The sequence below is a fragment of the Microtus oregoni genome, unplaced genomic scaffold (assembly GCF_018167655.1).
Source record: "Microtus oregoni isolate MIOR12 unplaced genomic scaffold, Mior012 000026F_ref0000081, whole genome shotgun sequence".
In the NCBI taxonomy this organism is placed as follows: domain Eukaryota; kingdom Metazoa; phylum Chordata; class Mammalia; order Rodentia; family Cricetidae; genus Microtus; species Microtus oregoni.
Window position 1 is genome coordinate 33,838,604 of NW_024543085.1, and position 128,832 is coordinate 33,967,435.

Below are 128,832 nucleotides of genomic sequence, written 5' to 3' on the forward strand. Positions count from 1 at the left end.
ATTTTTTTAAATTAAACTTTCCTTAGTTACTTTTCTGTTGCTATGAAGAGACACTATGACCAAGGCAACTTTTAAAGCATTTAATTGGGGACTTTCTTGAAGTTTCAGAGGCTTAGTCCATTTCATCATGGCAGGGAGCATGGCAGCAAACAAGCAGACATGACACTGGGGCAGCAGCTGAGAGCTCTCATCTGATCCATAAGGCATACGGCAGAGAGAGAGAGAACTGGGCCTGGTACCTTCAACAAGACCACCTCCTAATCTTCCCCAAAATGGTTTTGCCAACAAGGGACCTAGCATTGAAATATATGACCCTATGGAGGCCATTCTCATTCAAACTACTACAAAGTTGGAATTTTTACTTAGATAGAATTAAATTTATAAAGTGGTTTAAGAATAGAATACAGGCCAAGTCTTCTTTAATCCCAGCACTCGGGGGCAGAGACTGGCAGATCTTTGTGAGTTCAAGGCCAACCTAGTCTAGAGACTGAGTTCCAGGACAGGCCCCAGAGCTACACAGAGAAACCCTGTCTTGAAAAACAAAACAAAGAATAGAATACAAATTTCTTTGTGGTATATTGATGTGTTCATTTTTTCAGATGGTTTTTGCCTTCTGTGCTCTACGCTTTTCTTTGTAAAGGTCTTACATATTGTAGTTTAACTTACTGATAGTATAGTTTGTGAAAATATCCTAGTCTCTATTATTTGATTTTTGTTACTTGTGTTAAAGAATGTTATTAGTCGAACATGGTTTCACACTTTTGTAACCCTAGCTCTCAAAAGCTGAGCCAGAAGGATCTTGAGTTTGAGATCAACCTTGTCCACACAGACTCTGTCAAATGTCAAAGCAGGAGCTGAAGGGGGTAGTTAGGTAGAGAAAATAATAGGGAAGGAATGAAGTCATATTAGTAGGGGGCTGGAGAGATGGCTCAGTGCTTAAGATCACTTGTTGCTCTTCCAGAGGACCCAGGTCTAGGTCTAATTACCAGCACCCACATGGCAACTCATAACCATCTGCAACTTTCAGGATATTCCACGCCCTCTTCTGGTTTCCCTGGGTACCAGGCAGGCACTTGCTATACAGACATGCATGCAGGCAAAACCCACATACCCTTAAAATAAAAATTAAAGTCCTTTGATTATTTTTGTTTTTAAAGTATTAGATTTGAGGGTGGCAGGATAGAATTCTTCTAATGGAAATAATCCTAGGAAAGATAAAGGAGAAAGAGTTGTAATGCATCGTATTTAAAATAGAGCTCGTGACTGAGCTCTGCTGTCTTCTCAATCCCCTGACTGCTGAGACTGCAGACTGCCTCGCCAGTTTACTACTGATTCCTGTCCATATTGCACTGTCTTCTTCCCGCCCTCATCTTTCTTCCTCCTCTGAATGCCGCAAGTGTGCAGCGAGGCTCCTTTCCTTTCTCCTGGTCCTCTGCTTTCCCCCTTTTTCATTTTCTTTCTTTCTTTTTTGCTGTGCTAGAAATAGGGCCCAGAGACCACTGAGCCGCCACGCCAGCGCTTGCCACGTGGCACTCCATTTTCTCACTCCCCCTCACTGCTGTTGCCGCAGGATCTGGCCTTAAATAGAAAGTCCTTCTGTTTCAGTTTCCTGAGTGCTGGATTACAGGATTGCACCACCACACCCAAATGCCCACTAATTTTTCAAATTTTATGATATACCCGGCACTTTTGCTAAACATTTTTAATTTTGATGGTGGTAATATTGGGGATTGAACCAGAGTCTCACACATAGGACGCATGAACTCAATGCATGAGCTGTATCCTGTCATTAAACTGCCATACTCTAGTATTCCTGTTACTGTCCAGTGAAATCTAACCAAACCTAACTGGGGTTCTGTGGGTTGAGTGCAGAGGCCAGAACGCAGCAAGCGCTGTGCCGCTGAGCTGCAGCTTTTACCCCAGTGACGACCACCTGTCAACACAGTGATGCTTTGTTTCCTCATCTAGGTCTGGGACTTTGGTTCTTGGAACCTTAGACAGGGTGGCCATCATGACTTTATTAAGTGTGGGGCTTATTCTGATTTTAGTTGTGTTTTATGAGATGGGCTCAGGCTGGCCTGGAACTCAGCCACCTTCACCTCCCAGTCCAGGGATTACAGACGTGTTGGAGTACCATCTCGCCCAGCTTGCAGTTTGTGAAGCTATTTATGAAATAAAGTTGCTTGGAAGTGTAGATCATATGCACACACAAACTGAATTATTTCAAGTATGTTTTCTAATGTTTACATAAAGCAACAGTCACAGAAAATCCTTAGACATGCACTCACAGCTCCCTTTATTTGTATCATGCTTTATATCTTCTCAGTTTTCACACTCCATTTTGCTTATGCACGTCATCTTTTCGCTTTTATTCAATCTTGTCATTCCTCCCTACTAATTTTTCAAAGAACTCTGAATGTCACTGGGTACATGCTCATTGTGGTTGTATTTTTAAAAGTATTTATGTGTATGAGTGCTTTTCCTGCTGGTATATACGTGCAGCACATACACGCAGTAGCTACTCATGGAAGCCAGAAGACACCGTATGCCCTGAAGCTGGACCTACAGTAGGCATGAGCACTGCAAACTGCTCACGTCCTCTGCAGAACCACTCGTGCTCCTAACTGATGAGCCACCTCTCTAGCCCCTAGTTTTCATTTCTTTAGTGAGATCTAACCTATCCTCACAGGTATAAAATGGCATCTTCTTACTCATGTTTTACCTTTCTCTTTTTGTGTGCCTGTTAGTTAAGTAGTATATTGAGGGTAAGATATTTGTATATTCCCAATTTATCATAAAATTATGTATTTCAGGAAAGTTTCCAGATGGGCTTTTTATGGACTAAACTTTCTAAGTCTAGTGTTTAAACACAGTTGAGCTGTAATTGTTACTTTTTCATTTCTCACTGAAAAGTGTAATTTTGTTGCTTTTCTTCCCTTTCTGGGGCTTCTGTTCAGAAAATAATGTCATTCTAATGCTTTGTTTTGGTGCTCTCAGATTTCACTGTTTTGTGTCCAATTTAGTTTTTGTTTGTTTGGTTGGTTGGTTTTTGGCTTCTGTAGCTTTGGAGCCTGTCCTGGTTCTGTTCCACAAACTCACAGAGATCTGCCTGCTTCTGCCTCCCAAGCGCTGGGATTAAAGGCATGTGCCACCAACACCCTGCTTCCTCTGTTTTTTTTTTTTTTTTTGCTCCAAGACCTTTGAGTTGGTGATTTTTATTGAACTTGAAATGTAGCTGAGACTGACTTTCTCTTACCTCTGTATTCACCATCTTAGTGCTAGGGTCACAGAGGTCACAGGTTTGTACCACCACACCAGGTTTTACACCTCTGAAGGTCAAACAGCAGGCCAGTGTCTGCTAGGCAAACACTCCCAACTGAGCTGCATCCCAGCCCGTTTCCCCATTCCTAATCTGATTTGTTCCCCTTGGGTTTATCTAGTGGCCTGCTCACTTATTTTCTCATTGTGACTGTCCTCTTAAATTAACTGGTATTTTAACCCATGTTTCTGTGTTTCTCTGGGTTTATCCGGTGGTATGTTGGAAGAGATGAGGCCAAGGTCCTGAGACAGACTAGCAAGTCAGTTGGGAGCACCAGCTCTGTCCCAGAGCAAAGCACAGGCCCCAGTTCAAACACTAATCAAACCAAGAATCTGATTTCTGCTTACTCTTCTTGGAAGCTGGTTTACAGTGTGCATTCCCAAGCTGCTATGTCCTCCTACACAGATCTCTACACTTTAGAATGTTAGCTATGATTTCTTTGAGTCCCAGATTTAAGGTGTTTTTTTGGTCTTTGGTTTGGTTTGGTTTTTTCAAGACAGAGTTTCTCTGTAGCTTTGGAGCCTGTCCTGGAACTAGCTCTTGTAGACCAAGCTGGCCTCGAACTGCCTCTGCCTCCTAAATGCTGGGATTAAAGGCATGCGCTACCACCTGCCCAGCTTGGTTTTGTTTTGTTTTGTTTTGAATTTTATGTGCATTGATGTTTTGCCATGGGTTTTGGGTCCCCGGAACTAGAGGTACAGACAGTTGTGAGCTGCCATGTGGGTGCTGGGAATTGAACCCAGGTCCTCTGGAAGAGCAGTCAGTGCTCTTAACCACAGAGGCATCTCTCCAGCCCCAAAGTATGTTATTTTTTTAAAAAAGAATATCTGAGTTTGCATCTTCCAGGCTTTAGGGACATTACTAACCTAAGACCACTCCAAACTAAGTTTTTAGCTCAGGATTTCAGTAACACATGGAGTGAATCTTAATGTATATGCATGGTATGTGCAAGGTTAAAAACTTGTGGGAGGGTCCCTACCCTGTCACTCACCCAGAGTTTCAAGTGACAGAAAAATCCTAGAAAAAAGCCAAAGATGATCAGTTTTGTAGTTTTTTGTTTGTTTTTGTTTTTGTTTCATTATTTTCATTCCCAGCCATGCATTCTATAGGAATCTATGGCCTGACCTTCTACTGTGCCAGACTGAGGCTTTGTTCCCAGAGGCAAGTTCGAGTGCACAGTCCAGCCTCCTCCTCCCCTCAGTGTAGACTGCCAGGACATGCTGCAGGCAGGACCTCTTGCCTGTCCCTCCTCCTCCCCTCAGTGTAGACTGCCAGGACATGCTGCAGCAGGGTCTCTTGCCTGTCCCTCCTCCAGTGTAGACTGCCAGGACATGCTGCAGGCAGGACCTCTTGCCTGTCCCTCCTCCTTCCCTCAGTGTAGACTGCCAGGACATGCTGCAGCAGGGCCTCTTGCCTGTCCCTCCTCCAGTGTAGACTGCCAGGACATGCTGTGCAGCAGGGCCTCTTGCCTGTCCCTCCTCCAGTGTAGACTGCTAGGACATGCTGCAGCAGGGCCTCTTGCCTGTCCCTCCTCCAGCCTCTGTGTTCTGGCCTCCTTTTCATTTGTTTCGGCTGAAATCAGGCTTCAGAAAAGTGGTTTAATTTTTTTTGTTGTTGTTGTTGTTTGGGTGGTTTTGGTTTTTCAAGACAGGGTTTCTCTGTGTAGTCCTGGCTTCCCTGGAACTCATTCTGTAGACCGAGCTGGCCTCGAACTCACAGAGATCCGCCTGTCTGCCTCCCAAGTGCTGAGATTAAAAGTGTGCGCCACCACTGCCCAGCCAGAAAAGTGGTTTTTATGTTAAAGTTTTCACAAATACTTAAAGGTGTTCTATATTGACAGAAATCTTTGCACAGCTAATTGTATAAAATGTGAAACCTATACATCCTCTGTATTTTTTTATTGAAATGCCCAGGTAAGAATACAATATAAAAATAGTTAATAGTTCTGTTTAACTATCTCCACACAGCCCAGTTCATAAGGCAAACTGTTGTGTGACACCTCTGGTCCGTCTGATAACGTGCTTCAAGAACAGGCGTTCATAAGGAAGAGAGATTAACCATGGTAACTTCACTTACTAAGATGGGGACTTCTGTGTCACTTTCACCAGAGACCCCAAAGGCTGAGAACAAAGCAATAGGTGTTCTTCCGAGTTCTAAGGGGAGGAGGAGCTGGATGACACATGCAGCCGTTAGCTCTGTCCGGAAGGACCACTAGCGTCTACCTCTGGGCTGCCCCATGGATCAGGAGAGGATTCTCTGGCAGCAGCTCCTCTTCACTTGAAACCCAGTGAGGGACCTTCAAGAGACTTGACAATGTGACCAGCACACCTTCTAGAGTTTGAAGGATTTGAGATTGGTATCAGACGCGGTCCTAAAAGTCTCCAGATGAACAGTCGGGGCCAGCGCCTGCAGAAGACAGAGCGGCTGGTGTGAACAGTCGGGGCCAGCGCCTGCAGAAGACAGAGCGGCTGGTGTGAACAGTCGGGGCCAGCGCCTGTAGAAGACAGCTGCTCGTGGAATCATTGGCATTATCAGAGTCTCCATGTGCCTCACTGAGGAAGGGAGGCCAATTTGACCGTTTTCAAGAAGAAATTCATATGAGACCCTGGATCCAGTTCCCAGTACTGCTGGGGTGTGGGTGGGGGGAGAAGTCCAGCCAAAGGGAGAACTCAGAGGGATGGGATGGCCCAATAGAAGGGAGAATTGCTGGAAAATGAAGGTCTGGGGCAAAAACCCAAGCCTGCAGCTAGCGAGGGTCCCCCACAGAGGCTAGAGACTGGAGAAGCTTTTGCAAACCCATGAAAAAGAAAACGCTACAAGAAAAGAAGCAACATTCTCAATCTGTCGCTAGAAATGGCGCTCACCCGGTGTTCATCTCTAATGACCAAGGGAGACCTGGCCTCTGCTTCCCGTGGGAAACAAAGCACGCTGACCCATGGCCCTTCTGCCACACACCTCCCAGCCGGCACAGCAGAGTTTTCAGTGACAATGACAGCTTGTGTTTTGATTTGACAGTGTCTGAGACTGATACCTAGAAAAAGAGATTTTAAATAATGATAAGAATAAGAAAGAAATCACAAACCCTGTGTGCTACCCAGAAGAGCTGAATTCCATCCAGGTGTAGAAAAGAATATACCGATGCAGCAGCCTTGTGGGAGGTGGGAGCCCTGCTGAGAACCGAAGGGTGCTCTCCGCTGGTGCTGAGCCTGAGCTGGTTCAGCAGGGACCCTTTTCAGCAGACCAGCTTGGGGTGTTCAGAACTCCTGGCTGCAGTGCAGCCTGGGGCACCCCTGCAGGCGAAGGGAAACATCTCATCCAGTTAGGTTTGGTGTTATAGTGTGGTACAGACTGAAACTTTCCAGAACCAAAGATGGTCTGGCATGTCCAGAGGAGCTGTGTGAACCACCTCCAGTTCATAGCAGGAGAGGACGGAATCCCCTTGGAGGTTCCTATGGCTGAGGGGAAAGAATAACTTGTCCCTGCTTGCACTTAGTATGTCCAGCTTGCTAGTTAGTCGTCACATTTTCTTCTGATTATAATGTCCTGCAATTTGGACACTACAGAATGCTCTCAACAGAATGGATTTGGTTAAAAGACCTTGACTGGGCATGATGGCATTCGCCTGTAACATGGAGGCTAAGGCAGGAGAATCCTTAAGTTTGAGATCAGTCTGGCCTACAAAGTGAATTCCCGGCCAGCGTGTCTGAAAATAACATTAATTACAATTAGGACCTTTAAGTAATAGGATGCGAATAGGCACGAGCCTCTCCTCTAGAGCTGGCAGTGTACAAATGACACAGCTGTTTTGACATCGACTGCTCTCCACCCACCCTCAGTGGCAGAGGCTGTTGGGGATACTGCAGCGTAGTTCTGTGCTTTGGGTACCAGCTTTTATTCCCATGTCCTTACAGGTTCCCCTACATACCATAGAAACTAAAGTAGAGACTGGGAGATGGCTCAGCTGTTAAGAACACTGACTGCTCTTCCAGGGGACCTGAGTTCAATTCCCATCACCCACATGACAGCTCACAACTGTTAACTACAGGATCCAACGCCCTTACTGAGACATACATACAAGCAAAACACCAATAAAATAAAAATAAAAATTTAAAAAAGAGCCTAACAGTATAGAAACTCCATTTACCAAGGCAACTCCATTTGCCTTCCCGGTTCTAGCTGCAATTTCTTCCCGTGCACTCAAGCAAAACCTCAGATAAGAGGAAAAACTGGTGTCCCTGGCTACTCAGTGCAAGTGGGGACTGTGATAGGCTTAACGTTCCCTGTTAGCCTCCAAGCCATCTGTCTGACCCGTTTCCCATAACTTGGGCCACAGAGATCAACCACAGAGGAATCCTTGCGCTCTTCTGCTCCAGGTGACAGAAACAACCATGCTCCTGTACTCTGGAACCCTGTGTGGCTGCAACCCCCCCCCCCAACCCTAACCCTGCAGCCCTTGGGGCCTGTACTCAGCTCCTCCCAGCTGTGGAGCCCTGCAGTGGCTCCTTGTTTTCTCACTGAACCTTGACTGATTCAGCTACCTAGCTGATACACAGAAAGAAATGTACTTTGTGAGTCTTTAAGTTAAAGGTGATTTTTTTAAAGCTATAAGAGATGCTGACATTTAAAAGAAATATGCTATGAAGAGAACTTGACAATGGATGTTTAGAAATGTTTATCACTACGTGACTTTGTTGTTCAAAATAATGTGCTAAAGAATGACTTTTCAAATACCGAACATACTGAATTACATTGTTTTCAATAAAACAATCTTTATTGCGCGAAATTAGGAGTTTTTACTGTTGCTAAATAAAAGTATTTTCTAAATATTGTTTACTTTTTGAAGTAACCCTCATTTCTGCTTTGTGAATGCTTTAAAATAGCCGTACTATGTTGCTGCAGTACTTACTACATGTCTGTAATTTAAAACTACAAGCTTGTGTAGACAGGTAGCCAGTCACTGCCAGGGTTAGACACAGTAAGGATGGGCCTACAATGGCCTAGTTCCCTAGTTTCAGGGCATCAGAAGCTGATAGACACATAGTCTTCCCCTCGGAAAAGCACACCAATTGTTTATCCCATACAAAACGGTATTGGATAACTGAAAACATACAAGTAACTAAGCGGGTTGAATTTAGGAACATACATATATACATACCAATAATGAAAAAAGAGGCCATGAATTTGAAAGCACTAGGAGGGGTTTGTGGGAGGTTTTGGAGAGAAGAAAGGGAAAGAGAATGTGGTGTGATTATAAAAACCTCAAAAGAAAAACAATTCAAAGAAGTATGGGCATTGTCTTTCACATACACGCACAGCTGAAAACACCAGGTAGGGTCTGCCACACGGGGGCTGGCTGTGCTCAGCATTGCATTGTCAATAAAGACCCCAAACACCTTGCAAAGCCCCGGATCCCAACAACCCCAGCTTCATCACCACAGCGGAAGTTGTCACTGGAAGGTTTAACATGTTGTTTGACTGGAGCAGAAGCTTGGTGAGTAGAGCTGGGTAACACAAAGTATTGCTTGTGTTTATTTCCTTAGCACCTACAAAAAGGAACAGGACCCATAGCCGCTGCTATCTCATCCCCGCCCCACCCAAGATGAGAGCACATGGACTCAAGTCAGTGCAGCTGGCAGCTCCCATCAAGGCTGTGACTTTAGGATCAGGACTTTATTCTGAGAGAAGCCAGCTTCAGCCATTGTCCCTGAGTATCTGACAAGTGTTTGGGCTAGTTCTATGTAACAACACAGCTAGTGGCCTTTGGGAAGAGGGACTCAATTGAAAGAATGCCTCTCCATAAGACTGGCCTGAAGTGTATTTTCTTTACTGATGATTGATGGGGAGGGTCCAATTCGCTATGGGTGGTGCCACCCCTGGGCTGGTGGTTCTAGATTGTATAAGAAAGCAGGCTAGGGGCTGGAGAGATATTTCAGAGGTTAAGAGCACTGGCTGCTCTTCCAGAGGTCCTGAGTTCAATTCCCAGCAACCACATGGTGGCTCACAAACATCTGTAATGATATCTGGCACCCTCTTCTGGCGTGCGGGCATACATTGAGCCAGAATGTTGTATACATAATAAATAAATCTTAAAAAAAAAAAAGAAAGAAAAGAAAGCAGGCTATTAAAATGCTAGGCTAAGGTTTAGCCATCACACTTGGCTATTTACTATTAACATGATGTACTAAAAGTAGAGCCCTTTGAGAAGATGACTAGACATGTATAAATGTAACATTGATAGGCTAATAAAGGTGATTGAATTAAAAAAAAGAAAAGAAAAGAAAGCGGGCTGAGCAAGCCATGGTTTTGGCTAGATTTCCTGCCTCCAGGTTCCTGCCTCCAGTTCCTGTCCTAACTTCCCCGGATGATGGACTACAACCTGTAAGATGAAATAAACCCTTTCCTCCCCAGATTGATTTTGGTCATGGTGTTTTATCACCACAGTAGAAACTCTAGTTAAGACAGCCAGTGACCAGGGCCTGACAGTGCCCTGTGTCAGCCCTGAAAACTGCAATGACTATGACCAGGATGTTTTAATTGAACTAGATCCACAGTAGGTCATCAGGTATTGGGTGTGTAGCTTTGAGCCTGATTTAAGTATTATCAGAAACTTCTGGCTGAGTGTGGCGCCTTGCACAGGTAATCCCAGCACCTGATTTAAGTATCATCAGAAACTTCTGGCTGGGTGTGGTGCCTTGCACAGGTAATCCCAGCACCTGTAAAACTGAAGCAAAGCCGGGCGGTGGTGGCGCACACCTTTAATCCCGCACTCGGGAGGCAGAGGCAGGCGGATCTCTGGGAGTTCGAGACCAGCCTGGTCTACAAGAGCTACAGAGAAACCCTGTCTCGAAGACCCATGTTTGATGTCAAAACACTCCAGTTCTCCAACCCCTCTCAGCTTTGTTGCCTGCCACACACTTCTTTCTCTTGGGCTGGTTCCACCCCCTGTTAGCAGCGCTCCTTAGCAAGTATCCCATGACTCTGGAATCTCTAACATCATGGGTTGTCCAGGGTAATCCAGGCTTCAACTTCACAGCTTCACACAATGGCCTCTCTACTAGGCCTCCAGGGACACCTGTGACATGCCTGGCCTCAGTGGCTTTGTTCCATAACTCCACTCCTTTCTTCTGTCCTTAACTCTAAAGCCAGAACCACATAGCTGAAGCTGCCAAGTTCCACTGCTTGTTGGGACTGGAACATGGCCCCTCATTCAGTTCCATCTTCACTAGCTTTCTGTCTTTTACTGCCTAAATGGCTACCCTGTAACTTGCTCTGTAGACCAGGCTAGACTCAAACTCAGAGATCTGCCAGCCTCTGCCTCCCAAATGCTGGGATTAAAGGTGTGCACCACCACACCCTGCTCTAAGTTTTTCTTTAATTCTTTTTCACAAATTGGAAACTTAGCTGGGTGAGATCTTGCCCTGACGTTACCATTCCCTTTTCAATTTCTTTCTTTCTTTTTTTTTTTTAAAGATTTATTTATTAAGCATACAATGTACTGCTGGCAAGGAAGGCACCAGATCTCATTACAGATGGTTGTGAACCACCATCTGGTTGCTGGGAATTGAACTCGGGACCTCTGGAAGAGCAACCAGTGCTCTTACCCTCCGGTGCTCTTACCCTCCGAGCCATCTCTCCAGCCCCCCTTTTCAATTTCTTAATCAGTTTATCTCCTTGAATGCAGGATTTAGCTCCGTTCCACTTCCTGGTGCTCTTTTTCTCCTCAAAATTTACATTTTGTAATTTACCCTGCTCAGCTTGCTCCTTTTCATTATAAATCTTCATTAGAGTTACCACTAATAACCCCACAACAGAGTCTATACCAGGCTGTTTGGGGATTTCTTCTGCCAATGGAATTAATTCAAAACTCTTCACTTTATCAGATTCTTCAGACAAGGGCAAAAGGCACCCACTTTCTTCAAAATATCACAATAACTATCTATAGGCAACATGTTCAAATTCTTCTCCTCTGAAACCTCTTGAGTGAGCCCCCCAGCAGTTCAGATGACTCTTGGCTGTTTCCATGCTCCTACTAGTATGGCTCATTAAGCAGTTCTTAAAACATTCCACTGCTTCCATAAACCAAAGTATCAAAGTCCAAATTCCTCAAGAGGAAAACATGTTCTGGCTTAACACAGCAATACCCCAGTTCCTGGTACCAACTTCTGTCCTAGGGTTTCTTTTTTTTTTTTTTAATATTTATTTATTTATTATGTATACAATATTCTGTCTGTGTATGTGTGCCTACAGGCCAGAAGAGGGCACCAGACCTTTACAGATGGTTGTGAGCCACCATGTGGTTGCTGGGAATTGAACTCAGGACCTTTAGAAGAGCAGGCAATGCTCTTAACCTCTGAGCCATCTCTCCAGCCCCCTGTCCTAGGGTTTCTTTTGCTGTGAAATTAACACCACAATCACAGCAACTCTTATAAAGGAAATATTTAATTGGGGTGGCTCTCACTTATGTTTCAGAGGTTTAGTCCATTATCATCATGATGGGAAACATGGGGGCATGAACACAGATGAGCTGGAGAGGGAGCTGAGGGTCCTACATCTTGCAGGCAACAGGAAGTTGACTGATACAGTGGGTGGTATCCTGAGCATAGGAATTCTCAAAAGCCTGCCCCCACAGTGACACGCTTCGCCAACAAAGCCACACCTCCTAATAGTACCACTCCCTATGAGATTATGGGGGCCAACTGCATTCAAACTATCAAACCTGGTCTACAGAGTGAGTTCCAGGACAGCCAGAGCTACACAGAGAAGCCTTGTCTGGTGTGGAATGGTCTTTCTGTATGCTGTGAATATGTGTTGCTCTCATTGATAAATAAAGCTGTTTTGACCTATGGCATGGCAAGATAGAGCCAGGTAGAAAAATCCAAGCAGGGATACAAGAGAAGGGCGGAGTCTGGGAGATGCTAACCAGCCTCAGATTAAGTAAGACAGGTAAGAAATGAGGTAATAAGCCATGAACCATGTGGCAAGCATAGGTAAGAAATATGGGTTAATTTAAATGTAAGAGCAGACTAGTAATAAGCCTGAGCAGTCAGTCAAACATTTAAATAAACATAAGCCACTAAGTGATTATTCAGGAACTGGCAGGTGGTAGAGAGATCTCAGATTACAAATGATATAGCAACGTGAAGCTATCAAATTTCCATAGAACCTGAGAAAACTTTTAAAAATAGAAAAGGAGGTGGTTCCTTCAAGAGTTTTTGTGGGACAGTGAGTTCTTGAGCAGCTGATATGTTAAGTAGAAACAAACTAAGTAAAACTGCCTGCCACAGCACAAGCATTGGCATTCTAGAGCTCTAGGAAAGGTTTAATGCAATTCTTACGAACCTCCAACTGGGCTGTGAGCTTTAGGCTTGACTTTCAGTACCCCAAAAGCGGGCGGAGTCAGTCACCAAGGTCGTGGGCAGATATTCACTCTGCTTAGCAGTTTAAAGGTTTGTTTTCATCTGGCGATGGATGGAGATAGAGACAGAGACCCACACTGGAGCACTGGACAGAGCTCTCAAGGTCCAAATGAGGAGCAGAAGGAGGGAGAACATGAGCAAGGAAGTCTGGATCTCGAGGGGTGCATCTATTGGGAGCTCACCAAGGCCAGCTGGACTGTGACTGAAAAAGCATGGGATAAAACCGGACTCTCTGAACATGGCGGACAATGAGGGCTGCTGAGAAGCCAAGGACAATGGCACTGGGTTTTGATCCTACTGCATGTACTGGCTTTGTGGGAGCCTAGCCTGTTTGGATGCTCACCTTCCTAGAGCAAGATGGAGGCGGGGGAGGACCTTGGACTTCCCACAGGGCAGGGAACCCTGACTGCTCTTCAGACTGGAGAGGGGGAAGGGAGGGGTGGGGGGGAGGGGGAGGGAAAAGGGAGGCGGGGAGGAGGCGGAAATTTTTAATTAAAAAAGCAAGAAAAAGGGGCTGGAGAGATGGCTCAGTGGTTAAGAGCATTTCCTGCTCTTCCAAAGGTCCTGAGTTCAATTCCCAGCAACCACATGGTGGCTCACAACCATCTGTAATGAGATCTGGTGCCCTCTTCTGGCATGGAGATGTACACACAGACAGAATATTGTATACATAATAAATAAATAAATATTAAAAAAAAAAGCAAGAAAAAAAGGCTAAAAGTAAAAGTGGTCTGGACAGAAAAACCTCTAAACAGGTTCCAATTTGCTTTACAATGTGCGTAGGCTTAAGAAAAAAAATAGTATCTACAGTTATAGAAAGGAATAAATAGTCAAAAAAATCATAGCCTTTAAAGAGACAAATGAAATAATAAAAAAGCCAGGGAGTCTGGATCCTGAATTTTGAAATTTTTGATGGCCAATGGGTGAGAGCCAGCTGCTGAGAGACCTGGGATTGAAAGAGAGACATAAAATATACCAACTTAAATATTTTTAAATTGCCTGACTGGGTATGACTAAGAAACTCCATTTACACCTGTCTTCAAAATAAATAAATAAAGAGGAGGAAGAAGAGGAGAAGGAAGAATGTTCTTGATTGCCAGGTCAGACTACATAGTTTCAGACAAGGCAGGGTGACAGACAGAGTGAAACCCAGTCTCCAAAACAAAAACCTACAACCAACAAAACTCCCGGTATCTGATTACTATCATGTAAAAGTAGTTTATCATGTTTTTATCTGATTACTATCATGTAAAAGTAGTTTATCATGTTTTTATCTGATTACTATCATGTAAAAGTAGTTTATCTAGGACTAGTGTCAAAACCTGTCATCCCTGGGGCTGGAGAGGTGGCTCAGTGGTTAAGAAAACTACCTGCTCCTCTAAAGGACACGGGCTCAACTCCCAGCACCCACATGTCAGCTCACAACTGTCTGTAAGTCCAAGATCTTACACCCTCGCACAGACAGACATACAAGCAAAATACCAACGCACATAAAATAAATAAATTTAAAAAAGAAGAAGAATGTGACAGGTTTACAAGAGTAATGAACGGTTCCAAGAAGGTGCCCGCGGCAGTCATAGCAGGATTGCCGAGGCCAAGTTTTAAGGAAAAAGAAAAAACAAAAACAAAAAACCAAACCTGCAATCCCAGTCAGTTAGGAGGCTAAGGCAGGAACAATTTCAAAACCTGCCTAGTGAGACCCTGTCTTAGAATGTGAGGGGGCTGGAGAGCTGGCCCAGAGGTTAAAGAGTGCTTGCTGATTTTAACAGAGGACCAGAGTTGAGTTCCCACCGCCCATGTCAGGCCACTCACAACCACTTGTTGTTATAGTTGAAAAGATAATGGCGGGCGAGGGAGAGACAGCCATCATGCGATGCGACAGAGCTCATGTGGAGGGCTTTATCAGGAGAAGGGAATGGGAAAAGGAGGAAAGGAGGGAGAAAACCAGACTCTGGAGACAGGAGCAGCTGCGGAAAAGGGGAAAGGGAGGCAGAGAGAGGAAGAAGGCGGGGATGCCTTTTATGAGGGGACATTGGTGTAGTGAGGTCGCTGTCAGGAACCCTGAGCAGGTCAGAGTACTGCCTGAGTACTGGCAAGGGCATCCTGTCAGGTGACGGCCAGCACAATGCCTGAATTGTAACCACCTGTTACTTCGGCTCTGGGCTGATCCGACAGCCTCTTCTGGCCTTTGTACATACGTGTGCACACACACATAAATAAATTTAAACATCTCTTAAGTGCAAAGAGCGCTGTAGACACATTTTAGTGTTAAACCTCTTGCCAAGTGTGCTCAAGGTCTTAGATTCGATCCCCAGACTGTAAAGAATAGAAAACAAGAAAAGCAGGGGAAAGGAAAGATCAGATACTTTTTTTTTTTTTTAAATTTACAGCTGGGCAGTGGTGGCACATGCCTTTAATCCTAGAGGCAAGTGGACCTCTGTGAGTTCGAGGACAGCCTGGTCTACAAAGTGAGTTCTAGGACAGCCAGAGCTGAATAGTGTAACTCTGTCTCGAGAAACAAAAACAAAACAAACAAAAAGAGTAAATTTGAGATCTTCAGAGACAACAAAGGAGGCTGGAAATATAGAGAAGGCAAGGAGCCAAGTTTACAAAAAGGCATTCTAGTTTACTGTAATACTGAGTGGTGTCACCCCTGCCTGACAAGGGCTTGGACTTCAATTCCCAGCCTGCCAAGCACTGACCCCACGAACCCACAGGGTATTTAGGGTAGCACTAGAACAAGGAACATGTGGTTTTGTGTTTGTTTGTGCCACTCCCTCTGTCTTCCCCCTGCCATGCTCTTGGCCACCCGGTAGTCTGCTGTCTATTAAACTCGGGTACTTAATTTGGTTTAATCTAGTCTGATTGGATTCCTTTGCACCAGCAGAGAGGCTCTGTTAGAAAATATTCCTAACATTTACCTTTTCCTCCATAATAGCAGCACCAGCACTTTAGTGATTACTAATATTTGGGGTTTTATTTTTTATTTTTTGGTGGGGGTGGAGGATTGGTTTTGTTTGTATGTTTGTTTTTTTTGAGACAGGGTTTCTCTGCATAACAGTCCTGGCTGTCCTGGAACTCGCTCTCTAGCTCAGGCTGGTCTTGAACTCACAGAGATCCAACTGCCTCTGTCTCTCAAGTGCTGGGATTAAAGGCGTGTGCCACCACCACCCTCCCATATTTGTCGTTTTGAGACAGGGTGTTGGCCTTAAAATCACAATAATCCTCCTGTCTCTGCCTCCCAAGAGCTGGGATTACAAGTATAAGTCACTACATTTGTTAGCCATTACTAAATACTAATTATATGTTCAACTAATTAGCGAGACAGTGTAACTTTGTTCTCACAAAAGAAAAATGATGTATACTTGCCTGGCAGGGGCAATAGCATGACTACAAAGGCGATTCTCCCAGGGGGAGAGTTCTCCATTGCACTCTGGTGTGCTGATCCCTGAGATTTCCCAAAACATGGAAAACTCGACTTCAGAGTCTGTGGTGGGGACTGTGCTCGCACCCTCTCCTGCTTTTATTCATTCATTCATTTATTTATTTATTTATTTATTTATTTATTTTCAAGTCAGGGTTTCTCTGTGTATCCCTAACTGTCCTGGATCTCACTATGCAGACCAGGCTGACCTCAAACTCAGAACCTGCCTCTGCTCCTGAGTGCTGGGATTAAAGCTGTGCACCACCATCACCCCTCTCCTGCTTTTAAAGAAGAAAGAGAAAATAAGAATGGTGTGAGCTCTCTGCACCTTGTTCAAAGGAAATCTCTTCCCTTGACGTGATATGTACACGTGTTAACCAAACAATTCTGACTGTACGATAAATGATAGCTGAGGAGGGCAACAACCGAAGAAAGGTGAATTCCACGTTGATGTTTTAGGGAGACTGTTGTATGAGGTCACTTGTTTGTTTCCCGGCTGGCTGCCCAGACCCCCAAAATAACCACACAGAAACTGTACTAATTAAATCACTGCTTGGTCCATCAGCTCTAACTTCTTATTGGCTAGCTTTTACATCTCAGTTTAACCCATTTCCATTATTTTATATTTTACCACAAAGATCATGGCTTACAGGCAAGGTTTTAGCCTGTCTGTCTCTGGCAGCGGCTCCATGGCTTCTCTTTCACTCTGCCTTTCTTCTCCCAGCATTCAGTTTAGTTTTCCCTGCCTAGCTCTGTTCTACCCTATCAGGCCAAGCCAGTTTCTTTATTAACCAATGGCATTCACAGCATACAGAGGGGAGTCCCACATCACCTCCCCTTTTCTGTTTAAATAAAAAGGAATGTTTTAACTTTAACATAGTAAAATTACATAAAACTGAAGTAATAAGGGTGGTGGGGTTGCGTTCCCAGAACCCCGGCCGCCTGCCCGGCTAGCTTATGCCCCAAAATAATTACACAGACACTGTATTCTTTTAAGCACTGCTTGGCCCTTTAGCTCTAGCCCTTACTGGCTAATTCTGATATCCCGATCAACCCATTTCTAATAAACTGTAGCACCGGTCGTACCGGGAAGATTCTAGCCTATGTCCATCCTGGGTCGGATCGCGTGCGGAGCATGGCGTCTCTCTGAGGAGTCTGCTCCCGAGACCAGAGCTGTGGAGTCTCTGACCTCACTTCCTCTTCCTCCCAGTGTTCTGTCCTGTTTTCTCCTCCCACCTATCCTCTAACCAATAAAATGGGCCAGGGCAGTGCCTTTATTAGCCAATGACCTTCCTCCATCATTTCCCCTTTTTCGGTTTAAACAAAAAAAAAAGGCTTTAACATAGCAAAATTACATATAACAAAACAGTTATCAAGTAAAAGTTACAATAATCTTTATCATAACTAAGGAAAACTATAACTATAACTAACTATTCTTAACTCCATCAAAAACTCCAGAAAGATATAATATTACCTAAGTAAACAAGAACTAAGAAACTTCAAACTCTAGAAATGACAAAGACATCTCGCTGCCTGGACAGTCACCCAAAGTTCTTTTGTACCGTTGGGGCATCCATCTTCAGCCTTCAGGCCCATGGTATCCAGCAGACATTTCCATAAAGCAGGAAAATTCAAAGTCAGTTCAGTCACTATCTGTTGTGTCCTGCAGAATGTCTCGCAGACTCTTTCATGAATCAGGAACCCCGAAAGATCATCTCACCTTAGGCAAGTTCAGTAGTCCTCTCTCTGCGGGTTCTCTGTGTCCAGTTTATGCAGTAGTCCAGGCAAGAGCAGTTTCTTGCCCAAATGCTATCAAACTCCATCAGGTGCCTCTTCGATGCCCATCTTCCTCTTGAAGTACATTGGTGCTGCCAGGAGCAGAGTGTCTCATTGTCATGAAAATTCCTCAGTTATTAAAACATTAAATGTCCTATTCTGTAATCTTTGAAAGACATGAAGAATGTCTATCTAAAATATATCTCTATATATCTAGAAAATCTAACTAACATGACTACAAGCTTTACTATTATCAATGATTATCCATTAACAACCTATATTTCTTAATTATACAGTACATATTTATAATGAACTACACAATCACAACACCTTAATCAATATCAGAAATACATATACATATAACAAAATTGACCGTAAATCTCAATCTATACTAAAAGCAAAATCTATACTAATGCAAATTATTCATACCTATATCATATCCCCCTTTAAATGTAAAAGGACGTTTATAAACCATATTTGGGAACATGGGCGCAGTTTTTTCTCTCCAAACTGCTTCCTGCTGAATGGGGGCGTCGTTAATTAGGTCTTTCATGGTATAACCTGTGTGCTAGTTTCATCTCAGTTGGCAGTTGAGCGAAGCAATTTTCTGAAGATGTTCACTGCAACCCTTCAGGAGGGCGTGGTCCATCATACCAAATCGGAATAGAAGAAATGAACAGCGTCTCATCCTCTGTGAAAACAAAATAAGAAACTCCTTTCCAAAGCATCATGTCCTTAGATCCAAATTTCAAATTCAAGGCATTTTTAAAATATCTATGTTGGATTAGTTCAGCAGCATTTATAAATAAATATCTTTTAGCATCTGTTGCTCCTTCCTCAGCATTTAAACAGTTCAAAGAGAGCATAATAGCATACAGTATCAAGATTCTCTGTGTATTTTCCATCTTTGTACAGCTTTGTTTTAACCTCTATTTCGTTTATTTTTACTTTTAACTTTTTGCTTTTTGAGACAGGTTCTCTGTATCTTTGACCTGAAGTAACTCTGTAGACCAGGCTGTCTTTGAACTCTCAGAGATCCGCCTGTCTCTGCCTCCCAGGCATTGGGATTAAAGGTGTAAGCTACTACACCTTGAACTCACAGAGATCTGTTTGCCTCTGCCTTCTAGGCACTGGGATTAAAGGCGTGTGCTACCACACACAACAACTCTCTTCCTTTTTTTGTTTTTTACTTTAAGAACTTCAACTTTTAGTCTGCATATATTTTTTTTTAAATATTTATTTATTTATTATGTATACAATATTCTGTTTGTGTGTATGCCTGCAGGCCAGAAGACAGCACCAGACCCCATTACAGATGGTTGTGAGCCACCATGTGGTTGCCGGGAATTGAACTCAGGACCTTTAGGAAGAGCAGGCAATGCTCTTAACCGCTGAGCCATCTCTCCAGCCCCCCTGCATATATTTTTAACACACTTTAAACCATTCAGAAATTTTCTCTGTCTTTGAATCTCTCTTTACTGTATATCTCTCTTTTTCTGACCACACGAGTCTTTAATTTACCAAGCAATCTCAGTAGGATTAAAGGCGTGGCTTTGCCGGCTGGATCCAGCCCATTCCTTAGCTTTCCAGCCTCAAGGCTGAGGTACTGGCTGTAGCCAGCAAGGGAGCTTCAGCAGCCTGTGCTTGCAAACCGCACAAACCGCCTGGTAAAAGAGTCAGAGTTTGCCCTGGCAGGGCAGCCCAGAAAGCCAGCATTTTTAAACAGCGCAGCTTTTTTCCTGCTAAGGCTGAAAACCGAAAAGCATGCGTTCAGCTTTTCGTCAACACCATTTAAGTGTTTCGTGGCAGGACCTCTTAATGAGCTGCAGGCTTTGCAGCTAAAGCTGAGTCAGGAAGCCTCTCTTAGATGAGGCGCTTGCTTGCCTCTAACAAGCAGAGCAGACCCGAGAACACAGCGAGTCTAGTTGCCATCAAACAAATCATAGCCCTTTACTCCAAATGCTCTATTCAAAAGCTCTGTCTCCCGCAGGAGCCAGACAGAGATCACAATGGCGGCACAGCCCCAGGAAGTCGCGCTTTAAAATGACACAGCGTTTTTTGTGCTACTGTTGCCGAATCAGGAAATCTCTCTACAGCACGCCACCAACAAACAGCAAAAATCTGTGTTAAACTCTCTCTCCCTTATTTTTAAGCCTTCTCAGGTTTTTTAAATGGGTTTAGTTGTCCACATGTCTAGGCGCCAACTGTAGTAATATGAGCGGCGCAACATAAAACAGTTATTAAGCAAGAATTACAGTTACAATATTTATATCTATTTTATCTTTTATCATAACTAAGGAAAACCATATTATTACTATCTACTCTTCAACTCCATCAAAGACTCCATCAAAGGATATAATATTACCTAAGTTAACAGGAAGTGCCTTGTTAGCAACTTCCAAAACTCTAGAAATGACAGAGACATCTCACTGCCTGGACTGTCACCTAAGGTTTTTCTGTATCATTGGGGCATCCATCTTTAGCCCACAGGCCTATAGCATCCAGCAGACTTGTCCATGAAGCAGGAAATTTCAAAGACATTTCTGCCTATATTGGCAATTTGTCAGTCACTTTCTTCTGGTCCTGCAGAATATCTGGCAGACTCTTTCATGAAGCGGGAACCCCAAAGGACCGTCTCAAAGGCAGGTTCAGCAGTCATTTCTCTGTGGGTCCTGCATATCAAGCAGTCCAGGCAAGAGCAGTTGCTTCTCCAAATGGCTAGTAAACTCCATAAGGAGCCTCTTCAGTGCCCATCTTCCTCTTGAAGAAATTGGTGCTGCCAGGAGGAGTTGTGTCTCATAGTCATGAAAAGTCCTAAGTTCTTAAACATTTTAAATGCCATATTCTGAAGGTCTTTGAAAGGTTTGAAGAATGCCCATCCATCTAAAGTACATATCTGTCCATCTAGAAAATATGACTACAAGCTTGACTATTACAGATGATTATCTATTAACATATATTCTTCTTCTTCTTCTTCTTCTTCTTCTTCTTCTTCTTCTTCTTCTTCTTCTTTTTAGTTTTTTGAGCTAGGGTTTCTCTGTAGCTTTGGAGCTTGTCCTGTAATTTGCTCTGTAGTTCAGGCTGGCCTTGAACTCACAGTGATCCGCCTGTCTCTGCCTCCCAAGTGCTGGGATTAAAGGTGTGTGCCACCACCGCCTGGCTAACATATATTTCTTAATTATACATTACATTTTTAAATGAGTTATACAAACACAATACCTTAATCAAGAGCAAAAATACATATACACAGTATAACAATATTGACCTTAAATTTGCATCAATAAACCAAGATCCATACCAACGCAAATCTCTATAGCATATGCCCCTTGAAATATAAACAAACATTTATAAACAATATTTGGGAATTTGAGCATAGTTCTCTACAAACCGTTTCCTGTTTTTTGTTGAATGAAGTAATTTTTGAGGGTGTTCACAGCAACTTTTCAGGGTATCTTGGTCCATCAAACCACATTAGCCTGGAATGAATCCACAGGTTCTCATCCTCTGTGGAAACAAAAGAAGAACCTATTTTCCAAAGCAATATATCCTTAGATTCATATTTTAAAATCAAGATACCTTTAAAGTATATATGTTGGTCACTTAGCTCCTTCACGATCAAAAAATTCAAGGAAAACACAATAATACACATCATCCAGACTGTGTATTTTCCTGGGATTACAGGAGTGCACCACCACCGCCCAGCTTGTTTTATGTGTATATTTTTAACAGATTTTTTAAAATTTATTTATTATGTATACAATATTCTGTCTGTGTGTATGTCTGCAGGCCAGAAGAGGGCACCAGGCCTCATTACAGATGGTTGTGAGCCACCATGTGGTTGCCGGGAATTGAACTCAGGACCTTTGGAAGAGCAGGCAATGCTCTTAACCTCTGAGCCATCTCTCCAGCCCCCAGATTTTTTTTTTTTTTTTACTCGCTAGTTTTATGTCAACTTGACACAGCTAGAGTGACCAGAGAGGGAGGAGCCTCAGATGAAATATGCCTCCATGAGATCAGGCTGTGGGTAAGTCTGCAGTGTAGGTGATTCACGGGGGAGGGCCCAGTCCATTACAGGTTGTGCCATCCCTGGGCAGGTGGTCCTGGACTGCACAAGAAAGCAGGCTGAGAAAGCTAAGAGGAGAAAACCAGTAAGCAGCTCTCTTCTGCGGCATGATAGATGTATGTACATGTGAATGCAGGTGCCCAAGTCAGGTCCCCTGGAGTTAAGGAGAGGTTGTAAACCACCTTATGTGCGCGCTGGGAACTGAACTCAGGTATGCACTCTTAACAACTGAGGCATCTCTCCAGCTTCATGTTTGCTTTATTAAAAAAAAAAAAATGTGTGTGCCAGGCGACAGTGGCACAAGTTTTTAATTCTAGCACTTGGGAGACAGGGGCAGGCAGATCTATGAGTTCGAGGCCAGCCTGGTCTACACAGTGAGTTCCAGGACAGCCAGAGCTACACAGAGAAACCAAATCTCAAAAACCAAAGAAAGAAAGAAGGGGGGGAAGAGTTGTGTGCCAGTATGCTCACTTGTGTGTGCATGAGTGGAGGTCGGAGGTTGACTCTGAGTATCTTCCTTTCTTTGGAGACAGGCTTGCTCCCTGAACCTGGAGCTTTGGCTAGACCGTGCAGCTGTGAGCTCTAGAGATCTTGCTGACTACTCCTCCCCAATGCTGGGGTTATGGATGCTGAAGATCCACTCAGGGGGTGTTGGGCTGGGGGAAGAGTCTACCTGGCTCAGACACCTGAACGGCTGGTATAAAGAAGTGACCGATGCTAGATAAAGGTTAAGACATAAGAAGCTAATGAGACAGGGTCTAGTTTGGCGACTTAAAGTAGACAGAACTGTCTCTTAGAAAATGGAGAGCCAAATGACCTCAAAAAGTGGTTTTCTCCAAAGTATACAATTAGAAATAAACCCAGCAGAAAAGCTAACTCCAAATTATTCCTAATTAGTTCCTTCTATAGTAACTATTAATTTTCCGCAGCCTTATATTTACAGCCCGCTTGAAATTTCGAAACACAGCCATTCTAACACATTGCTGGCGGCGGAAATGGTCTCAGTATTGCAACCGGAAACAAACTGACCACTACACAAACGCCACCTAACGACGGGCTAGAGCACAGGCAAACCCTGAAAAGCAGCCCAATCGGAAGGGGCCTGGCTTTCCGGGGAAATTTTGACGGAGAATGAAATGAGAGCGAGGAAGAACTGGCCACTTTTCTCGGTCGCCGATTTGGCACGGCATCCCCTCAGGCCCTCTATTGCGCAGGCGCAGTTCTACTACGCTCAGCAACAAGAACACGTAAGCAAAGGCAGGAGCCGGTTCTGCTTTCATTGCACCTACTATTTTACAGGGTAAAACCGTTGGCTCTTGATTTGTAAACTACATTTCCCAGCAGGCACCACTTTCATACAGATAATAGATTTGGTTCAGGGATAGGGTAAAGACAACTTTAGGGAGATGACGTATAAACAGGAAATAAGTTGATTATGATGTTTGAGCGCCTCAGTTCAGAGAGCCCCAGTGGCCTAATGGATAAGGCATTGGCCTCCTAAGCCAGGGATTGTGGGTTCGAGTCCCATCTGGGGTGGTATATTTTTTTCTTGTACCTTCCTTCTAGTTAAAACGCGAGCATTGAGTCAAATTTATTATTCATTTTGTTTTATGTATTTATTTTTGAGACAGGAGCTCACTACATAGCTCTGGTTGTCCTGGAACAAACTATGTAGAGACCAGACTGGTCTTGAATTCACAGAAATCTGCCTTTCTCTGCCTCCCGAGTGCTGGGATTAAAGGCATGCGACACCATCACCCAGCCATTTTGTTTTAAAACTAGAGACACTGGTGTTTGCTAGTAAAGCTGAGGGGCTGCGGTTTGCCACATCAAGATACAAGCCCATTTTCTTCCCCGGGGCTGCGGGTGTCACGAAGTTTGGAGGTCGATGCGTTTAGTTTTGACATCCCTGGAAGAAATGGGTTAGACCTTTTTCACATGACCTGAGTCAAATCCACACTGTCTCCTGCCAGCCGCTTTTCTCCTGAATGTCAGCGGCCACCGACTAATGGACGTCCGAAGCGACGCCGTCCGAAGGTCCTCCGGGAGTCGCTACCTTTACGGTTCTCTTCCCAGCGCGCCCCTGGCGTGTCGCTCGCTCGCAGGCGGACGGTAGACGGCGCTGTGGCGCGCACAGGAGCGGCCGTCCCAGCGAGCGCGGCTTCGCGAGGAACCTGGCTCGCCAAGGACAGGAGAATGGCGGCCCTGGGGTCCCCGGCGCGCACTCTGAGAGGCCTTCTGCGGGAGCTGCGCTACCTGAACGCGGCCACCGGGCGACCGTATCGCGACACTGCGGCCTACCGGTACCTGGTGAAGGCCTTCCGAGCACATCGGGTACGGAAGCCGCGTCCGGGTCTCGGGAAGGGCAGACGAGGGTGGGTCTGGGCAGGGTGATGGCGACGTCTTGGGGAAAACGTGTCTGAGCTGACCTGTCCTCCACCTGCGGTTCTCACCACGTAACCCAGGCCCTGGGCTAGCCTGTGCCTCCAGTCCCCCTACTGACCCCAAAGCCACGTGGGGTGCACCTTCTTAGGGACTTCGTATTTGCCATCCCCCAGGGTGGAGCTGTCTCTGACGATTTCATTGGTTTGTCTGGTACATGGGTATGGGATTAAGGGACGGGCATTGTACAAAGTAGGCCCCAGGGGTCCTTACCCTTAAAGGCACAAGGGCACAAACATCCCCTCTCCTCACACTTTCCACATTAAGTTTTTATAGGAAGCAATGTTTTTGTGTGGCGGGAGTGTGTGTGTGTGTGTGTGTGTGTGTGTGTGTGTGTGTGAGAGAGAGAGAGAGAGAGAGAGAGAGAGAGAGAGAGAGAATTTCACTATTAAATTAGCCGACCTGGAATTTGCTATGTAGACCAGACTGACCTTGAACTCAGGTCTCCCCTGTCTCCTGAGCTCAAGGATTAAAGGAAGGCACGGGCCAGACAAAGACAATTTTTAAGATAATGAAGTAGGGAATATTGGCATATGTTTTATTTATGTAATATTTTGTTCACCATTGAGAAAAGCAATGACTTGTATAAAGAGATTGCACTACTAGCTAATTACCTTGCTATCTAACAAGATGCATTTTTTAAAAGATTATTATGTATATAGTGTTTCTGTCTGCATGCATAGCTGCACGCCAGAAGAGGGCATCAGACTTCACTATAGGTGGCTGTTAGCCCCCTTGTAGTTGCTGGGAATTGAACTCAGGATTTCTGGAAGAAAAGCCGGTACTCTTGACCTCTGAGCCACCTATAGTCCCACGTTAAAGGTTTCCCCGCTGTAACAAACATAAATACACAGAATGCGATCCTTAGGTACCACTGTGAAATCCACACTCCATTTCCTCTTAGTAGGAAAGGAAGGTGGTTCATTTCCCAAGTCAGTTCTCTGCCTTTGGACAGCTAAGGCTCAGGATAGTTACCTGTATAAGAATAAGCAGAACTAGAATTTAGGAGAAGAAAATCTAATGTCCTTGAGCTTCATCTTACCGCTGAATTTGAACAATGGAAAACCTTAGAACTAAAAGCTGCTTAGCTTTTAGAAAGTCATAATGTTAGGGACTGTGTGTATTAAGAACTTGGACCAAAAATTAAGAGTAAGATTGCACCTGCCAGTGGTGACATACGCCTTTCATCCCCGCACGCAGACTCCTGAGTTTGAGGCCAGTCTGGTCTAGAGTTGAATTCCAGGACAGCCATAGTTTCACAGTGAATCCTTGTCTCAAAACACAACAAAACAGAACAGTAACAGCAAAACTCCTCAGAAAAACATCAACAATTCATGCTCACAACTCCACGGCTGGCCAGGCTGTGGTGGCACACATCTTTAATCCCAGCACTCGGGAGACAGAGGCAGGCGGATCTACAGAGCAACTTCCAGGACAGCTAGTACTGTTACACAGAGAAACCCTGTCTGGAAAAAGCAAAAACAAACAAACTAACAAAAAAACAAAACTCTAGGGCTGACCCACATCTTTAACCCAAGCACTTCTGAAACATAGGCAGGCAGATACCTGAGTTCAGGCCAACCTGATCTATGAAAAACGTTACAAGCCAACCAGAGCTTCCCTGTCTCAAGAAAATAGCAAACAAAACAAAACACCAACAACAAAAACAAGCCTCAGAAATGTCAAGTCTGATGGTAAGAGGCGGCAGGAAAGTACTTGTCTGAGGCCACTAGAAATTCAACTCTAGGTGGTGGCACATGCCTTTGATCCCAGGATTTGGGAGGCAGAGGCAAGCAGATCTCTGTGAGTTTGAGGCCAGCCTGCCTACAGGAATAGTTCCAGGACAGCCAAGATTACACAGAGAAACTCTCTCTCAAAAAACAGAAACCGAAACAAAACAAAAAAGAAATTCCATGCTATTTCTAAGCGAATGCATATAGACTATGGGGAATGATTTCTATTTCCTCCTGGCTCAGGGCTGACAGAAGCTTTCTGTGCTCATCTTTTCTGTTGCCTAGGGAGAAGGATGAAATTATTCTTTTTACATCACACCTGCAGCTTCCCCTCCCTCCACTCCTCCCAGTCCTCCTAACCTCCCATCTCTTCCAGATCCACTCACAGCCCTGTCTCCCCACAGAAAAGAGCGGGACTACCAGGGTCACCAGCTGAACATGGCACAAGATACAATAAGATCAGGCACAAACCCTCATGTCAAGGCTGGGCAAGGCGACCCAGTAGGAGGAAAAGCTACCTTCATCTTTTAATGTATTTATATATCTACTTTTTGGGGTGGTGTGCATGCCAAACATGTGGGGGCTGGAGAACAATTTGTAGGGAGTCAGTTCTCTTTCTCTACTGTGTGGGTTCTGGGGGACTGAACTCAGGGCATCAGGTTTAGCAGCAAGTATTCTTACCTACTGACTGTGAATTTCTTTTTTCTTTCTTTTTTTGTGTGTTTTTGTTTGTTTTTTTGTTTGTCTTTTTTTTTTTTTTTCTGAGATAGGGTTTCTCTTTGCGTAGTCTAGGCTGCCCTGGAACTCACTCTGTACACCACGCTGGCCTGGAACTCACAGAAACCCACCTGCCTCTGCCTCCTGAGTGCTGGGATTAAAGGTGTGCGCCAGCCACCACACCTGGTTTCTTACAGTGATTTTTCAAGTCAGCTAGTATACATAGTGAGACCATTTTCTCAAAAAGCAGTCATACACACACACACACACCAAGTTTGACAATGTGATTATGGTGTCACATACCTGCAAATCTCAGCATTTGTAAAACCCTTTTTTGAAGAAGATGGAATTACAGGCCAGTCCATGCTACATAGTAAGACCTTGTCTCTAAAAACATTCCGATTCTAGCAGGTGAGTGCTGCTGGTAATACATTAGATACTACATGCTTGAGTTGTCTAATTTTTTTTTAAGTTTTATTTTGTTTGTTTGTTTTTTTGTTTGTTTTGAGGCAGGGTTTCTCTGTCTAACAGCTCTGGTTGCCCTAGAACTCTCTTTGTAGACCAGGCTGGCCTCAAACTCATGGAGCTCCACCAGCCTCTGCCTCCCAAGTGCTGGGATTAACGGTTTATGCCACTAATGCCAGGCTTGAGTTTTCATATTTTAACTGTGGATATTCACAGGGGTAAAACACATCCCCATTCATGCACAATTTCTTGATGTTCCCACTCCTTTTTCACAACCTTGGAAACCCAAACAGTTAAGGGTAGAGTACTAAAACTCAAGTATTATGAAGAACAAGCATGCTATTGAGTTACTCTAGGCATTGATATGGACGTTTTAGCTTGTTCACGTCATTAGAATCCAGATTTTCCAGATGGCTAAATTGTACAAACAAGTTTAATATAAAAACATACTTCATATATATATATATATATATGTATATATATTCACAAACGCATACACATAGATACATATATATGATCTTCATGTTGCTACTGTTGAGTACAAAGCCATTATTTTTGAGATAAGTTTCTGATTTTGTAGTAAAAGGTGTTAGGTTTCAGGAAGTCCCTATATCCAGAAATGGGCTACAGAGAGGTTTTTGTACATTATATAAAAGCCAGTATTCCTCAGGAACTTGTGAAACGGGGTTTTCTACCCCACAAAGGAGTCATTTCCCTTGCTCTTGGAAGGTGGGACTTGTTCTCCATTTGATTGCATCTGTGATTGCACATCAAGGTCCCTGCTAGCCTTTGCCCTTTCACAGTCCCTACTCATAAGTACTTGTACATTTCCAAGCCCCTGCACTAGCTAGCATCCTGGCCCTGCTAACTGCCCCCTCCCCCAGGCATGTTCCAGCTCTCTGTTCCCTTCCCCGAGCTATTCATTCTCCTTCCAACCCACTATCTCTTGCTCTCTCATGGCCCTGGCCACCATGTTCAGCCCACTGCATCTTCTTCTCTGCTATGGACTCTTCTAGATGAATATTTTCTCTTTTTCACAATAAAAATGATACAGTAAGTCCAGTGATGGCGGTGAATGGCTGCATAGGTAGGCTTGATAGTTCCAGGCCAGCCTGGTCTACTCAGACAGAGATCTAACTGCCTCTGCCTCCTTGAATGTTGGGATTAAAGGTGTGGGCCACCACCACCAGGCTGCTGTTAATTTTCTTGGTGTTGGGAGCTTGAATTACAAATAAAAACATGTAGTAGGGGGCAGACCCGAGGCATGTATGTTCTTTATGTGGCAGAACAACAAGAGTGCTCCTATGAAGGCACTAACTATACATACAAGCATGTTTGTATTTTCTGTTTACATTGTAGAAAAGCTCATGTATTAACTCTTCCCCTGTGGGTTTGTGGAAACTTTAGAGTGTTAACAGACGTCTGACTTTGTTAATTACTTTTTAGGTCACCAGCGAGAAGTTATGCCGAGCCCAACATGAACTTCACTTCCAAGCGGCCACCTATCTCTGCCTCTTGCGTAGCATCCGGCAGCATGTAGCTCTTCATCAGGAATTTCATGGCAAGGGTGAGCGTTCAGTGGAGGAGTCTGCTGGTTTGGTGGGCCTCCAGTTGCCCCGTCAGCCTGGAGGGAAGGGCTGGGAGCCATGATGGAGAGAGCCCTCAGATGTCCCTTCATTCAAGAATTTAACCATTTCTACCAATATGTATTTATCATTAAATATTTTTTAAACTGTTTTTTTGTTGTTTAGTCCTGTATTTTTTTGTTTCCTGAGTGGCTAGGGAAATAAAACTGGAGGGGTCTGCAAATGAATTTGCTGAACTTTTTTACATTGGATTAATTGATTTTGTGGGTGTCGGTGCTCTGCACATGAAGGTTCATGTGGAGGCCAGAGGTTGACAAGAGGATGCCATCCTCAAGTGCTTCTCCACCTTACTTCTTTTTTTTTTAATATTTATTTATTTACTTATTTATTATATATACAATATTCTGTTTTGCTTGTATGCCTGCAGGCCAGAAGAGGGCACCAGACCTCATTACAGATGGTTGTGAGCCACCATGTGGTTGCTGGGAATTGAACTCAGAACCTTTGGAAGAGCAGTCAGTGCTCTTAACCTCTGAGCCATCTCTCCAGCCCTCCACCTTACTTCTTGAGACAGTATCTCTCACTGAATAGAGCTCACTATTTTCGGTCCAGAGACTGACTAGCACGTCCTCAGGACCATCTCTGCTTCCCAGCTTGGGGATTAGAAGCTTCCACTAACATGACTGTTAATGAGGGTGCCAGGGACATGTGCAAACTAACCAGGGAGCCTATCCCATCGGCCCTGATGGACTTGGTCTAATTTTATAACCCAGGGTTCTTTTTTCTCTTCTTTCTTCTTCTTCCTCCTCCTTTTCTTCTTCTTTTTTTAAAGTAATAAATGGAGATGGGCTCAGTGGTCAGGAGTGAGATGAGTTTGGTGTCTAGCCCCCATGTCAGGTACTAACAACTGTATAACTCTAGTTTCAAGGGATCTAGCACCTCTGCTCTCTACAGGACCTGCACTCATGTGCACATACTCATACACATAGACATATTTTTGAAGACATATTTTATGAATGAATGCTATCTGCATGTACACGTTTACGCCAGAAGAGTTCATCAGATCCCATTATAGATGGTTGTGAGCTTCCAAGTGGTTGCTGAGACTTGAACTCAGGACATCTGGAAGATCAATCTGTGCTCTTAACCACCAAGTCATCTGTCCTGCCTCCACATATACATAATCTAAAAATAATTTTTTGTTTTACTTTTGCTTATTTTTGAGATTGGGTCTCATGATGTAGTTCTGATTGGCCTGGAACTTGCTATGTAAGCCAGGTGAACCTTGAACTCAGGGACCTGCCTGCCTCTGCCTCCAGAGTGCTGGAATTAAAGTACCACCATGCTGAGCTCTGAACATAAATATTTTATTTATTTCTTTAAAATATTTATTTATTTACTTACTTATTTACTTATTTGTTTATACAATATTCTGTCTGTGTGTATGCCTGCAGGCCAGAAGAGGGCACTAGACCTCATTACAGATGGCTGTGAGCCACCATGTGGTTGCCGGATATTGAACTCAGGACCCTTGGAAGAGCAGGCAATGATCTTAACCACTGAGCCATCTCTCCAGCCCCGAATATAAATATTTTAAAATATAAAAAAAAATAAGTAATGCAGGCCTAATGTCTTAAGGAATTATTTGGGTGTTTTTGTTTGTTTTATTTTTTTGAGACAGGGTTTCTCTGTGTAGATTTAGAGCCTGTCCTGGAACTTGCAGGCTAGCCTTGAGCTCTTAGGAATTCACCTGCCTCAGCTTCTCGAGAACTGGGACTAAAGGCAAGTGCTACCACTGCCCGGCAGTTTCCTAAGGAATTCTTTTTGTTGTTGTTGTTGTTTTAAAAACAGCTTTGGGGCCTGTCCTGGAACTCACTCCATAGACCAGGCTGGCCTTGAACTCAGAGGTCTCTCTGCCTCCCCAGTGCTGGGATTAAAGGCGTATGCCAAAACCGCCCAGCTAAAAAATTCCATAATTTTTTTGTTTTGTTTTTCGAGACAGGGTTTCCTTGTATAGCCCTGGCTGTCCTGGAACTAGCTCTTGTAAACCAGGCTGGCCTCAAACTCAAAGAGATCTCCCTGCCTCTGCCTCCCTCCCGAGTGCTGGGATTAAAGGCGTGCGCCACCACCACACAGGTGTGCATCTTTCAAAACTTTTATTTTCTTACTGTATGATTTGTATGAGTGCAGGTGTTTGTGTACCACCATGCAGGTAGAAAGGTAAGAGGACAATTTTAGGGAGTCAGTTTTCTCCTTCCACAGTGGGATCCAGGGACTTGAACTCATGTTCTTATTCTTATGCTTCAAGTGATTTTACCTACTTGCTGGTCTACTGTGTCTTTTATAAAAGTACACAACTGTAACCAGGTGGCGACGGCAGTGTATTCCTTAAATCCCAGCACTTGGGAGGCAGAGAGGAGTGGATCTCTGTGAGTTTGAGACCAGCCTGGACTACAGAGCAAGTTCCAGGACAGACGCCAAAGCTACAGAGAAACCCTGTCTTGGGGGAAAAAAGGACCCAACTGTGATGTGTTAGGGTCCTGACAAGAAACAGATGGAATAAGCCTGAGAAGAGTTAAAAGGGATGTGTGAAGATTTGGGAAGAATTAAGTGATGTCAAGCAGTAAGCTAACGACAGTGGGAGGTATTACTTCCTTAGGCCTGAGAAGCAATGGCTCCTAAGGATGATAGCCACAGCTGAACCCCAGCCCATAGATGTCCAGGAAGAGGGCAACATCTACCGCCTACTACTGTCAACTTGCTCTTCCTTTTAAACTGCACTTGAACCAATGTTCCTAATGCGTTTGGCTAACCAATACAAAACTTGGCCTGTTTGGTATAGGTCTCCTTGCTCTCCAAATGTATTCTGCCACTTCTGCATCTTCTAGTTCCTCCTTATTCCTCTATCTTCACCTTGTCTGCCTCAATTCAAGCACTAATAATCCTTTTTTTCTGATAAAAATTATTTACTGACAATTCTTTACTACAATACTGAAGATAAAGCCGGGCGGTGGTGGCGCACGCCTTTAATTCCAGCACTCGGGAGGCAGAGGCAGGTGGATCTCTGTGAGTTCGAGACCAGCCTGGTCTACAAGAGCTAGTTCCAGGACAGGCTCCAAAACCACAGGGAAACCCTGTCTCGAAAAACCAAAAAAAAAAAAAAAAAAAATACAATACTGAAGATATACAATACAGATTTTTCAGAAGCTGCTAGGTAGTGGTGGCACACACCTTTAATTCCAGTTGTAGGGAGGCAGAGGCAGGTGGATCTCTGTGTGTTCAAGGCCAACTTGGTCTACAAGAGCTAGCTAGGCCCAGGACAGACTCTAAAACTACAAAGAAACCCTGTTTCGAAAAACAAAACAAAACAAAAAAGAATTTTGAGAAGCCAATACCAGAAGAATAAAGAGAAACTGAGCCAGTAACGGGGAACATATAAATTTAATGTTACTGAGTACAAGTTCCTATGCTGTTTTTAGAAGTCACGTGAAGGTTAAATGCCTTAAGTATCTTAAAATTCAATTTTCCTAGTACATAGAAAGGAATTTTAACTTTTAGTATTTCTTTCTAGTATCAATCCCAATGAAACCAATTTACTAAACTAGTTTAGCATTTCAGGAAAATGTATAATTAAAAATTTTTTGACTGAATAGTTCATAGAAGAAATTATATTTATGCAACTGCATGATATTTCTGATATAAATAATAATTTGCATTCACAAATAAATATTTTACTCTAGTCAAAATAATCCCAGCACTTGGGAGACAGAGGCAGGCAGATCTCTGTGAGTTCGAAGCCAACCTGGTCTACAAGAGATAGTTCCAGGACAGACTCCAAAGCTACAGAGAAACCCTGTCTCGAAAAACCAAAAAAAGAAAAAAAAAAAGAAAAAGAAAAAAAGTGTAGAAATAATAGACTACTGAACCAGATGGTGATGGCACACCTTTAATCCCAGCACTTGGGAGGCAGAGATAGGTAGATCTCTACAAATTTGAGGCCAGCCTGGTCTACAGAGTGAGTTTCAGGACAGCTAGAACTACACAGAGAAAACCTGTGTCAAAAAAACCAAAAGGAAGCCGGGCCGTGGTGGCGCACGCCTTCTGTGAGTTCGAGACCAGCCTGGTCTACAAGAGCTAGTTCCAGGAGCAGGCTCCAAAAAAACGACAGAGAAACCCTGTCTCGAAAACCAAAAAAAAAAAAAAACCCAAAAGGAAAGAAAGAAATATATATTACTAAAATTATAATTTTTACCTGATTTAAAAAATATGACAGTTTCACAAATTTGCATGTCCTCTTTGTGCAGGGCCATGCTAATCCTCTCTGTATTGTTCAATTGCAGTGTAAGTGCTACAGAAGCAAGGAAGTGCTGGGATTAAAGGTGTGGCCACCACCACCAGGCTGCTCTTAGTTTTCTTGGTGTTGGGAGTTTGAATTATAAATAAAAACATGTATAATGAATCAGATGTTCGCCTTCTACAATTTTGTGGAGGGGAAAGAAACCAATGCACTTTTGAACTATAAACAAGTTAATTTAGGCTAATTTGTTATGTACAGAATTTTTTCTTTCTTTCTTGTGGTACTGGGGATTGAACCCAGGACCGTACGAGTACTAAACCAGTACTCTACCCTTTTGTTTTTATTTTGAAAGGGGGAACACACACGCAGACACACACACACACTCTTTCTGTTTTTTTTTTTTTTTGTTGTTGTTGTTTTGTTTTTTTATGGCAGGGTTTTTCTTTGTAGCCCTGTCTTGGAACTCACTCTGTAGGCCAGGCTGGCCTAAGAGAGCTGCCCGTCTCTACCTCCGAAGTGCTGGGACTAAAGCGTGTGCCACCACTGCCCAGCTGTCTTTCTTATTTTTTCTTCCTTTTTTGATTTTTTCTTTTCTTTTCTTGTTGGGACCAATTGAGTCCTGGCCTTCAGCTGCTCTTCCCTATCTAGAGCCTTCTAATTGAAGTTACTAAAAGCTGTGCCTTACCTAGAAGATCAGAGGCTGGGATTTTCACCTGTTGGCCATTGACGGCTGTGTATTTAAGCCTCAATGGTGCTATTCCATACTACAAAAAGGAAGAGAAAAAAGAAAGAAAACTAGGGGCTGGAGAGATGGCTCAGCGGTTAAGAGCACTGACTGCTCTTCCAGAGGACCCGGATTCGATTCCCAGCACCCACATGGCAGCTCACAACTGTCTGAAAATGCAGTTCCATGAGATCTGACACCTTCACACAAACAAACATAATAAAGTTAAATAAATAAATAAATAAAAGTTTAAAAAAAAAGAAAGAAAACTAAAACAACACAGGATTTAATAGTGCCTGGGCTCTCAGAGAAATATTCCATAAAAGAAAGATAGGAACTACACTCACTTGCATAGGATTCCTTTAAAGTAATATTCATAGCCCAAAAAATGTAACAAAGCCATAAAGCATTCACAAAGGAAAAGGTTTTTTTTTTTAAATATTTATTTATTTATTATGTATACAATATTCTGTCTGTGTGTATGTCTGCAGACCAGAAGAGGGCACCAGACCTCATTCCAGATGGTTGTGAGCCACCATGTGGTTGCCGGGAGTTGTGCCGGGAATTGAACTCAGGACCTTTGGAAGAGCAGGCAATGCTCTTAACCACTGAGCCATCTCTCCAGCCCCAAAGGAAAAGGTTTGATTAATAGAAGCCTGTTCAGCCAGGCGGTGGTGGCGCATGCCTTTAATCCCAGCACTCGGGAGGCAGAGGCAGGCGGATCTCTGTGAGTTCGAGACCAGCCTGGTCTACAAGAGCTAGTTCCAGGACAGGCTCCAAAACCACAGAGAAACCCTGTCTCGAAAAACCAAAAAAAATAAATAAATAAATAAAATAAATAAATAAATATATATATATATATACATACATACATGCCTGTTCTATCACCATATTGCTTAAAGCAGTTCCAGCTGTATAGTTTGAGGAATAGAAAGATGAATACAAAGAACTAGTTTGGCTCACTGATCAATACAAGGGGGTTCCTTACCAGGTTTCACACAGTGCTTTCCGCTTGACTGGGACTCACCAGGAGGCTCATCAAGAGAACGACAGGTGTCATTCTCAGGCCCATCACAGGATCCTTTCTCATCATTTTCCACAGCCCGAACATATCGCTCTGGTACCCAAATGGGCTTATCCGTTCCTGGAGGGAAAACACAAACAGCTCCTCTCACCCTAGCCAACAGGGGCGCGGGCTCCTTCCATTGTCCTGTAATAAGTTCTTTCCATCGTACCCATCCTAAGGACTGATAACTTTTATTCCAATGTCTTTCCATGGCTGAGTGACCCTCACAATCCACAGTTAAAAATTTAGAATAAATAAAATAGAAGCCAATTGTGCATTGGGAGAATATACTCCCCCCTATTTATTTTTGTGAAATACTGTTTTATAACCATATGCATTCTTTCTACTATTGCTTGTCCAGCAGGGTTATATGGAATACCTGTAATATGTTTAATATCATTATTTACACAAAAAGTTTGAAATTTTCCACTAGTATATGCAGGCCCATTATCTGTTTTAATAACATTAGGTAAGCCCATATAAGCAAAAGCCAGCAGGCAATGAGTTATCACATCCTTAATTTTCTCTCCACTATGCAACGAAGCAAAAACTACTTTAGAGCAAGTATCAACTGAAACATGCATATATTTAAGCTTTCCAGCTGAGGGTAGGTGGGTAACATCCATCTGCCAAATGTCATTCAGTTTAAGACCACGAGGATTAACTCCAGCAATGGGTGTATTATGAAAAGGAGCACAGGCCGAACATTGAGTGGTTATTTGTAAGGCAGTGGCTCTGGAGAAACCAGTATGGTGCTGCAAAGAACGAGCATTTAAGTGATATATATATATATATATATATATATATATATATATATATATATATATATTTATGGAGTTTAGAAGCCTTTTCTTCAGGGCTGGCAAAAATATTCAGGTATATGCCTCTGCGAGTTGATTTCCCTTGGCCAGGGGTCCAGGTAATTGACTAATATGAGTCTAATATGACTCACAAAAATAGGATCCCGTCTGGACCATAATAAATATTGTTGTTGTATACAGGACATTTTCTTTCTTTCTTTTTTCCAGTTTTTCGAGACAGGGTTTCTCTGTAGCTTTGGAGTCCGTCCTGGGCACCAGCTCTTGTAGACCAGGTTGGTCTTGAACTCACAGAGATCTGCCTGCCTCTGCCTCCTGAGTGCTGGGATTAAAGGCATGCACCACCAGCACCTGGTTTTAATTGTATTTATGTTTGTGTGTTTGAATGTGGGGACCTGGAGTCAATGCTAACTTTCCTGAGTTGGTTCACTCTTTCCCCTGTTGGTCTGGGGATTGAACTCAGGCTGTTAGTCTTGCACAACAAGCACTTTTACCCACCTTCAACACATGTTCCTATCAGTTCAGGCGGGCCTTTGATTCAGAACGATGCCAGAGCACTTTGGAATTTTTTGTTGTTGTTGTTGTTCATCTTGCCTCAGTCTCCCAAGTAGCTGAGATTAGAGGAGGATACCACCACACAGATGGTAATTTCTTTTTCTTTTCTTAAAGATATTTATTTATTTATTTATTATGTATACAATGTTCTGTCTGTGTGTATGCCTGCAGGCCAGAAGAGGGCACCAGACCTCATTACAGATGTTTGTGAGCCACCATGTGGTTGCTGGGAATTGGAAGAGCAGGCAATGCTCTTAACCGCTGAGCCACCTCTCCAGTTCCCTTTTTTGGTTTTTCGAGACAGGGTTTCTCTGTGGCTTTGGAGCCTGTCCTGGAACTAGCTCTGTAGACCAGGCTGGTCTCGAACTCAGAGAGATCCGCTCTTTCTTTCTTTCTAAGGCAAGTTCACTGTAACCTGGATTAGTGGACTCACTATGAGGCCAAGGCTGGCTTTGAATTTCTGATCGTCATGCTTCCTTTTTTTCAAGTGCTACAGACATTTGTCACCAGGATTGGCTTTTTTTTTTTCCTTGCGGGTCAGGGGGAGAGGGGGCTTCGTGGATTCTCAATACAATTGTCATTGAACTCCTAGAAGACGGAAGAAACATGTATACTTCAAAACCCCCAAAATTTAAGTAGCTAACATTAAGGAGTGAGGATAACCTGAAACCTGACTTCTTGGGAGTTGCAGAATAAAAAATTATCTAATACTGCAACAGAATAAACATCTTTTCAAATGAACAAAAATGGAATTTACTAGCAGTCGAAAACAAAAGCAAACTCTGAAGCAGGGGAGGTAAATGTCCATAAAGAATAAGTCTTGCAGGTCATAGAGTATAGCGTCTTCTACCCTTACAACTCTTGGTTACAGGGCGAAAGCTAGTGTAGATAGCAGTGTGAGCCTGGAAGTGTTCCAGTGAAAGCTGATTAGAAACACAGTACCGCTGAGCTGGAATCTCAGCACTTGACAGATGGAGGCAACATGACCATTTCAAGGCTATCCTCCAGTACACAGCAAGTTTAAGGTCAGCCTGGACCCTGTTTTACAAAATTCAAAAGCAGTTAGTCATAGTATTGAACAGTTCTAATCCCAGGACCTAGGACGAAAAGGCAGGTGGATCTCTATGAGTTTGAGGGAAGCCTGGTCTAATGGGTTCCAGGCCAGCCAGGGCTACAAAGTGAGACCCTACTTTAAACTAACCAGTCAACCAACAAAACCAAAAGAGCGACTCTCCCAACCCCAAACCAAACAAGGCAGTGGTGTGTATTCAGTTTCTGGGCAGCGGTTTGCAGAACCTAAAGAAATCTTCAAACAAAAGCAAATGATCCCAAATGGAAAGGCCGAGGTGTCGGAGGGGATGAAAAGGAAAGTGACGATATGACCACTGAATATATAAAACCCAACAGTAGAAGGTGGATGCAGATTAATGATAGAAGGCATGTTCAGCATGCTCAAGACTCTGGATTTGGGGCAGTAAGATGGCTCAACAGGTAAAGACACTTGCCACCAAGCCTGCCAAGCTTTGATTCCTGGGATTCACATGGTAGTAGAGAATCAGCTCTGAAACTGTCCTGATCCCTACACTGTAGCACACAAAATAAATTTTTTGTTTGTTCGTTTGTTTGAGACAGGGTTTCTCTGTCGCTTTGGAGCCTGTCCTGGAACTAGCTCTTGTAGACCAGGCTGACCCTTAGATCCACCTGCTTCTGCCTCCCGAGTGCTGGGATGAAAGGCATGTGTCACCACTGCCGGCAATTTCTTTTTTAATTGGATTTAACCCTACAAACCAAAACACTTGGTAATAAGGCATAGGCAGGCAGATCTCTTTGAGTTTGGTTTAAGTTAGTTCCAGGCCAGTCACAGTTACATGGTGAGGTCATCTCAAAAAAACTCACTAAAATCCCCTCAAACAATTAATTACTCAGTCTTTTAGTGCTTTTTCTAAGAATTCATTTCTCAGGATAATACTGTGTATAATAGTGCATTTTTTCTAGAATATATTTAATTTGTACAGTTTTCTACCATTTTACATCAATTTCCTTCTTAAAAACATTTTTATGCATGAGTGTTTTACCTCAGTGTATGTATGTCCATATATGTATTCATGGCACCTTTAGAGGCCAGAAGACAATATCAGATCTTCTGGCATTAGAGTTAGAGGGTTATGAGCCGCCATGTGGCTGATGGGAACTGAGAACTTGGGTCCTCTGCAGCCAATGCTTTTAATCTCTAAGGCTCTCTTCAGCCCTTTTTGTACAACAATTTTCAAAATCTGCAAGTATTTTGGAATTGTTTAGAATTTAGCGTTTTTGTTTTTTTTTTTTTTTGTTTTGTTTTGTTTTTTGTTTGTTTTTCGAGACAGGGTTTCTCTGTGGTTTTGGAGCCTGTCCTGGAACTAGCTCTTGTAGACCAGGCTGGTCTCGAACTCACAGAGATCCGCCTGCCTCTGCCTCCCGAGTGCTGGGATTAAAGGCGTGTGCCACCACCGCCCGGCTGAATTTAGCGTTTTTGAACCGGACATAGTGGCACACGCCTAACCCTAGTGTAGCTGAGGCCGGATGGCAAGTTTCAGGGCAGCTTGATTGAGCTACACAGTGTAAGGAATAAGTCATTTGGTCCACTGTCAGCATGAGCTGCATTTAGATAAAGCTCGTTATGGAATCAGGGGTACGCAGGAGGCCCTGGGCTCCTGTATTCTCTAATTGGCAGCTGGCTGCCTGTCTGGTCCCTCTTGATTGATCCCAGGGTTGAAAAGTTACAGTACGTTACCCGAGTGGGCTCACAAATCAGAAGAGGAAATCTTGGTCGTCCAGACATTCACTGATTGTTTTGTGTCTTGAACTAAAAGGGTGAGGAATTTGAGGAATGGGCAATATTGGAATTTCGGAAGACTTTTATGTCCCTAAAAAAACACACCCACCTGCTTCTGCCTGCTGGGATTAAAGGCGTGCGCCACCACCACCGCCGGCAATAATTGCTTTTTTTTTTTTTTGCAAATTACTGGATAGCATTACTATAGTTTCTATTGGTCCAGTATGTACTTAATTTGCTGAATGTGTGTGCAATTGTAATGAAACTAAAAAAGAAAGAAAGAAGCAAAAAAAAAAAACCATTTCCCTCCTAAGTATCTAGAAAGTAGTGACTTTTCACCTTAATTTTTTTGGCCAGTTTGTAAAACCAGCACGCAGTCGTGGCCTAGGTATTTCCCGTTGGCTCACTTGGGCCTCACGAGAATGAGTTGTTCTGTCACCCCACCAGGGGTAAGATTAAGAAATCAGCTACCGCAGTTAGCAAGAGTGCAGGGCGCCAGCCTGCCAGGGAGCTACGAGGCTGTCCGGAGGGCCCTGCAGCCGACGCGCCGCTGTGCAATACGGCCTGCCCCAGTTCTCACTTGCAGACTCGAATTTAGACTAGCAGCTTTCAGTTGTCCTGAACGTAGCAATAGGGTCGGGAGGCCTGCTCTCCAGTGTGCTGATTTCGCGTGTTATTTCCTGAACCTGACGTGTCCCAGCTAGGACACAGATAAGGGGCAGTGGCTAAAAGCCGGAGGAAAAGGTTAGGCGTCCTCGGCTCGGCCCGGGCCCTCCTACGGGTTCGCGACACTGGCAGCGTCCGTCCAGAGAGCACCAACCCTGAGAACTTCAGCCGAACTACTTACTCCGACTCGCTCTAAGCTTGGCACTTGCTAATTTGGGGCTGGGCCGCCAGCGCAGCCAGCAGAGAAGGCCTACATGCCACCAGGCAGTCTGCAGCGCAGGACCTGGTCCCGGGGGCCCAGCCGGCTCTAGGGTGGGCGAAAGAGCAACGCTCTCGCGAGACCTGGGCCCAGAGGGGCGGGGCCAGCGCGCGTGCACGCGCCCAGCGGCCGTTAGGGCGGACCTCTTCGCGGGAGGGGCAGGGCGGGGCAAAGCCAGCTGCGTGGCGATTGGCCGAAACCTCACGGGAAACGACTCGGCGCGAGCGACGTGCGCGCTCCCGTCGCGGTGGCGGCGGTGGCGAGCGGCGTCAGAGCTCGCTAGGGGGGGTTGACGGCTTCTGGCGGGTGTCGGTGTCGGGAGGCGGCGAGAGTCGGCGTAAGCCCGTGTCGCGCCTGTCTCAGGAACCTGACGGAGAGCGAGGACGCGAGGGCTTGCTCTCGAGGGTGCTGCCACTTTCCGCGTCCACGCCGTCGTGAGGAGCGCAACCCGGACACTCCCGCGACTTCTCCGTCTCCCCACACGCAGGCCTCGAGGCCGCGGCGGCCACCGAGACAGCGCCGCACCTCCCCCACCCCTTCCTCTCGTTCCCCCCGCCCGCCAGGGCCCGCTCGGCGCCCCACCCCCGTCCGCTCAGTCGCCCGCCCGCTCGCTCCGCCGCCGCCATGTCGGCGCAGGCCCAGATGCGCGCGATGCTGGACCAGCTAATGGGCACCTCCCGGGACGGTAAGTCGCTGCCAGAGCCCTGGGGGTGGGGGAGGGGACGCGGCCCGTGCGGGGGGGAAGGCCTCCGGGGGAGCACCGGGCGCGTGCGTGCGGTGGAGTAAGGGGGCTCCCAGATTGGTAACACGAGGTCCCGGGCTCCCATCCAGACCAATCAGGGCTCGGCAGGCGGGCTTGGGGGCGGTGTCTGTGCGGATTGGCGGGAATGGCTGCCAATGGGGCGAGGCGGGGCCTGGACGCAGAAAGGAGAGTTTGTGCTTTTTTTTTTTTTTTTTTTTTTTTTTGCTGTTGACTTGGCCGGGTGTGGAAGCTCGCAAGGCGGTCTTGCCTAGTGGGGCGGTCAGTTTTGACTGTTCACCGGGGACCGGCGGAGCGCTAAGGCCTCCGCCCCCAGCTCTAGCTTTTTCACCCTGGGCTTTCGGAAAGATCACCCCTCGTCGCCGCCCTCTAGAGTGTGCAGAGAAGCACCTCCTCCCCTGAGTCTCCGAAACCTTTACTAAAACCCCCAGTTCCAGGGACGCCTCGTCGAGCCCTACAGAATCAACCTTTTTTTCCTTTCTCGCTCTCTCTTTTTTTTTTTTTTTTGGTGGAAAATCTGACCCAAACCATGGTTTCTTAAGGTGGGCGTGTTTGACCCCATTTTGTAAGTAGGAAAGTGTTTAGGCCTATTTTTTCCCGAGAGACTTCCATTTTGTTAGACAATTTAATAGAAGCTTTCTTAGTAAATATTGACAGATTTTACGTGTGCCCTTAACACAGCTACTTTGGAAATCTGAGGCTTACCGAAGTAGAATTGAAGGAAACAAAGGGCTTTTAAAAATGCAGTTAGGTTAGAATTTTTATATTGCGTTATCTACGCATTGAATTATTCTTTGTTTTAGATAATTTCTAAAGTGATGAAATGTTGCTTTTGGGTGATAATTAGTATTGTACTTTCAAAAATGTCAAAGTTCAGTACTTACTTAAAAACCAATCCAAAGTCAGATTGTGGTGGTGCACGCCTTTAATCCCAGCACTGAGGGTGCAGAGACGTACGGATCTCTGTGAGTTCAAGGCCAGCCTAGTCTACAGAGCAAGTTCCAGGACAGGATACAAAGCTACAGAGAAATGCTGTCTTGAAACCTCCCCTCAAGAAAAAAAAAAAATTAAAAGCGGGATGCTGGTGTTATACACCTTTAATCCCAGCACTGGGGAGGCAGAGGCAGGCGGATTTCTGTGAGTTTGAGGCCAACCTGGTCTACAAGAGCTAGCTCCAGGACAGGCTCCAAAGCTACAGAGAAATCCTGCCTCAAAAAACCAAACAAACAAAAAACCAGTCGAAATCATGACTTCTAAAAACTCGTTTGGGCAAATTTTTTAGCAATCAAAATATATTTTGATAAGTTGTTTAATTTATCAGAAAACATATTATATATATATTTAGCTTAGTTGTAAATCATGTTGAGATAAAACCTATTTCAAATCTTTTTTAGCAATACTGACACTGCTTTCAGTGAATGGTTAAGTTTTAATAAAACTCACTGGGAACTTTTCTTACTAGAACATTAAGATGAATGAGGTGGATAACAGATTTATTGTATATAGAGGAGGGAATAATTGGAAAGTAAGAATTGTGTTTAGTAAGTAATCCCTTGAAAATTAACGTTAATTACAAACACCACTGGAATAACCTAACTGAAAATATTTGGGTAAGAATGCTTATAATTGCAGCATGTCTTAACATCGTAACCTGTATCTTTTCCATCCAGAGAGAGGGTGTTTAGAAGGGGCTTCATATAGGATCTTAACAATTCATCTTTGTAATAACATTTTAGAAACTTTGAGACTTACTTTTTGCAGTCCTTTTTAATTTGGATGGATGCCATTATTGGTATCTTTTGCATAGATAGGATTCCCTTATATTACTCCAGAGGGTAGTTGGAGCAAGGCAACTATGAACTATCAAGGTAACAATTCTCTGATAACAGCCCCTCTAGCATTGCAAAACTGAATACAATATGTATGTATATGTATAAATTTGTTTCTGTGTAGTACTGGCAGGAAGCTGGATTATTAAAATTCATTGTATTTAAATTTACATTTGTGTCTCTGTCCCTGGATATCTTTTTAATTCTCTAGACCAGTTGAACTTATGGTTGAACTCATGTTTATGAGTAAACAATAGTATTTAGTTGAAATGATTCCATTTTCAGTGCTGTATTGATTCAGAAGAAACATCAATTCTGGCCTGGTGGGAAACTGAGGCAGGAGGATTTCAGTGACTTCAAGGCTAGCCTAGGCTACCTAGTTACAATCTAGTCCGAATTAGGACAGAACCCTGCTTGAACAACAACAAAAAAGGAGCAAACTATATGTATGAAAAAGTGGGAAGAAATGATTGAATATTTAGCCAGGTATGGTAGTACAGTGAGACCATAACGCAATAAAACAAAAAAGACTTTTTAGATACCCCTGTTCTTTCATACATGCAGGATAATATATTACATTTCCTTCTTATCACATTTAATAAATATGTAATTAATGATTTTGTTTTTTTCATACAATAAACTTAAAGTTATCTAAGGATAGGGAAGTATAGGGATATTCAATAGGAACTATGTCACTGAATAGTACCATGTAATTTGAACCATTTAGTGGAAAATCTTGTGTTACATACACAGACAGCTTACCAAAAATGCTGTTTGTGTGTTTGGTCTGGGGACCCAGAAAGTGGGAGAGAGATGGAAAGGTAGGTGAGGGTGGGTATTTAAAGGCGCTTTGGTTTTGTTTGTCCCTGTAGATGAACTATAAAAGAGCAGTTGCGTAGTGGTACCTAAGATGGCAGTTACCCCCTATCCTTTAGTTTTGAATTTGTGAAGAAATTTGAAATGGTAAAGGAATCCTGGTTCTCTGGGAAAATGTTGCTCCCTCTTTGCAAAGATTTCTTCCCTCTCACTTTTCTAAAAGTTTTTAATTCCATTTTAACTCTTGGTTAAGTGCAACTTCAGTTACTTAAATCAGTTAATCACTTAGGTGACTCAAACCTTATTAGCATATCAGGAATAGGAGTTATGGTGGTAGTAAAATAGATGACTTGGATTACTGGGCACTTCAAGAAAGGAGTCCTTGGTGAGTGGGGGGGGATTTGGACAGTCAGAAGGGCAGCATGGTGGCATTGGGAGGTTGGGCAGGGGGATGACCAGGAGGTGGGAAAGAAATGCATAAGGGAGATGGGAGGGCCAAAGACAAACTTTGCCTTCTTTGCAATTTTGCCTAGGGCCCTGGTGGTGGCAACCGCCTGTGTGCCACTGAAAATCGTGCCGATGCCTGGCATACTGCATAAATGGAAGCAGGGTACCGCGTGAGTTGAAACATTGGTCACACTATATAAAGTTTGTATATGTGAATCAGTGTAACTCAAACCCATGTAACTGGGGGTCTGTCTATATTTGGAATTTTCTAATAATACATTATAAGTTAAGGAAAAGAACACTGGGCTGAGACTCAGGAGACCTGGTTTCTAATTAGAAGCTTGGGTAAGTCACATAACCTTTTTCCTTCAAGTTAAATATATAATTTGTTATATGGAAAGCCATATAATTTCCTATGTTAACACTAAAAAATGTTGAATAAATAATTTTTTTGAAAAAGTCACAAGCGGATACCATTACTAATATTTTACCTTAAGTTTAAGATTAATTACATTTTTAAAATCTTATTTTTAGAAAAGAGAGATAATTTGCTTTCCCTGAACTTATTCTAGATGCTAGCAGGAGGGACCACATAGGAAATTTAAAGGAACATTTTAAGAGTTGTTTTGTGGCAGTTGAGAGAAAACAGTTCAGTGCCCTCAAACAGACCATAGTCATTTTGACTAGATAGAATTAATTGCAAGAATGTCCATTGGCATAAAGTCTCTTTGTGAGCACATAGTTTGGTTGGTTATAAGTCTCTGGCCATGATTCCAGAAAGACTTAGGAAGGTACAATTAATGAGAACTAAATAAAATTGAGGTGGACTGGAGTACCACCCACACCCCCAGTGATAGGGCTCAAACTCTGGGCCTTGCACATGCTAGGGAAGCTCTGAGCCACTGAACTGTACCCTTAGGCCTAGGACCTGGGCCTAGATTACATCCTAAATGTAGAAGTGTGAAGTTACAGAAGGTTATTCTGAAGGTACCATGTTTTAAAATTGGTTTAAATGGGAGCACAACCCATATCTGAAAGGTTAAAATGAACCAGGAATGGTGAGGTATATATATAGTATAGATCATAGAAATAGAATTGTGTGGTATCATCCATAATGATGGACTGTTTTGATCAGACTAAAGTTGCCTTCAGCTGGGGATGTATCTCAGCAGTGGAGTACTTTCTTAGCATGTGCAACAATCCTCCCCTGGGGGACAAAGGGTGCTCCAGTGGCTCTGTAACTCCAGCAGGGCTCTTCTGTCAAGTCAGTGTTCTTGGAGTAGAAGATCATGATTGCTGTGCATGGGGCCCTCCTCTGATCCCAGCATTTGGAAGGCGGAAGCAAGAGGATCAGGAGTGCTCCAGACTCAGCTACATACTTAGTTTGAGGCTACCCCAGGCTTCAAGAGACACCATCTCAGAAAACCGAATCAGCATAGCACTAAAAACATATAAAAAATATTAGATAATTTTAGCTATTTGAGGTAGCAATTTTATTGAGCTGTATGATAATACTTCAGTTAATACAGAATGTTAATCTTAACTGCTATTCAGTTATATAATGTGTGATAACATAAAATTGAAAGGATAGTCATTTTAGGTAATATGCTTTGGAAAGTGCTGTGCAGAAAATAATTTACCTGTTCTTAACACAAGCTTAACTAATGGATCTAATCTGTGTCAATAGAACAGTACCTTTGCAAAATTATTGAATCAAAGATTTGTAGTGTTTTTCTTCTGTGGGTTATCTTCATTGTAAAATCATCTTTATTGTAATATGAGTTTCTCTTGTCATCAACACACATACTCTCTTAATTTTTTTCTCATCTTAATGAATCATATCTTGGTTAGTTGTAAGCCATCCTTTTATCATACTTGGTTCATTTCATTTAAGTAAAAGAGGTACAGCCTTTACTGTCCAAGTACACATTTTAAAAAGCATAATCATAGGATATTTCATAGTCTAGAGCATGTTCATTCTTTTAACATAAAAAATTTAGTAAACCTAAGGCCAGTTTTCCAGTGTCTGTAACTGATTTTTGTCAGGGTTCAGGAATCTCCAAAACAGTGATCAGTTAAAAGTTTCACCCCTCATTTTGCATTTTGAATTCTAAATAATAATTCTATCTACAGAATAGCCCAGAAAACGATAGTCTCACTTTATAGAACTGTTGTCTTGGAACTCTGCAGTTTAGCACTCCTCAAGTAAGCCTATGTTTCTGAGACAATATTTCAGGTAAAAAAATAAAATAAAAGAAGAAAGATTATTTTGTGTGTATGTGCAAGCACTGTGAGTGGCAAGTATGTTTTTAGGTAAAGGAGGGTGTCAGCTAAGGTTAAAAGTATTTAGAATGGGGACTACAAAAGCAAGTATGTGTTATCATGCTGAGGTTCATCGAATCTTTGTACAGTAACATGCTAAGAGTGAAACCTGAAGTTGCTGAGGGTTCAGACAAGCAATGAAACCAAACATATATATAGATGGCTTAACACTAAATGAAGTGTGGCAAGACTAAGTGACACATACCTCTGTAATCCCATCACTTGAGAGGCTGAAGCAGGAGTACCTAGAATTCCAGGCTGGGCTACAGAGTGAGAGCCTGTCACAAACAAAAAGCAAAATCCCCCGTCCCCAAAAAGGTGAATTTGTAAACCTGGAAGGATTACGTTTTTAATCCTCTACCATTTGGGAGGCTGAAGCAGGAAGATGGTGAGAGGTTAGCCTAGGTTGCAAAAAAACAAAAAATTTTAAAAAGATGCTTAAAGCAGTAGGTCAGTGCTGAATTTGAGGAAATATAAACAGTTCTGCTCACCCTAATCAGTATATGAAGAAATTGTAGGCAAGAAGATGAAAGAAGTTAGAACATCTGGTTGGAGAAAAAAATGAGGGAGAGAATTCTGCAGGGTAAGTTTCTGATAAGAATCTTACCACTTTAACACCCTAGCCCTGGCCTCCCTCACACACACAAAAAAAATGTTCCTTTTTTGGTGGGTATGTGTCTGTGCATGCAGGTATGTATGTGTAGAGGTCAGAGAACAACAGCTTCGTCTGTCTCTCTCTAGGCAGTTTGGCATTTACAAGTGTGTACCACTATGGATAACTTTGATTTACATGGGTTCTAGGGATCAAACTTGTGCTTGAAGAAAAGCACATTAGCAGTGAAGTTATTGCTCCAGCTGTTTGTTTTATACTGGTCTTGAAACTCCTAAGACACAAGCAATCCTCCAACCTTAGCTTCCCAAATAGCTGGGACTACAGGCATGTGCCATTCATTGTTCTACTCCTGTTCTTTTGGGTTTAAATGATAATTTACTAGTGACTGCTTGGGTAGAAATGGGAAGGCAAGTCTAACATAGATTAATTTTGTAGTATTATTGAGGATATAGAGGAAAGTAATATTTTAAAAATTAAAATTTACATCATGGTTTTGGTTTAGCTGAATAACTTAACAAGTCAAAAGCATCAGAAAGTGACATACAGCTCAGTCAATTGATTAAATGTTATATTTTATTTCTTAACATTGATCAGAAAAAGAACTTTTTTTGTAGAAAACACTATTGACCCATATTTTTTAATTTAGTTGTGAACCATGTACAACTGATGTTTGACCTATTTGACTCATCGTGAAAAGAATTTAACCAGCTGCCCTTGCTGAATCTTTTGTCCTGTCTCAAGAATATGGTAAATTGTTTGTTTTTATTTTCTTGAGACCTCATTTCTGTAGGCCTCAATTTTATATTTTAAACTATTCAACACTTGGCTTCTGAGTAGGGAGGGTGGATAGTTATGGAGGATGCATAGTGTATCAAGTTTTGTACTGTAGACTGTCATGCTGTTTATATATTATGCCCTTTGCTGTTAGTGCTTAAAGATGTTTTAAATAAAGGTTTAAACTTATTTATTTTTAGAAGTATGAATTGTTATAACCCTCGGCAAGTGCTTTACAAATAAACGCTCATTTCCCAGATATAGTGGCTCATACCTGTAATCCTGCCTAGTGGGAGGCTGGGCAGGAGAATTTCTGTGTTTGAGGTCAATCTGGGTTACAGAGTGAAACTGTCTCAAACTCCAAACCCCCCAAATCAAAACATTTGTTGGCTACTGTTCTAGATCGCAGACTAGCCACAGTTACATACACAGTTAACTTCCCTCCCCCACAGTTTCTCTTGGTAGCTCTAGTTTGCTCTGTCGACCAAGCTGTCCTTGAACTCATAGAGATCCTCTTGCCTCTTTAAAGGCACAGGCCGCCACCCCCCAGCTCAAATTCTTATTCTTGAGGCGGGGCCAGAAATCTATTTTTTTTTCTTTTTTTTTCTTTTTTTTTTTTTGGAGACTTGAGTTTGTGTGGCCTTGAAACTCCTTATCTAAACTAACCTAAAGTAGACTGGCCTGGAACAGAGATCCAACTCTCCGTGTCCTGAGTGCTGAGATTAAAAGCATGCGATACCATGCCTGGTTCTTACAGTTTTTGTTTTTGCTTTTTCAAAAAGATTTTATTTATTATGTATACAGTGTTCTGTATGTATGCCTACGTGCCAGAAGAGGTCACTAGATCTCACTATAGAGGGTTGTGAGCCTCCATGTGGTTGCTGGAATTGAACTCATGACCCTTTGAAGAGCAGCCGTTGCTCTTAACCTCTGAGTCATCTGTCCAGCCTCTAAAAGAAAAATTTGTTTTTCAAGACAGGGTTTCTCTGTAGCTTTGGAACCTGTCCTGGAACTAGCTCTTGTAGACTAGTCTGGCCTCAAACTTACAGGCCGTCTCCCTCTGCTCTTACAGTTTTGATGTAACTAAAAATTCAAGAAATCCTATTGTAGATAAATATTTCCCACCCTTACTGTTTATGTTTTTGTTTTGTATTAATAATTTTCTTTTTTCTTTCTGTTCGTTTGTTTTCAAGACAGATTTTCCCTATGTAGATCTGGCTGTCCTGAAACTAGGCTGGCCTTCAACAAAGAACACTGCACTGCTTGTATTATATTTCATCTCTTGATTTTTGAGGGTTATTTTGTTTTGTTTTGTTTTTGTTTTTTTCGAGGCAGGGTTTCTCTGTAGCTTTGGAGCCTGTCTTGGAACTCATTCTATAGATCAGACTGGCCTCAAACGCACAGAGATCTGCCTGCCTCTTCCTTCTGAGTGCTGGGATTAAAGGTGTGTGCCATGGCTGGCTGGCTGGATTTATTTATTTATTTATTTGTTTATTTATTTATTTTTTAAAGCAAGGTTTTGGTGTGCGTTCCACGTTGGCCTTTATCATCCTCTGTTGTTCCAGGCAGATTTCTAAATTGTGGTACTGATTCTTCAAGCAGTTGACATTACAGGCCTGTGCCTCAAACCCCTGCTTAAGTTAATTATAGAAAGATATTTGTATTGCCATAAAAATAAATACAAATAAAAAGGCATGTTATAATGATAATGATACAGTTGAACTTTTTTTTTTTTTTGGAGACAGAGTTTCACTGTGTAGCTCTCACTAGCCTGGAACTCAATACAACAGGCTGGCCTCAACACAGAGATCTGCCAGTTTCTGCCTCCCAAGTGCTGGGATTGAGGGAATACATTACCATGTTTAGCTTGTTAGAATTCCATATATTAAAGGTTAGAATTTGTCAGGTATATTAAATAGAATAATATTGCCAATAGAAACTTCTTTGTTGAGTTAATGTTTCATTCTCTTTGGTAAGTATCTTGACAAAATTGAAAAACACCCCAAACCTTGTGCCAACTCCATATTTTGGAAAATACTGTTCTAGGTATTCATATAAGATGTAGAGTTTAATAAGAAGCCTGAGCTAATAGGTCAATCATTTTATAACTTAAAAAAAAGATGTAAAGTTATTTGCCAGTATATATCCAGCATATATCCTGGCCCATGAGTAGGAATGACTAACCAGAAATGACAAACTTTTGAAATGGAACATTCTCAGTTATCTCTAGGGAGGTCATCTAGACCTGCAGAATGAAATCACTTTATTTAACTTGGCTTCTCAGTTTTTTCTTCAGTGTTTTGGTTCATGAGAGTCACCAGTTCTTAAGATGTTACTAACAGTGGCAATGTGAAATAGGAACACGACAATAGAAACCCCGGGGAGAGCATGATTCTAGTTTATGGAAGGGGACAGAGAGGGACATTCTTCCTAGGAAAGAGATGATTTATCTAAGGCACTAGAAACTTGGATAGTATGATGAATCTGTCACAATTTAATTTGTAGTATTAGAGGAAATATTTATGGCTGGTGGTTTTTTGATACTTGTGTTGTTCTTTGCTTTTAAATTTATTTGTGTATGTATGCCTGTTTGTATGTGTGCATCATGTTAGCGGTACCAGAGGAGAGCAGAAAAAGTCATTTGATCCCTTGGAACTGGAGTTACAGGCAGTTGTGATTTGCCTGGTGTGGGTGTGGGAAAACAAGGCTAGGTTTTCTCTTCAGGAACATTCAAGTTTCTTTAACTTTTGGACCATCTTTCCAGCCCCACAGTAGTGTTTTTAATTGATTGTTGGTTGACAAACTTTAGGATATAATTCATTGATAGCAGTAGAATCTCAACTACTTTGCTTGGTGTCCCCCAGTTTGCTTTAGTCTTTCTGTTTTTGTTTTGTTTGAGATAGGGTCTCTGTGTTTTGGTTGCCCTGGAAATCCCCGTATAGATCAAGCTAACCTCAAATTCACAAAGACCTGCCTGCCTCTCTCTTCAAGTTAATTCTTTTTCCTAGAAATTTGAGGTGTATTTGATTCATTTGTTTGTTTGTTTCTCTGTCTCTCTCTGTCTCTCCCCCAAGCTATCTTTGAATTTAGGTGGTGATCCTGCCTCTGTCTCCTGAGTGCTTGGATCATAGGCATGAGCCTACCAGTAATCCCAGAAAGACCAAAAATCTAATATGTAAATATTTACAAACATGTATGTTTAACACTCTTTAGTTTGTTTTTTGAGACAGGGTTTCTCTGTGTAGTTTTGGTGCCTGTGCTGGAACTCACTCTGTAAACCAGGCTGTCCTCAAACTCACAGATCCACCTGCCTCTGCCTCCTAAGTGCTGGGTGTAAAGGTGTGTGCCGCCACCATCTGGCAACACATTTTCTTTTCTTTCTTTCTTTTTTTCTTATTGGTTTTTCGAGACAGGGTTTCTCTGTGGTTTTGGAGCCTGTCCTGGAACTAGCTCTTGTAGACCAGGCTGGTCTCGAACTCACAGAGATCCGCCTGCCTCTGCCTCCCAAGTGCTGGGATTAAAGGCGTGTGCCACCACCGCCCGGCTAGTTTCTTTTTTTAAAGATTTATATATAGTATTCTGTCAGCATGTAAACCTACACGCCCGAAGAGGGCGCCAGATCTTTTTACAAATGGCTGTGATCCACCATGTGGTTGCTGGGAACTGAACCTCTGGAATAACAGTGAGTGCTTTCAGCCACTAAGCAATCTCTCCAAACCTGGAATAGAGTTTCTTTAGAATCTCTGTTCTTATATTTCCATCATTACTGTTCTGTTAGCATCTTAAATTTGCTGTAAACCCTTTCTCTAGCTTCTTCCTTTTTTTTTTTGGTTTATTTATTTGTTTTTTTATTTTTTTTAAATATTTATTTATTTATTATGTATACAATATTCTGTCTGTGTATATGCCTGCAGGCCAGAAGAGGGCACCAGACCCCTTTACAGATGGTTGTGAGCCACCATGTGGTTGCTGGGAATTGAACTCAGGACCTTTGGAAGAGCAGGCAATGCTCTTACCCTCTGAGCCATCTCTCCAGCCCCTTGTTTTTGTTTTTTGAGACAGGGTTTCTCTGTGGCTTTGGAGCCCATTTTTCCACACAGGGTTTGTCTTTGTAGCCTTGGCTGTCCTGGAATTCAGCTCTGTTGACCAGACTGGCCTTGAAGTCATAGAGACCCGCCTGTGCTCTGAATGCTGGAATTACAGGCGTGCACCACTACCTCCTGGCCAGTTTCAGGTTTTTTTTTTTGTGTGTGTGTGTGTGTGTGTGTGTGTGTGTGTGTGTGTGTGTGTTTTAAGATTTATTTATTAAGCATACGATGTACTGCTGGCAAGGAAGGCATCAGGTCTCATTACAGATGGTTATGAGCCACCATGTGGTTGCTGGGAATTGAACTCGGGACCTCTGGAAGAGCAGCCGCTGAGACATCTCTCCAGCCCCCCAGCTTCAGTTTTTAAAATAATTTTGTTACATGGGTTTTCATACATAAGTGAGATTTTTAAAGTTTGTAAAATATCAGAAGTCTTTGATCATATACAGCAGCATTGAAATTACTAGCTATGCATAGTACATGCTTATAATTCCAGAATTTGGAGGACTGGGGAGGGAAAGTGTTTTGAGTTTGAGACCAGCCATGGCTGCATAGTTAAACTCTATTTCTAACTCCTATTCTTCCCCACTAACTCCCACAAATATTTACTTTGGTAGTTCTTTTTTTCCTTCCTTCAGATACAATTATTTGAAAGTTTTTAAGCTTGTCAGGAGGATTATGGTTAAAATTATACTAGTAGCTATTAATGATTATTAAAGTGTAGGACTAGCTGGACAGTGGTGGTGGCGCACGCCTTTAATCCCAGCACTCTGGAGGCAGAGGCAGGCGGATCTCTGTGAGTTTGAGGCCAGCCTGGTCTACAAGAGCTAGTTCCAGGACAGGCTCCAAAAGCTACAGAGAAACCCTGTCTTGCAAAACCAAAAAAAAAAAAAAAAAAAAGGTAAATAAAGTGTAGGACTATATTAATCAAAGCCTTTTCTAAACTGTAAATACCATTATGTTTACATTTTCTGAAGAGAGAACGCTGCTACTAAGTGTGACCTATACATTCAGAAACAAATATCTTGACATTCAGTTGGAAGACTTGTAACTTTGCTTTTGTATAAAATATATGATGTTATTATTTAGATGTCTTGAGTCCTTTTATAAAGCATAATGTAAATTGCTTAAATATACAGTAGCTCAGACTGAATACATTTACTAAGGTAGCATGAAGGGGAAAAGTATTTTATAAAGTAGCTTAAGAAAAACTGGGCATGGTGATGCACACTTAATCCCTTGGCAGGTGAATGCAAGAAGAGCGGAAATTCAAAGTTATCCAGCTAGATAATGAGTTTTGGGCACCTGGGCTACAGGAGACTCTGTTCTCCCCCAGTCCCCAAAAAAACCCCAAACAAGAAGTACTTAGGGACTGGAAAGATGACTGGTTAAGAGCACTTGCTGCTCTTGTGCTCTTGTATCAGTTTCCAGTACTCACATAACATCTCACAACTAGCTGTGCTCCAGTTCCAGGGGAATTTTGTGCCCTCTTCTCACCTCTGAGAGCACCAGGCACAAGTGTGATACAAATACATACATGTATACTCATACACATACATATACATAAAAGTAATAGCACAAGTAATTATAAGGTATAATCCCAGTACTTGAGGAGGCTGAGGCAGAAGGATCATGAGCTATAGTTTGAGGCACTAACCTAGCTTCTCTGTCTCAAAAGCAAAAACCAGTTGCAGAAAGGTTTATATAAGTGAATGTTAAAGGACTTAAAGATAAATGAGATTTGTAAGGTGCAAGGAGTACTGTATTATAAGAGTGATCAGGTTGGCTGACTTTTCAGTATAGTAGATAGTGGTTAGCTTTGCTCATGGGAAGATGCAAGGTTTTATTTAATTGTACACTTCTTAAATTATCTCCTTGCCCTGGAATAGTTGAGAAACTGGATATAGGTTTTTATGTAATTCCTACACTATTAATGTGAATGTGCAGCTTATATTGGAAGAAAGAGTATTAATAGCTTCTCTTTATATTAGGGGGATTCAAAAGAGGGTAGGCAAACAAGAAGCTAATCATTTTCAACTCTATGCTTCTTTCTAGCTTTAGTTTTCCTATCACTGAGGGAGTGTAGGTCTTATTTCAGAAGGAACGAGCCTGTTGTGTACCAAGCTAATTGAGTGATAAAAGGTCCTACAGATGGTGGTGGAGAACACTTTGCTTGTTATACTAGAAAATGTGGGAGAACATTCCTGTCTCTGCCTTTACTATTAAATATGGGATACTTTCATTGCTTTGTATGCTGATGCATTTCCTGCTCTACTCTTTGTTTTTCCTAAGCTGAGCTCTGAGCTAAATACAAAGAAATATTCTGTACAAAGAAATATTGATTGTTTTTATAATGCTTGCCATTAATGCCTGATGATATACAGTAAGATAGGATTCTGCATACAATTAAATATGTCAAGTATTACAAACTTTAAGGTTCTTTTGAAATTACCATACTAAACTCAGTTCACTTTTGCTAACTTCACAGTTGTTGATCACATAGCATGGTCATCCACTCACAGCTTAAAAAAATACAGGGAGCATCGGAGAGAATGGGTAAAGTAAAATTTTGATGTTTTTAAAATAGCACCTAAATAAATGAAAGTTGATTTGGTTTATTGTTTGTAAGGGAGGGAGAGGGTGGGAGAAATTGAGGGGGAGGGGTGGGTTTTGGGAAAATAGCATGCACTGTGTATAATGTCAGATACTACTTAGGCCAAGGTTTTATGTGCTACTAATAAAATTTATATCAGGTCATAGGATCATAATTCAATATTGGGTATTGCAGTGGGGCTCATTTTCCTTCACAGCAGATTGAAGGGAATTTTGAGAGCAATATTGGACACATTTGAATGGGAACCCTGGTTTTAGAGGAGGCCTTTCTTTCTATTTCCCCCTGTGAAACTGATGCTTCAGTATCACCTTATGTTCATTTCTAACTAGAGAATTAAGTAGCATGCATTTCAGTTTTATTGTATACTTGTGACCCAGCTGTTTTCAAGTTTTACAATTTATGACGCCCAAGAAGGGATTGTACAAAAGAAGGCAATGGAGTTGTAATTCTGAAGATAGTTGTTTGGTGGACATTATTAATAGAACTTTGGTGCTTCTATTCAATGAAAAATTTGTGACCACCCAAAATTTTAAACCGGAGTCCTCACTGGCTGTGGTGTGACATGACTATGTATAATTCCAGAGTTTTGGAGGTAGAGGCAGGAACATCAGCATTGTGATAATTTTTTATCTGTATAATTAGTTTAGTTGAGCTACCTGAGACTGTGCCTTAAGCATAAAAAGCCTAATTCCTCATTCTAAAATCTTGCATTGTGGTTATATGTAAAACTTAATTAATTTTTGTGGAGGCCATGGGTCAGAGAGACATGTTTTTATAGGTAAAATGATTTGTTTTTGTTGTTGACTATACTTGGTCTAATCACTGCCTCATAAATTTTTTTTTTTCTTCCAAGGTAGGGTTTGGGGTCTCTGTATAACCATGGCCTTACTGGAACTTTCTCTGTATACCAGACTGATGTTGCTGAGATTTGCCTGCCTCTGCCTCTTGAGTGCTGGGATAAAAGGAATGTGCCACCACTACCCAGCTCAAAAATTTCTTGAAAAGTTCAATTATATACAATAAATACATATTGAAGAAAGATCTTAAGAACCAAATTTCACCTTCCAAAAATTGTTCCCTTGGCTCCAATTTGTATTCCCAGACATACTCTGCCATTTGCCAAAGCTGACTATGGTTTACTTACTGTTCCCCAAACCTTCAAGCCCTTGTAAACTTTGTCAAAGATACTATTCTGATCTGGAATGTTCCTCTTTCCTCTTAAGTCTTGCCTGAAGCGTTTAGATTTTGGCTTCTACCTACTCCCTGAAGCCTTTCCCACTTTCTCCAACCTTTACATGGTAGTTCTAGTATGTTTAAAATATCCCTTTGACACTTGAATTATGTTATTTTGTGTTATTGTTACTTATTTCCTATTTCTCTAGGGAAAATGTGGGCTCTGTAACTCCATTTTGTAGAGGATAGAGTAACTAATAGGTTTGATTCAATGATTAGGATCTAGCTAGTATCATTTCCCCCATAATTTATTATTAGTTTTTAAACACGTGAAAATTTATTGGGAGAATTAACTCATATTTGTTTGTATGATTCAATGACCAGGAAACACAAACATAAAGCATGTTAAATTGATAAAATCCTGTATTGTAAGAATCTTTTGTCATTCTCTTTGTAGTCTTTTTTTTCCCCCTTTATTTTTTTCTCTAAGTGGTTTGTATTTTACCTAGTTGCTTTTGAAAAACATGGTTTGGGCCAGATGTTGTGACAAAGATAAAAATACAAGCATTTCTGTTTTAAAATTGTGTAGTTAAATTATACTATGTCATAAGCCCAAATTTATTCAAATGCTGCATGACTTTGTATTTTTGTAGCCAAATTGTTTGAAAATATTAGCCATAAAGTCCTAAGTAGAACTTTTAAAATATCAATAGAAAGATCCTCATTTACATGTCCTTCTCAGAGTATTGTTTTATTTTGAACTATTAATTTTATTATTTTAGTAAAAAGATTTTTATAATGGCTAATATTTGAAAGCTATATTTCATATTTTTTTCTACAGTTACCAAGTGTTAATGGAATACCTGCTTATTTGTAGTGGAATATTTTAGATGCTTTTTTGGCATTTATAGAAATTGATTTCTTTATTATTTTAAAGCTCACTGGGGCTACTGTTACTATGTTTATATATTTGTAATTGTTCATGTTTTTCTGATAGTGTTCTTCAGGCCATGTATCCCTTGTTAATACACCTAATGTGATTTCTTAAGCAAAAATGGGCACCCTATTAGATGAGATGTTTGATTAATAAAACATCTGTAAATTTTAACTCAGTCTAAGACCTCATTTTTAACCCTTCTACCAATGAGTCTTGTTTTACAATAGACTGAACTGACATTGCTGTTTCATTACCAGAAAACTTAGACAGGTGTAGCAGGGTGATTCCTAGTAAGTTCCCCCCCCTTAGAAATTTATTACTTTAAAAATTCTTAACATAGTCACAGTAGAGTTTTAAGCAAAGCCTTTCTAGGATCAAAAAGCTTCTATTCTAGTTTTAGCTTTCTCATGTGAGCTTGTGGTAGTTTGGTTCTTGAATGAGATTGAGGCACTCAACTTGTCTTCCTTGAAACATACTTTGAAAGAAACATTTCTCATGTAACCCAAGGTCCACTTGTAGAGTTCCAGTCTTGGGCTTTAGCTATCTTCAGTAATGTTTTTTTTCTGGGCTTATACTTATTAAGTCAGTATTGTAAAAACAAAACAGAAAATAAACACTCTGATTTTGTTCACTTTTGTTTTCATATACAAGAATCTTTACAGTCAACATGTACTTCTAGGTGCTGTATTGAAATTGCTGGCAGAGTCTATTCTATACAAACTGAACAATCTGGCCCCTTGTTTTATTTGTAAAGGTTCAATGTATCTATGCCTGCCTACTTCAATCTGCAAGGGAGTTTCAGAAAGGCCCCGCATTCGCCGAGCCGTGAGTTATCACTAACTTTTCAGATGTGTTAATGAATGTGGAACAGAAGCAGCTGTGTTTAAAAGAAAATAAAAGTCCATCAAAGTGACATATTATAGTAGCAGGCTTGAACACTAAATAGATTATTCCAAATTGTGTCACAAATAACATACTAGAGATTAGCCTCAGAAAACCTATTGTTGAAATGCTCTGAAGCTATGAGTTTAGCAAATTATCTTTCTTAAAAATGTATGTGTCCTACTTGCAAATCAGAATGTTCTTTACATCTTCTTAACCAAGCTAAAACAATCTGAACAAAATCTTACCCCATAGTGTTTAGTTGACTTTAATTAAAGTTAAGCTCTTCAATATAAGACCACTTAAAGGGGGTAAAGTTTGAACATTTTTTTTTTGTTTGGTATTCACATATGAAAGTACAGAACTTAATTTAAGAATTGCTTCCTAGTTGAAATGTTTGGAGTACTTTAGGTATCATGTGAACTACAGAGGTATTTACAATCTCTCTTGGTTTGTTTCAACAGTTTTCGCTTCAGTAATTCACCAGTAGGTTTTCATTTATCAGTGATACCAATTTAAGGCTAAACCACATTCTTTAGGGCTTATCATTCTGCATAAAGGAAACTACCGTGTGAGTTTTTCTTTTATTTCTTCAGAGATTCTAAGCAAAAAAAAAAAAAGTTGTAACTAACATTTGTATTTTTACTCTAGCTAGTTACCTTTCCTTAGACTCTTTAAGCTTTTGAGTAAATAGCTATATTTGATAAGCAGGTTGGTTGCTTCTGTTTAGGAGTTGTGTTCTTTTATGTGAGCACAGAATATATTTTATTTTGCCTGGTTTGGCAATGTAGCACAGACCACATAAAACATGGAATATGGAATCTTTGGAGGTATTAAAGTTAACATTTCATTTAGGCAATGTGCCCTTGTTTGACTGGTGTGTAAGTCCTTCTTCCAGGTTTGTACACTCTTAAACACCTTATTCTACCCTCTAACTCCTCCCAGCAGCAAAAGGGAGACACTTCAACTGGAACAAAATAGTGGAAGAAATGGCGTCTGGGGTTCAGTGGGGATTCGCAGTGTGTATGCAATGTTTGCAAGATTATTTTTTTTATGTTTTTCAATTAATGTAAATAATTACAAAATAGTGTTTACTGTCAAGAGACCATTGTATACCAGTAGAAACTCTTGGTGGGTCTGCTGCAAGTTGCTTAACCTGTTGGGGCCTCAGTTTTTTCATCTGCAGTATGAAGGAGTTGGACTTGATAACCTATAAATAAATGAAGTCCATTCCTGCTCTAAAATCCTATGCTTTTCTGAAGTACTTTTATTTAACAGAATGCTTTGCTTTCCCACTTTGACTATTTGAATTACATTTGCAGTACATATACTGCAATTGCATGTTCTCTAAAATAGTTTTTCTATAGGATGGCATATAAAAAACTAATCCCTCCTGGGTTGATTTATAAGTGTCTGTAAGTAGATAGTCAGACACCAAAAGCTAGTAATAACTAGGACTTTCAGAATATAAACACTGTCTGTTTGTCTAACCTTGAGTATTATTAACTTTCCTATATTACAGGAGACACTACTCGACAACGAATCAAATTCAGCGATGACAGAGTATGCAAGAGCCACCTTCTCAACTGTTGTCCCCATGATGTCCTTTCTGGAACTGTACGTGGTTAAGTTGTTTTATTACTTACTAGTGTGCTACAAAAATGAAGTTCTTGGTAAACTCTTAATTTTTTACCAAATTACTTACTTTTTTAAACAGTGTTAGAAAAGATTTGCATCCCTTTCATTGCTTGTTTATTCCCACTGATAATTTAAATGTTCAATAATGGGTTTCCTTACAGAAGTAGTTGTCTTTTCCATTTCCCCCCACCATTCTTCTACTGGTTTTGTTATTCTTGTTTTTTCTTTTCTTCTGGTCTTAGAGATGAACATGGAACCTTGCACATGCTAAGCACATACTGAGCCACTGAGGCACATCCCAGGTTCTCTGCTATTTTGTTGTGGTGATGGTGGTGGTTGGTTGTTTTTTGTTTGTATTTTGGTTTTTCGAAACAGGGTTTCTCCATATAGTCCTGGCTGTCTCCAAACTCTTTCTGTATACCAGACTGGCCTCAAACTCAGAAATCCACCTCTCTCTGCCTCCTGAGTGCTGGTATTAAAGTACCATCACTGCTAGACTGTTTTTGTTTTTGTTTTTTTTTTTTTTGAGGCCTGTCTGATGGTTCAAACTGGTAACCTTGAACTTGAACTTTTGACCTTCACACTTCCAACTTCTTGGATCATAGGTGTATCAGAAAACTACACCAACAATGGGTTTTTTGGTTTGTTTGTATTTTTTTCTTCCCCTTTTATTTATTTACTTATTTTTATCTAAAACGGGTATATTGGATTGGTTCCCCTGTGGAGTTGGGATTTAGGATACTTTTAGTGCCACTTTCTCCTGAATTAGCATCCTTCTATAAGCCTTGCTTTTCTTTCTGCCTCTAGGCTGACAGAGAGGACAGTGTGATAGCCAACACACAAGACCTGTGTGATCTTATGGCATTCTGGGTATTTCACACCCGTTAACTGGGAATTGGGATTCTGTACCAGGTGCTTTTTCTTATTTCCTCTTCTCTTCTGAAGAGAGGTGAAGAGATCTTACAAGTGGCATATTCACATAGGGAGGTGGTAACTGTCTCTTGGAAAGCATGCCCCCTCTTCTTTAAATGGTACAGAGGATCTTTAACTTCTGAATTTGATTGAAATTACAATGAGTAATTTCCCTTCACAGATACTTTTGTTGATGGGGAACTGTAAGGGGTTAAGTCTTGACTTCATTTTATTTCTCATTTGCCAGAAATATCTAGAATAAAGAAAGGATTTCCAGATTACTCTTTCATAAGCAGTGAGTAAGTACTCTTAGGCACGGATACCCAAATGAATGTGTTTTTTTTTTTTTTTAAGTGAGATTAAGGATATCCCCCAAACATAAAAATATCAAGACATGTGCAATAGGAAGCATCTTTGTCATTTCTTAGTGGGAAATGCAGTTGAAACTATTATGTGCCTAAGTCTGGTATGGTGATCTAAATGCGGAATTCAGCATATTGCCAGCCTGAAGACTGAATCTGAAGTGTGACGCCAACAGAGCTACTGAGTGAGACCTTGTCTCAAATAAGAGTCTGAAAAAAGTTTTAAGTATAATAGACATAGTAAGAAATTTAGTTTGTGGGCAAGTTCAATACTTGAATTAGGACTGTGACAAATATTAACAGGTAATAAAATGATTCTGTAATGTTTCTGTAAGTACTTCCACTTTAAATTTTATTTTGTTTATAATCCTAACTTCAGGGATCTAAGACATGCACTACTGCATAGCTTTTTTTTTTTTTTTTTTTTGGTTTTTCGAGACAGGGTTTCTCTGTGGTTTTGGAGCCTGTCCTGGAACTAGCTCTTGTAGACCAGGCTGGTCTCGAACTCACAGAGATCCGCCTGCCTCTGCCTCCCGAGTGCTGGGATTAAAGGCGTGCGCCACCACGACCCGGCCTACTGCATAGCTTTTTAAATATTTTCTGTTCTATTAATTCATTTGTAATCTATGACAGATCTCTCACTTGTAGAACACTGTTATTGTCCACATTTAAATCATTTATATTACGTGTAGGAGTGCTTTGCCTGCATTATATCTGTTCACTATGTGTGTGCCTGGTACATGAGAGGCCAGAAAGAAGGTATTGTATACTCTGGGACTGGAGTTCTAGGTGCTCGGTGAACGACCTTTTATGTTTGGGTACTTAAACCCTGGTCCTCTGGAAGAGCAACCAGCGCTCTTAATTGCTAAGCCATCTCATCAGCCCCACAGTTAGTGTTGTAGGAAATTTGATGATTAATTTGTTTCTATTTTATTAGGAGTGCATGTGTATGTTTTGGGTTGTGTTGGCACAAAATATGGAAGACAAAAGAGAACATTGGGTGTACTCCTCAGAAACACCCCTCACCTGCTTTGTGATAGGATCCTGGCCTGGAGTTTACTGATAAGGCTAAACTTGCTGGCCAGTGAGTTCCAGGAATCCCCGTGCTTTCATGTCCTCAGCACTGAGATTACCATGTCTGCCATTTTATATGGGTGTTAGGCATGCTGTCTAGTTTTATGTGAGTTTCACACAGCTGACGTCATCGGGAGAGAAGAAAGCCTCAATTGAGGAAAAGAGTCAAATGAATTCTGTCCCTCCAAGTTGTTTTTGGTCATGGTGTTTCATCACAGCAATAGCAACCCTAAGATACTGGGGCTCATCCTCAGATCTTTGTGCTTGTAAAAGAAGCACTTTACCAAATTTATCTCCCTAACTACAAAAAGACTATTTAGTGGATAAATTATCACTTCTTATAAGCGTAGAAAATAAAAGCAACAAAATTATTTCTTTCTTTCCTTTTTCTTTTTTTTATAAAAAAAATAGGAAAGGATATTATGTAACATTGCCTGTCTTTGAATTGGTTCTGTAGCCATGGGTGACCTTGAACCTCAGATCATCCTGCCTTCACCCACCAAGTGCCGGGGTTACAGATTGTATCCTAACTCATCTCTCTTTAAATTTCTATGTATATTGGAGATACATATATTTAAATTGTTTTTTCAGGACAGTGTAGTTTTTAGAGTTTTTCCTGGAACTTGCTCTGTAGACCAGGCTGGCCTCAAACTCAGAGATCCGCCTCCTGATCTACCTCCTGAGTGCTGGGATTAAAGGTGTGCACCATCACCCCCCGGTTATTGCATGCATTTTATGTGTGAGTGCTTTGTCTGCAGGTATGTATGTTTGTGCACCACATGAGAGTCTGGTTCCAGTATTGGATCCCCTAGAACTGGATCCATCTGTCTCTGCCTTCGGAATGCTGAGAAAGGAGTGTGCCATCACTGGCTAGCCAATTTTTTTTTTTTAAGATTTATTTATTATGTATACGACATTCTGCCTCCATGTATGCCCTCACGCCAGAAGAGGGTGCCAGATATCATTACAGATGGTTGTGAGCCACCATGTGGTTGCTGGGAATTGAACTCAGGACCTCTGGAAGAGCAGCCAGTGTTCTTAACCACCAAGCCATATTTCCAACCCGTGTTTTTTTTTTTTATTTATTTTTAATTTTTTTTAATTTTTTATTTTATTTTTTTTATTTTTTTTCAAGACAGGGTTTCTCTGTAGCTTTGGGGCCTGTCCTGGAGCTAGCTGTTGTAGACCAGGCTGGCCTCGAACTCATAGAGATCCGCCTGCCTCTGCCATCTGAGTGCTGGGATTAAAGGCGTGCACCACCACCACCCGGCCTTGTTTTTTTGTTTTTTTTTTTTCTTGTAGCTTTGGTGCCTGTCCTGGAACTAGATCTTGTAGACCACTGCCACCACCGCCCCTGCTCATTAATTTTAAGATTTAATTATTATGTATACAGTGTTCTGCCTGCATGTATACCTCCATGGCTGAAGAGGGCACCAGAACTCATTATAAATGGTTGTGAGCCATCATGTGGTTGCTGGAAATTGAATTCAGGACCTCGGGGAAGAGCAACCAGTACTTTTAACCTCTAATTCATCTCTCCAGCCCCCAATAATTTTTTTTCTTCTCTCTCTCTCTCTCTCTCTCTCTCTCTCTCTCTCTCTCTCTCATTCAAGTTCTATAGATTTTTGGGAGACAAGATCTTGTATATGCACCCTGAACTGGTCTCAGTCTCCCTTTGTATTGAAGGATGGCTTGATCCTTTGGTCTATTTTCCTAACAGGCACCTGGCTTTAGGTGGTGCTGTGGATAACTGAGTGGTGTTGACAACTGGTTATGAAGACACACTATGTACCCAAGGCAACTCTTACAAAGGAATGGGACTTGCTTACAGTTTCAGAGGATTAGTCCATTATCGTCATGGCAAGGAGACAGGCAGACAGCATGGTGCTGGATTGGTCACTGAGAGTTTCATTTACATTCTACTCCACGGGCAGAGACAGACAGGGGACCTGGTGGCATGCTTTTGAAACCTAAAGCCCACTCCTACTGACATACCTCCTTCAACAAGGCCATACCCACTAATACGTCCTAGAGAGTTTACCAGCTGGGAACTAAGCATGAATATATATGAGGCTGAGAGAGTCAATGCCATTCCAAACCACCATAGGTATCCACTTTAGCATTAGTGTAGTTAGTAACTCATGGCTTGGATTGGGGCTTGAACTGTAACAAGTCAAAATTCCTAGCTGGTCAGTAAGTGCTTATTACAGAAGGACCAAGAATTTTCCTCTCATTTTTCGCTGAACACCATAGACCATTTTAAGAGATTAGTGGTGGTGGTGCATGCCTTTAATCCTAGTGCTCAGGTGGCAGAGGTAGAATGATTTCTGTGAGTTTGAGGCCAGTCTGGTTTACAAGATCTAATTCCAAGACATCTAGGGCTATACAGAGAAACCGTGTCTTGAAAAACTGAGGGGGGGGGGGGAAGAGAGATTTGGTTGAGTTTTATAAGCAGTATTTTTTTTCTACAACTGTAGCACATTCCTCTACAAGAGAGGATGCAGAAAATATTTTTAATATTAGTGGTTGTGTAGAAGAAGGCTTTTGGATCTATATCAATATCATAAAAGATTGCACCTGCTGGAAACACCGAAATTTGAAAAACTCAGGAGGCTTAAGTAGTAAAGAATGCCAACATTTTGATGTAATGAAAAAAGACCCTGTTTTTATTCGGCTTTGTTTTTGACACATTTTTTTCCCCTGTATCATGTTTTGTGATCCTCCTGCCTCAGCCTTCTTAAGCAACTACTACCAGCATGTGCCACAATAGCCAGTGACTGTTCTGGCATTAATTTTCATGGGTTTTGTTTTTGTTTGTTCTTCGTTTTTATTTAATATTTATTTATTTATTTATTATGTACAAAATATTCTGTCTGTATGTCTGCTGACCAGAAGAGGGCACCAGACGTCACTACAGATGGTTGTGAGCCACCATGTGGTTGCTGGGAATTGAACTCAGAACCTTTGGAAGAGCAGGCAATGCTCTTAACCACTGAGCCATCTCTCCAGCCCCCTTTTCTTCGTTTTTAAAGCATAGATTTTGTTCTTTTTTTTTTTTTTTTTTTTTTGGAGACAGGATTTCTCTGTGTAACAGCCTTAACTGTCCTGGAACTAGCTCTGTAGACCAGACTGGCCTCAAACTCACAAAGATCCACCTGCCTTTGCCTCCTGAGTGCTGGAATTAAAGGCTTGCGCTACCACCTCCTGGCAAAACATAGATTTTTTTTTTTTTTAAATCATGACTTATTTCTCCAAGTAATCATGCATTCTTCTCTTCAGAGTAAATTTTGCATTTTACTAATTTTTAGAATTGTTCATGCTATCGTAAGTGGTAACAGACCATTTTAACATTTCCCACAATCCTCTTCTAGAAGTCATTTGATTCTAGTTTTATCATTCTTTGTTCTCCAAATAGGATAAAATTATTCTCCTTTCAAAACATATGCTAAAATTTTTGCCTCCTTTTTTTTTTTTAAATTTATTATGTATGCAGTGTTCTATTATGTATATAGTCTGTGTATGCATGCAGGTCAGGGCACCAGCTCTTATTACAGATGGTTGTGAGCCACCATGTGGTTGCTGGGAATTGAACTTAGGAGCTCTGAAAGAACAGTAAGTGCTCTACAGCTCTGAGCCATCTCTCCAGCCTCTCTTGCTAATTTTTTGCCTGTGTAAATCATCTGTACTTTTCCTGCAAACATACCTCATACATACCGATACTTGATAAAGATAACTTTTTAAAAAAATATTTATTTATTTATTATGTATAAAATGTTCTGTCTGTGTGTATGCCTGCAGGCCAGAAGAGGGCACCAGACATCATTACAGATGGTTGTGAGCCACCCATGTGGTTGCTGGGAATTGAACTCAGGACCTTTGGAAGAGCAGGCAATGCTGTTAACCACTGAGCCATCTCTCCAGCCCCTAGAGATAACTTTTTATGAGTTGCTTTGAAAAATGGTGGCACTAGAGAGTTATGAGCCAAAAAATGAATTCTTTATCCATCAATACTTAATATTGTATAATAAGATCCTGAGCACCTGTTAAGTGGTAGCACATTAGAGGTCTCAGGTTTATTAACAGTGATCAAAACTGATGAATTTATCATTTCAGTTTGGTCAGTATACACTACATTGATAACGTCAATGTTCTTTTTTAAACATCTTAGTATACATAAATCTGGAAGTACTTAAGAGAAATGAATTTTTCAGGATCAGGTAATTGGTAAGAGATGAGTAGATTTTTGGTTTTTTGCAATTATTTCAATGCCCAATATATTTTTATATCATACCCATGGTTTTCTCCATTTACAAGTGTGTGTTTGAGAAATAGCATTTTATTGTTTAAATTGTTTTGACATTTAATTGATTTATTTCTTGAGACAGGGTCTCTTTTAATCTAGTCTTCTTGAGTGTCCTGGAATTCACTATGTAGACCAGGTCAGCTTTGAACTCACAGGGATTCTTCTATTTCTGCCTGCCCAGTGCTTGGATTAAAGATGTATATTACCATGCCCAGCTTGTGTGTGTGTGTGTGTGTGTACATATGTACGTGCCTGCCTGCCTGCCTGCCTTCCTCCCTCCCTCCCTACCTAATTAAATGTTGTGATACACACACATACAGTGGTTTTTTTTTGAGACAGGGTTTTCTCTGTAGCCCTGGTGTGTTGGAACTCATTCTGTAGACTAGGCTGGCCTCAAGTTTGCAGAGATCGCCTACTTTTGCTTCCTGAGTGCTAGGATTAAAGGCATGTTGCCACCAACATGTGATGTAATTTTGTATTTCTATCCACTGATTATTAGTATATTAATATCAATAATTTATTTCATTTGTTTTTAGTTTGGGTATACATTATGACAGTAAAATATATGTTTGTGTATGCCAGTAGTTATAATTGGATCTGTGTAGGTGTAGGTACATGTTCTGTCAAACTCAGGTAGTGAGGTGCTTAAAATTTTGTTTTTTGGGATAGGGTTTTTCTGCATAGTGACTATCCGGGAACTTGCTCTGTAAACGAGACTGGCCTCGAACTCGGATTTGCCTGTCTCTGCCTCTTCTTCCTTTTAAGGCATTGGCCACCACAGACCGCAGAGAGGCTCTTAAAAATATTTCTTTTTTATAAACCAGAAAATGGCATTGTAAAGCTTATATCCATGTACTTCTGTGCATGTTTTATTCTTTAAGTTCTTGGAATTGCTTATTCAAACCAGGTTTGTGTAATAGTCATGATTTGGACAACATGGGGAGTATAAAACATAGTCTGTAGAGATGAACAGACATAGACCATTTTTCTTAGGAATCTTAGAGTCCTTTTTGTAGTGGCGTAAGCGAATGCAGACAGATTGTAAAAATATATATATAGCTTTAATGGAGACTTAGAGAACCACCGTTCCCGCGGAGACCAGGAAAGCAGAAGCAGCGACTGGGAGCCATGCTCGCCAAATTTATGGGCAAACATTAGCCCGAGGCGAACACGCCCCCTTAGGGGCGGGACTTATCCCTACATCTCCCCTTTTTGTCTAAATAAGACAGAACTAAACCAAATACAACTATATACAATAATAACAAATAATAAATATAACAAACAATATTGAGAACAAAAGTTTTGCTAAACATTCTATCTCAAGGAGTCTAAATAATGTAGAGAGTAACTACAATTATATAATCTTCAACTCTGTCAAAGATCTGAGAAGGGAAAATATTACTTAACAAACGAGATATATCCAAAATGTGCAACAATTGACAGAGACAACTGACTACCTGGGCAATCACCCAAAGTCTCGTTTGCAATGTTGAGTCAACCAACTTTGGCTAAGGCCTAACATAACTGACATACCATTATTAAAGGCAAGGAACTTTTCAAAACTATCTTACCCTGTCTTGGCAGGATATTACAGTCCTGTTTTATCCATTGATGCACGCTCTGTATCTCTGTCAGTGGTTGAGGTATGGGCATTTCTTTGCCCAAAGGCCAGTTCTGCCAAAAAGAAAGGCTCCAGGTGGAGTGTCTTTGGTGCTCAACATTCTCTCGGGAATAGAGCGGTGTTGCCAGGAGCAATTGTGTCTCACTATCACGAAAGTTAGATTAAAGGCCATTTTCTACAGCTCTTTGAAAAGGTTGAAGATTATCTATCTATACTGAGTATGATCTCTATATCTCTAGAGAACCTGATTAGTCTAATTATAAATGACAAACTTAGATGACTATTTATATAATTCTCAATATCTATCTAACTTAAAGACTAAGACAATAAACAACTGTGTAACAAATGAGGATAATGACCTCCAAATATAAACACTGTACAAATATACATTGCAATATGGTAAATATATATCAATACACAAACATTATATAAGTATCTTAATCAGAGGTAGAAATGTACACTGCAATATGGTAAATATATACAATATATTTATCAATATATGTCAATACATAAAAAATGTTTTAAACAGATAAAAACATGCATGCATACAATAGTCAATATAATTTAACTTTGTATCAATATACAAGAATCGATACCAATATTTTTGTCTAAAAGCAGTAACTCACAATTATAAATCTATCATCCCATCCTTCCCTCTTTTTGTTTTTTCTTTCTTTCAAAATGATCCCTGAGCTTATAAAATTCCTCCCCCAACCTCCCAACCCTTAAATGATGTCCCTAAACCCAGGGGTAAACTTTACTGGGAGAGGGGACGTCGTCCTCAAGAATTACTTCCAGCTGTCATGGGGGCGACGTTCTTTCTGGGGGATCCTGTGAAAGTAAAGTGATGGTTAAATTTCAAGATCAATGTCTTTTAAAATTGCAAATAGTCTCTGAGTATTTTGTGCAGGTCTGACCAGAATGTTGTACAAGATGTGCACCATTTCAGCTAACCAAGTTGGGATCGTCTTGTGCAGCTGGTATCCAAAACAGGTCTTGTAGTAGTGCTATATCAGTATCATGACATCGTATCAACCAGGTAGAGTTGTTGTTGTGGGGCCCCATCTTCTTCCTGGAAACTTCAAATGTCACTTCAGGAAAAACTCATTGTTCATTGAGAAAAACTTAAACATTAATCATATAGACATATATAGACATACATATATATATATTCTATGAAAGGCATGATAGTTATTTTCAATGAAAAGTATGATAGATATGAAGAAAAGCAAAGATGTTTTCTAAATTCATATTTCTTTCTGTCCCATATCATGGCTCTTGACATGAGACAGAAAGTCCAGAAACTCTGGGTTTTTCTCTTACTAACAGGCTTGGAATTGGAGAGGGACTGAATCTTATGGTCCAAATCAGCTGTTCCCTCTTCCATAGTAATGAATTTCTCCTTAATATCAGCCACTAATGTTTCAGTTCCTACAGAAAGGGACTGAAGCTTATGATCCAAATCAGCTGTTCCCTCTTCCATAGTAATGAATTTCTCCTTAACATCAGCCTGGAGAACTTCAAACTGATTCTTGAGAAGATTGTTATCAGCCTGGAGAACTTCAAACTGATTCTTGAGAAGATTGTTGTCATTCTCAATTGTTTTTAAGCGTTCAATCTCTGCCTTAAGAATCCTGGATTCGTCTCGTAAAGACTTTATCATATTTCTATTATCAAACCATTTAGTGGCAATGAAAACTACGAATCCCAGAAGGATCCATAGATGTGGGGTGATAGACACCTCTTGTAAAATCTCCCACATGGTACAATTAAAAAACTGTTAAATTCTTGAATACTAACGTGTTCAGACATTTTATTTAGAAAAGAAAAATTTTTTACCTACAATGATTGATTCCTGCCAGTGGTGGTCTCTGTGTTTTTGGAGCCTGTCCTAGACCAGGCTGGCCTCGAACTCACAGAGATCCGCCTGCCTCTGCCTCCCGAGTGCTGGTATGAAAGGCGTGCCCCACCACCACCACCACCACCGGGCCAAGTCACTTTGTATCAGACCAAATCTGCCGCTGTGGCGGCTTTTGTTGCAAAATCTCAGGTACTTGAGCTTCTGCTAATTCAGGCAGTGGAGTTCCACTGCAAACTTAGCCAAGGCAGGCAGAATGGGCCTGTGTGGCCGAGTGTGTCTCAGACTCGGCACTGGGGCCTGAGTCAAGAACTAAAAAACAACACCTGGGAGGGTGCTGTGTTAGCTAGCAGGCTACCCACTTGAGTCGGGGGCAAAATAGCCCCACGTTGGGCGCCAAAATGTAGCAGCGTAAGCGAATGCAGACAGATTGTAAATATATATATATATATCTTTAATGGAGACTTAGAGAACCACCGTTCCCGTGGAGAAGCAGCGGCTGGGAGCCATGCTCGCCAAATTTATGGGCAAACATTAGCCCGAGGCGAACACGCCCCCTTAGGGGCGGGACTTATCCCTACACCTTTTGAAATGATAACATTGATTTTTCAGAAATTAAAAAGTTAAAAGCACTTAACAGAATCTACTTTATTAAACAGAAAAACTAGAATGTGTGGAATTTTAAAGAAGAGTTATTAGGATCAGAGATTTGGGGAAGCTTCTTGAAGAAACAAGTTTATAATGGGGAAAATAAAATGTAGAGCTGAAGTTTTGCAACTTACAACTTGAATGTCTGTTAATTACAATACCTGGAATAAACTTGTGGAAAATTATAAGAAGCAAATTATTCATTAATTTTTAAGGAAACTCTTTTAGTCATTTGAAATCAGTGAACAAAACATTTTATTTTGTTTTATTAACTTATTTATAAAGAGAAGTACCACCACCAGCAGCCAATGTTGGATCATTTGGTGTTGGACGCAGTAGTACTTCATTAAGTGTAATGTGAGGATGGATCTTGAGACTAGCAGAGGTGCTGGAGAATTGTTTCCTATTCCTTGTGTTTCTATTGTGTTTTTTTCTCTAGTCACTTTGTACTGGTTAGGAGACTAGGGTTATGGTAATTGTTAGCCATGGTATGATTTCCCTTGGATTGACGTTTACAATGGCAGGTAGTTGGGAGTTTCTTTTTGGGCTTGTTTGCTTTTTTTAATGCCATGCCTGGTACCATGTCAAAGCAGATATTTAGTCATGGTGGTATGGAAAGAGTAAACAGATGACTGGTTTCTAGAATTCAAAGACTCTATTTTGTAATTCCAGAAATGTGCCACTACGTGAAATTGTAATATTACTACAATTCTGTTCCTTCATCCTGTCTCTTCCCTTCCTCCCTTCACCCTATTTTTAAGTTTCATTTTTATTTAATGGGTATTTTGTCTGCATGCCCAAAAAGCCACTGTCCCATCTCTCCGGCTCCAGACTCAATAGATGATACTTGGTACCATACCCAGCATTGCTTCCCTCTCTTTGGATCCAGTATAAATGCATTCTCATGAGAAACATTTTTTGGGGGGTCACGAGATGGCTCAGTGACAATATGTGAGTCAGTCGATCCAGGATTGGTGGAAGGAGAGAATCCCATGTGTGATTCTCTACCCTCCACATACATACCATGGCAAGTGGTCTTTTTCTGGCTTCCTCATTGCAAAAAGCCTCTCATGTAGTATATTGGTATTATTAAGACTTGTAGTTGTTTTTCATAGTCTTTCTTTTGGTTCATTTTTCTGAGAGATGGTCTCATGTATGAGGCCAGGCTAATCTTGTATTTGCTGTGTCAATACTTCTGGCTTTGAACTTCCAATGCTCCTGCCTCTATCTTACAGAGTACTGATAATACAGGTCTGTACTACTGCATCCAGTTCATGGAGAGCTAAGGGATTAAACCTGGAACTTTGTGTGTAACAGATAAGTACTCAGCAACCAAGTTAACTCCCCAGCCCCAATTGTCTTGATTTATATTTTGAAGGTCCATTAAATGAACATATGAACTATAGGACATAACATATACTCTGAAGAGAACTGTGATACTGATGAAATTTTATAATACATGTTTTCAGTGAAATGTCTTCTTTTTTTTCCTAGAGAATGGATCTTGGAGAATGCCTGAAAGTCCATGACCTGGCTCTAAGAGCAGATTATGAAATTGCATCCAAAGAACAGGACTTTTTCTTTGAACTTGATGTATGTGATTTTGCTTTCATGTTACATTGTCTCTTGCAGTAAAAATATTTTGAACATGAATTAATGTCTCTTAGAAGGAAAGACTTAGGAAGATATCTTTGTAATTAGATGACAGTTAATAGATGAATAAGGTACTGCCTCCCTCCACCCCCTATGTGCTCAAACCAGCCTCAAGTTTACAGTGATCTAATTGCCTCTCCCTCCCAAGTGCTAGGATTAGATATGTGCTACCATGCCTAGGTTAAAAAGATACTTTTTTTTTTAAAAAAAGAAAATTAGTTTATTTTTCCCAACAAAAGTAAAAATGTTTAAGAAAATATTCGTTTCATCAAATCTAAGCCACCCATTTTTGTTGTATTCAAAGTCTTTGTAATGAAGTCATCTACTGAATTTTTCCATTATTAGTTACTTTTACTGTATTAATAGATCATTAACTAGATGTCTCCAGTTCTGGGATGAAATTCAGAGCCCTATTCACAGTAGGCAAGCACTGTATATTGCCAGGCTACACCTGCAGCCTTGGGACCATATTTTTAGTGTAAAATATAAAAGAAATAGAAAATACTGCTTAGGCATCAGAGGTACCAATGTGATTTAATATAGTTGTTATATAGAAGCATTTCATGTATAAAAATAGAAAAATTTGAGGCTAAAGAGATGGCAGAGAACCCAAGTACACAACTTCCATCACTCAACATTTTGGCTCTCAAAGGATAATTCCAGTTTTAGGAGATCTAATGCGCTCTTCCTGATGTTTGCAGATACAATGTGTACACATGGTTCACATAGATACATGCAGGCAGAGCACTCATATGAAATAAATAGTTTAAAAAATAAAAATAAACTAAATTATATAAGATGTTTTAAAGAACACAACACCTTTCAAACTTTTTGCATTTTTATGAAATACATGCACATAAGACAAAATAATACATTAGGTAATTTTATTTAGTTGAAAATAGCAGTAAATAGATAATTGTGACTTTTTTGAACATTTAAGAACTTTTTCTTATGGATATGAGAATTATCTATAGAATATATTTAATACTGTCTGGGCATAATAAACAAGAGATTGTTTGCTGTTGAACGTTGTGGTTGGATAATGAGGTTATTTTCAGTCTTTCTGCATTACTGGTGAAAATTATAGCTGAGCCAAAATGTAATTTTATAGATAATGCTTAATTGCTCATTGTGACAGTATCAGCTATTTATTTTTGAGTAATACATTAGACTTTTCTTGGGTGGGCTACACAGTGTTGTTATACTGTCTAAATACTGCTTATAATACCAGTTTGAAAGATCTTTTCTGCTTTGACCCAAAAATAATTCTCACCTATGGTTTCGTCTCTGCTATATATTTTTAAGTTTTAGATTTATTTTATGTGTATGAATGCTGTGCTTGCGTGAGTGTGCCAGGCACATACATGTTATCTCTGGAGGCCAGAAGAGACAGCATCAGGTCTTCTGGGATTGGAGTTCCAGATAGCTGTGAGACACATGTGAATGTTGGGAACTAAACCGAGGTCTTCTACAAGAAAAGCAAGTGCTCTTGACTGCTGACCAGTCTCTCCCAGCCCCCATGAGTGATTCTTTTTGTATACTTAAATCCTTTGTACATCTTGGATTTATTTTGCTGTAAGAAACAGGTAGCTGGGGCTGGAGAGATGGCTCAGAGGTCAAGAGCACACTGCTCTTCCAGAGGTCCTGAGTTCAATTCCCAACAACCATTTGGTGGCTCACAGCCATCTGTAATGAGATCTGGTGCCCTCTTCTGACCAGCAAGCATACATACATACATACATACAGAACAGTGTATAATAAATAAATAAATAAATCTTTTTTTTTTTTTTTCGAGACAGGGTTTCTCTGTGGCTTTGGAGCCTGTCCTGGAACTAGCTCTTGTAGATCAGGCTGGTCTCGAACTCACAGAGATCCGCCTGCCTCTGCCTCCCGAGTGCTGGGATTAAAGGCATGCGCCACCACCGCCCGGCTTATCTTTTTTTTTTTTTTTTTATAAAAAAGAAGAAAAACATTAATTAAAAAAAACAAACAGGTAGCCAAAATACCTCCTTCATAGAACCAACAGTATTTCTTGATAAGGTCATTGTTATTTTCACTACTTTAGGATACTATATTTGACTTTACGAAATGAAAGTAGATTTTTGCTATGATTTAAAAGGTGATAGTCACTCTGCCTGTGTTATTTTGTTGGAGTTCTTATTTGGCCAGTTAAATTCAGTGCGTGCAGAATAAATTTCTATTGTTATTTGATGTATGTACTAATCTCTTTTCTTTTGCTATGATAAAATCACCAGGATCAAGGTAACTAATTTGGATGTGAAGTTCATCATCATAGTGGCAGGGTGGCGTAGGGTAGAGGTGGCGAAGCGGGCTGGCATCAAGTGAGCTTATATCTTAAAAGACAAGCAGGAGGCAGAGAGAACTAACTGAGAATGGCCTTTGAAACCTCAACGCCTGACCCTAGTGGCATACTTCTTCCAACAAGGCCACACTTCTTAAACCTTTATGACCAGGATTACCAACTGGGGTCTGAGTCTTCAAGTGCTTGAGAATATGTAGGATATCTCTTCAAACCACCACAGTTGAACATTTAATTTTCTTCCTTTCATTTTTGGAGAAATGAGTTTTGTAGCACTAATTGTCCTGTAATTCTGTAGACCTGTCTGGACTTAAACTTGGAGGTCTGCATGCCTTTGTCTTCCAAGTGCTGTGATTAAAGGTTTGCGCCAGTATGCCTTGCTTTAAAGTTTACTTTTATTACTATTTAGCTATAAATATTAAATATACCTCAAACTAAATACAACTTTGTTAGATTTTTTCTGGTGTAGGCATTGTTAAATTTCTTAATGGTGCATTTCATCTTTACTGTAAAAATTTGAAAACTGCAGAATACAGGCAGTTATCTAAATATTGAGAAATAACTCTTGTTGACAGTATAATGGTCTTACATGGTGTGTGTGGGATGTGTGCATGCCTGTCATCAAAGATTAGCTTTCAGGAGTTGGTTCTTTCCTATCGTGTATCCTGGAGATAGAACTCGGGTCATTAGGCTTAGTAGCAATCGAGTCATATTTATGACTCAACCATTTCTCTTTGGTTGGTTGTATTTTTGAGATACGATCTTGGCTGTATTGCTTTGGTTGACTTGACACATGCTATGTCACTTAAACTGTTCTTGAGCTTGTTATTCTGCTCCAGTCTTCCAAGTACTGAGATTACAGGGGTTCACTGCTATATTATTACTGGGTGTTTGTTTTTTGTTGTTGCTTTGTTTTTTGTTTTTTTAATATTTATTTATTTATATGATATTCTGTCTGTGTGTATGTCTGCAGGCCAGAAGAGGGCATCAGATCTCATTACAGATGGTTGTAAGCCACCATGTGGTTGCTGGGAATTGAACTCAGGACCTTTGGAAGAGCAGGCAATGCTCTTAACCACTGAGCCATCTTTCCAACCCGTTGCTTTGTTTTTTGAGACAGGGTTTCTCTCTGTAGCTCTGGCTGCCCTGCAACTCACTCTGTAGACCAGGCTGGTCGCAAACTCAGAGATCTGCCTGCCTTTGCCTCCACCTCCCTGATGATGGGATTAAAGATGTATGCTTCCTCTATGATAACATTTTTAAGAATGGAATTATTTTTATTGTTCTGAGGTTTTATTTTTAAAAGGTTCTTTTCTCCAGACTTTATATTTAATTAATTTTTATTTATTTATTTATTTTTTAATGTGCGTGGTTGTGTTGACTGCATGAATGTCTGTGTGCCATCTCTGGGTACCATGTGTGTGTTCAGTGCCCCCAGAGGCCAGAAAAAGGTATCAGATCCTCTTAGAACTGGAGCTATTAGCTGCCATATAAGTGCTGAGAATTGAACCATGGTCCTCTGGAAGAACAGTTAGTGCTCTTAACCACTGAGCCATCTCTCCAGCCAACTTAATTCATTTTTTATAATTACTAGAAATCCAGGGCCTCACACATTCTAGCCATATGTTCTATTACTAACAATTCTTCAACTTTGTGTTTTTCTTGTTTTAGGGTTGGGCTGCAGAGAGGAGTATAGCAGATTCAACCCAGTGCTTTCTACATAATAGGAAAGCACTTCTGTGCTTAGGGCTTCATTCCTTACCAAAAATACAGTGTTTAGTAAAAATATTTCTGGATAACATTGACTTTGTGGCAGTAATTGTTTTGTATCAAATTTTCTAGGCCATGGATCATCTGCAGTCCTTCATTGCAGATTGTGATCGAAGAACTGAAGTGTCTAAGAAAAGATTAGCAGAAACTCAAGAAGAGATAAGTGCTGAAGTGGCAGCAAAGGTAAGAATTTTAGTCATTTCATTAGTTCAAAGTAGGCTTGTTTTTGTTTGTTTGTTTTATTTTGTTTTTGTTATTATTGTTCGAGATGCCTTTTTTGCCTAGGCTGTTCTGGTGCTCACTTTGTAGACCAGACTAGCTTCAAACTCATAGAGACCTGCCTGCTTCTGCCTTTGCCTCCCAAATGCTGGGATTATAGAGTATAGTTTTAATTTTAAAATATGTATTTAATTTTAATTTTATTCACTCCATTTTTAAAAAATTTTCCCTCTTGTATATTTGAGACAGGGTCTCACTGTGTAGTCTGTGGCTGACTAGGAACTTACTATATGGCCAGGCTGCTCTTTAACTCAGAAATCTACCTGCCTCTGCCTCTGAGTGCTAGGGTTAATAAAGGCATATGCCACCATGCTAGGCTCATTCCAACTTTTTGGTTTTTCAGTAATTTAGATAGTAAACTTAAATAGGGAATTCTCTGGAATTGTTTTTACTTACTCAAATGCTAACTAATATAGCAATCATATAACAAAGTAACACTGATAATTATGTTTTATTCAGAATTGCCAGTCATACATGCATTCATTTGTATGTGATAAATATATGTATAGTTCCTTCCTTCCTTCTTTCATTTATTTAGTTTTTGAGAGGATTTTTCTGTAGTCCCAGCTTTCCTGTAACTAGCTCTGTATACCATGCTGGCCTTGAACTCACAGAGAACTTCCTGTCTTTGCTTTTTTAGGTTTTGTGTATACAGTGTTCAGCCTACTTGTATACCTGCAGGCCAGAAGAGAGCATCTCATTCATTACATATGGTTGTGAGCCACAATGTGGTTGCTGGGAATTGAACTCAGGACTTTTGGAAGAGCAATCAGTGCTCTTAACCGCTGAGCCATCTCTCCAGCTTCATGAGTGAATCAGAACCCCTGAAACTGGAGTTAAATTGTGAATCACTTGATAGGGATGCAGGGTGCTGAACCTGGGTTCTCTAAGTGTTGAAAGAGTTCTTAACCACTGAACTATCTATCCAGTTTCTTGATTCTTTTGTTATTAAAACACATAAGCTTTTGTAGCTACCTCCACAGTTTAAGATACTGAGGTAGCAATAAAAATAATTTTATGGCTGAGGTCATCACGATATGAGAAACATATTGTGGCAATATTAGAAAGGTTGAGAACTACTGATATAAGGGATCATGTATCTCATGCTTAAGCTGTCTACCAGTGGTTAGGTTCTACGAACCTGTATTGGTTATAACCTCGAACCATAGTGACTCAAACTGTGTAATAGATCAATTAGAGTAAACTTGATTGCACAGTACTCTTGTCTTAGCAGTCATGTCCTGGCACATGTTTTATAGTCAGCTGGAGGCTGCTGAGATATTCTTTGAGAGCTAAACTAATCATTTTCTTTTAGTAGTTGCAGAGGCAGAAGCATCATACTCACTTATGCCGTGATTTTCAAGCCTTTTCTTAGGACATGCTTGTTCTCCATTGCTACAGTAAAAGCAAATGTACGAGTATGTTTAGAATCAAAGTACAATTGTGGGTGCATATGTAAGGAGGATTGAAGATCTTTGGTTAAATTATCAGTGTTAATTTAAAGAAAACATCACTTTGATAAAGAATAGTCATAAAAGAGTTGGGACCCTTGAAGAAAGGAATGTCTTCTTGGATTTTGGACACTTTAAGAAGTAAATATTATTGAAATACTACTTTGTTAAGATCGAATGTTTCTATTAAGTTAAACTTTTATTTATAAGTGTGGTGTTGTACTTGCGCTATATCATGAGTCCGAAATACATTGTTTTGCTCCTTTCAATTTTTTTTAATGTTATGGTTCTTTTGTGTATGTATGTGTGTGTGTTTTGCTTGTGAGTATGTCTGTGCATCATACACGGGCCTATGGAGGTGCCTGTGGAGGTCAAAATAAGGCATTGGGTTTCCTGGAACTGAAGTTATAAATGGTTGCTAGCTGCAATGTGGGTGCTGGGAATTAAACTCAGGTTCTCTAGAAGAGCAGCCAGTGATCTTAACTGCCGAGTCATCTTTTCAACCCTTCATTCTGTTTTTCTTTATTTTTTTTTAAAGATTTATTTATTTATTATGTATACAGTATTGTTAGTATCCTGTATCTATGCCTGCAGGTCAGAAGAGAGCATCTCATTCATTACATATGGTTGTGAGCCACCATGTGCTTGCTGGGAATTGAACTCAGGACCTTTGGAAGAGCAAGCAGTGCTCTTAACCACTGAGCCATCTCTTCATTCATGATATTCTCTTTTGTTTTTTCCAGGCTGAACGTGTTCATGAGTTAAATGAAGAAATAGGTAAATTGTTGGCCAAAGTGGAACAACTAGGAGCTGAAGGAAATGTGGAAGAATCTCAGAAAGTCATGGATGAAGTGGAGAAAGCACGAGCAAAGAAAAGAGAAGCAGAGGTAAAATTTGTTTGTTTGTTTGGGGGAGGGGGGTTGGTTCTGTTTTGAGATAAAGTGTTACTGTGAGACCCAGCCATCTTAGAAAGAGTTAAGTTCTTAATAGTGGTAAAATGTTAGTTTCTGTACTTCTTACAGAACATATATTTAACTGGAAATTATTCAAAATTTTATTAAAGGAAATTAAAACAATTCAGAAATGTTTAATTGCTATTATAATATTGGGTTCTGTTTTAAAGTAGCTTTTGGAAAATTGGAGCCATTGCTATGTTGAAATTTATAACTCAAATGTAACCAAACCAATTACCCACATAAAACAAACACACCTTTAGACAATGTGCTACCTACCCTTTTCCTCAGTAGTTTTACTTACCTAACAGTATCATCTGCTTTTACCTTGGGGGGCCTTCTCTGGTTCATATTTTATATAGGTAAAAATTCTAGCATCATGTAAACAAATTCTGTTGTGAATTGGTATACCCCCTGATATGTAGAAACTCAAATATATTTTGTGGAGATTGTGGAATAGTCTTTTTCAGTAGTTTCTATTGAACTTACAAACTGATGACATTTAGACTGCTTCATGATGATCTCTGTCTTTTCAACTCTGGGCAGTAAGCTTTTTTTTTTTTTTTTAATTCTTAAATCTCAAATTTAAAATATTTTCATGCTTAGAAGTGCAGAGTTGCAGATAAAGTGATTCACACCTGCAATCCCAACAGTTGAAAAGCAGAGTAAGAGGATCATAGATTTGTAACCAACCTATCTATTGAGACCCCATCTTGAAATAAAGAAAAAGATGGCAAGATCTGTTGTGACAAGATTAAAAATGAAGCCCTATCATTCAAACTAATGTTGGGTACATACTGTTTTTACTTCTGTTCTGTTCTTGTACTCTGGTTCTTCATACCAGTGTGGAAAAACAGCAAAAGGAAGCAATTTTAGTAAGTTCTTTAGCATATTACATATCTGAATGTAAGGATTTAGTACAGGAAGGAGGATAAAAGGAAGAAGTCATCATTGTTCCTTATAGCACCTGTATAACACCCATATCATATGATGACCCTCAGACATTAAAGAAAATATTATCTGGAGGAAGAGAAAGGCCTATGACATTGAATGCACGTTAGTTATTTTCACATAATTCCTCTTTCTTGGAGTTTAACCTGGAGCTTCATGCAAGCAGGCAGGGTAAGCACTCAACCATTGAGCTTATATTCACACCCCGCTTTTTTTTTTTTTTTGATTTTTTTCAAGACAGGGTTTCTCTGTGTAGCCCTAGTTTTAGAACTGGGAGATTTGCCTGCCTCTGCGTTCCAAGTGCTGGGATTAAAGATGTGTGACCCCACTGTGTTTTATCCCCTTTTAAAATTTCCTTTTGAGACAGAACAGGACCTTGAAGCTGCTCAGTGTAGCCTTGAACTTATGATTTCCCCTGTCTTCATAGTTTGTGTAATTTCTGATGATAATAGCAATTCTCCATTGGGAAGTGTTTTCCTTTTGTGATTAGTTAAGTAACTTATTTATACTTTGAAATTACCCCCCCCCCTTAAAAAGTCTTAATTGTTTAATATATATGAGTGTTTTGCTTATATGTATATATATATATATGTACTTTGTACATATGCTCATAGGCTGGAAGAAGGCAGTATACACTTTAGGGTTGGAGTTATGATAGTTGTAAGCTGCAATTTGACTACTAAGCATAGAACTGGACGGAGTAAGTAGCCAGTGCTCTTAACCACTAAGCCATCCTTTATAATATTTTTAAATTTATAGGTTATATTATCCATTGATGATTCGTGTGTGTGTGTGCGCCTGTGTGTACATAAATACATATTCTCACATGTGGGTCCATGTTCATGTATATACATATGTGAAAAACAGAGGATAACCCCAGGATCTGTCTGCCTTTATTTTGAGACATAGTCTCTCAATGGCTTGAAATTTGCCTGGTAGGTAACCTGACTAGCCAGCCACTCAGTTCTAGAGATCTATCCACTTGTCTTTAATCTCCTCGTTATTGAGATTACAAGCACACACCACCATGCTGTCATTTAGAGGAAAGGGCTTGTGTGGCGTGTAGGTGAGCAGACAACTTCTAAGAATCAGTTTTTTTCTTCCACCTTGGGTTTTCTTTTACAATGTGGGTCTTAGGAATTGTACTTCAGTGATCACGCTTAACAACAAGTGTCTTTACCCCCTAATCTATTTTTTCAGCTTTGCCTGGCAGCTTTTTGTTTTTTTAACTTTGGTTACAGGGATCAAACTCAGGTCTTAAGGCTTGTAAATTAAGCACTTAAAATTGAGTTCTTAGCCCCTTTATTGGAGATTTCTTCTTTGATCTTTTAATTCTCTTTTAAAGAACTCTGTACATTTTTATCCAGCTATTTTTATCAGTATTATTCTAGCTAAAGCTACTTAGGATTGGAAAATGTTCTTAACTGCCATAAACAAAAAAACAGAATCATCTTAGTAAACGAAAGGAGGATAGTGGATTGGCAAATTTACCGGTATGTATTGTTCATTGATGAACACCATGTCAGTGTTTGGCAACAACTCATCAGAATCCTGATGAATATTAACCTTTCATCTGTTGACTTGGGGAGGGGGAGTGAAGGATAGATGAATTTTTGATCTTGAACAGAGCTCTCAACGACTTTGAAAACATTTTGTGTGTATACATTATATTTTCTTACAGAACTTTTAAGGACATTTGTGTGATCATTGTTTTTCTTATTTTATTTAGGAAGTTTATCGTAATTCTATGCCAGCTTCCAGTTTCCAGCAGCAGAAACTTCGAGTCTGTGAAGTTTGTTCCGCATATTTAGGTCTTCATGATAATGACAGGCGACTTGCTGATCATTTTGGGGGTAAACTGCACCTGGGATTTATTGAAATAAGAGAGAAACTCGAAGAATTAAAGGTACATTGCATAAATTAATATTGCTTACTTTATCCTGGTTAACCTAGTTCTTTTACTCTGTATCTGTTTTCTTTTGGTTTCATTGACTAGGTCTTTGCTGTGTAGCTCTGGTTCATCTTGAACTACTGACAGTTCTCTTATCTCAGCCTCCCTAGTATTGTAATTACAGTTAGTTTTTGAATAGTACTGTGCTGAGAAAAAGAAGGTCATGTAGATGTGATTTTAAAAAAAAAAAAGATTTTATGTGTACATTGTTCTGTCTGATTGTTTGCCTGCGTGCCAGAAGAAGGCATTGGATCTTATTGTAGATGGTATTGAGCCACCATGTGGTTGTTGGGAATTGAACTCAGGACCTTTGGAAGAGCAGGCAGTGCTCTTAACCACTGAGCCATCTCTCCAGCCCTTGTTTTTTTTTTTCAATGTTAACTAAGGAATGATGGGGGACGGACTAAACTCAATGGTAGCATCCTTGCCTTTCATGCTTGGAAAAAGACAAATCATGATGAAATAAAGTTTTAACATGTTTTTCACAATTCTGGAAAGCTAACTTTGGCTAATAATTGTACATGACAAAATTTTAAATTGGGTTAGTTGTATTATATGAGAAACCAGATAGAGTTTAAAGTAAGCATAATTAAGGATTTGTCCAGTAAATTTACAACTGGTTTTTAAATTATTCATTTTAAAGAGAGTTGTAGCTGAGAAGCAGGAGAAAAGAAACCAGGAACGTCTGAAACGAAGAGAAGAGAGGGAGAGAGAAGAACGGGAAAAACTGAGGAGGTATGTTTGGGTCAGAAATAGTACATGTGTTTGAAACTCAGTCTCTAGCCTAAAGGGTATATGACTTGAAGGTGCTATTAAACTGGTTCTGGGCATAGAAATTTAGAAATTTTTGCCTTTAAAGAATGTTGTTACCATGCAAGCTGGGCATGCTATTACTCAATCCCAGAAGGTGGAAAGTGGAAGACAAAAACCAGTTCCCAAAAGTTGTCCTCTGACCTCTAAGAGCATGCCATGGCATACGTGTCACATGGGGGTGTGCAAAATAAATTAAAATTAATAATTAAAAACAAAACAATTAGAAATATTAAGTGGTGTGAATATAGAATGAGGCAGTCAAACACATTTATCAAAGGTTTAGAAAAAAGTCAGAAACATAGTGGGGCTGGACTGCGGTTGATGCACACCTTTAATCCCAGTACTTGCGGGGGGCGGGCGGATAGGCAGGTGATCTCTGAGTTTGAGACGAACCTGTTCTACATAGTGAGTTCTAGGACAGCCAAGGCTACACAGAGGTACACTATCTCAGAATATAAAAATAAAAGCAAAACAAAATTACCTTGCAAGACCATTTGAATAGGAATGATACAGATTCAGTAGCTTGTATTTATCTAAAATGTTTTAACCAGAAATGTTTCAAAATTTGGAGTGTCTGAATTGGGGTATATATGAGTAGACAAACCTCACCTGTTTAGCATCTCTAATTTAAAATCTGAAATGATCCAGAAATTCTAGTATTTGAGTGTCATGTCTGAATTTCACATTTTCCTGCTAGGGGTGTTCAGCCTTTATAGTTCTTAGCTAGTCAACTGAGCTAATATGATTTCCTTCAAGATTGTAGAAAAGCAAATAAGGAATGTTTCATGTCTTTAGGGTGAATGAGTTACAGTAAAACCTCTTGCTACCCATTGATTATTTTTTCCCCCCATACTGGGCTAGATTTGTACCTTCTTAGCACAGAACTGTGGCCTTTCCTTATTTTGGTGGTGATGGTGGTCTTGGGACTTGAGCCCAGGCGTGGTATATGCTAGGCAAGCACTCTAATATACCACCTTTTATACTTTTTGAAGAAGGATTTAGGAGATTTTGGGGTTTTGTTGTTGTTGGTTTTTTTTTTATGTTAAACTATTACTGTTTTCTCAGTTGTAGGAGCCGTAAGTTATTATTTTGTTTTGTTTTGTTTTGGTTTTTGTCTTTTGTATTGTTTTTTCAAGACAGGGTTTCTCTGTATAGTCCTAGCTGTCCTGGAACTTGCTCTGTCTTCCCCTTCACCACCACGTCCAGTGGAGCCATAAATTATAAAAATTCATTAACTTGATATAGCAAGTCTGCTTATATTAACTCATTAATTAGTAAATTTAGTATTTTCATATTTAGAGTGTTTGAACATCCTTTTAGTCATTGTTGCCCATTAACATGTTCATAACTTTAAGCATTTTATAATAGACTGTCATACCACAAAGAAATTTACCCTTTCATTACCATGTACATTGCTCGTGTACATGGTGGGCATACATGTGTACCCTGCTTAGGTGGAGGTCAGGACTTTTCACCATGAGAGCCAAACTCAGGCCACCAGGCTTTTGTGGCAATGCCTTTTCACTAAGCCATTTCATTGACTTGCTGGTAGTCTTTTTATTTTAAGAATAGACCAGAACAATGCTATGTTGTTGTCATCTGTTTTGAGAAATCTTTTGTCTCTTGCTCTTTTTCTTACTGCCTCACCCCTTCTCCATTTCTAATTCCCTGTGTTTTACATTTAACAAATTTTATTTCAGGACTTCTTTGTTTTTAGTGTATGCTGAGGTTGTACTCCCTTATCTCCCCAGTTTTTTCTGTTAATGGGGATGTGTCAGTATCTTTATGTATGTGTGTGTTATGTGTGTGTGTGCGCGCGCCTGCGCCGCGGCAGGGGATTGATGGGCGGGGGATGTGAAAGTCCGAGGACTGTTTTTTGGAATTGGTTCTTTTTTCACCTTATTAAGGCAGGTCTCTTGCTTCTGCGTTTTTATCTGCTGTTTTACTTTTATTATAGTGACACGGTCTCTGTATCCCTAGCTGTCCTGAACCTCTGTAGAATAGGCTAGCCTCGAACTTACAGAGATCCGCCTGTCTCTTAAAAGCATGCGTACCACCATATCTAGCTTACTTGATTGTTGATTCTAGGTCTTGTGTAACCCGGGCCAACTTCTTGAGTGCGTAGATTTCAAGTACTTTGTCACTATGCTTAATCCTAGGCTGTTTTTTCTAGAGATATTGTTCAGAATTGCATTATTTAGAATAGTGTAGATAAGCATTATATATAGTGTAGAGTAGTATAGATAAGCATTTTACATAGTGTTGGAATTCACAATTTAAGATTCGACTGATATAGTCAAATGACCTCATTTTTTGTTGTTTGTTTGAGAAAGGGTTTCTCTGTGTAGTCCTGACTGTCTGCCAACTTACTCTGTACACCAGGCTGGCTTCAAATTTACAGAGATCCTCCTGCCTCTGCCTTCAAAGTGTGGGATTAAAGGCATGTGCCACCAACATGCAATTACCTCACATTTTTTATAGGATTGTAGTATTTGTAGATGGTGAGAAAGTTGGTCACTTATTACCTCTCTTTTTTTTTTTTAATTTCAAAATATATCCCCATCGAAGAAATATTTAGCTAGGCATGGTGGTGCATGCTTGCAATCCCAGGACAAAGGAATCTAAAGTAGAAAGGACCTGCAGCCTTGCTGCTAGTTTAGGCTATGTAGAGTTTGGTTATATAGTGGGTCTTCATTCAAAAAAAAAAAAAAAAAGAAAAGAAAAGAAAGAAACAACAAAGCAGGTTGGGTGGTTCATATCTATAATCTTAGCATTCAGTAGAATACCTATTTCAAAGCCAACCCGGCCTGCTGCAAAGTTGAAACAGTTTTTTTAAATGCTGTGGAATTGAGGAAGTACTTTAAATACGTTCATAAGACAGAGTTATAAAATAGTATAACATTATACAAGCTGGTTTTTAATTGCTCCTAATATAATCATTTACTAAAAATAAAAATGTATGTCACTTACTAGCTATTTATATGCCAGGCTATGTGTTTAGAATTTGCCTTCGTTTATCTAATCTGTGTTAGTTAGGTTCAAACTGCTGTTTGGAGATTCTTGAGGAAACAGTTTAAAAGGAGAAAGATTTGTTTTGCTTGTAGACTCAGAAGTTTGAGCACCTAGTTTGCTCGCTCCATTGTTGTGGGCCTGTCATTAAGGCCCACACCATAGAGACTGAAAGACACAAAGGGTCATGATAGAGAAAAGCTACTTACTGCAAGGTAGGCAAGCACAGTAAGCTGACATGAGAGATTCAGACTTAAGATGCTCCCTTCAAAGAACCTACTCCTTTGAACTAGGTCTCATATACTGGTTTCTATAACAACAGAACCATCAAATTAAGAATCTTTTATCTGGGACTGGAGATATGGCTAAGGATGCTTGCTGCTATTTCAAAAAACTGAGTTCAGTTCCCAACAGCCACATTGAGTAGTTCACAACTGCTTGTGACTCCCAACTCCATGGGATCCAACACCTTCTGTCTTTAGATTTTATATCCATTGATTTGGGTAAAGAGCCCTTATGATTGAGTTGGCCTTTGATGATTAGATATACCAGTTGGTGACTAGATCATTAGCACATTAACTTTTGAGGGACATTGCATAGCCAGTAACATTTATATTGCTATTCCTGTCTTTCAAATGATAGATTAAACCAAAGGAGGATATATAACTTTCTCCTAGTTGCACAGACAGAGCATGGATAGAATCATAGTTAATATAGCTCAAAGCATACTTTAAAATATGCTTGCTGTTATTTATACATTCACACTACAAAATAAACCCTGCAGTGTTAGAAACTAGAATTGTTTATTGAGTGCTAACACTGCTGGGAAATGTCAAGGGTTGTTATATAAAGTGATAATCTGGTGTTGGATCATTTGGAAGGTAGAGAGATGGTTTGCTGGTTTAAATATATTTAAACTCACATATTTCCATTTCTGGGGATCCAGCCTCTTCTGATCTCAGACATGCACATGGGTTACATACATACATGCAGACAAATACGCACTTTTTTTTAAAAATGGAGGAATATAATCATTTTGGGATTGGAAAGATGCTTAGTGATTAACAACATGCACTTCTCTTCCAGGGGACCTGAGTCCAGTTGCCAGTATACACGTTGGGCAGTTAACAATTTCCTGTGACTCAGGCGCCACAATATCCAATGCTTCTAGCTCCTGAGTCATGCATAACCAGGCTTACATGTACACATACACACTTAAAAATATTATTTTCTGGGCTGGAGAGATGATGGCCCTGCAGTTAAGAGTTAAGAACACTGACTGTTCTTCCAGAGGCCTGGAATTCAATTCCCAGCAACCACATGGTGGCCCACACCGTCTATAATGGGATATAGCGACCTCTGTTGAGCAGAGGACTATGCAGGCAGAGCACTCAATATACATAAATAAAAATAAATTATTTTCTTTTTTAAGGAATATATATGTTCCCAGAAGACAAAAGCACAGTGATAGTGTGAACGCTATAGAAAAATAGGTGTGTGTGTGTGTGTGTGTGTGTGTGTGTGTGTACTTTTTTAAAATTATTTGTTTGTTTCTGTTGTTCTAGTCTAGGAAACAGTTTCTGGAGAATTGCTTTTGTGATAAGCACACAGTTTCAGTCTCCAGAAGAATATTCTTTTATAAGTCAAGTGTCTATCTAGTTGAAGGAACTGCTGTGACAAGGTAGAGAATTCTATAAAGTTGTTTTTTTGTTCTTTTTGCTGGGGGTAGACTCCAGTGCATAAGTACATGCTTTGCTTTTATAGAAGTAAATGTCAGAGGCCAGGCTGTGGTGGCACACGCCTTTAATCCCAGCACTCAGGAGGCAGAGGTGGGTGAACCCCTGTGAGTTCAAGAGCTAGTTCCAGGACAGGCTCCAAAGCTACAGAGAAACCCTGTCTCGAGCTCCCCCTCCCCACCCCCCCCGCCCAAAAAAAAAAAAAAGAAGTAAATGTCAGAACTCAAGGAAAATATCATTTACAAGTACAATGTACCAGTTTAAAAATTTATATAGTCACTTTTCTAAAAGTAGATATTCTTTTTTTAGGTCCCGCTCACATAGCAAGAATCCCAAAAGGTATGTACCATAGAAGATGGATAAAATAGTGAAGCTGTATTTTTCAAATGTATGTTCTTTGGATTATGTATCTCTTAAATTTGAATGACAGTAAATTATTATTGACTGAGCTGGGCAGTGGTGGAACACACCTTTAATCCCAGCACTTGGTAGTCAAACCCTGTCTTGAAAAAAAGAAAAGAAGTTATTACTGACTTATTCTTTTATAGTTCAGGTTTGAGCTGTTTCTTTAAAAATCTTTTGGAAGTTCAGAAAATATATGATAGGATTTTTTAAAATTTTATTTTATATACATTGCTGTTTTGCCTGCTTGTATGTCTGGGTGAGAGTGTCAGATCCTGGAGTTAGAGGCAGTTGTGAATGTCCACGTGGTTGCTGGGGTTGAACCAGGGTCCTCTGGAATTTCAGCCATTGCTCTTTGCTGCTGAGCCATCTTTCTAGCCCAGAATTCATTCATTCATTCATTTCTTTCATAGCAGGGTTTTTCTATAACTATCCCAAGTCCTGGAACTAGCTCTTGTAGACCAGGCTGGCCTCAAACTCACAGAAATCCACCTACCTTTGCCTTCTGAGTACTGGGATTAAAGGCGTGCATTGCTACTGCCCGGCAGAATTTTTTTAAAAGACAGTTTGAAAAAAATAAATCAATTTGAGTGGTCCATTTGAGAAACAATAGCCTTAACATACCTATTGGGAATACAAATAGGCTAGCCAGCTGGGGATTTTGTTGTTGTTATTGTGTGGGTTTTCTTTCGTTTCGGTTTTTGAGACTGTATCCATGTTGACTCCAGTTTGTCTTCTGGAACTGTTAGTAAGGATCACAGGCATGTGTCAACATACTTGTTTTTTCCAGGCAGGGTCTTGTGTGAATTAATTATCTTTCTACTTCTGTATTCCTTAGTGATAAGATTACAGCTGTGTACAACCACATTTGACACTATATCCTTAGTGGGTGTCTGTGTATGTCGTCCAGTGTGCCCTGAGAAAGTTGTTTATATTTGTTTTCACATTAATACCATTTGTTTTCACAGTAATACTTCCCCCAGTCAGTTTCTGTAAGCACCACTTAGAGCTTCTTGGTTTGAATGATAAAATACTTGATCTTCATATTTGTTAAACCCTAATTTTGCTCTTTCCTCACTTCATTGTAGCCAAGCAGGTTTTGTCAGCCTTCGACATGTTCAACTTGCTCTCATTCCAGAACTTTATACCCGGATGGTCTTCTCTATGCTGATGGATTTGCTTCCCTTTTTTCAATCTTTGCTCAAATGCCGTTCTGTCAGAAAATCCTCCTATGCCTGCTTTATGTAAACTCTTTTTTTTTTTTGGTTTTTCGAGACAGGGTTTCTCTGTGGCTTTGGAGCCTGTCCTGGAACTCGCTCTGTAGACCAGGCTGGCCTTGAACTCACAGAGATCCGCCTGCCTCTGCCTCCCGAGTGCTGGGATTAAAGGCATGCGCCCGGCTTTATGTAAACTCTTACTACCCATATCTGTTTGCTTATTTCTTTACTAGAGGTAGATCTCTAGAGACTTATTTCTTAGACTGTGAACTCTAAGTAAATAATAAGTAATAAGTTCAGGGACTTATTTTACTGTTCTTTTTTCTCTTGTAACTAAAAAGGTGCAATGGGCTAGGTACTTAGCAAATATATTTTCATGAATAATTATTATCTAGACATTTTTAAAAGTTGCATTAAATTGGACTGGGTAGTGATGGTGCACGCCTTTAATCCCAGCACTTGAGAGGCGGAGGTAGATGGATCTCTGTGAGTTCGAGGTCATCCTGGTCTACAAATGAAGTTCCAGGACAGCCAGATCTTTCTCATGAAAGATCAACTTATTTACCTATGTATCTGTCATGAGAGGTCTGTCTGTCTGTCTGTCTGTCTGTCTGTCTATCTAGAGAAACTTATACAAAGAATCCCTGTCACAACCAACAAACATGCATAATAAATAAAAAATTCATTTAAAAACAAACTATCACAATTATTACACTTTTGAAGTTATGAGAAAATACTTTTTGTTTTTGTTTTTTTGTTTGTTTGTTTTTCAAAACAGGGTTTCTCTGTAGCTTTGGTGCCTGTCCTTGGAACTAGCTCTTTTTAGACCAGGCTGGCCTCGAACTCACAGAGATCCGCCTGCCTCTGCCTTCCAAGTGCTGGTGCCGCCCAGCTGAGAAAATACATTCTTATGGTAATTTGAAACTTTCTTTTTCAAATTAGTAGCTATAGTATCCTAACCTGTCCATGAATTTACTATCTTCCCACTTCCTCCCCCTGAATGCCGGGATCACAAATAAGCATCACCGTGTCATCAGTTTTGTCGCTCTGAAAGAAGTAAAACAGTATGCTTTTTATCTTTTTGCTTTCCTTCACATATTTCTGTTCTTTTAATGCTGTCTCCATCCTCATCTCTGTCTGTCTGTCTCTCTCTCTCTCTCTCACTCTCACACACACACACACACACACACACACACACACACACACGAGCTTTGGAAAAATGCTTAAATTCTGTTTGAATTTTAGCTTATTATAGGCATTCAAAACTTTAGTGGTCAAATTGTAATTTAAGTACGGAATGATTTATCCTTAAGTATTCTTTATCATTCTCTTTATATGCATCAGATATATATTTTTTTTCTTTTTTTGTGGGGGGTTAGTTTTTTGGTGTTGGTTTTTGTTATTATTTCTGAGTATATGCTGTGTGTGTAGAGGGGTGCCCTTGAAAGACAGAACATTAGGTTCCCTGGAACTAGAATTATAAGTGATTGTTTGCCACCTCATAAACATGTTGGGAATTAGACTTATATTGTAGAAGAGCAGCATGCATTCTTAGCTTATTGAGCCATCTTTCCTAGACCCCTAAATTTCTTAAGTGTGCTCAGAATTAAAAAAAAAAAAGAAATTTCAAAAACTTGGCATGAAGTGGGAATACTTATTGTTGCCTTCATTTTTCATTCATATTCCTGAGGTAACTTTTTTAAAAAAAAATTTGCCAAGCAGTGGTGGCATATACCACCTCTAATCCCAGCACTCGGGAGGCAGGGGCAGGTGGATATCTGTGAGTTCGAGGCCTAGTCTACAGAGCTAGTGCCAGGACAGGCTTCAAAGCTGTACAGAGAAACCCTGTCTTTGGTTGGGGCGGGGGGAGTTATGTTTGCATGTGGGTTTTTTGTTTGTTTTGTTTTTAGGTATGAATGCTCTGCATGTATGCCTGAATATCTGAAGAGGGCATCAGATTCCATTATAGATGGTTGTGAGCCACCATATAGTTGCTGGGAATTAAACTTAAGAACTTTGGAAGAACAGTTGTATTCTTAACAATTGAGCCATCTCTCTAGCCTCATACATCTTATTTAGAGTCTCACTATGTGTATGTAGCTCTGGCTGGCCTCAAAACTCAGTGTGCCACCACAACTTCCCCTGATTAATCTTTTTATTACTATTTTTGTTGCGTATGTGTTTTTGCCCGTGTATCTGTGAGTCTATGTGTATATGTATGTTTGGTGTGATTTCCTGAAGAGAGCTTTGGTATTGTCCTCTCTAACCCCTGTCTGAATCTGGGGTTTGTGTTTTCTCAGCTAGGGTGTAAACTAACAAGTCTCAACAGCCCTCCTGCCCTTTGTTTTCTGCTGAGGTTACAGGTGTGTGCTGAAATCTACACTCTAGTATTCATGGTTGTGCAGCAAGCACTTTTATCAACTTAGCTTTTTTTTTCCTGTCTAATAGTGGGGGTGGGTCCTTTTAGCTCCTTGGATGTTAGCAACGTCTGTACCACTGAGCTACAATTGTAGTGAGTCTATTACTGTCCTGCCTGCCAGCTTCCAAATAATCACATGGAGAATCCTTAATAGTTATGAAACCTCAGCTGGTAGCTTAGGGTTGTTTTTAGCTAGCTCTTATGAGGCTTGTCCACTTCATCCTGCTTCCTCTGTGTCTCCTCGTCTCTGCCCTTCTTTTCAGTGTCCTCTGTGCCTGGAAACCCAAGATATTGACCATTCATCTTTTTATTAAACCATCTTCACAGTATATGAAGAGATTATTCTGCAACACTACCCCCTTTTTGTCTAAAAAGGAAAGATTTTAACTCTATCACAATAAAAACTATATACAATATGAACAATTATCAGGTAGGAATTATACTCACAATGTCCAATTCATTTGTATTTGGCAAAGTTGGAGAGAGTACTGAACTATCTATCCTATTTTAGCCCAAAGTCTCATAACTAAGCCATTTTATGTTATAACTTTTATTACCACTGTTAAAAAAATTTTAGATCTTAAAAAATCTTTTTAGATAAACAATTTAAGCTTTTGTTTTTCAGCCTATATATTTTGCATCTCTTTAGTAAGTTTTCCTCTTTAATTTAATGATAGTGAAAACTGCCTTGTCTTCAGCTCCATCCGATACCCAAGAAGGATAAAATTTTACTTGAGTAAACCAGAAGTGCAGAGCAAACAACTTCCAAAACTATAGAAATGGCAGGGACATCTGACTGTCTGGACAGTCACCCTAATGTTCCTCTGTAATGCTGGGGCATTTATCTTTGGCCACAGGACTAGACTATATGACAGACATTGTTATAAAGCAGGAATTTTGAAGGACTGTCTTACCTTGTCTTGACAAAGTTTGGTATTTGCTTTCTATTTTGTCCTGTTTGTCCAGTTTGAACAGCATACTGTCAGCAATCGAGGCAAGGGCAGTTTCTTACTCAAATGTCTAGCTTTTGTCACAAAACAAACTCCTTATGGAGCTTCTTTGATGCCCTTCATCCTTTTATGAAGAATTGGTTCTGCCAGGAACAAACATGTCTCATTGTCATATAAAGTCTTATGTTATTAAAACAGGTCTTTGAAATGTTTGAAGACCATCTGTTTAAAATATATCTTTGTTTGACTTTGAAAACATACCAGGAATGACTATAAATCATGATTATTACAGATGACTAACTGCTAACCTATATTTTTTAATATCCTAAATAACTTTGAAATATCAAAACTTTACATAACCTTTTTAAAAGAGCTGCATAGGTAAAATACCTTAAATAATAGTAGACATTATATATATACACAGTATAACAAAAAGACCTTAAATTTATATCATATACAAAAATCCATACTAATATTAAATATTTGAGGCCAGTGGTTGTTTAAAAGTAGATTCAAAGGTGCTGGAGAGATGGCTCAGTGGTTAAGAGCATTGACTACTCTTCCAGAGGTCCTGAGTTCAATTCCCAGCAACCATATAGTGGTTCACAACCATCAGTAATATGATCTGGTGCCAACTTCTGTCTTCAGGGACACATGCAGGCAGACCATTGTATACATAATGAATAAATAAGTTTTTTAAAAAAGTAGATTCAAAAATCCACCTTTTTATCTCATCTTTTCTATATTATATCCCCCCTTTTTTCTTTATTGCATTCCTAGTTAACTGACATAAATTTATACAGTATGCATTGACTTCTGGCAATTAGTGTTCTAGGTTTTATTTTGAAATCCTAGTTATTAGTCATTAACATACTAGCAATGTGTTGCCATTGAACATATAATTTATTTAGAATAGAATTGCCATCAAGTACAGCTACTGAAGAATAACTTCTCAGTCCTGGCAAGATAGCTCAACCTGAGTTCAATTCCTGGGACTCTTATTGTGGAAAGAGTCTCCCCAAAGCTTGTCCTCTGACCTACACCTCATATCCTGTGATATGCTCATTGGCACACACATCCCTTTGTTTCTTTGTTTTTTGTTTTTTCCATGTAGTTCTGGCTGTCCTGGAACTCACGCTGTAGAGGAGGCTGGCCTCAAACTCAGACATCTGCCTGCCTCTGCCTCCCAAGTGCTGGGATTAAATGCGTGTACCATCACTACCTGGCCACACAAGACCTTTTTTTTTTTTTTTTTTTTTTTTTAAATAAGAATGAGCTTTGGGCTGGAGAGATGGCTCAGTGGTTAAGAGCATTGCCTGCTCTTCCAGAGGTCCTGAGTTCAATTCCCAGCAACCACATGGTGGTTCACAACCATCTGTAATAAGATCTGGTGCCCTCTTCTGGCCTGCAGGCATACATGCAGACAGAATATTGTATATGTAATAAATAAATATTTTCTTAAAAAAAGAATTAGCTTCTTTTTGAAGAAAAATTTAAGTGTGAAATAAGAATTGTAGCACTAACAATGAATGAAGTAAATTATTTTCTTGTAGATCTAGATCCAGAGAGCATCGTAGACACCGATCTCGCTCCATGTCACGAGAACGCAAGAGGAGGACTCGATCCAAGTCTCGAGAGAAACGACATCGCCACAGGTCCCGTTCCAGTAGCCGCAGCCGCAGCCGCAGCCACCAGAGAAGTCGGCACAGTTCTAGAGATAGGAGCAGAGAGCGATCCAAGAGGAGGTACTGAAGTGCCGATCAGAGGATGCGGAGCTACCTTTAAGTTTTAGCCTTTTAAGTTTACTTATGTTACTTATGCTTAGATTATTGGTTTGAAACTTGCACCTGGTGTTGATATGTACCCAATTGTAGGTGTATACATTTTTTTCTGATTGTATGAGTAGTTCATGCAGAGTAATGTGTGAGCCAGAGTAAGAAATTGGAGCCAGTATGTGCAGAGGTTATTGCTTTTCTTTACTTGGGATGTTGGGAGTTGGGAGGGGTGCTGATAAAAACAAAAACTATTTTACAGGCAAATAATTTTAGGTACTAATACTCATGAGGTTGTGGGGATTTTTGTTTTCCAATGTGTATTAACAAATTAGGGACTCTGAGGTCCTTTCATTAAAAGAATTATTTAGTTCTGTTTGCCTGTTTTCCAAACTTGGAGCTGGTGCACTTCTAAAGAGCAAACACATTCTTCGATGTCATTTAATCTGCAGTATAAAACATAACATTTTGTGTTCACCTTTAGTGTGATGGGAAGATTCTGAGTTTTGAGATGCTACAACACTTCTTAGTATATCAGGAAACTTCAAAATATGCAATGAGAGAAGACACTGGACCTGATCATCTGGTGCGAGCAGATTAAGGATTAGAATATAGTGGAGCTGTTAAGCTCCCAAAACTCAGGTCACATGATAATCCTATGGAACATAAATTATACTTAAAATTACTTATTCCCTTCCTTGACAACCATGCATAGGTTTATGTAAGAGAAACACTTGGAGTGCCTAGTTACTAGTCTTAGGTGTTCTGTGGCTTACTCCACATAAAGTTCATAGCTGAATCCAGAGAAAGTTGGCAAAATCTTTTTAGACTGAATTACCCATTCCCTGAGATCACAAGCTTAGTTTCTTAATAGCCTTTCAGTCAACATTTTATTACATATATATCTGTCCTTGTTCTAAGTAGTCCTTCAAGTGATTCTAGTTAGTTTTTGTGTGTGTGCTTTTTGGGGGGTAATGGCAGGGGAGCAATGGCTTAATTGTAGCCCAGATTGGCCCGAGATTCATAATCCTTTTGCCTCAGCTTCCTTTTGAGTGCTGGGATTATAGGCATATAAGACCCTGCCTGCTTTATGAATTAGGTAACTTTCCTCTGTGTTAGCCTTAGTTAAAAAAAAAATAGCAAAGAAATAATAGTATATTATACAATCATATTTATGTTGCTCTAAGCTGTTTTCTGTTTGGGAGCATACTTGACCATGGATTATAAAGCGCTAAACTGGATATCATAGGGCAAATTTTATTAGATGATGAAAATTTCAAAATGAGTTTTAAAAATGTTTTCAGATAATGGATCAGTCTTGAATAAATGGTGTAATTAGGTTGTAATTAAACAAGTAGGCAGATACCTGTAGGTCTCTTTCTCATATTTTGAAACTGGAATTTGGAGACTATCTTCAGTGCCATGTTCAGAAACAAACATTTTCTTAATGTTCTTGATGATTCGAAATCTGCACACTAAAATCTGAGAATTCATGCAGCTAGGTGGTAAAGGATCTAGATGATTCTGTGTTGACCTGCCTAGTTGTCACTTCTCTGGTATTTATCTACATGTCTTTATTGGTGGTGGAAATGGGAGGGATGTCCTAGCATTGTGTCATCCTGATGCTTCCTGAACTTGTGAAGTTTATTTATATAGGAAAACTTCCTACCATACTCAGCATGTTTAAAAGAGGATTATTTTTGTAAAACTATTAAAGATTTTGCTTTTCTCAAAAGTATTTCATATCATTGAATTCAAATTACTTTTAAAACGTTGTTTTTTTTAAATGATTGCTACTTGTTATTTCATATATATAACATCAAATTATTGGTATATATGTGAGTTTTTGATGATAAAAAAAAAGTCCATTAAAAGTCTTGACATTTTGCTGTTTTCTTGCCCTTGCTGTGAAGTTCTGGTCTCCGCTATAAGTGAGTTATCTATATGAATCTTGTCTTGGCAGCAGTTCCCACAGGTCAGTGAAGACCTTCAGCAACCTTGTGCTTTTCAGGTGTTCTGTCATGTAGTACATACTTCAAAGTTAAACTACTTGGGTTCAGAATTCTTTGCCAAATAATTTAATTACATCCTATTGTTTTACCCTATCGTTAAATAGAAGTAATAGGAATATTTGGCTTATTAGACTTTCAGCAGTCACACTTAAGAAACTTACTGCATGTAGGGTATGTGTGATCTTGTACAACCATTAATTCATCTTTTTCAGTTACTATCACTGACCTCAGGGACTTGCCAGCATCTAATGTCATTGTTCTATTGATCATTTCTATGTTTAATAGTGGCTTTGGAGATAGATGGCTTGTGTGACTTGGAATGTGACTTTTTGTCTTTTAAGCATATTATTTTTTAAATGCTTATTAAGCATGAGCTCCTGTAATGCTACTCTAGGGCCTGAGGCAGGAGACTTGCCACAAATTGAGGCCAGCTTGGGCTAGGGAGAAAGACCTTGACTCGGAAAATAAAACAAAAGGGGGGAAAAGGGCATATAAAACCTCAAGTAGAATGATCTAAATTGGTGTTAATTTTTCAAGCTTTTGTTTTAATCATTTGTTACCATATTTTTGTATTATGACAAAGCACTTGAAAACAACATGAAGGTTTTTTTTTTTTTTTTTTTCTCTCACATTGTCTGAGATTTCAGTTCTTGCTTTTGGGCCCGTGCCTGGTGAACGGGAACACCAGTGCAGAGAGCCTATAGTGGAGTAAAGAGGTTCACCTTCTGACAGAAGAAAGATAGAACAAGGGATTAGGCACAAGATATAAGATACTCCCTTCTTGACTTATTTTCGTCCTGACAGAATCTTCTTAATGGCTATTTAGCTATGAACTTAGAGCTAAACTTCATTGGCTGTACCGTCTTCATGACCTCGACGTTTTCTGTAGCACCACCCAGCAGTTTCAAGTCAACAGTACATGAGCCTTTTGAACATTTTATATTTGAACTACAATGCTCTCCTTATCTATATTTTTAAAACTGGTTATAGTAGTATTTTTATCTTGCCTTATGTTTTCCTGAAAGTATTGCTTTTTTAGGGCTAGTAGCATGCAAACTTAGCATATTGAGGTCCTAGGTTTAAACTCCCAATTCTTGACAAAAAAAAAAGTATTATGTAGTAATTGGCAGTGCCTCTGATCATAATTCTAAACCTTGGTTGAGAAATTTGTGTAAACATTCTGTATCACCTGTAAAGAATAAAATAAATGTAATATTTGTTAATTCATTTTAGGTGTTGAAAGTATATATTCTATGCTAATCAATATAGTTAGATTCTATGTAATGTCTGTGTTTTGTTTTCTGGTTGAATTTCTGAAATGAAGTTTTGTTTTTGTACTTTCTTTGAAAATGGGTGTGAGAATGGAGATAGTATTAGAAACAGTATTTTATTTTGGCCTAATCAGTTTTTGATACCTTCCATCTTGGTTTTAATGAATTCACTTGAGGAGTAAAGCAGATTTTGAAATAGCAAATGGTTATTTAAAGCCATATTATTGAGTAGTTCTATTTCTTGAGTTTGCAAAGTGCTGCCTGTAGAACAAATGTGATGAGAGCCTGTTTTTGTACAACCAGCAAGCTATGGATGGTTCTGCATTTTTACATTTTAAAAGTTGATAGAACAGAAAGACTCCTACACCCTGAGATTGTGTATGATTTACACTTCCTTATTTTGTCCACCCATTTAGCCCAAAAGATATGAATCTATACTAATTCATTGATCTCCATCCAATTTGGAATCTGATACCTTTCACTTTTAAAAGCTATTACCTATACATTATTTTTATATTAAATATCTATTAATTGGAGAATGTTCATGGTTATCTCAAATACTAAGAATTAAATCATTGTTTAATTTAGGCCTTTTAACATATAGCTATTTGTTGCCACCAATCTTGTTTTGGTGCCCCTGTCAGCTATAGCCATGCTCTTTTCTGTCAGAAAGTCTGCTGTCAGATGTATTCTAATCTGTTTCTTCAGCTATCAGAAACTTAATATTTCTCCTAGTCTTTGATTGGATTTTGGGTGTCCCAACATATTTTGCTCCTCAAATTAATATTTTTCAGATCCTCAAAAGAAAGATTCAGAGACCAAGACTTAGCATCACGTGACAGAGACAGATCACCTCGTGACCGAGATCGAAAAGATAAGAAGCGGTCCTATGAGAGTGCTAATGGCAGATCAGAAGACAGGAGGAGCTCTGAAGAGCGGGAAGCAGGGGAGATCTAATTAGCCGTGTATATATCTTCAATCCTTAAGCTTCCTATGGAGTTAACATGCTATTATTTAGTTCACAGCCATTTGGGGTGACAGTTCTAGATACTGATCCAGGCTAGATATGAACCTATTTTCCTTGATAAAGCCTAAAACTACATCCATAGTTTCTGGTGAACCTGTAATACCATTCTGAACGTACAGTTTTACATAATAAGACGCTGATTCTTTCAAGTAGGAGTGATAGTGTATGAATTGTGTTAATGCCTTGCAATTTTTGAACATTTGTAAAATTCTATCTTCTATTCCAAACAGCAGCAGCTTTGGGAATTTTTCTTTTATAATTCTTCTTCCTTTGACTTTTGTATCTCCTAATACCTGTGCCTCCAACTGTAAGAGAAAAGGGGACAGGGAAGCAATATAACTTCTGTTCTAAGGTTCTGTTCACCTCAATTACTAGTTGATTATAGTTGAGCATTTCTACCGGATTGTGTGCTGGTGAAACTTACACAGGGCTGTCTTGTTTGGGGCCCTATTAGAGTTGAACAGCTGTTGCGTTACTTTTGCTTTTTTATTGAAAGTTTGAAACCAGACTTGTCTTTATTTTATTTTTTTTGTTGTTGTTCTATTAAAACTGCTATGTTCAGTATATTGGGGATGGGGCAGGGACTGTTTCATAATAAGCACTTGTTTTATTGTGTGTGTGTGAGTGTGTGGAGTATAAAGGCTATACTCTTAATTGTAAAAATAATAAAAGGAAAAGAAACAATCATCATCACTACCATCATTACTCTGTAACCTGTTTAGTAAGTTGTCACTAGAACTCTTTGCTGTGCTATTTTCCTCTGTTCTGTAACATCCTTAACAGTGCCTTACTGTACAAGGCACCAAAGGTAGTAAATATGTAATTGTGGATTTCAGATGAACTGTTGCTCCACCCAAATCTCTTGCTGACTATACTCCACTACTTCAGAGCTGTGTTTAACAGCTTCTATAAGGAAAGATTGGACCTGTAGAAGCAACTAAGAGTCTCTTGTTTGTATTCCTTAATTGACAAGCCTGAATAAAGTCAATATGTAACCAATATAATGAAACCAACAGTTTCTGCATTAAAGTGCTAATTACTTACTAATGACTACCTAGTAGTTAACAAATAACTTTTGTCCTTCTAGAAACAATATATTAACTAGTAAAATTAGTATATATAAGATAATTTTTGGGAGGAGTTAGGTCTCATGTAATCCAAACTGACCTAGAATTCCTGACCACTGTGCCTTTGCCTCAGTGCCAAGAGGCACTGCCTGGTCTTGGGTCGGGGGGACGGACACAAATTAGTGGCCTGCTGTAGTCTCCTTTGAGACAGGATCTTATTGACCTGGAGTTCACAGATTAGGTTAGATGTCTGGCCAGAGCCCTATGGAGGACACACGGGAATGAGAATCGCAGCACGGGAATTGCAAGTGGGTACTACCACACCTGGCTTTTTGCTGGGGGTTGGACTTAGGTTCTCACGCTTACAAAAAGTGCCTTCTTAACAGATCCAGGTTCCTTGCTCCATCTTTTGGGGCCAGGCTGACCTCCAGTTCACTGTGTCGTCAACGATGACCTTGAACTCCTGGTTCTCTCGCCTCTACTATTCAGTTTAAGGATTATAACCATGTACCACCATACCTGGTGAAAATACTTTAGGATACCAGTAAGACAATCCCAAGTCCCTTTTAATATTTCTTCTTTCGTCTGTTGTTTGAGACAATAGTTGTTCTTTGGGTGTTAAAACAGGTGATGAGGGCTTTCTGTTTGTAGAGATAGGGGGTCTATCAATGAGCATTGCCAGGGCCAGAAGATATTCCTGAGCTTTGCGAGGCCTGCATGACAACCATGTCTGAGGATCAGCCTAATTTCCCTAGCTAGCCTAGTAGGTGTTAGGCTGAAAGCCAGACATTGATCAGACCTGGATCAGTTGAGTTTCTAGGCATAGTGTGCCTAAGCTGGGAATGACAATAAAGGAGCCTCAGGAGTGCTGGGACAAAATGAGAATGAAGGAAAGCTGTATGTGGCACTGCCGTTTCTAGAACCCCTTTGTTACAGTCTTGGTTTACTTCAACTTTTTCTTTTGAACCTGAAAATAATCAGCAAAATTGGGATGTGAGTTATGTTAGGTCTCAGAATGTTCCCCCAGAAAGTGTGGTAGAATTTACTTGACAGCTGGAGTGGAGCTCAGTGATTGAGCACTTGTCTGTCTGTATGATGTCCCAGAATTCGTTCCAGAGTTGCAAAAACAAATCCATGATATCAATAGGAATTACCCAATATCTCAGAGTAGTCTGTCAAAAGTGTCTGCTGACAAGCACTCCACTCCCAAAGTCCAGGCATGTTGAGAAGTTGAGGTGGGAGAATTTCAAGGTGAATACCAACTAGCCTGGGCAACTTTTGAACGTTAGGCAAGGTTTGTTTGTAAAAATGTGATCTCTGAATAGTCAGTATCGAAATCACATAAGGACCCGGTCTTAAAAACAGGCCCAAGTTCTAATTTGTAGGAAATAAGATAAATTCAGAATGTATGTCATTTTACAAAACAACTGGTCCAATTTCTTCAAAAGGTCAAAGTTTTAGGTTAAAGGAGACTAAACCTTTAACCAGTTGGGGCTGGAGAGATGGTTTAGTAGTTGGGAACATTGATGAGGACCCAGGTTCAATTCCCAGCACTCACATGGCCACTCAGAATTAACTGTAACAGTTCCAGGGGATCTGATACCCTCAGACAGACATGCATGCAGACGGAACACTTATGATGCACATAAATAAAAAAAAAATTAACCAAACTAGCCAGTAAGCATGTTTGTGGTCTAAATTAGTTGGGTATGGTGGTTTATACCTGTAATCCAGACACATGGGAGGCAGGAGAATTGCAATGATTTTGAGGCCAAACTGGGCTACCATAGAACCTGCTCCAATGTAAGGGGAAAAGTAGAGAAACAGGGAGATTGTATGGACTGAAAAGAACTTTTTAATTTGTTGGGTGGTAAACTTGCATTATATAAAAACAGTTATTTGATGTCTGAAATATCACATGAAACATGGCCCAGTTGTATGCACATATACATAAAAGTGAATGTGTAAAATGTTAAGTATTAGAGAGCTTTATGAGTGTTTATTTTCAGTTTTTCAACTTGAGCGTTCTGAGAATTTTTATAAAGTTGAGGAACACTTGGATTTTCATCTAAATTGCCATTTTTAAAATGTTCTAGGGCGGTTGTGGCGCATGCCTTTAATCCCAGCACTCGGGGGAGACAGAGGCAGGCGGATCTCTGTGAGTTCAAAGCCAGCCTGGTCTACAAGAGTTAGTTCCAGGACAGGCTCCAAAGCTACAGAGAAACCCTGTCTCAAAAAACAAAAGTTCTGTCCTGGGCTGGGAAGATGGCTGTCAGCACATGCCTACAATGTGCTGAGGTGGATCCCTAAATGCCAGGCATGGTGGTATGGACTTACGATCTTGACTGTGAGGATCACAGGTGGGCTCCTGGGGCTCACTGACAAACCAGACTAACGAACTGGTGAGCTGTAGGCTAATGACAGACCCTGCCTCAAAAAGACAAGGTGGGCTGGCTCTGAGGTTGGTCTCTGGCCTCCACCCAGTGCCACCTGTACACATGTATGAACACAATACAAGTAAAATGCTCTAACCTGGCAAATACATGGATTTTTTTTTTAGACCTATTAATGTATGTTGTATGTCAGAAGAGGGCATCAAATCTCATTACAGATGGTTGTGAGCCACCATGTGGTTTCTGTGAATTGAACTCAGGACCTCTGGAAGAATAGTCAGTGCTCCAGCCTCCACATATGGGTATTTTAAGCAAGATTTCTCAATATTTGATCTTTGAACATAATGAGAATCACACAAAGGAAATGATCACCAAGTGTATACACACACAAAATGTGCCTGAGGCCATCAGTCATGAGGCACCACCGCATACCCACTGGAATGCCCCACAGGAAATGGATAGCAGTATTGAGTGCCAGTGGAGACAACCAGCAGCTGGAACTGCCAGCAGGACTGAAAATGGTACCGCTGCTCCAGCAAAGGAGGCTCAGCAGCTTCTTGTTAACTAGGCACGTCCTTACCACAATTCATTAGCAATCTTTGTACCCAGGGAAACGAAAACATGGGTCCACACAAGGTTTGTGTTTTAATGCTTGTAGCAGTTATGTTGATAGTAGCCCCAAACTACAAATACTTGAAATGTCCATCGATTAGAAATCAGACAAGTGATCCATCCACACAAGGGAAATGATTGTTAATAGAAGTAGAAACGAGTAACTTGAGAACGTACCCAGTGGAAGGAGCCAGACCCAGAAGAGGGCAGTGCACAGTTCTCTTCATGTGAACTAGAACAGGCAGAAGTAGCCTTTACGCTTTGCCTCATAACTGGGTATTAGAGGATATCTGTACCTTGAGTGGCAATGCTCATGGGCTGCCTACATTGTCAGAAGGTACTCCGTGTGCTGGGCATGGTAGTACATACCGGGAAAGCTTGACTGGCCTATATGAGATCTTGTCAAAAATGGCTCCTGAAATACTCTGTTTTGTGGAAGTCAAATCTCAGTTACTGATTTAAAACAGGCCTAAATTTTAAAACTGCTTGGAAAAATTTTTGCAATATGTTTTGGTCATGTTTTCCCTTCTCCCATCAAATTATTACATTTATTGACTGTATGCATGCTTGTGTCACAGGGTACATGTGTAGGTCAACCTGAGGGAGTTGATCCTTTTACTATGTGAGGGATCAAACAGGTCCTCAGGCTAGTGACAGTATCCACCGAGTCATCTCAATGGCCCACCAAGTTACACAGAGAAACCCTGTGTCAAAAAAAAACAAAGGCTGGGCAGTGGTGGCACACGCCTTTAAGCCCAGCACTGAGGAGGTAGAGGCAGGTGGATCTCTGTAAGTTCAAGGCCAGTCTGGTCTACAAGAGCTAGTTCCAGGACAGGCTCCAAAGGCAACAGACACACTGTCTCAAAAGAGAGACAGACAGACAGACACAGGCACACAGAGAAAATAAAAAGTCCAAGAAGCCTGGTAGAGTGGCACAAAACTTAGTGGTACAGTGCTTGCCATACAAATGTAAAGATCTGAGTTTAAATCCTAGAACTTACATAAAACCTGGTGTGGTGGCTCCTACCGTGAGATAGGAGCCACAGCCAGCTAACTTGGCATGTGCAGCAGCGAACAATGAATCTCTGACTCAAACAAGGGAGGTGAAGATTGTCTTCTTCCACAGCAGTGAACAATGAATCTCTGACTCAAACAAGGGAGGTGAAGATTGTCTTCTTCCACATGCACACTGTCACACCCCACCTACATTCATGTGTGTACAAACACATCATACATGCTTGCTCACACATACAAAAATTATACTTTTTTTTTTAAAAAAAAAAAGAGATGTGGCCAGATGTAGCACCTTCAATCCCAACACTCAGGAGGCAGAGGCAGCTGGATCTCCGTGAGTTCGAGGCCAGCCTGGTCTATGTCGTGATTATCAGGACAGCCAGGAATACATCCATCTCCAGGGTCAATACTCATAACCTCCCCTCTGCTGCCCTGTAAGTCCTTTCTCTTCCCTCTTTGACTCTCAGCTTTAGAATAGGGGAGTAGCACATGCTTGGAAGATTCTCACTGTCCGCTGTACTGTTTGCTTACTCTCCTGTTCAGGAAACTCACCCTTCCTCCCACTGTACTGGTACTGAAGTGCGGTGTCCAAGTTCCCATTTTGGTTGCAGTGTAACTGACTTCAGCAGTCCAGAGTGGCGCTTGCACCTGCCTGAGAGGTCACCTTTCTGTGACTAGAAGCTTTCATCTTGGGTTGTCTCTTTTGATTTGAGGATGGGTTAGTGAAGCACATTTGGTGACTGTGTTACTCTACTGAGGAAGTGGCCCAAAAGGAGGAAGGTAGACACATGGAGAGAAGCCTCTTCAGTTCCCCCTTTCTGCTTGGGCTACTTAGAATCGTTTTTTCTTGTTGTGTATAGTTATAGTTAGAAGTCCAACTTAACCCCTAGTTTACTAGGTCGTGGTGGGAATTAGATGTGCTAATACTGGCCAGTACACTAGCTAGAGCACCGGAACTGTTAATGGAAGAAGGTAGACAGTTTTCCTGGCTGGAATTGCTCAGCATTGCTGTTTGGATTCCCCACTGTTCTTGGGGTGTCCTTGGACTTACATGTACTTTAACTCACAGATTCACGTGCATTGTGGGAAATGCCTTTGCAGTTTGAGGTGAGCCTCTCCCCAAAGCATAGGTTGTCCTCTGCTGGTCAGAACTTGGACAGGGACTCAAGTGTACCTTTAAGTGGGGGCTGACACCTGTGCAGCAGAGCTTCTACCCGCTGAGCAATCTTGCTAGCCACCAAATTTCTCTTCACCAGTCATGTTTGATGGGCCACACAGATGGCCTCATTTTTACCTGATTGCACACAAACACACCACTAAAAAGATCACATTACAGGTACTGGGAATTAACCTTCCATAGTTTGGGAAGGGACCCGGGTCAGTAGAGGGGCACAGTTCTGATTGTAGCACTGCTGGCTTCATTTCCGCCCACTCATCCCAGCACTAGTAAATTGAAGACTCAAAAAGCCAGGCTAATGGTCTGTAAGGGCATGGACTTTCCTCTTCTTCCGGACCCATGGCTCCGCTCTCTAAAAGGATGCTGGCTGGTTGGACAGACTGACATACACAGTAGACTTATAGTGTGGGGATGCTGGGATAATGCAACTGGGCTTGCTTCTCCAACTATACCCATGAGCAAACACCTCAAACCGTTCTCCAGAGAAGCATCAGGGAAGGGGTCCTAGTGACAGGAACACCTAGCAGCTTGTGGAAGACATTAGGGAGCTGGTAGAGCTCAGGCCTTCAAAGTCAGTGTCACACTGGGGAGCAAGACGTGACAGGATGTTCCAGTGGTGTGATGTTGGTACGTGATGGTGTTGGCACCCAACTCATTTCTCTTTATTCACACCAGGATCCCAGCCCATGGAATGGTCCAATCGCATTGAGAGTGGGTCTTTCCACATCAACCCAGCCTAGAAACTCCCTCACAGATACACCCAGAGGTCCCTCTCTTTTTCTCCCTCTTTTTTTTCTTTCTTTCTTTTAATTTTGGTGTTTTGAGACAGGGTTTCTCTGTGTAACAGTTTTGGCTGTCCTAGAACTCGACTTATAAGCCAGGATAGACTCAAATTCACAGAAGTCCTTCTGCCTCCCAAGTGCTGGAATTAAAGGCATGTGCCACTGCCGCCCAGCTTCTTTCTCAAGTTTAAAGTACTGTGGTTAACTGGATGGGTGGTGGTGGTACATGTCTTTAATCCCAGCACTCAGGAAGCAGAGGCAGGTGGATCTCTTGAGTTCAAGGCCTGCCTGGCCTACAGAGCTAGTTCCAGGACAGCTTGTGCTGTTACACAAAGAAACTGTCTCAAAAAACAAAGGAGACTCTTTTTTATTTATTTGTGCAGTATCCTGCCTTGTAGGACAGAAGAGGGCACCAGATCTTATTATAGGTGGTTGTGAGCCACCATGTGGTTGCTGGGAATTGAACTCAGGACCTCCAGAAGAGCAATCAGTGCTCTTAACCACTGAGCCATCTCTCCAGCCCCAAAAGAGACTCTTGAAATTGAACTGAATGCATTTTGCATTATGAGTTAGCCATAGGCTGGGTGTGTTAGCATACAATCTCTGTACTTGGGGAGAGTTGCCCAAGAACTTGAGGCCACTGTGGACCACACAATAAGATCCAGACCAACCAGGGTTACACAGAGAGATCTTGCCATGCGTCTTCAGGGGACTTGTGACAGGAATGCCCCACTTTGAATCTGAAATGCCTGTTACCAGTTTGTTTCCAGCTGGTAGTGCTGGGTTTGGGGGCTGGGGGAACTTTCGGAGGTAGAACCTGGACTGTGGAGGTATGTCAGCAGTGATACAGGCCTTTGAAACCTGTTCCCACCCCTGGCTCCAGCTTCTGTGGACTGGGCAGCTCCGCCAGGTGCAGCCCTCTGACATCACGAGCCCGGTAACTCTTGCCTCCTTGAAGTAATTTCTGTCAGATGTTCTGGTCACACCAAAGGAAAAGCAATGGATACGGCTCCAGACAGCTCTACCACAGGACACCAAGTTACTTGGTCTCCCTGGCACAGACCCAGGGTCTCGGAGAGCTGCAGTTCAGAGCTACGAGCCTACCTTCTTCCAAACCCCCGCAGCTGAAGTCTGGGTGGTCGTCGTTGTCCTCTGGGGACCTGAGGTGGGGTGAGGTGAGGGAGGAGAAAGAAGACACTCAGCTGCTGGGCCCCCACTCCTGGACAGGACGGGCACTGCAGCAGCCACTGCACATGGGCAAGGAATATCTGCAAAGAAGCCTGGCAATGTCCCCCACTGGTCAGCTACATGGCACATGTGTTCCTAAGCCACAGACCTTGTATCTGAAAAGTAGACATGACAGTTCTGCCTGGGTGAATGGGTTGGGGACCCACACCAGGGTTGGAGTGACAAAGATACAACAATGCTAGCACTAGCCCCCCTTGGCTGGGTGGAGCAGAAGGAGGCTATAGTACATCAGAGGAGAGAACCCAGTTACTCACAGTTGGGATGGCAAGGGGACCCCATCAATCCAGTGCCAGCCTTCAGGGCCTCGTTGGGCCCCCACCCAGGAGTCTTTGGTAATCTGGTATTTTCTTAGGAAGTCCTGAGGGAGAAAAGCAAGCAGCTGTTCTTTGCACAGCATGGCTTACAAGGGCACCCATTTCCCAAGGCCTTTGCAGGATCCCAACATGCCCCTCCAGGAAGGAATCAGCTCAAAGATCTTGCCATGTAGAATATCTGTAATTATGGAAGTTGACCTGGATGCTCACTGGTAACCTGGTCCCCTCTGTAGACTTGGGGACCAGAAATGAGAGCGATGCCATCTCAAGAGGATATGACAGTCACCACACAATGGGGGACTCAAGCAGCTCAGAGGAGAGAAAGAGACCCTGGGCCAAGTTGGGAGACCCAAGCATGCCCAGGCATCAGCCAGTAGCCAGGAAGGGTTGGCTCATGGGGACAGGGGTTGATTAAGGTGTAGAGGAGTATGGGACAGATTAATGTTGCAGTCCCCTACAAGAGCAAAATTATCTTGCACTGGATCAATAGTATTAAAGCCACCACAAAGGTGAGTCTGGGGCTGGGCATGGGCCTGAGGTTAAAAGGCTTGCTGCCTGGCCTGGTGAGCTGAGTTCAATCCCCGAGACACACAGTGAAGGACTGAACCAACTCCTCTGACCTCCACACATACACTGTAGTGGGTGCATGTGTGTGTCCCCCACTCAAATAATCAGTACACTAAAATGTGGCATGACCTTGGCAATAAGAAACAGCCAGCGGTGCTGATGCACGCCTTTAATCTTCGTACTCAGGAGGCTATGAGTTTGAGGTCTACGGAATAAGTTCCAGGATAGCCAGGGCTTCGGAGAAACCTTACCTTGGTGAAAAACCAAACCAAAATGTGTGCATGAATATTGACTTAAGGAGTAATAGAATCCAAAAGGAGTTATGATAGGGCTAGCAAAGAGAAATGTCCTTCTAAATACTGGTCCTTGATTATTCTTGCTTGCTTTTGAAACAGTCTCTCACAATGTAGCCTTGCCTGGCCTGAAACTCCAGATTACTTGGTAAATGGGGTCACCACATCACCACATTTAGCTGGCCTCCAGTCTCCCGTCTCCACTTTCTAAGGGATAGGGGTTGCAGGAGTGTCTGCTGTATACACCTTTATATTACTTTTTAACAGTAAATCCAAATAGCTTTGGTGGTCTGAATGAGAATGGCCCCCACAGGCTCATAGATTTGAATGCTTGGTCCCCAGTTAATGGACTGCTTGGGAAGGATCAGGAAGGGTGTCCTTGATGGAAGAGGTCTAGTCTGTTTTGGAAGTGTATCGCTGGAGGAGGATTTTGAAATCTTACAAGCCCACGCCATGCCCAGTGTCTCTCTCTGTCCATTGTCATGCTTGTCTGCTTCCCACCATGATCATGGACAACCCTCGGAAATCGTAAACAGGCCCCTAATTAAATGCTTTCTTTTATATAAGAGCTGCCTTAGCTGGGTGATGGTGGCACTCACCTTTAATCCCAGCACTCAGGAGGCAGAAGTGGGAGGATCTGTTCCAGGACAGGCACCAAAGCTACAGAGAAACCCTATCTCAAAAAAAAAAAAAAAAAAAAAAAAAAGAAAAGAAAAGAAAAAAAAAAGGAAAAGTGCTTGCCTTAGGGCTGGAGAGATGGTTCAGAGGTTAACAGCAATGATTGCTCTTTCAGAGATCTTTTTTTTTTTGGTTTTTGGAGACAGGGTTTCTCTGTGGCTTTGGTGCCTGTCCTGGAACTAGCTCTGTAGACCAGGCTGGTCTCGAACTCACAGAGATCCACCTGCCTCTGCCTCCCGAGTGCTGGGATTAAAGGCGTGCGCCACCACCGCCCGGCTCTTTCAGAGATCTTGAGTTCAATTCCCAGCAATTATGTGGCTCAGAACCATCTAAAATGGGATCTGGTGCCCTCTTCTGGTGTGCAGGCAGAACACTGTATACATAAAAAATAATTTTTATTCCTAGAGAAGCTAAATAAGGTGAATCCAAAGACAAACACATAGGCATCCTCAGGAATATTAACCTTCATCAGGCGATGAAAGGAGACAGAGACAGAGACCCACACGGGAGCACCGGACAGAAATCTCAAGGTCCAAATCAGGAGCAGAAGGAGACGGAGCACGAGCAAGGAACTCAGGACCACGAGGGGTGCACCCACACACTGAGACAATGGGGATGTTCTATTGAGATCTCACCAAGGCCAGCTGGCCTAGGTCTGAAAAAGCATGGGATAAATCCGGACTAGCTGAACATAGCGGACAATGAGGAATACTGAGAACTCAAGAACAATTGCAGTGGGTTTTTGATCCTACTGCACGTACTGGCTTTGTGGGAGCCTAGGCAGTTTGAATGCTCACCTTACGAGACCTGGATAGAGGAGGGCAGTCCTTGGGCTTCCCACAGGTCAGGGAACCCTGATTGCTCTTCGAGCAGATGAGGGGGGGGGACTTGATCGGGGGAGGGGGAGGGAAATGGGAAGCGGTTGTGGGGACGAGGCAGAAATCCTTAATAAATAAATAAATTAAAAAAAATAATTTTTAAAAAAAGAGATGCCTTGATCATTGTGTGTCTTCATGCAATAGATCAGCAACTAAGACAACTAAAAAAGAAAAAGAAACACGCACACACTTAAGGATTTTGTGTTTATGTATGTTCATGCATGTGCAGATGAAAAACAGAACAAGTCAAATCATTTAAGTATCATAAAGAACACATTGTGATATGATTGTGTTCAGAGCACTGATCCTTCAGTTAGATTGTACAAATGCTTGATCTCAAGCTGCTCCAAACTGGATGGCTAAACACACCTTTGCCCCCAGATGGAGGAGGGTCCAAGGTCACTGTGGGTTGAATGCATCTGATCTGTCTGAGGGCAGGGCCAGGCTGTCTGGTGGCAGTTAGGACACTGGCTGGCTGTTTCAGGAGGCATTAGCATAGGGCTTAGCTGGCGAACCCACACTTGCTGGTCTTGCCCCAGCTTCACGCACTCTCTAGGGACCCACTTCTGGACCTAACCATGTCTCCACTGTTTCTATTCTGCAGATGCAGCCAGGCTGGGTGGGGCTTTGATGCAGGGAACTGGGCTGGTTTCTCGGCTTAGACTGCTCTGATTTAAGCTCTAAGTTCTCCATCAGTGCTCAGGTCTGAACCCAGGGAGGTCCTTGGGTTCCTAGAGGTGTACCCTTGAAGAAGCTGTAAGTTTATCTCTGCTTCCTGGCTTATAGTAGAACCCTTCACTCCTGCCTGCCACCACCTGCCACCCATTCTAGAACTGAACTGATATGGGCACCATGCCCATCAACTTCTGAAGCTGAGCTAAGCGGATGTTTTCTCGTTATAAAATTAGCTATGGAGGTGAAGAAAAGGCTTAACTGGTAAAGAGCTCGACACACGAACACGAGAAGCAGAGTTTGATCTCTAGCACCTACATACTGAGCCAGGCAGGTGTCGGGGGGCTCACTGGCCATTCAGCCCACTCAAACTGGTGCGCCCCAGGTCCCAGTGAGACCCCTGGCATCCGCACGCAAGAACACACCCACGGCTACACATCCACACGTGCTTGTGTCAGCCTGACACCAACAGAGACATAGCTGGGGGGATCTTGGTTGAGAAGATGCCCCCCCCCAAGAGTGGTCTCTAGGCAAGTCTGTGGGGGAGATGTTCTTGATTAATAATGGCCCCTGTGGTGGCTAGTCTTGGTTGTCAACTTGACATCTGAAATGAACTAAAATGCAAATCTGGGCACATCTGTGAGGGAATTTTTCTTAATTAAATCATTTGAAGTGGGAAACCCCACTTCTGATCTGGATCTTTGAGGTGGGAAGATCGACCTTTAATCTAGGTCACAGCTTTAGCTGGAAGTCTATATAACATGGAAGAAGGAAGCTTGCTCTCATTGTTTGCTCTGGTTAGCAAGGCCATTCCTTCGTTGACATTAGAGCCTACTTCTTTGGGATTCCAGCAAATACTGAAGACCAGCTGAGACATTCAGCTTCATGGGCTAAACTATGGGATTCCTGGACCTTCCTTAAAAAGACAGCCATTGAGCCAGGAGGTGGTGGCGCACGCCTTTAATCCCAGCACTTGGGAGGCAGAGGCAGGCGGATCTCTGTGAGTTCGAGACCAGCCTGGTCTACAAGAGCTAGTTCCAGGACAGGCCCCAAAGCTACAGAGAAACCCTGCCTCAAAAAACAAAAAAGCACAGTCATTGTTGGATTAGCTGGACCACAGCCTGTAAGCCACTGGAATAAATCCCTTTATATAAACAGAAAGTGTGTGTGTGTGGGTGTGTGTGTGTGTGTGTGTGTGTGTGTGTGTAATTCATTCTATAAGTGCTGTTACTCAAGAGAACCCTGGTACAGGCTTGTGAGAAAGCAGGCGAAAGGGCTAGAGAATGGCTCAGAGGTTAAGAGCACTGGCTGCTCTTCCAGAGGACCTGGGTTCAATTCCCAGCACCCATGGCAGCTCATGACTGTCTGTGACTCCAGTTCCAGGGCATCTGACACCCTCACACAGACATACATGAAGGTAAAACATCAATGCATATAAAATAAAAGTAAATAATCATATATATAACCAGTCTAGTGAAGCCTTTGCTTCCCTGGGACAATTTATGCTGGTCAGCAAGGGCTGTGACTAAGAAGAGACAGGCGTCACTGAGGCAAACCTTCTGGGACGTGTTTCCTCGGGGGCTGTGGTCCAGAGGGGACCAAGGCTCGGGCTTATGCTGGTAGCTAAACTTAGTGATGTGTAAGAGTTTCCCAGGTGGTGCTGGTTTGGGAGGCACAAAGAGGTCACCAGCAGCTGAGGCTTGCTTTTTCAGAGGAGCTGAATTTGGTTCCCAGCATCTCTATCAGGTGACGCTCACAGCCCTCTGCAATTCCAGCTCCTGGGCCCTGTACTCACATGCAGACACACTCACACCTTGCAGTGTGTGATACCCTAGGAAGGGCTACCAGCTCATCTTAGAGATGAGGAAACTTCAGCCAGAGCTGAAGAGACTTGGCCAGGTTCACACATCAACAAAAATGCATCTTTTCAGCTGAGTGTGGTGGGGAATGCCTTGAATTCTAGCACCTAGGACACAGAGGCAGAGGCAGGTGGACCTCTGAATCTGAACCAGCCTGGTTTACACAGAGAGTTCCAGGCCAGCCAGGACTACATAGCGAGACTGTCTTTTAAAAAAAGAAAAGAAAGAGGATTGTTTATGGTCACAAGGCACTAAGTAATTTCTGAGATACTTTGTTCCCCAGCACTTACAACCAATCCCTGACACTTACACACCAATAAACATGCTGTATTTTCTTTTTCGAGACAGAGTTTCTCTGGCTGTCCTAGAATTCAATCTGTGGACCAGGTTGGCCTTGAACTCACAGAGGTACGTCTGCCTCTGCCTCTGGGTGCTGGGATTAAAGGCATGCGCCACCACAGCCCTGCTCATGCTGTCTTTCTATACCACATCCTGGGAGGGCCCATGGGTCTCTCCCAGCAAGCCTGCCTCTACTGTTAACTGGCTAAGTAACTCAGGCTGTCCTACCTCTGCCTTCTTAGAAGGAAACCCTTGGACACCTGATATCTGGTCCCTGTGCATGTGACTTTAGCCCTTTGGGGCGTTGGTGACTCTAATAGCATGAAAGACTTGATCTAGAGATTTCTTCCAGGGCTAAAATTCAAGGACCTGGGATGGCACATCCCTCTTCGAGCCAGCCTTTCTTACCTGGGTGTGGCCCAGCAGGGGCAGCGTGGCATGGTGGGCCGAGCAAAATGCTTGGCTGCCCTCCCAGTCTTGGGCTTCTTCCGAGAGGTAGTAACAGTGTTCCTGAGACCACAGCCAGTCTTGAGGGCATGGCTGGCACCTGGTTCCTGAAAGCAGAGATCTGTGGGTCAAGGAGAGATTCTAAGGAGCTGTGCCTGAATACACGGAAAAAACAAAACCCGGCCATGACCTCTGCCAAGGGAGTGAATCTATGGGTAGGGAGCTGGTGAGCTTCGAGGTGGGAAAGAGGGTGGCAGAGAGACCCTTAGGAAGGTTGTACAGCCTGCACTGTGAGACGCTCCCCTGGAGAGGGGCCACAAGCTATGGCCAAAGGGAGGAAAGGGCCAAGCTTTCTTCAGGCTGCACATTGCTCTCTCTGGTCTCAAAGGTGCTTCAAGGGCACAGGGTAGGGACGGGATATTATGATATCTCTAATACCATACCACCTCTCGAGGCCAGTGCCACAATGGTTACAGTGCAGAAAGCCAGGAACACAGCCATGACCACCAGAGCCCAGCGCAGGGACTTCATGTACAGGGGCAGCCCTGGAAAGGGAACAGAAAGGCAAGTTATGAGACCACCACCACGACATTCGACACAAAAGCCACACTAGCCTCCGCCCACCCCACCCTGGCACCATCTCCATGGTCACCCAGGCAAAGCACTTGGGTTAGATCGGAGCTTCATACTGAGGAGACGTGCTGGAATATGCTCTGCCTCCTTCTCACACGCTAGGAGATAAAGGCTCTGGAAAATGCAGCAAGCGATGCACACACACCATGTGGTGTGCCTGTGTGCCAGACAGAAGTGTAGCTGCCACAGCTGTGGGTGAGGGGGAGAGAATCCAGAACACCACGGGCACTGTGTCACAGAAGAAGGAGCAGGGGCTCGACCGCAGCTCTACAAGGTCAAAGCCAGTCAAGGTCAAGTCCTGACTCTACACGATTTTTTATCAAAATCTCAGCTGCCTTTCTAGTCTCTAGAAGTGAAGACGGGGGAAAGTGAAGGAGGCGCCATGGAGCCGCCAGAGGAGAAAGACGCAAGCTGTCAGCTGGAACCTTGCTGGTAGGCCACAAGCCTCATGGTAAAATATAAAATAATAGAAACGGGTTAATTTAAGATGTCAGAGCTAGCTAGAAATATGCTTAAGTGATTGGCCAAGCAGTGATTTAACTAATATAGTTCCTGAGAGATTATTTCTGGGAAATGAACGAGTGGCCTCTGACCACAGGAGCAGACTCCGTTCTCCGCAGCCGTGGGTGGTCAGCAGCCATGGGCCTGGTCTAGGGCTCAAAGGCCAAGGGCACCCGGTAGAGGGGCTGCAGGCAGGGAATGAGTATGAGGGGCGGAGAAAGGACACAGCCACCTGGTTTCTGTTATCCTGCCTTTAGGGGTTTTGTTTTGTTTGAAGCAGAGTCTCTCTGTTAGAGGTTCTCAGCCTTCCTAACACTGAGACCCTTTAATACAGTGACCCCAACTGTAAAATTATTTTTGTTGCTACTTCATAACTGTCATTTTGCTACTTTTATGAATCTTAATATAAATATCTGTTTTCTGATGGTCTTGGGCGACCCCTGTGACCCACAGATTGAGAACCATTACACTATGGAGTCCTGACTGTCCTGGAGCTCACTCTGTAGACCAGGCTGGCCTTAAACTCACAGAGATCTGCCTGCCTGGTCCTAAACTCAGGTAATCCTCCCACCTCAGCCTCTCAAGGAGCTGGGATTACAGGCTGTGACCAAGGCCGGCAGATGGCTCAACAGGGCCTGATGTTTCATCTCTGGAACCCGCACAGTAGAAAGAGAAAGCCCACTCCCACAAGTTGTCCCCTGACCTTCACACTGCATGTGTGTCACCGACCACCAATAAATAAATAAATATATTTATCATCATCATGCCTGGCCCAAGCCCCGCCTTTAAATGCTGCGTGTCATCCTGACAGTGAGGACGACTGTATCTTAGTTCCTATTCCTATTGCTGTGATAACACACCCTGACAAAAGTGACTTAGGGAGGGGCTGGAGAGATGGCTCAGTGGTTAAGAGCATTGCCTGCTCTTCCAAAGGTCATGAGTTCAATTCCCGGCAACCACATGGTGGCTCACAACCATCTGTAATGAGGTCTGCTGCCCTCTTCTGGTCTGCAGACATACAGACAGAATATTGTATACTGTATACATAATAAATATTTAAATTAAAAAAAAAGTGACTTAGGGAGAAAGGGCTGATTGCGGCTCACAGTTCAAGTGTTCAAGTTCCTGGCGGGGAAGTCAAGGCAACAGTAGCTGGAAGCAGCTGGTCACATGACTTCCACAAGATGGAAACAGTGAGGGATGGATGCATCCCTAGTGCAGTTGGCCACCCCATTTTATACAGTCCAAGACCCGCGGCATAGGGAATGGTTCTGCCCACAGTTAACACGGGATTTCCCACATCAGTGAACACAATCAGAGAAACCATCCCCACAGGCCTCCCAGAGGTCCATCTCCCTGCCTGAATCTAGATTCCACCAAGCTGACGAATCCATTAGCCTTCACACCTGGAAAGTTGGAGCGACAGAGGGAGAAGCTGTGGGGGAAAGCAGCAGCAGCAGCAGCAGCCGCCAGGTCGGTGCTTCAGCAGAGGCGCAGGCGCGATGGAAGCCACAAAGCCCTCCGAAACCAGATCTCTCCGGACACGAGAGCACCGAGGGCTGCGGCCTCCTAGAACCTGGCTGTGAGACCATCGGGGTCATTCTCTTCTCAGAGATGAGGGACAGCAATGGGTGTGTGGTCTTGCGAGGGTGAGGGTGGTAGGAAAGTAGTTACCGTATTTCCTCAAGCCGCAAGAAAGTCAAGACTGTTCTGCTGCGGGACTTTATCTGAAGTGAATAATTGTGCCAGGGCTGGTGGCGCACGCCTTTGATCCCAGGATTCGGGATGCAGAGGCAGGTGGAGCTCCGTGAGTTTGAGGCCAGCCTGGTCTACAGAGTGAGTTCCAGGACACCCAGAGCTTCACAGGGAAACCCTGTCTTGGAAGGTGGGGGGAGGGGAAGGGGATAAAACACTGAAAACTGGTTTTTTTTAATTTTTTTTTAATTTTTTTTAAAAATTTTGTGCTGGGGAACTAACCCAAGCTCTCAAGCATGCTGAAGCAGTTGTTGACCAGAGTCCTAAATCCAGGCCTAGAATATTAATTTTTTTCAGATTTATTTTTAACTACATTCATGTGTGTGTTTGCTTGTACATGCCCTTGGAGACCAGAAGAAGGTGCTGGATCCCACAGAGCTGGAGTTATAGGTGGCTGTGAGCATCCCACTGTGGGTGCTGGAAAGTTCTCTTAAGTGCTGCGCCATCTCTTGAGCCTCTGTGGAATTTTTAAATACACGATTTGTCTTTTAAAGGTATTTTCCAAGATTTCTATCAACTGATAAGTAGATAATCAAAACACAATATATTCATGCCATGGAATAATATCCAGCAATAAAAACGAAAGAACTACCAGGTTCATGCTACAGCACGTACAAACCTTGAAAGCAGGTTAACCCGAAGAAGTCAGGCAGCCAAGGATGGCTGCACAATCCTGTAGTCCCAGCATTCAGGAGGCTGAAGCAGGGGCATTAGGAGTTTCAGGCCAGGGGCTGGAGAGGGCTCAAGGATTAAGAACACTGGCTGCCTTTCCAGAGCACCCACATGGCAGCTTACATGCCCTACTCCGAGCCCACGGCACACCTGGGAAACACTCATACACATAAAAGTAAATTAATTAATTAGAAAAAAGACTTTCAGGTCTGCCTGAACTACATGGGAAACCCTGTCAACAATCAAAACAGAAAGAAGCCAGATGGAAGGGTGCATGTTCTGTGAACCCAGTGACATGTATGTCCACAGAGTGTTTCGAGACAGAGAGACTGGTGGATCTGGGGGTGGAAGGTTTGTTCTCAGCATGGAAAGAAAAATCTAAAACCAATTGGTGGTGGTAGCATAACCTTGAATGTGTAAAACCCCTTGAATTGCACACTGTAAGATGGCTCCTTGTATGTTCTATGAAGTGCATCTCAATACACCTGTTACCAAAAGGGGATACTTTACAAGGAAGATAAATTCACCAGCCACTGCAATTCTTGTAGCTGAACCTTTGTTTAGCTCTGACCTTCAGGAAGCAAAGCATGAAAGAAACCCGGGGGTAAGTCCTCTTAAACCAGGCAGCGGACCCACCTAGTTCAGGCCCCTGCAGAGTTAAAGCAGAAGCCCCCACACCACCATTTTCTGTTTGGGGTTTTGAAAATAGGATTTCTATAGTCCAGCTGGCCTGGAGGTTTCTGGCCCAGACTAGCTTCAAACTTGCAACAATCCTGGAACAACTCTGGCATTCTGGGATTACAGGCTTCCCCACGCATGCCACTTTTTTTTTTTTTTAAAGATGGGGTCTCCACATGTAGCCCTCTGCTTCAGCTTTCTGGGTGCCAGGGTTGCAGGTGTAAGTCACCTTACCGGCCTACTAAACAACTCTTGGTCACACAAGTTACACAAATACACTCTCAGCTAGCAAAAACACTGGTACATCTGGGTTCCCTTAACACGTCTTCTCCCTACCCGCAGCCCTGCAGTTACTGCTAAAAGACATCATGTCCCCAAAAGAACATAAGGGGCTTATGCCAGTGGAAGGCTTAGCAGGTTCCCCTGGCCAGGGCCTCGGCTCCTCTCCATGACATGGACGTCTCCTCTGCACTGAGCTCCAAGAACATCCTTGCTTCAAAATCCTAACCACTCCCCTGAGACCCATCAAACCTAGGCCATCTTTGGAATTCTAACGCTGTCTCAGCGCCACCAAAGAGCCCTCATCGCCAACAGGCTCCCTGCCCTCTGCCCCACAGTCAGACTAACTTGTCCTCTCACTTTGTGACCGCTCCCCACTGCATGGCCACCTGGCAGTATGGACTCCCGGAGGCCAGGGGCTGGGTGGGGCAACCCTTCTCCATAGGAGGTGTGCCAATTGCAAGACAACCACTGAGATCAAACACTGTCTTCTCCCCAGAGGGATGCAGGGAGTAATAAGTTCTGACTTGTACGAATAGACAGACTGTCTGAGAAGCCACTGTGTGCCAGGTGTTGGAGAGCAGGCAAGTCGGTGCCTTTACCTTCCATCCCCCCAAGGATATACTTTGGAGGCCATCATGGCCCCTGTGAAGAATCCTGGGATAACAAAGCACAGTCCAGATGAGAGTGTGAGGTAGCAACCCTAAGTTCCCTTGGGGATAAGAGTCCAAGCCAAAATGTGAGGGAGAAGAGGAGGCTACAGCCCTTCGCCTTTCTCAGCTTTCCCACCGCCTCTCCCTCCTGCCAGCTGCCCCAACAGTTGGTAGAACACTTGCCTGAAGCCCCAGATGTGATCCCCAGCAGCACAGAAACCAGGTGGAGTGGCACATCCCCCAAACCCCAGCAGTTCAAGGTCACTCTTCAGCTATATAGTGAGCTCGAGGCCAGCCTAGTATACCTGAGACCTTGTCTTAAAATATATCTCTCGGCCTTTGGTTCCTTCACTAACAGCTAGACAGCTCCTTCAGTACCCGCCCAAAGAAAGAAGGGACTAGACCAAGCAGCAGTATTTCCAGCCCTCTCCACAGTGGTTTGCTCCTTCTACGTACACACAGGACTGAGAAGCAGCTGACCTGGCGTCCAGCAGATCAGACTCTTGTTTACACTGCCTCTCTTGTTGAGATAACCTGCTCAACCTCCCAGGATCAAGCGCTCGGCAGAGTTCCCCAGCCAAGCAGGAGCCCACAGACCAATGTAACCCTTGTTTATTTCTCCATCTCTTCCGACGTTTTCCTTTAAGAGCTGACAATCTGCCATCCAGTCAGACACCTGGGAGAGACCTCCCCTTCTAGCTTAGCTCTATCCAACCTGTGGTCCTGCCCACCTACTCCGCCTCCTGAGCCCCCTCCTCTACCATAAATCCTGACTCTTCTCAGCCTCGAGCTGCCTCAGCCTTCCTCCATAAGACAGTCAGAGCTAATTTCTCAAGCAAATCCAGCAACGTCACTTCAGTGCTGGTTCTTCTTAGGTCACAGATTCTTGTGAGTTCGAGACCAGCCTGGTCTACAGAGCGAGTTCCAGGACAGGCTCCAAAGCCACAGAGAAACCCTGTCTCGAAAAACCAAAAAAAAAAAAAAAAAAAAAAAAAAAAAAAAAAAAAAAAAAAAAAAAAAAAAATCTGCTCCTAATCCCAGGACTCGGGAGGCAGAGGGAGGATCTCTGGTATAGTTCAAGGCCAGCCTGGTCTAGGGAGCCAGTTCCAGGATAGGCTCCAAAACTACAGAGAAACCCTGTCTTGAAAAAAAAAATCTGAGCCAGGTGGTGGTAGTGCACGCCTATAATTCCAGCCCCTGGGAAGCAAGAAAAAGAATCTGATAAAGGAACTGGAGAGATGGCTCAGTGGTTAAAGAACACTGGCTGCTCGTGCAGGAAACCTGAGTTGGATTCCCGCACCCACAAGGTAGGTCTTACAACTGCTTTCAATTCCAGTTCCAGAGGATTTGATACCCTCTCCCGACCTCTGTAAGCACCAGGAACAAAAGTGGTACACAGACATACATGCAGACACTCCTACGTATAAAATAAAATTTAAAAGTAAACATGAAAAATAAATATGAAAGAATTTGGTAAAAAGCTATAGGCTGGTATACCATTGCCCCAAAGATGTCCCTAGACCTCTAGAACCCTAGAACCAGGGAATACAGGTCAGTTGATCCTGAACTGGAGGCTGTTCTGGTCCCAGCGTGATCATGAGGGTCCTTACCCATGAGGAGGGAGGCAAAGCGAGAGAGCAGAAGAACCCAGCCTAATACCACTGGGGCTGACAGCAGAGGATCTGAGCCTCCACCCCACCCCCAGAACCTCAGTGAGAGGCACAGCCCTGCTGATCCCCCCACCTTGGAGTAGGAGCCCGTGTCAGACCTCCAATGCAAGAAAATGAATTTGTTTGAGCAAGAGGCACCTAGTGTGTGGAAAACTTAGAACAGCAACGGTGAACTCATATCCTCCGCGGATAACTACTCACAGAATTCTCCACGGTCTTAGAGATCTAAGGCTCAAGCCTTCCCTCTGTCTGAGGACTCCCAGGAACGTGCTGGCTACTGTCCTGCCTTTTCATTGCCCCATATTGGGGCAGTTGACCCGCTGGGCAAGGCACTTGGCCTCTTCAGACTGGTCTTGCCAGTCTCTAATGAACCTCTACCACCCCCAACCAAGGATGGTCCCGTAGTAAACCTAAACAACAGAGCCATTCCTCACTCAGAACAACTTGTAACCTTTAGGGGGCTGGCTGGTTACTGTTTTGTCAGCTTGAGACAAGCAAGCGTCATCTGGAAAAGGGAAGCTCTCTGGAGAAAATACCTCCATCAGTTGGGCATTTTAGTATAAAGATGGATGTGGGAGGGCCAAGCCTACCGAGGGCGGAACCACGGGTGGGATGGGGGTGCAAGCGGGGGGTGGGGTGGTATAAGAAAGCAAGCCAGGAAGCAGCCTTCCTCCGTGGTTTGGTTTCAGTTCTAGCCTCCAGGCTCCTGCCTTGGCTTCCCTTGATGGACTGCAACCTATAAACCAAATAAATCTTTTTCTCCCCAAGTTGGTTTTGGTCAGTGCTTTATCACAGTAAGAGAAAGCAAACTAACACGGGGGCTTTCTTCAGTGTTTGGCTCGCTTCCCCTTCACAACCAAAATAAAACCTACGCACATCCCAGACGTCTGGCACTAGGCCAGCACAAGGTGCGCGGATGGGTGACCCTCCTCAAGGCGGGGGGGGGGGGGAAAGGGGGGGGGAGAAGCCTCGTCCTAGGAGGCGTACCCAGGCCACGTGATTGTGAATCATTTCCCCTCACCCGAAGTTCCTTCTACTCGTACTTCTCCAAGATGCCGCTCACACTGAGAAAAAATAAGAAAGTTCCCCGGGGGAGGGGCAGGATCCTGGTTTGGTTCTTATTATTTCTGAGACGGAGAAGCAGGATGGGCTTGAGGCAGCCAGCGGGGCTCCTGGTTAGTCTGGTTCAGGGCCTGGGCACCGAGACTGCTGAGCACTCACCTATGAGCGTGATGGCCCGTGGCAGTTTCTTGCTGTCCATTCCTGCGCGCTGCAGCAGCTCGGCATCTTCTTTGCTCAGTCCGGGCTCCTGACAGCGGCAGCGACAGGTGGGTGAGCCCGGGGGGACAGCGCTGCCCTCGGCGGGGCCGATCCACTCGGTCGGGGTGGCAGCCAGTGGCGATGCACGACCCCACGTGGAGCCCGATGACGGGACTCGTGGCAGCCGCGGGAGCGTGGACGCGGAGCGGCGGGGGAAGGCGGGCGATTCTGGCACCGGCACGGTGAGGAAGCGCGTGGACGGCGCGGGCGAGGGCGAGCGGCTGCTTCCCGCCGCGCCCACGGGTTTAACGCGCACGTCTACCTGCAGCTCCATGGGCGCAAAGGACCCGGGCTCTTCTGACGCCGTCCAGGGCTGCAGCTCGGCCTTGCTGTCCCGGGGCTGCTCGGCCCACTTGGGGCTCGGCGACGGCGGCTCGCGGCTGCATGAGCCCAGGCGGCGGAAAGCGCCATAGCCCAGGCTGAGCGGCGGCAAGCGCGGGGGACCAGACCGAGCCGGAGGCTGCGGCTTCTCCTCCGAGAGCTCCCGGAGGTCGGCGTCCGCCGCCTCCCGCCCAGTCCGCTCCGGCCTCGGGATACCGTCGGGAACCCGGGGTTGCGGTGCCTCCACGGGAATCCGCAGTTGCTCCGTTTCCGGGCTTTCTAAGGGCTCCTCTGGGGACCCGGCCGCGGCCTGGCCTCCCCCAGAAGCTTCCCGGGTCCATTCCATCCCGCACGCCGAGTCCCCAGGACACGCCGAGCGCTGTAACTAGGCAGGGTTCCCAGAAACTTCGCGTAGGTCCCTGAAGTTGTCAACTTTACGCTTCTCTAAAGGACCCCTCTGTGATTGGCTGTGGTTACGAATTGGCCACGCCTCTCGGAGGTCCAGCCCCGCCTTTCCGTGGCACAGGTTGCTGGGCGGGGTTGGCGGAGCGAGTCACAGGGTGGGGTGGCTCTAAAAGCAGCCCTGGGAACCTGAGACCAGCAGATTCCCGTCTCTTTCATCCCGAGCCCCACCCGTTCCCTGAGTTGGCTTTGTACCGCGTGTGTGGGTTCTGTTATAGATTAGGCGGGAAGCCATTGGCTAAATCCGTGTGGACAATGATTTCAGAAGTATCAGAGCAAAGGAAAGGGATGGGATGTTCTTCTAAAGAGTGGCAGAGGGTCACTGGTTGCACAATTTGGGAGAGGGTAAAAGATTCAAGTCCTGATTCCAACTCTGGAAGTGTGAAACTAACATATTTGGAGAATGAGGAATGAGCTAGGGGCCTTGGCCCACACCTTTAATCCCATCACTCTAGGGGCAAAGGAATCTGTGAGTTCAAGGCCAGTCTACTCTACGTAGGGAGCTCCAGAACAGTCAAGGTTTACACAGTGAAACCCTGTCTCACCAAAACAAACAATAACAATAACAAAAAGGAGTGAGAAATGAACGCTCATACTCCCACGAAGTGTGGGGCCCTCCGCCTGCCTGGTGAGGTAGCAATACAGATTTGTGGGGTTTTTCATTTGTTTCGCATTTTTGTTTGTCTTTTTTTTTTTTTTGAGACAATTTCTCTAGGTAGTCCTGGCTCTCTTGGAACTTGCCCTCTAGATCAGGCTAGCCTCGAACTCACAGAAGCACTGAGTGCTGGAATTAAAGGCGTGCACCTGCACCACCACGCTTGGCCTGCATATGGTGTTTATTATTGTAGATTTTCTTTTAGCATTGAAGTGTGTATAGCAGGGTGTCTAACGGAGCTCTTGTGAAGCTCGGGCATCTAGAACCTGGAGTTACAGGTATTTGTGAGTCGCCTGATGTTGGTGTTGGGATTTGAACTAGATTCTTCATGATAGCGCAGCAAGTTCTTACCCTTGGACCATCATCTCTCCCGCTCCTGAATAGCCATTTAAAACACAGATTCCTTGCAGGGTCCTTCCACACTGCCTGAGTCTGCAGAGGCACGGGAGGTCACTGCTATTGTAACCAGTGCTCCAGGGTAGGGTTATCAGACAAAAAGAGACGACTCAGTTAACTCTGACTTCAGATGAGCAAGACAAGTCTCCTGTTTACATGGCAGGAGGCTTACCAGCTGAGCTATTTTCTCCCTAACACCATGAAAATGCATCTTAAAAGGCACAGAACTGTGATTTCCAGGTGGGTATGGGGTGACCAATGCCTGTAACCCCAGCACTGAGAGGGGGAGGCTGGAGGATCAGGAGTTTAAAACAATCTTCATCTGCATATATTTCAAGGAAAATTTATTTCAAGGAAAGCCTCTTTTTTTTAAAAAAAAAAGATCTATCTATCTATCTATCTATCTATTTATTATGTACACAGTGTTCTGCCTGTATGTATACCTGCAGGCCAGAAGAGGACACCAGACCTCATTATGGATGATTATGAGCCTCCATGTGGTTGCTGGGAATTGAACGTAGGACCTCTGGAAGAGCAGCCAGTGTTCTTAACCACTGAATTATCTCTCCAGTTCAAAAAAATCTTTCTAAAACAAAAATTACAAATAAAACACCCAGGCTGAGCTAGTGTATGATTTTAATCCCAGCACTTGGGAGACAGAGGCAGGTGAATCTCTGTGAGTTCAAAGCCAGCCTAGTCTACAGAGTGAGTAGCAGAGAGATCCAGTCTTGAAAAAAACAAAAACCAAACTAAGACCACCACTACCACCACCACCACCACCAACAACAAAAAACCTAATAAAACAAAACACATGAAAAAAAGGAAGAAATAATGAAAGAGAAGGGTGCAAAAACTATCAGAGGTTTATAAGGGACACATGATCAGAACAGAGTCTGCTGGATTTGATGGCAAGGGTGCCTCTTCTGAGGAAGGTTTTGAGAAGGTAAGAAGGATGACAGAAAAGACAGCAGAGGTTTGAATTGTACTTGGGACATGAACAGAGGTAGTGGGTGGGGACAATTCTGTTAGAGAAGGTTGGTGGTGACAAAGGTACTAGGGATCAGACATACATCACGGCACCTGGATATGTTCTTGTCCTCGAATCCTCCATCCTCGCTTTACTAACACCAAAGCCAGCTGGGTTTCCTCCTTCCCTTTGCCTCTGCTGCCTCAAATCTGCCGTCTTCAGCTGCTCTCCACTTTCCATTTTTCAGCGGGAGCTGTTTCCCACCCAACAGATTTATATATTGAAGTCTTTTCTCCCAGGACCTCAGCTGGAAACAGGGTCATTTAGCTGAGGAAAGGCCATACTAATGCAATATAGCTGGTATCTCTAGAAAAATAAGACATTTGCAGAGACCTGTGCTCAGAGAAAATGCCAAAACTTGAAGGCAGAGATTGGGAGAATGTACCCAGAAGCCAAACAAACCAAATAAATTATGGAGGATGCCATCAAAGCTAGGAGAAGCTAGGGGTAGGGCAAAGAGTAGATGCTTTCCTAAGGAGCCAACCCTCCTGACGCTGTGATCTCGAATTTCTGGTCTCCAGAATTGAGGGGATAATTGAAGCCACTCAGTCTGTGGGACTCTGCCTTGGCAGTCCTTCCGACCTAGTAAGCTGCCTTCCTGGGAGGGCTTGGCCACCCTGGGTGGTCAGCACAGTATGCTTGTGCCTATAGCACCCGCCTTTCCCTGTGACTGCCATATGAGGTCTTCCTTTGTAGGAATCTAGCACTTGATGTGAGAAAGACAGAGCTGGAGTGTCAGAACTACAGGGGAGAAACTCCAGGGAGAAGATCTACAAACACTGCCTGAGTCTCCAGGTTCCTGTTGTCAGCAGGGCGGTGCTTGTGAGTTCAATTCTGTAGGCTTCATGAGACACTGTGTATCCTTCTGCAGTCGTGAGTTCAATTCTGTGGGCTTCAGGAGACACTGTGTATCCTTCTCTGCTCATAGGTTCAATTCTGTAGGCTTCAGGAGACACTGTGTATCCTTCTCGTGTGTCTGCCGTCCTTTTGCCATACTTTAGTGTTCTAGTTTCGGTTCAATTGCTGTGATGAAATGATAGAAAGCGTCTCAGAGGAGAAAGGGTTTATTCCGGGTTACAGTCCATCACTGAGGGGAAGTCCAGGCAGGAATTCAAGGCAGCTCGTCACATCACATCCGCGGTCTAGAGCAGAGAGGAATCAGTGTGCTCACATTTCTTGTTTGCTTGTGCTTATAACTTGACCTCTCTTACACAGTTTAGAACTCCCTGCTTAGTGAGTAATGCCACCCACACTGGGCTGGGTCTTTCCACATCAATTGCCAATCAAGACACTCCCCCATCCTCTAGATACCCTCACAGGCTAACCTGATCTACATAGTCCCTCAATTAAGGTTGTCTTGGGTTAACATAACTGCACGGCACATTCTTTACTCAAAATGCAAGTGGCAGAAAGCCCAAGTCCTACCACGTCTTTGGATTCCTTTGAAATAAGAGCTAGACTTTGATGTCCCTGCACTGTCACAACAGCCCTGGTGCCAGAAGGCCATTTCCAACTTCTTGGTGGAACATCCTAAGCCAGGCGAGCTACCCAGCTCTCTTGAGTGATCAGATGTAGAAAGAAGATCAGATACCCACTGCGGTCCTTAATCCTCTCACTCTTCTCTCTTCCCCTCACTTTGGGCTAGGCGTGGAGGTTCAGCAAGCAGCCGTGTGTGTGTGTCAGGGCGGTCAGTGTAGCATCAGGGAAAGAATGAAAAAGCCCAGAATGCCTGGGGAAATGTACTGGGGCCCTGGCCAGCATCAGAAAGAGACAGAAGACATGGAGGAGGTTGCATCTTTCTGAGTCAAGGGGCTCAGCTCTAACTCACTCAGGGAGTCAGATCTAACATATCCTTCTGGTTCTGTATTGACTGTTCAGAGGACTGGGGTTCTGGGAAGGAAAAGCACATTATCTCATTTAGGGAATAATTATTTCTCCCATCTTTAGCATGGCCTAAGGTGAATCAGCCTTTCTGAGGGGTGGTCCCTTGGCCAGATGATTGATAGGCCCAATGGATAACTCTTACATTTTGGGTAGCTTGAAATGTCAGGTCTCCACCCAAGGCTAGAGGTAGAGTCCCTTTTTTTGACAGGAAGAAATAGATTTCCCTTAATGGGTTTCAGTAGAATCCGGTCAAGGCTACTGTAACGTTTCCCGTCCTGAAAAGGTCACTCTACCATCATTTAGGAGATAGGCTGAAATCGGGGAATAGATAGAAACCATTTCCATCATGAAAATCCAGAGATTAAGTTCCACGATTGCTGGGATTAGTGTCTGGACTGGTCTCCAGCCATGCCCTTGCGTATAGCCTCAAGGCAGGGACACTCATTTACCCGGAGCTGAGAAACCAGAGCTCTCTCTTGGTGAGACCAGAGAGCCAAGGGCGCTGGAGCTGCTGCTTTCCGGCTTCTGCCCCAGCTGCCTGTCCAGTTTCCATCTCTGGTTCTCAGCATGAATACCGCCGGCTCTGCAGTCTCCTGGATGATTGAACTGCTCTCTGATGTTGTAGCTACTCAGATCTTTATTTTCAATACGCTGCCCCTGCAGGTGAGCATTTGAACTGTTACAGCGGTGCAATGCCTCCGAGGGGCCAAGCTGTGGGTCTGATGCTCCGTCACCATTCCTGTAGCTTGTTTTTAAAAGCGCGTGTTTCTAAACACCTCAGAGTAGATTCAGTCGAGCGGAACAGCTGAGCTGATGGGTGGTCACAATTTCAAATGTGATGGGTGGCTCCCAAAGACCCAGTCGAGGCTGGGCGAGCAGTCTCTAAGTCTCATTCCCTTCAGCCTCACCAGGGCCCCATGCTATCAATCTCCTTAGCTTTCAAACAGCAGACGGATGAAAATATTGAATTTCAACGTGCGTTTCATTAATTATGCATGAGTGTGAAGTTGAACGTCTTTTCATTTGTTGATGGTGTTCCTGAGAATTGCCTGGGCCGGCTTCATGACCCGGCTAAAGGGCCCCTGAGAACACCTAATGCCAGTTCCAGATCACTAGCTGGTTCCAGGAAGTGGCCCGGGAGGAACCCTGGTCACGCCTTAGAGTTCACTGGTCAAGGAAATCTGACGGTAACGGGCTTGTTTGCCTGTGCGCGTTTACCACAGCCTGATTCCACATAGAGGAACAATTATGACCACTTGAATTTGTGGCTATGTCCCCCGTCCCGGGCATCCTAGGCCTTTCTAGGGCCATGGGCACACACGAGGACAAGTGGGTGGTTCCTTTTGGCATGGCTCCTCTGCCCCCGTTCCTCCACCTGCTCAAAGGTTTAGAGGCGGCCGTGGGAGCGTGACCCACCATCCCCATCTCATTCTGGACATTGAGCACTGTGAGTGGTCAACAGGCTCGTGTGTTTGTTCTGTCATTGAATGCTTGTCTCTGGCGCTCTAGAAATACTTGCCAGGTCTGAGATCAAAGTCTGACATGTCCATTCCGACTCTGGGACGATGTCATCCAGTGGTTTAGTGAATACTTGCTCAAAGATAATGCCAAAATGAGGCAATGGGCAGGGTGCTTGGCTCACCGTGTCTCCTTTATTCTCTTTCTCTCCTAGATTGTAGTTGACAAAATTTAAACATTAAGGAAAGTGGAAATACAAATACAAAATGTTGTGATTAATCTGTACTGTGGGAACACTTCCCTGGTTTCTCCAGAGAGACTTAACTGTGGGGAGGACCTGCCCTAAATGCAGGCAGCCCCATCCCCTGGACTGAATGAAAGGAGGAAAGGAGCTGAGCGCCAGTATCCATTGCTCTCTGACTATGAATACAATATGACTGGCTGCCTCAGGCCTCTGCTGCCCTTCATTCTCCCCCAAGATGGACTGGACCTTCAAACTGCAAGCCAGGGGCTGGAGAGATGGCTTAGAGGGTAAGAGCACTGACTGGGTTCAATTCCCAGCAACCACATGGTGGCTCACAGCCATCTGTAATGGGATCTGACATGCCAGCATGATTACAGGCAGGATACTGTATACATAATAATTAAAAAAACCTGTGAGCCCAAAGCAGTCTTTCCTCCCTGCCTTCCTTTGCTTCAGTGATGTATTTTGCCAGTAACGAATACACACAGCCAAAATTCCTCCCACCTAGATCCTGCAGCTTGAATTTCATAATCCCTGTTTTATTTTTCTGCTCCCATGCATACATGCTTTCTGCTACTGTTGGGCCCTTGGTGGGGAGGGAAAGCCTCCTGACGCTTCCTCCTTCATAGCATCAGCACCATCCTCCTCTCGGAGCAATGTCACCACACTAGAGACCACGGTTAGAGGTCCCAGTGATGTTCAAGCCATGTTCCTGTCAAAGGAGCCATTGGGACCATTCACTCTGCAATGACTCTGAAAGGTTCTGTTGATAGTTTGAATCCCAAATTCACTTGTGGGAGACATACCCCTCAGGTTCCGACTTCATGATATTTTTAGGGATGGGGCTGTTGGGAGATGATCAGACAGGAGTCCTCAGAATGGCTAAATCCACTCACTGGAGCTGGAGAGATGACTCAGAGGTTAAGAGCGCTTGTTGCTCTCGCAGAGCACCCAGGCTCCAACTCCAGCATCCACACGGCAGCTCACAACCATCTATAACTCCAGTACCAGGGGAGGCTGGCATTCTCTTCTGATCTCCTCAGGCACCAGGTGTGTACATGGAGAGCTTAAATATATACAAGCCAAAACATGCATACATGTAAAAGAATAAAATAAATGGAAAACGTTTTCACTGAAATCCGCTCACAGATTAATAGCTTCCCCCAGGAGTGGCATTGTTATAAAACTCAAGCTACCTCTCACGTGCTTCCATTTTCTTGCCGTGGGACTCTTGCCACCATATTATGACACAGCACAAGGCTCTCACCAGGAGCCAAGCAGGTGCCAGCACCCAGTCCTCTTGCTTTGCAGGTATGTCATCCTCACGCTGGCTGGTCTGGTTTCTGCAGGTCCTGGGCTAGTGTGGGGAGGTCCTGGCCAGCCCCTGCAGCTCCGGCTTCACCTAGCTCCTTAGGTGAAGTGTCTTAGGCCCGAGTCTCCAATGCTTGCAACTCTCTTGCAGCTCTCAGGGCTATTTGTTCCCTGAGGCATAAGGCATAAGGCAGCTCTCATTTAGTAAAGGACTCACCTGTAGCTGGGCTGGGCCTTGCAGAGACAAATGAGTCCCTGGCGGCGGCCCAGAAGGTGGCTTCCCATCAGGCGTGCTGATGAGGCAGGCTTGGGCTTTAGAAAACATTCCTGCTGTTTGCATGGATGTTTACTGCAGACCTGGAGAAAAGCCATCTATGGGAAAAATGCCTCCCTGAGTCATCAATGTCAGAACACACATGGCCTTTGTTGGGAGTCCCACCCTGTTATGTTGGGATATAGTGGCCTCCAAAAAGCTCATACATTAAAGGCCTGGTTCTCAAGTGCTATTGAATGGTGATTTGATCCCTAGGGTGCTAACCTTATCAATGGGTTAATCCATTGATGAATTCATAGCTGAATGAGCCTGGCTGTCATAAGGTGAGCGGCATCTTTGGCCACAGCCTTCTGCCACCACGCCTAAAGTCAGGGATGCACCTGCCAGTCTTGGACAGGAACTGAAGCATTGTCCCCTGCTTTGGCTGGGGAGATTCCCTCCTCCCAAATTCCATCTGATGCTAGCTACTGGGATCTTATGCCTGGAAGGAGCACTCACACTAGGGTACAGGTAGGTCAGGTTTTGTTTTCAGTG

The 128,832-nt window shown here is 42.3% G+C and overlaps 3 protein-coding genes, 2 non-coding genes and 1 pseudogene across 11 annotated transcripts; 4 read left to right on the forward strand and 2 right to left on the reverse strand.

Moving 5' to 3' along the window:
• Nucleotides 1-16,096: 16,096 nt before the first annotated feature.
• Nucleotides 16,097-16,255, forward strand: LOC121463536. Its single transcript, XR_005976447.1, has one exon. It is a non-coding gene; the product is annotated as a U1 spliceosomal RNA (small nuclear RNA).
• Nucleotides 16,256-23,119: 6,864 nt separating this feature from the next.
• Fmc1 (formation of mitochondrial complex V assembly factor 1 homolog) lies at nt 23,120-29,092 on the forward strand. Of its 2 annotated transcripts, none has more exons than XM_041675761.1 (3): nt 23,120-23,245; nt 24,075-24,332; nt 28,802-29,092. In XM_041675761.1, exons 1-3 carry the CDS (start codon nt 23,135-23,137, stop codon nt 29,003-29,005), a joined length of 573 nt encoding a protein of 190 aa, XP_041531695.1. In that variant the 5' UTR covers nt 23,120-23,134; the 3' UTR covers nt 29,006-29,092. The 2 variants fall into 2 exon arrangements, with proteins under 2 accessions (XP_041531695.1, XP_041531696.1); XM_041675762.1 differs by having other exon boundaries at nt 23,124-23,245; nt 23,972-24,332.
• Nucleotides 23,462-23,534, forward strand: Trnar-ccu. The gene has a single exon. It is a non-coding gene; the product is annotated as a tRNA-Arg (tRNA).
• Nucleotides 29,093-33,200: 4,108 nt separating the features above from the next.
• LOC121463547 lies at nt 33,201-33,301 on the reverse strand (annotated as a pseudogene).
• Nucleotides 33,302-40,376: 7,075 nt separating this feature from the next.
• LOC121463502 (putative RNA-binding protein Luc7-like 2) lies at nt 40,377-98,815 on the forward strand. Of its 6 annotated transcripts, XM_041675757.1 has the most exons (14): nt 40,792-40,823; nt 44,077-44,160; nt 47,572-47,672; nt 54,276-54,343; nt 57,266-57,336; nt 58,916-59,010; nt 71,304-71,402; nt 75,625-75,735; nt 78,026-78,169; nt 80,916-81,092; nt 81,781-81,872; nt 87,005-87,034; nt 93,237-93,428; nt 97,533-98,815. In XM_041675757.1, the coding sequence occupies exons 5-14, from the start codon at nt 57,279-57,281 to the stop codon at nt 97,693-97,695; spliced, it is 1,161 nt and encodes a 386-aa protein (XP_041531691.1). In that variant the 5' UTR covers nt 40,792-40,823; nt 44,077-44,160; nt 47,572-47,672; nt 54,276-54,343; nt 57,266-57,278; the 3' UTR covers nt 97,696-98,815. The 6 variants fall into 6 exon arrangements, with proteins under 6 accessions (XP_041531690.1, XP_041531692.1, XP_041531693.1 ...); XM_041675759.1 differs by lacking the exons at nt 47,572-47,672; nt 54,276-54,343; nt 57,266-57,336 and having other exon boundaries at nt 40,774-40,823; XM_041675756.1 differs by lacking the exons at nt 44,077-44,160; nt 47,572-47,672; nt 54,276-54,343; nt 57,266-57,336 and having other exon boundaries at nt 40,377-40,823.
• A 6,589-nt stretch (nt 98,816-105,404) lies between these two features.
• Nucleotides 105,405-120,959, reverse strand: Klrg2 (killer cell lectin like receptor G2). The gene is made up of 5 exons (XM_041675754.1): nt 120,168-120,959; nt 112,549-112,650; nt 112,067-112,212; nt 106,313-106,416; nt 105,405-105,970 (listed from the first exon to the last, which is right to left on the reverse strand). Exons 1-5 carry the CDS (start codon nt 120,931-120,933, stop codon nt 105,850-105,852), a joined length of 1,239 nt encoding a protein of 412 aa, XP_041531688.1. The 5' UTR covers nt 120,934-120,959; the 3' UTR covers nt 105,405-105,849.
• Between the last annotated feature and the right edge of the window lie 7,873 nt (nt 120,960-128,832).

What these genes read in the sequence shown, in the direction of transcription:
- Klrg2 (XM_041675754.1), bottom strand. Translation starts at nt 120,933, where the DNA reads ATGGAATGGACCCGGGAAGCTTCTGGGGGAGGCCAGGCCGCGGCCGGG. An exon ending in ACGGGCCATCACGCTCATAG is followed by an intron (nt 112,651 to 120,167) that starts GTGAGTGCTCAG and finishes TTCCCTTTCCAG; the next exon opens with GGCTGCCCCTGTACATGAAG. An exon ending in GGCACTGGCCTCGAGAGGTG is followed by an intron (nt 112,213 to 112,548) that starts GTATGGTATTAG and finishes CTCTGCTTTCAG; the next exon opens with GAACCAGGTGCCAGCCATGC.
- Fmc1 (XM_041675761.1), top strand. Translation starts at nt 23,135, where the DNA reads ATGAGAGCGAGGAAGAACTGGCCACTTTTCTCGGTCGCCGATTTGGCA. An exon ending in ACGCTCAGCAACAAGAACAC is followed by an intron (nt 23,246 to 24,074) that starts GTAAGCAAAGGC and finishes TTCTCTTCCCAG; the next exon opens with CGCGCCCCTGGCGTGTCGCT. An exon ending in AGGCCTTCCGAGCACATCGG is followed by an intron (nt 24,333 to 28,801) that starts GTACGGAAGCCG and finishes ATTACTTTTTAG; the next exon opens with GTCACCAGCGAGAAGTTATG.
- LOC121463502 (XM_041675756.1), top strand. Translation starts at nt 40,763, where the DNA reads ATGTCGGCGCAGGCCCAGATGCGCGCGATGCTGGACCAGCTAATGGGC. An exon ending in CAAAGAAAAGAGAAGCAGAG is followed by an intron (nt 78,170 to 80,915) that starts GTAAAATTTGTT and finishes TATTTTATTTAG; the next exon opens with GAAGTTTATCGTAATTCTAT. An exon ending in GAACGGGAAAAACTGAGGAG is followed by an intron (nt 81,873 to 87,004) that starts GTATGTTTGGGT and finishes TTCTTTTTTTAG; the next exon opens with GTCCCGCTCACATAGCAAGA.